This window comes from Pteropus medius, unplaced genomic scaffold (genome assembly GCF_902729225.1).
Source record: "Pteropus medius unplaced genomic scaffold, Ma_sr-lr_union100, whole genome shotgun sequence".
NCBI lineage: Eukaryota > Metazoa > Chordata > Mammalia > Chiroptera > Pteropodidae > Pteropus > Pteropus medius.
In genome coordinates, this window is record NW_024354500.1 from 31,880,770 (window position 1) to 32,024,948 (window position 144,179).

Here is a 144,179-nt window from a genome sequence, read left to right on the forward strand (position 1 = left end):
ATTAAGTGAAATAAGCCAGACAGAAAAAGTTGAAAATCACATGGTATCACTTATATGTGGGATATAAACATAAAAGCAACAAATGAATAAGACAAACAGAGACTCATGGACATGGACAATGGACTAGTGGTTACCAGAGAGTAGTGGGAAGGGGAGAGGGGGGAGTAGATGGGAGGTAAAAAAAGGAAAAAGAAAAAAAATTTAAATCATTTCTTCAATTAAAAAATAAATAAAATAAACTGTAAAAAAATAAATAAATTTCATTGTTTTCATAAAAATAACATTTCCAGGTTATTCATTTTTTAAAATGGAGACAATTGTAGATTTACTTGCAGTTGTAAGAAATAAGAGATAGATCCTCTGTATACTTTGCCCAGTTTCCCCAGTGGTTATATTTTGCAAAATTATAGTATGATACAATCAGGCTACCCACACTGATATAATCCACTGATCTTATTCGGATTTCCTAGTTTTACTTGTACTCATTTATGTGTGTGTGTGTATTCAATTTTATACAATTTTATCTCACTTATGTACTGTGCCTGTCCACCACCGCAATCAAGGTGCTAAACAGCTCTAACTGGAAAATCATTTTTAGTGGAGAAGATTTAATTTTAACTAAGCCTTGAAGGACAAAGGAGGGGAAAAATATTCCAGGTGAGAGAAGAGCAAAAAGAAAATCAGAGGCGTGGATGAATATTGAATGTGCGGGAGGGCATCAACTCTATTAAAGGGAAAGACTGCTAAATTATAGAAGAGGTAATTAGGTTAGATAAGATGTATAGCTACATTGTAAATGACCTTGAACATCAGAGACCATATCACTCATATTAAATATAGTATACCACCTAACTCTTAGAAAGCATTTAGATAATCACCCTTCTGGCCAGTGGTACAGCGACACCAGTGTTTTGCACTCGCCATTCCCTCCACACAAAACACTCTTGTTTAGATACTCAGATCTGGCTCCATATCATTATTCAGGTCTCAGCTTAAAAGTAACTTCTGTAGGGAAACCCACCCTGATCACCCATCCTAGAGTGCTCACCCTGCTCGTTCTACCCCAGCTCCCGCTTTCTATCTTTCATAGAATTTATTATTTCTAAAAATATTATGTGTTTATTCTTTCTTTCCCCCCACTGGCATATATGTTTTACAAGAGAAGAAATCTTGACTGTTTTGCTATATCCCTCTGCCAAGAAAAGCATCAGCACACAGTAGGTGCTTAATAGTTGCTGAAAGAATTAAACAAGCTGCCTATAGATGTTGTGGCATATATCTCATTGAAGTTTCCTTGCTTTTGCACCCCTCTTCCTATTTTTCCTTCTTATTATCTCTGACTTTGTGTGTTCAGAACAAACAAATATAAAATGGGGGAGTTCTATCATTACTCCTATGTAGGTTTCCTAAATTTCACTTAAAACCATACAAATAGCAAGTGCTGAGTAGTGAACGGATAGAAAGGTATTTGTTTATACGTGATCAGGCTCTAAAAGAGACCATTCATTGATTTACAGACTTTGTGCCCATGCTTAGTACCAGGCAACCACCAAGAGACCTTATCTTCAAAGAGCTCAGAGCCTAGTGTGGGAGACAAGCATGTAGAGTTACAGTAAGTTGGAAAAGCGTGTTAATGGACAATATGAATTAGGTGCAGTGCTGACAGTCACTTAACATCTGAGTCAGAAAAGGATTCATAGAGGAGATACCACTGAGATTGAGACTGGGAACAAGCGTAGGCATTTGCCCAGTTATCATTCAGAACTAGAAAAGCTCTGAAACACAGGGCAGCTTCACATATTCGGGAAGATAACCCTATCCCTCTCCCCACCAGTTTTTATTTTTAAATTTTTCCCTCTCTCCCTTTCCCCGCTCCTCTCCCTGCTTTCTTTTTCTCATTCAATAGTTTTTGAGCATTTACATCTAGCTGGAGAGAAATAAAAAAGCAGACTCGCCTCCCAGACCTCAAGGCATTCCAAGGTACAGACACCAGACTTTCCACTTTGAATCAGACCCTGGTTCAAGTCCCAGCTCCCCAGCTCACTAGCTTTGTGAACTGTTGAAGTAACTTGACCTGTCTAAACTTGGAAAAGTTCTGGACTGGGAAGTCCATCCCCTAAGATCCTCAGGTCCTGGAACCTCTCCAGGTCTCAACTTCTTGCTCTGTAACATGAGAGTGCTCCACTAAAATCACCAAATCTGCTTCTAGTTCTAGAATTGCATCACTTCCAGTGTGAAAATATCATTGTGCTTGCTTATTATGACCCAGCAGCATTCTCTGAGGCCTCAGACAAGTTTGAATGATGACCAGAGTTGATCTCAGTTCCTGGCTACAGACTTATAAGCTGGGTAGCAATGGGGGAAATAAAAGAGAGAAGGAACCCTGCTTCTCCTGCCCTCTGCTATTCTTAACCTCCTGGAACCATGGAAGGGCGGTGCCTATTCAGAGGCCTGGGTTATGGCTACGGTAGGGCCCTAGGCTGAGGGGAGAGCTGAGCAGCTGAGCAGAGGCTGAGACAGTCAAAGGCACAGGAGAGAAGCCTCACCAATGACTTCGCCATCATTTGGCATGGGAGCATCAAAGGTAACCCTCTTCCCTTCATAAAGGACGTGTTCTTTCAGGGAGTTTGAAAATACCCACTAAAACAGCTACCTCTAAGGATTAATTGGAGAAGGGAATTTATGAGCTAAGTGTGTACGGAGCTCCTATTCTCTGTACAATACTGTAAACGAGATACAAAGTATGCTTTGAGAACCTTAGGCCTAACATAGGCAGTATCCATGCTAAAAAAGGCTAAAAAAGTTCATACACAAAAGGTTTACAGTACCATACACAAAAACGAATGCTCCAGAGGAGGCTCAGGCAGTTATCACCCTCAGCCCACTCTGTGCTTCAGGGAGCCAAGGAAGACCAGTTGGGGTGTGTTTGTTGGTATGAGACTCACTACCATCACCATTATTGCAGTGACCAGAGTAGGGGGCTGCAACTGAGTTGGTAGAGACTCATTTCCAGGACCACTCTACATTGGGATGAGATTGGGGAGCATGGCTTTCTCAGATGAGCCTACTGATACCTAATTTTGGCCACAATCAGAAAGGGCTTCTTGGACCACATAAATAGGTCTGATCCCTAGCCTCACCTGGTCACCCTTCCAGTTCATTTTCTTTATAGTGTTAACCATTTATGTGCAGCTTTATTTAATGACTAGCTTCTTTTCTAAATTCTAAGGTCCGTGAGGGCATGAATGATGTGCATTTTTTTATTATGATAAAAAAACATAAAATTTCCCATCTTAACCATTTTAAGTGTTAATGTTAACCATTAACATTACAGTTCAGTAATGTTAAGTGTATTTACATTATTGTGAAAGGTATCCAGAACTTTTTCATCTTGCAGAACTGAAACTTTACCTATAAACAGTAATTACCTTTTGTCCCCTTCCCCCCCTCCCCCCAGCCCCTGGCAACCACCATTTTACTATCTATAAATTTGACCACTTTAGATGCCTCATGTAAATGGAATCATACAGTATTTATCCTTTGGCGACTGGATTATTTCACTTAGCACAATGTCCTTAAGGTTCATCATATTGTAGCATGTTTCAGAATTTCTTTTTTTTTTCCCCCCAAGGCTGCATAGTACTCCATTGTATGTATGTACACATTTTGTTTATCCATTCATCCAACAATGGACATTTATTTTGCTTCTTCTTCTTGCCTACTGTGTATAATACTGTAATAAACAAAGGCATCTCTTTGACATCCTGCTTTCAATTCTTTGGAAATATACCCAGAAGTGGGATTGGTGCATCATATAGTAACTCTATTTTTAATTTTTTCAAACCACCATACTGTTTTCCAAACATGAAGTGCACTTTCATCACTAACAAATATCCTGTACTTAACATAATGTCTGGGCATATAGTAGACCTTCAAATGTCTCTTGAATATATGAATGATAACAAATGGGACTCAGAGGTAATGAGAAGACAGACCTAGGCCTGTCCACCATAGCTTCTCTTGGCTAAGGTCTGATTATAATCATTAGAAGCCCTAGTCCAGGGGCTTGTCCATGCTTTGCTATTGAGCTGAGACAGAATGAAACAAGGAAAAACCCCCAAATGCTAGCTGCTTTCATATGAAGATCTTTTTATTAAAATCCTAAGTTCCTTTACCTTTTATTCACCTTTTCTCTACTTAATTTTCAAATTTCTCCTAGAAGAAAAAGGAGGAGAAAAGAGAAGCAAAAATCCCAGTCTCAGTGGAGAAATCTCTGTTAGGTCCTGGGGTGGCTGAGTATGGCAGAGGCTGTGGTCTATAGGTCTCACTCTTAGCTCAGGTAGCCTAGAGATGACCTTAGGAGGGGTACCCGCTCATGGACCTTATCAGCAATGTCCTGAAGAATGGCTACCACCTCCTGGCACCGGGTGTAAATGTCTCCGGCCATCTGCCATATGGGCAATGTGCTGGTCTAGGTGACACTGCCACTGGGCAGCTGATTCCTGACCAGGTACCTGGTTCGCTGACCAGGTACCTGTTCTCTGCCATTTCAGCTGCCATAATGGCAGCAATAGCCTGATAGCACCCGAGGTTAATGGATCTGGGCTGGAACGGGCACACTCTATCTTCCTGTGCTCCAGGGGACACTGCAGAGACTCCTGGAGCCTTTGAGGCTGATGATGGAGTCTCTAAGGCTAGTTTCTCTCTGGAGTCTCTAGCCTCCTCTGGGCTTTTGTTGGAGAAAAAGAGAACAAAATTCTAGCTGCTGTCCTCAATCTATTCTTTCCAGGCCCCAGTTTTAAGACTGGAAAAGATTCCCATGGTGTCCAGTTAACAAGCACACTTAAGTCAAAAGCCAGTTATAAGCCAATGGAAGGATCACTGGGCTTGGGTTTCAGTGTCAGTCTTAGCATTAACTGGCAGCGTCGCCTTTCGCAAATTACTTTCTCCTGGATTCGTTTCCTCAACTACAAGGGTTGACGACGGTCTCCAGCTGTCCCTTCCAGCTTAAATATGCTGATTCCAATATCTATAGTTAAATGATGCTTTTTAAAATTTTTAGGAACTTTGAGGACATCCCGACTTTGGTTTTATCATTTATGACTTCCTCCTCCACCCCGACCCATGGCATCAAAGCTTTGGTAGAACACATTTGGCCACTTATCTGCCCCAATCCCTTGGACATTCTGCTTAATCTCCATCTCAGTTCTTTTGTCGGTCTGGGAACCAGTTGGGCTTTCAGGACTGAGGTCACTAGACAGCTCTAATGCTCCCACTTATAGCTTAAAATGATACTCTGTCTCTATCTCCATCTCTGGTTCTGATGCTTCCTACTGCTGTTGCTGGGGAGAGTACTCTTCTGTTCAGCTATCTTTCTGTTCATTATCTTTTTTTCCTTCCCTAGGTTGGCAGGTAGTGGTGGTTGAGATGCTATGGCTGTGTCTGTTCTCTGAGGTTGTCTGGGCTGCTGTTGCCCATGATCGGCTTTGTAGAAGGAGTTATCCCAGAGCGCAGGATGGCTATGTGGGCCCAATCTTGAAGGCCACCTGGAAGGCCTTGAACTTGGTATGGCACTGGTGTGCATGCCACACATATCTCTGCTCCTGAAGGCACCTGGCCACATCTACATAGACTGAAGTGTTTGTGGTGAACTGTCTTCGGGCACCTCCTGATGGCAGCCTCCTCCATGACAGAGAGCAGGTGCTGGACCTCTGCTGGTGCCCAGTGGACCCAAGATGTTTCCTGCTGTGGTGCCCGGGATGGTCTTGCTGGCTCCTGGCCTGGGAGCATGAGGGCTGAAGCCATAAGTAGAAGTCCTGGACTGGTCCTGTAGAAGAGAAAGAGCACTGGACACTTGTTAAGGTGGCAAGACGGATTTTATTCAGACAACTGCAGTAGAGAAGAGAGACTCCAATATAAAGTGAGCTTGACACCAACTAAGATAAAGCTGACTAAGGTTTTTTAAGGGGCTAAAGGGAGTTAGCCCCTTAGAGGTAACTAAAAGAGGCTATAAGAGAATGAAAAGGGAAGAATGGAAAGGCTAAAGAAAATTATGGGGAACTAAAAAGGGGGTTATGGGGAGATGGAAAATTACAGAAGGTGGGCGTAATAGAAAATGACCGAAAATAGTTTGGCAATGTAGGTTGGGACAAAGTAAATTTTGTGGTTTGGCAAATTTGCATTTTCTTGAACAAAGTCTCAGCATAGGGTCTGGGTCGCCTTTGGGGACACAGACTAGTGCAGACAGGCTATTTTGGTCAAGTCTCTTGACAGACAAATCTTTTGTTCCGTGTGGGACTTCAGAGTTCCTTCTTGGTACATAGTTTCCTTGTTGAACAGTCTGGAGGCTGTGGGCTAGTAAGGCTGGGATTCATTTTCTTTCTTTACAATCCCCAGTGGGTGACGGGAGGGTCATGGTGGACCACGTCTAGGCCAGCCCTGTACTCTGTTTCTACCTCTATTGTAGAATGGTTGGAATGGAAATAGGTAAGAGACAATGGTATTAAGAAAAAGACTGCAAGAAAAGCCCCACTGCTGCAGAGTTTGTTGCGGCTGCTGCTTTTTGTGTTCCTTTAGCTGCTGGAGATCATCAGGGATGCGCCTGTTACAACAGATGATGCTGTGGAGTTTCCATGATAGTAGAACTTGCTAATGTCATTGGCCCTTATGCTCTGCCCTACTTTGCTCAAGTTAGAGCCTATGCCAGGGAGGAACAGAACCAGAGAGTTGTGGGTTCATCCATCCAGGCTGACTCACCAGAGACCCTAGATATGTCCAGTACCCAACAAAACTGACTATCAGGTGGAGAGTTTCCTTGGCCAGCCACAGCCACCACAATATGTGACAGGGCGAGGTAAATATACACCTGTTGTCTTGTCCCCTCTTAAGCAAATGGAAGTCTTCTTCTAAGTAAGCTACAGGTGGCTCTGCCTACTCGTGTCTGCCTCACCAGGTGTACAAATATCTGAGTTACATTTAAACTTCTTGATTACTTGCCTCTACTACGACATGGCTCTAGAATAACTCCCTGCTAAAAGGCCAGCAGGTCTCCCATGCTGGATGGCCAATGATCAAGCAGTCTCAAGGTGGGGCCCGTCACCCTCCAACAGACCATGTGCACAAATGTCTTTGTTAGAATTCCCCTCAATAGCAATCAAGCAGAGCAGACAGGTTCCTATAACACAGTTAACAGAAATATCTTGTGGGGCCAGACTGCTGTCTCTATTAAGATAGAACCACCAATAGCTGTAAGCACCGTCTGACTTCTCTTGAAAAGAGAGGGTTGTTATCATGAAGACCAAGGTTGGCTTTCGAAGGCCAAGGCTAGGTGTGAGGTGGTTGGGGTCCCCACACTTCTGCCTGGGACATGGCAGGAAGGACATGAGCACTAGGTGTTAGGAACTGCCATATGCCTCTCCTTTATCCTCCTGACCATGGCTCCCTGCCACAGCTCCCATAAAGTAAAAAAAGTCAGGCTCAGAATCCTGTGGCACTCCTGGGGCCCTCCAGAAAGTTCCCATTTCCAGACACCGTCCCGCTATATCTTCCTTGCCTTCCTGACAAATCACTCTGTGAAAGCCTAGAAGCTGGTTGGAGTGTTCCAGCTTAGAGTTGATGATAGAAAAGGCTTACATGTTTCCAATTTTGAGGAGCTGAAAGAGGACCCAAGAAGACAGTAAAGCAAATGAAAAAAGGCTTGGAATACTTAACCAAGAGGCCAGGAAATCATTTAAGATCTGAATTGTGTTCAATGTTAATTCAACAGACATTCACTAAGGCTTACACTATTTCAGGCACTGTGCTAAGCATTCAGGATAAAACATGGTCCATCAGGGGAGACAGATATGTAAACAGTAATTACAGTACAATAAAAGGAATGCCAATAGAAAAATGTCAAAGCAAAGAGATGAGGTCATTCTATCCCACTTTCTGCTACAGGTATATGTTGGGGGTGAGCAAAGTCAATAGCAGCCCTCTACAATAACTTTCTCCTCTTCCTCTCTCTTCCATAGCCATTCAATGCCATCCAAGTCCCACTAATAGAACACTGGGTTAGATGAGTTGTTGACCCCTGTCCTAAGGAAAAAGAACTTCCCAGTGGTACTGAGCTGTCTAGCTCCTTAGTCCTCTGCAGTGAAGAGGACTCTTTATGTTAGATTACTATTTTGTGAACAGGTGTTTCCTAAGCGACAAGAAATCAAGTTCAAGTCCTAAGATTTAACCAGTAAGATTCAACTAGACTAACAGAGAAAAGAGGATGGGTGGTTTGGCCTAATGTGTTTCTTTTGAATTTGAATTTTTATTTATGAAAGATAATAATTTGAAACTCTTATCAGTTTCCAATAATATAGTTTGAGACCCCAGTACTTGCCACTCAGGTTTTATGTTAACATTTTGTCATAATTGCTTCAAATCTTTCCTTTAAAATATTCTGATTCAGCAATAGATCTACTTCCCTTCCCTTTGCCCCTCCTCCAGAGGAAATCACTATCCTGAAGTTGGATTGCATCATTTGTTCCTATGCATATTGTCATGGTTGATATGTTTGTGTGTTAATAAAAATAAACAGTAATAATTTATGTTTTGAAACTTTATATAAAAGGTTTAATATTGTGCATATCTTTTGCTATCTGATTTTTCACACAGTATTCTCTTGATATACGAGGCTCCATTAAACTTCTGCATTCTATTGTAAGGATAAACCAGTTTTCTTACTGATTTCTTATTATCATATTTCTTATGCTTTCTATTTACCATGCTTTTCTTTGATTTCTTTTTTCCGCATCTTTTCCTGTCAATATGTGTATTGATAGTGTTTGCTTCTTCTTTTCCTTCTACAACTTTTGAAATGATACATTTTATTTAAAATTTTCTAGTTTTTATCCTTAAATTTTAAACATGAATTAGTACTTTAAAAATGTCCATTCTCCTTCCAAATAAACAAAGACCTTAGAATATTTAACTTTGATCTGTTCTAGCCATTTGTCATGTTACTGTTGTCTAAAGCTGTATTGTCTAATATAGCAGCCAGTAGGCACATGTTGCTACTTACATTTAAAATTATTAATGTTAAATAAAATAAAAAATTTATTTTGAGGGTTGCATAGCCACATTTTAAGTGCTTAATAGCCATATGTGGCTAATGGCTACCATACTGGACAGAACAGATATAGAACATTTCCATCACTGTAGAAAGTAATAATGGAAAATGTTAGTAGTTATTTCCATCTAGGTTTTACCTCCCTTCAAATTAGTCATTATTATTAGTATTGAATTTTTAGAGTTAACACGTCTTTAGATTTACTTTCATGTTTACCAATTTCTTTGCTTACCATCGTTTTTTCCTTACCTCTGCAATCAATTTCCTTCTTCCTGAAATGTACCCTTTCGTAGTCTGCTTTGAGCAAGTCAAACTTTTATTTTATTTTTAATATAAAGAGTCTGCTCAATTGTGTTCCTGCCCCCTAAATTCATATGTTGAAGCCTGACTCTCCAATGTGATTGCATTTGGAGATAGGGTCTAGGAGGTAATTAAGGTTAAATGAGGTAATTAAGGGTGGGGCCCTAATCCAATAGGACTGATGTTCTCAGCAAGAAAGTTGTACGTCTGCAAGCCAAGAAAAGAGATCTCACTAGAAATTGAACCCTGCCAGACCTTGATCGGACTTCCAGCCTACAGAACTGTAAGAAATAAGTTTCTGTTGTTTAAACCACCCAACCTGTGGTATTTTGTTATGGAAGCCCTAGCAGACAAATAAAGAGTCCATTCGACAAAGGTCTAGGGAGTTATTTTAATAATAGTTTAATAATAGTTTAGGTTGTCCGTTATTTTCTTTGGGTCTTTGAAAATATTATTCGTTGTTTTCTGGCTTTTGTTGTTGTAGGTGAGAAATTCGCTGTCAGTCTAAAATTTTGATCCTTCTTTTGGGTTGTTTTAAATATTTTCCCCATATTTCTGGTGCTCTGAGTTTCTTTACAGTTTGTAAGTGGTTTAATTTTATATTCTTTGATTAGGATTCATTGTGATTCTTTAATTCTAAGAATTCATGTCCTTGATCAATTCTGAAAAATTCTTAGCTATTATTTTTTTAATTTCCTTTATTTTTCTCCATCTGGAATTCTTATTAGATATATTTGCATCTTTTCATTTTATCATTCATTTCTCTTAACTTCTCTTTATATTTTTCATTTTTTCCTACTCTGCTGCATTATGGAAATTTTCTCAGCTCCATCTTCTACAGATTCTCTTTTCGAATGTGTCTATTTTGTTTTTAACCAGTCCATTATTCTTTCAATAACTGTATTTTTCAATTCTAAAAGTTTGACTTGAATGGTAACAGAAAGAAATCTAACTATGGGCAGTGAACACACCAATACAGTATTTACACCTTACTGTTGAATTGTATACCTGAATCTTATTGGATTTCGTTGACTAATGTCATCATAATAAAATAAATTTTAAAAATAAAATAAAAGTTTGACTTGCTCAAATCTACCTTTCTTTCAGGGTCTTCTTGTGACCTGAGCATTTCTTCACCTTAAAAAAAAAACCTCTTTATTTATTTTAAATATATTGAGTTTTAGGATCTAACTGAATTTCCCTAGACTTCAGTTGTCTATACTATGAAATGGGGCTTTAGACTAAACAGCCACACTGATATTCATTTATATTTTATAAACATTGTTGGCATACTTTGTATTTCCAATTAATGAAGGTGGCATTGGAGCATGGCAGTGAATAAAAAAATGATTATTTAAAAAGCTGTCATCTGCAGACCTCCAGGTGTCTGAGCTGACACTTTCCATTTTCTCACATCCACTTTCTATATTAGTACAGAGAGAAGCAGGTGACTAACCAGATGAACACAGGCCAAAAAAAATGTCCATCTGGGTTTGGTTTAAGATCAGAGATATTTTTTGGAGGCTCATCAAAGAATCCAGTGAAAGGCTGGGGAGAAGAGGTAAACACTAAACCTCTCAGCTTCTCAGAGATTTTTGTTTTGATAGCTGTAGCACTTAAAATATAAAATTAGAATGTTAATAGTTTTTCTACTCTCTAAAACCCATAGAATATTGGAGGGATGGAAGAAGGATAATGAAGCTTATATTTCTTTTTACCTAAAGATTCCTACAATTGAGCTAGAAGAATGTAGGAAGGTGCTGGAAGTGAACTGCAGGTAGAACTGGAGTGGGGAATAGAGGAGGTATTCTTAGTATATTTCTATAAAGGGTAAGTGTGTGATCAATACAACCAACCATTTCTGCAGTTTATATCCCAAGACGCCTCACAGGCATCTTTCAAATTCTGCTCCCATGTAGTCAAACGTTAATTGAGCAGAGCATGCAATGAGACTCAGTCTTCCCAAACCCTAGCTTCTGGTCTATCAAACTGATTGTGAATGCTGTCGACAGGAACTGTAGCTTCTTAGTCTAATGGCATGGGGCCAATTAAAATGAATATTCAGTTTACTTCAAAGAGCACTGGCTCTTCCCTTCCCCTATCCCAAGCTGACCAGATGCAGTTATAGTAATTTTATGATTTATTTTCTTTGCCTAGATTTTTAGAATGAACTTGAGGCATAATTTATATATACTTTGCTTTATTGACTTATAGTTTATATATACTTTGTTTTAAAATTCAACAAAATATAATTTTCTTTCCTTTTGCATACTGTCCTAGATAAAATTTTGGAACTAAATGTCAAAGTTTATTTCTCTCCTGACTACTGGAGTTTTGGGAGATTTGATTATCTCTTAAATTTCTTTTCCTCTGTGTCTTACCTGCAAAACAATTGTCCATTCTAAATTAAGGTCCAAATAAAGATCATTAATATCTACATGCATTTTGTAAGCCATTTGGCACTGTGTGTGAGGCACACGTATTTATTCTATATACACATGTATGTAATTTTTGCCCCTCTCTTCCCCTCATTCCTAGTTCCATCCAAACAGCTTTTAATCTGTTCGTTTTTCCTCTGGATTGTCTCACTCTCATCCTTTTCTAGCTGTCCCTTCTTTGAACACCCTTTCCAGGCCTTATATTTTTTATTGATTTAAATAATCCATTCTACACATCCTCTGGCCAAGCATCCTCTTCCTAAAGCACAATTTTGACCGTCTTTCCTTTACTCAAAGTCATCAACAGCTCCCTTTTGCCTGCTGAACCAAGCACAGCGTTCTTACTCTGCTGGCCAATGTCATCTACAGTTGGGCCTGATGCATCTGATTGCTTCCAGTCCTACCCTGACTTCTCTCGCTTACCCTTCATTCCAAACACTTTAGTCTCTCCCAAGGACTTGGTCATTGTTGCCTTTACATTTTGCTTACACTGCCATTGCTGCTACATTTCCCTAGAGGAAATAATGCCTATCTTCCGATCCTCAAATCAAATACTACCCCCTTTCTTTAGCTTTTCCTCATCTCTCCTGTGTAAATTTGTATCTGCCATTTTTAAGGCATATGGCACTTTGTATCATCTCTAGAACACGCATTGCTTTTTCTCATGGTTATTTGTGCTTGTACCATATTTTCCATACTAGATCATAAACTTTCGATCTTTGTATCCCCATAAATATACCTTGCATATAATAAAATATCTAAAGAATTATTTATAGTGTGAATAAATATTAGCATCTCAAAGCTCTGTTGGTTGAATAGACAGTCATTTTAAATATTTTGAAACTTCAAAATGATGTACAGTTTACTTGAAGGATAAGGTAGAATAAAAACTAATTAAAAATAATATCTAATTTACTGTCTCATACATAGCTCATTATGTCTGGAGAAAGGCCTTTCTATGCCTTAAATAGTAAATAAGTAAGAAAAACTACAATGCACTAAGGTAAGAATACAATACATTGCCTTTTAAAATCAATAAAAGTATTTTTAAAAAATATCTGTTATTTTTAAAATATCTGTTCACTTAATATTTAAGTAAATTCTACTAAGTCTTACTCATTTGTTGTTAAATGCTATTGGATATAGCTTTATAGAACTGGATTCAAATCCTGCCTTTGTCCCTTACTGGTATAGGATTCTGGAATCTTTTAAACTTTTGTCTCCTTACCTGTAGAATGAGGATTAAAAATAAACACATCACAAGGTATTAAAAATATGAAATATTATAAAGAGCCTAGCATAGTATCTGGCATATAGTACATAGTTGCTATTATTTCAAGCTAAATCATAAGTTACTTCAATAGTTAGATTTTTATACTCTAAAGTTGCACTAATATGGTAGCCACTAGGCACATGTGATTGAGCACTTGAAATGTGCCTAGTCTGAATTGAGATGAGGTAAGTATATTTTACATCTGTTATTACCTTACTGAATACTCAAACCATTCTTTGACTTGATACTTCTATCCTAATTTTAAAGGTGAGGAAACAGAGAAATAGAGTGGTTAAGTTAGTTGTTCACAGTCACACAGCTAATAAATAGAACAGACAGAAAGAGAAAGGAAGTCTGCTTGTTTTTGTGGTCATGATCCTAGACTACAGCATCGGGAGAAGATTTTGACTAGTCCATATCACAGAAGAGAACACATCTGCTTGGCTAGGGCAAATCTGGACCTGCAGGTTATTCCTTAAACTGCTTTGGCACCTAGAAGTGTAGAGTTTTTGTCCTCCAAGCTTTTGTAGCCTCTGAATGAGTATTAAAGGACTATAATGGATTAAGGCAATTTCCTAAATGCCTAAAGCTAGTTATTAATCACAGGGTATTTAGGGTATTGTTTGAAAAGTTTTGCAACATATAATATTGTTCACTGGTTTGAACAAAGACCTATATTTCATTTAGTAAGCATAAACATTTGTTTAATAATATTTGGGTACTTTCTGTTTCCTAAAGTCACAGAAAAGTGGAAGTATAACATACTTTGCAATCTCTGTTTTCTATAATCTTGCAAACTTCTGTTCTCCAGGGACCCTCCCAGTGTTTACTTAGCCTTGGAGATTGGCTTAGGTCTGTCCAGGCTTAGGGTGGAGAGAAAACTGACACAGAGGGAAAACAAAAATGGGAACAAAAGAGAAAACCAGAGCTACATTACTAGATTACCTATGCTTCTTCATATAAGTAGAGGGGAGTCATTGGCTAAACTTAGCAGGACTCTATATGAGATACGTACAAATGCCCCTAACTTTCTCTGATTATTCTCTCTGCAGTTTGGAGAAGCAGGAGATAACAAAGAAAACATCCCTTATCTGCTCAAAGATCTCATGCCCTAATGAAAGAAGAGAGCAACAGTAAGTAAATATCCGCATGTCCTTCATGGATGAAGATGACGGCATTAAAGACTTGACTGATGCAAGTCAATTCTTTATCAAGGACCATGGCATAATTAATTCTAAATGGAATTGTCACTGTAAAGTTTCCAAATTCACCATAGGCTCATGGAATGTTAAAGTGGGATAGATTATTAGAGATTTTCTAATTTCCTAATCTTTTAAATGAGGAAACTGAAGCCCAGAGGAAACTGAGACCAGATAAAAGTATGCTGGAGTCAAAGATTTGGTTTTCATACTCTCATTCCTTTGAACAGTCCGTTGCAAATTACTTGACTTATCCTTGCTTTGCTTGAATTAAGTGTTAAGTCCAGGAGGGCCCTATCCCTACCTCCTCAGTATGGGAACCAGACTTCTTCTCTCTTGTGTTCTTGAGAATCGGACCTCGCATCTGGGTTAGTAATGCTACATGCTCACCTCCCGCTTCACTGGACTCTCCTTCCTTCTGGCCAATTTATCCACCCAAAATATTCCCACCAAAAAAGTCTGCCTCAAGGCCCATATGTTTCAAGTCCCCTTGCATTCAGGGCTGACTCCATCTTTGGCTCAGCCAGGCTGTCACTCTGCTACAATAAATAAATCTTGCTTAACCCCTTTGGCCTTGAGCGTTTCTACTTCTGTGAACCTAACATCTGGTGCCGAAATCCAGAGGGTTTGGTACAGGTTCAGTGGCCACTCCTCTGAGCCCTGAGGTTATTGGTTTGCAACTGGGCTATGGCAGCTCCCTTAGGCTAACCTACAGTTCTGACCTTTACCTAGGGCTCTAAGGGGTTTAACTTTAACCTCCCAATTCCTCCCCAACCCAGCCAGGGAAGATGCTGGATCAGGAACTTCACTTTTTCATTGCTGATCTGCCAGGCCACATTGGTCATTCAAATTTTGAGTGAGTGGTTATCCACCTCTTCTAAGGTCTTCTGTCTCTTGGGCTAGGTCAGATGACTCCTTAGCCTCCTGGCTCCAGGTCCTTCTGAACTGGGGACACCTAGCTCAGAAAGGACCCCTCTGCTCTAGTGGAAGGACTCTTTGTCAGTGGGGACGCCCACTCAAAGAGCTGCTCCCTCCTTTGTGGTTTGCCACTCACCCTCCTCACTTCCCCTGTCGTTTTCATCCTCTTCATGATGGGGAATACACCGTCCACACCCTCCAAAATCCCCTGGCCTTGGCTGCCTTTTAAGAAACCCAGACAACCTCAGCCTCAAGGGTGATATCAGACCTAAGCTTCTCATTTTCTATTGTAACACTGCTTGGCCACAATATAAATTTGATAATGGATCTCAATGGCCTTAGAACAGCACCTTTGATTATAACACGTTAAGAGACCTTGACAACTTCTGTTACCGCAATGGAAAGTGGTCAGAAGTTCCCTATGCCTTCTTTGCTCTCTGTTCCAGACCCTCTCTCTGTAAATCCTGCTCTACTTATCAGATTTTACTTCTTCATGTTAAAGAGTCTACTTCCCTTGACTCTGAAACTATCACTGCCTCTTTTGATTCCACTGACCACGGACCATCACCACCTAGGCCCCCACCTCTTTCAGCCAACCTCCCAGAAGACTCCCTCACTCCTTCCTCCCTTAACCCTTCAGCTCACATCACAACTCCCCCACTCCTTCCTCCTTTAACCCCTCAGCTCCCGATGAGACCAGCTCAGATCTCTCAGAATTCTCCTTCTCCCCTCCTCACACACACTCTCAGACTAGTCCCCAAGAGCCTGCTACTGTTTTCCTTTAAGGGAAGTTGCAGGAGCCGAGGGTATAGTCTGTGTTCATGTCCCTTTCTCTCTGGCCAATCTCTCTCAAACTGAGAAAAAGGGTCCTTCTCCACTGACCCCACCACTTATGTCAAGGAATTTGAATACCTAACTCAATCCTATGATTTCACCTGGTATGACTTCTACATAATCCTTTCCTCCACTCTTTCTCCTGAAGAAAAAGAGAGAGTCTGGCCAGCTGCTCAGGGTCAGGCTGGTATCCTCCACTGGCAAGATAATCAACAGCCAGTGGGGGCAGTGGCCATCCCCAGACAAGATCCCAACTGGAACTATCAGAAAGATTCCCCAAGCTGCTGACACTGAAATCATATGGTAACTTGCCTCACAGCAGGGCTTCAAAAAGCAGCACACAAGGCAGTTAACTACGAAAAACTCAAAGAGAGGCTCTCCAAGAATACACTAAACTAGACCCTTCTTCAGCGGAAGGCCTCCTCTTCCTACATACTCATTTCATTTCTCAATTGGTCTCTGACATCAGATGCAAGTTACAAAGGCTGAAAGATGGCCCTCAAACCCCACAAAGGGACCTCTTAAATGATGCATTTAAAGTTTTCAATAATGGAGATGAGGAAACAAAAAATGAACAACTTAAAAGAGATCAGGCTAAATGCCAGATACTGGCAGCCACTATCCAGGGCTCCCACAGAAATAAGCAAACTCCTAAGGGTAGAACCGTCAAGGCCCCTCAGGGCTACTGCTTTAAGTATGGCAAGGAAAGACACTGGGCTAAAGGTTGCCCTAATCCTCATCCTCCTCCCAGGCCCCTGTCCACTCTGCGGCAAGAAAGGTCACTGGAAAGTAGACTGTGTCCTACTCCCTCAAGGGAGGGTCACATCTCGTCCCTCCGAAAAGTCAGAACAACTGGACTTCAGCCTGCCCAGCCTTCTAGGCCTCGCTACTAAAGACTGAGGGTGTCCGGGCCCCACAGCCCCCACACCTATTATTCCTTCGGAGCCCAGGGTAACTCTACCAGTAGCAGGTAAGCCAATCTCCTTTCTTAGTGATATGGGGCCACTTACTCTCCTTATCTGAATTTGCAGATCCTATCTGCAACTCTCAAGTCTCCATTGTGGGGGTTGATGGTCTAATCTCCAAGCCTTTCGCCACACCTTCTTTAAACTCTCTCTTACTTGGAATACCTTTCAGTCACTCTCCTACTTCCTCTTCTTCCCTACAGAGTTTTCTAACTACAACTCATCTTAAACTTCTCTCAATCTCACCCATTCTCTCCTCAATAAGTCCAATACATTAGTCAAAGACTGCTGGCTCTGCCTTTCCTTCTCTTCCTCAGCATACTCTGCCTTCCCCACTCCCCTCACCAAATGGAACCATGTACAAATGACCCTTTCATATCGAAAAGGGGCTTCATTTTCCTCGAAAGGGCAGATACTCTCCTTGGAAATTACTCCACAGCACAGGCTAGTCAAGCTTCTAATCTCTTTCATGCCTATACTCAATCCCTTGCAAAGGTAACACATCCTTCCATAGCAGTAATAGGATCTACTATCCTTCATATTCCTTTGATTTCCAAGGCTCCTCTTTTTTCACAAGAACCAGTAGCAACATAGCTGCAGGACACCTACCCTCCAGTCTATGCAATCAGACAGTCACAATCCAACTACCCAACGGACACAGGACTCAACGGATAGACTACCAAGTCTCTTCAGAGGCTAATGGCCTCTTTCTACAACTCGTCCACTTCCCAGGTTACCTACAGTCCTTGCAACCTCCCAGGTTACCTACAGTCCTTGCAACCTCTTACAACTGTTCCATACCTACCCGCTCCTTCTTTCCTTGGATTACGACTGTCTCTGCAGTTCCCCAACACTTTCATTACAGACCTACTAATCTCCTTCACATATATCCCCCTTGATTGGAGCTGCTATAGCTACAACTCTTATGGCCTGGAGTTCCAAGCCTCAGAGAAAACACACTGGAACAATCTATCCTCTTATTCATTTGTTCTCCATACATGTTTCTACTTGTATACCTGACAAAGGGATCTTTTTTCTATGCGGAACTAGCCTTCCCACTAACGACTGGAACTTGTACTCTAGTCTGTCTCTCTCCAAATATAGATTTAGCCCCCAATAACCAGTCTTTACCAATTCCCATCACACAGTACATAAAACATGAAAGGCTATTCAGGTCATCTCACTGTTAGTTACACTGGGGGTCACTACTGGACTAGGCATAGGCATAGCAGGGCATGCCACCACTCTAGCCTATTTCAAGCATTGTCTAATGATCTCCAAGAAAGCCTTGATTAGACTGCAAAAAGGACATAGTTCAATTAGATCAAATTGACTCCCTAGCAGCCGTCACCTTACAAAACAGATGAGAGCTGAAAAAGGAGGTCTCTGCCTCTTTCTAGAAGAAGAATGTTTTTATGTTAATCAATCAGGACTAGTAAGAGATACAGCTAAACAGCTAAAGGACAAAGCCAATAAGATAATAGAGCACCAAGCAAATTCTTGAGACACCTGGGTAAAAACCAACTGGGTTACCTGGCTCTTACCCTTCACAGGGCTCTCTAACCTTCATTTTTCTCATTTTGGCCTTTGGGCCTTGCATACTATGCCAGATTTCTTTCCTCCTCTAGGACCTTTTTGCACATTTACCAACCAGTTTATAGCAGAAGTCATGCTACTTCACTCTGCGCACTATCAAGCCCTGCAGTCAGCTGAACTTACCAGTCAACATCACACTCCAGTCGACTACCCACTACCAAACCCCTTTTCAATAGATCCTAGCCACCCCTATTCAGCAAGAAGCAGCTATAGAAGACCGGGTCACCATCCCTATTCCATAAAACAACAAGTTTGGAATGTTAGGTCCAGGAGGGACCTATCTCTACCTCCGTGGTGTGGGAACCAGACTTCTCTCTTACCTTTGTGTGGGAACCAAACCTTGCATCTGGGTTAGCAATGCTACATGCTTACCTCCCACTTCACTGGATTCTCCTCCCTTCCCACCCAAAATATTCCCACCAAAAAAGTCCACTTCGAGCTCCATATAAATTTCAGGTTCCCCTGCATTAGGGGCTGACATCTTCGGCTCAACCAGGCTGTCACTCTGCAACAAAAAATAATTCTTGCTTAACTCCTTCGGTCTCGTGAGTTGCTCCTTCGGAGAACCTAAACTAACACCATTTCCTGGTTCTTTCAGCGTTAATTTCAAGTAGTTTCCAGAACAGAGAATATTGTCAGTACTGCCTTCAATATAGCCAAAATATGACAGTTATGATCAAGTGATAAGGCATTCTTAAGTTAATAAGTAATTGTCTCTTACTATATAATTGCAAACAGAATCTTCTTTTGATACAAACAAAAGCAAGCAAATAACTGGTATTTTTTTCTTTGACTAAGGATCGATTCACCTGCCCACTAGGATGATATAAAACATATAGTGACTATAAACTGTATAATAACCAAAAATATACAAATAGATGGCATATATATTTTGTTTAGGCAGATTATACTCAATATACTTGTCAGGGCACAGTGCCTTGGGGACCTTCAAACAAGCTAGTAAGTAGTTGGCCAGAATTTCAGATATAGAATTACCAGGTGTCTAGCATTGGGCAATCTGGTATTTTAGTTTCTTGTTGGGAAATATAAACACACATGCTGGGGAAATTAGACTGTTCTTTATTGTGCACTGGGTTGTTACTTGGATGTATATTTTTATTAAAGATTGAGTTGTACATCCAAGATTTATGCATCTTACTGTATGTAAATTATACCTAAAAATAAAACTAAAAAATATAAAGATTGCAAAAGACTAAAAACAAACAAAACTTGGAAATGTAATTTATCTCTTAATTATTTCAGATTTGCTTAAATTACTGATTGATACTTAAGAGTGGCTTGACACACTTGTTTCTCCTAGGGTTTACCTTTCAATAAACTGCTATTTAAAAAAAAATCCCGTGATCTTATAAGACGAGGGAACCCTCAATTTACCCGTTTGTAAGATGGTGTAGTAATTAGCTCCAAAATTTTGTATAATACACGAAGTCATCTCTAGAGGTTTGGGGTACATAATGAAAATTTCTTTCACTTCATCCTCCTCGGCAGCCTGTTATTTTTACGGGGTACTTCAGGCAACGGTATTCAGATAGCAAATGGGTCGCTGAACTAAATAATCTTTCCCAAAGATACTATGATTCTATTTTCCATCTCAAAGATTCTAAAAATTCACTTTACTTCCCTGAATGCCACTTGAGGGCAGCTGCTGAAAAAACATATCTAGCACACCTGATTTGAATACATATTTCAAAAACTATTTGCTTTCATGCTTTCATCTCCTTACGTTATAAATCCCCATTCTCTGATGTTTAGTGTTTCTGTCCAACGGGCTGGCTGAGTTGATTCATTCCTCGGCGGGTGAGGGAACTGCAGATTGAAAAAATCCACAAAACATCCGGAAAAAGTAAGAAGACTACGACTCCCAGAACGCATAGCTTCCAGGTCTCGCCCGCCTTCCGGTGCCCAATGACCGGGGTCTACGAGCCTCCATTTGGCCCCATTGGTCAACTTCCCCGTCAGTGAGGGCGGAGCGGGGAGGGCGAAACGGAAAGCCCTGGATGGTATTTTCCCGCCGCCGCGAGGCGCTGCTCGGTAAACGCGAAGAAGAAGAAGCTCTTGATTGGATTCTACCTAGTCTCCGGTCGGAGGTTTCAGCCAATGAGAATGTGTATGTCTTCCCAGCGACCCCGCCCCTCCCTGGGGTAACTTTTGGTGGCGGGAAAAGTTCGGAAGTTTTCGCGCCGGGGCGGTGTCGTCTTAGGAGGTAGTTCTGAGTCGGCAAGCATGGCGGGGACAGTAGTTCTGGACGATGTGGAGCTGCGGGAAGCGCAGAGAGACTACCTGGACTTCTTGGATGACGAGGTAAGAGAGGCTCTGGGTCGTGACGCTTTGGAGGTTGGAACTCCTGGGGACGCGGACGGCCCTAGGGAAGCCACGCGGGACGCGGCTCCACGCGGAGCAGCAACTGGACCCGGGAGGTAGAGGTTCTGCAGGCCTGCACACTGCCGCGGCCAGTGTGGCCGGCGCAGGATCCCTTCCGTCTCGATCTGGTAAATTTTCTCGCTATGGAGTCAGTTGCTTTTCAATAGGTGAACCTTAGGGAGCGAACCTGTAACTTTCTCCTAAGTACAAGTGATGGCCTGGTTGCGCGAACAAAATGGCAAAGCGCAAACAAAATGGCAAAGCCCACTTTGACCTTTTCGAAATCACTCCCGGCTCTCTTGATTTGGAGGGTAGGGTGGCGGAAGTACTGCTTTCGCACGGTAGTGATCTGCCGGTGTTGTAGGGTCCTTAGATATTAGACTGCCTATTGGAAGGAGAAAGACTTTCTAATTTGGCAGCATTCTTTTTCAGTACTAAGTGAGGTGCAGAGAAAAAGTGTTTGTTATGTAGGTAAAGGGGATTTTGTATGCAACCCAAGATTGAAAGCTATGGAATGCTGGTAAAGCATCTTGAAGGGTTGCTGATGCTGTATCTGTAAACAAATCGCTAAGGCTCCCAGCTTCTTTAAGTCTGGGTATGAACTCTTTCTATATTATACAGACATCAGGAAATAAAAAATTTCAATCCGTATATAATTTTTAAATGAAAGTCATTTTAATATGAATATTGAAAGCCCAGTTAATTTACGTTTAACAAAGTTTGTATTTATTGTCCTTTAAGATTCTGATGACCTCATTTTAATTCCCCATTAAAGGCTGAGAAATGACTGCATACAGAAAAGCTGTTAATAATAGGAATAATAGCATGGACCTTGAGGAAGTCATAATCCCTACACTGTCCCCTTTGGGTATATATGGAATCTGAAGCTAGTGAGTGAAAATATAGGAGAAATTGGGGTTCAGCTCTGCCACAGAGATCGACTTATTTATTTTGCTTCAGAACTGCCTCTGTTTAAAAACATTGTATTTTTGAATTTGTGGCTGTTATGTGTGGTGGCTGTTTTGCAGGAAGACCAGGGAATTTATCAGAACAAAGTTCGGGACCTGATCAGTGACAACCAATACCGATTGATTGTTAATGTGAATGACCTGCGCAGGAAAAATGAGAAGAGGGCTAATCGGTGAGTGGCAGTGGCTTCCTAGTGGATATCCTGGCTCTGAGTGAGAATGGCTCCTATCTCTCTTCCCCACATTGAAACAGGCTTCCCAAGAGAAGAATTGGATGAAATGTTTTTGACCTTGAAACCCTCATTGCCTCCCCTGTTCCTATATTTTTATCTTCGTCCTGAAGTAGGTGGTAGGCACTTGTTCTTGATGATTTAAGAATGTCCACTTCTGTTTTGAGGGTTAATTTTTTTGAGTTCTGCCCTCTCTGTCTACTTATTCTTCCTCTTGTCCATATACAGCCTTCTGAGCAATGCTTTTGAGGAACTGGTTGCCTTCCAGCGGGCTTTAAAGGATTTCGTGGCCTCCATTGATGCTACCTATGCCAAACAGTATGAGGAGTTCTACATAGGATTGGAGGGAAGCTTTGGCTCCAAGCATGTCTCTCCACGGACTCTGACTTCCTGCTTCCTCAGCTGTGTGGTCTGTGTGGAGGGCATTGTCACTAAGTGTGAGTGGGTTAAAGTAGGGGTCTAAGGGAGTGGAAGTGGGATAGACAGAGGGGCTGGGAAAGCAGGAGAGGTAGGGTAGAGCTGGGTAGCTTGTGGCTTCAGAAAAGTGGAGCATTGAAATGATGGGGTGAAACTTTGGAGGAGCTCTGAGTGTGCACAATGATTAGAGGGATTTTGAGTTACTATCTGTGCTAGCAGAATGATGAATTCTTTTGAGAGTGGAGTCTTGGCTGTTGGCTGTCTCTTCATTCTAATCCCAAACTACTATTTCTCAGTCAGGATCAGTTGTACTTAAAATTTTACATGGATACGGTGATGTTCTATATAAAAATATAAAAATGAATAAATAACAAGTATAATTGAAATAGCTTAAACTAGTTGGAAAAATAGTATTGGGAGTCATCATAGGCCTGCCTGGATTAGATCGCACCTTCATCATGGTTAGTTGGATGACTTTATAATGCGTGTTTCTCTAGGCTCTCTAGTTCGTCCCAAAGTTGTCCGCAGTGTCCACTACTGTCCTGCTACTAAGAAGACCATAGAGCGACGTTATTCTGATCTTACTACCCTGGTGGCCTTTCCTTCCAGCTCTGTCTATCCCACCAAGGTGAGGAGAAGGAATTGATTGAGCCTCTTTGGATGTTGTAGTCAAAGATATCTTTTAATGCAAATAATTGGGTCAAGCACTATAAACTTTTTTTTAGGTCAAAACAGGTAATAAAAACACGATAAAAAAATGCAAGTAATTGGTAATATCTGAAGTCTTTTATAAGTAGATAGGGTGAAAAGTAAGGATTAAAGATTAATCTAAAGGAAAGTTTGATTGCTGGCCAGAACTTAATATGGAAAGTTCACAATTTTTATTTTCTTTTTAAAGAATAAATATTTGCTTTAGAAAATTTAGAGAATTGTGGAAGGGTTGAAAGAAAGAAAAAAGTCATCTAATCCACATCAGTTTTTTAGCAAAGTTATAATATAATTTTATAGTCTACTTAATATGGAAAAATACTTATGCTGTATAATGTTACTATGTGCTCTTTGGCAGGTATTTTACTACAGATTTGAGAGAAGGTGGGCATAGGAAATGGCTTTATTCTTAGTTTGCAGGTTGGTCTGAATTGAGGATGATGTGAGGCCTTACTTAATGAAATAAAAGATGATTAACCAAGATTATTTGATGTCCAGATTCATTCTATCAAGGAATGAATACTTGTCCCACCAACAAATTTTAATTGAGAGCTACTATATCCAAAGAATTGTTAGGCACTGTGGAGGACACAGTAATAAATAAGACCCAGTCTTTGTCTTCAGTTTTATCAATTGGTAGAGGAATCTTAATGTAACTAAAACAAGAACGAATATCTTAGAATTATAACTGAACTCTACTTTAAATAATTTTGCCTACCTCCAGATGATACATTGAATTTCGGAGAGGTTAAGTGACTTGCTTGTGGTCCCAGTTAGTGGACCTAAGGGTTAGGACCCATGTGTTTTTACTTTTAGGCCAGTTGTATTTTCTAAGTCACCCTCTTTCTCTAGAGTCTTACTTTGTAGAATTTCTTCTCTAGGAAGTACTCCACGAGTACAATTATTGTGGCCATGCTTCCCTGCTTGAGCCATGAACTACATCAGACCAGGTCTCCTGGAAGTGTCTAGTGTGGTGCTTAAGGACATGGGCTTTGGAGTTAAACACCTGCTTCAGGTCCTGGCTCTGCTACTTACAGTGTGATATCTCAAGTCTCCATTTTTTAAATCTGTTGTAAAATGTGGAAAATATCTGCTTTACTAAGTTGTGATGATTACATGGATAATTCTATAATAATAGCACAGTGGTTTGCCCCTACTAGGCACTCAATAAGTGATAGCTATTGTGTTTTTTGGAAAATTCAAATGGCAAGGAAGTATAACTTTAAAAATGTTTTTACTGGTTTAATATATATACAGGAAAGGTCCCATAAATGTACAGCTTGATGAAATTTTACAAGCTATAAAATTAGCACCCAAAACAGGAAACAGAACCTTAGTAGAAATCAGAAGTCCGGCTTGAGGGCCCACACTTGCCATGTTAGACTATCCTGATGTCTAACAGCATAGATTACTTTTGCCTATTTTTATATTTTATCCAAATAAATACTCTTATATTGGCTTCAATTTGTGAGATTTATTCAATATGTTGCCTTTAGGTGTATATCATATATTTTCACTCTTGTATTCATGTGTGTGAATATACCACATTTATTTAACTATTCTGTTGCTGGCATTTGGATATTGTCTAATTTTTGGCTATTCGGAATAGTGCTGCTATGAACTTTGTAGTACAGGGATTTGGGTGAATGTTTCTGTTGGGTATTATCTAGGAGTGGAAATACTGTGTTATAGTGTAATCATATATATTCAGCTTTAGTAGGGAAAGAATCTTAATTTGGATGTTAATATAGCCATCCCTTCGGACTAAAGATGGCCTCTTCCATTTAGGTGGTTTGTCATTAAAATGGATAAGATTGGAAAAGCTGGAGAAGATATTTGGCTTTGTTTGTTCCTAGATACTAAAATCTCATGAAGTCATTTCCAAATTATATCTGCTTCCCACAACAAATGAGTGTGGTATTTCTAGGACAGGGCTGAGATAACTTTGCTTTTCTGTATACCTTTTCCAGGATGAGGAAAACAATCCTCTTGAGACAGAATATGGCCTTTCCATCTACAAGGACCACCAGACCATCACCATCCAGGAGATGCCAGAGAAGGCCCCAGCTGGCCAGCTTCCCCGCTCTGTGGACGTCATTCTGGATGATGACTTGGTGGATAAAGTAAAGCCTGGTGATCGAGTCCAGGTGGTGGGAACTTACCGTTGCCTTCCTGGAAAGAAGGGAGGCTACACCTCGGGGACATTCAGGTAGAGTCAGTTGTGAAGCTGGCAGTTATAACAGACTCTACCTGCCGGAGAGATCAGATGACCCTTTTCTATCAGATAAAACTGGTAATACTATCTTATGCTAAAAGTGGGAGTTACTGGTAATATGATTATAGCCTCATGGCTTACCTGGGAGTTTCTCATTATTCCAACCCTCTTTCCATACACACTTCTGTCTGAAACTCTGGATCAGCAGGAGATAAATTTCTGAGGTGAGGCATCGTCATTATATTTAGGTCATGGATGAAGAGAGAATCAGTTGAATTCAGAACAGCTTTATTTTTTCCCCTTCAATTTACTGTTCTAGATTATAAGCCTAAAAAGACTCTGAGACTAAGAATCGAAAATAGTGGGCTTTCTTTTAATTCTCCTCTTTGTCTCAGGACTGTCCTGATTGCCTGTAATGTGAAGCAAATGAGCAAGGACATTCAACCTTCATTTTCTGCCGAGGATATAGCCAAGATCAAGAAGTTCAGCAAAACGCGTTCTAAGGTCTGGTGTCCTTCAGAGATTTGAGGGTGGGAATGGATTTGTATGGGTTGTGTTTGGGCATGGTCATCTTTGTACTAGGTCAGGAGGAAGTTCAAGGTTTTTGCTCTGAAGAACTTGGTGCTAGCTTCTAGTTTTTGACCCAGTCAGCAAGTAAAAGGGTGCTTTTTCTGTTTGTTCTTTAATATTTCTGTTGTGCTACCTGCTGGGCTGCTAAGTGAACCAATAAATATATTAGAACAGGAGTTAGAATATCAGTGTACCAGTCTCTATTGAAGGAAGACATTAGTGACATTGTTACTTAAATTTAAAATTTTATGTTAATTTTTTGTTTTAGTTCTTAAATTTGTTTTTTTTTCTTTTTGAAGATAATGCCCATATTTAGAATTGGACAGAATATATGCATGTGTGATAAAGGTTACTACTGAAGTACAATACACATTCTTATTATACCTAAAACATTTTGAACCTAGAAACACTTTGTGGCTTAAAAATTATTGATTAATAATGGAGAATATAAAAGTAAACATTCCAGTTTTGATCAGGGATCACTTTTTTTCTTGGTGATCAAATCTCTAAGCAAGTTTTAGAATCTAGGCTTCCTCTGTATCTTCTCATAATGGACTGATCAATGCGATTTGTCTTAGAAAGGAAGCTTTTATAATTAGAAACAGTGTCCGTATTTGTATATTTCTTCAAGTATTTTCTGTAGGCTAAAGTATACAGTGGAGCTCAGCAAAACTCCATTCAATTTCATTAGGCTTTTTCACTTCACTGGTTATTTGTCCTCTAGGATATCTTCGACCAGCTGGCCAGGTCGTTGGCCCCTAGTATCCATGGGCATGACTATGTCAAGAAGGCAATCCTCTGCTTGCTCTTGGGAGGGGTAGAACGAGACCTGGAAAACGGCAGCCACATCCGTGGGGACATCAATATTCTTCTAATAGGTATGGTGTTAGAGGTTTGCTCTAGACTCTTGGTCTTCCTTTGTGGAGTGTGGTTGTGGGAATCTATTACCTGTGAGATAGTATATTCTGTACCTTGGCTGTACTTTAGTCCCATCAAAGGGCAAAGACTAAAATGAATCTTTTTATTATTATTATCATTATAATTTCTGGGTTTCCTGATTTATGTATTTAAAATATATTCTTCTAAAAATGGTAAAGGGAAAGTAAAGGAAATAATCTTAACAACCCATTACTGTATTTTTCTGTTATGTCAAGAACTACTAGAAAAGCAGAACTTGGTAGGTGGGGGTGGGGGAGTTTCTTAAAGTCACCACTGCCCTCATTCAATTACAGGGGACCCGTCGGTTGCTAAGTCTCAGCTTCTACGGTACGTGCTTTGCACTGCACCTCGGGCTATCCCCACCACAGGCCGGGGCTCCTCTGGAGTGGGTCTGACGGCTGCTGTCACCACAGACCAGGAAACAGGTAAGGATGGCTGTTAAGGTCCTTAGCAAAGCTCTAGCAGTGAGATCAAGCATAATTCTTTGAGCTTTCTCTAGGCATGGCTTGCATTGGGAATATATACTTGAGAGGTTAGTTTGGGCCAGGTTGTAGAAGACTGAGTATTTGGCAGTAGTGGGTGAATTATTTAAGTCTTTGGGTGGCCCTCTATTAACAAGAATGTCTCTGAGAAGGCTATTTGAAAGCATTTTGAAGGAAAAAGCTTAGCAAATTAGAAAGGAAATAAAAATGAAGATTGTACTCTTTCCTAAATTAGACGAAGGGATTTGAAGACCATTGAAAAGAGAACTAATTGGGAAATCACTTGATAAGGATGAAGAGAGAAAAATCTACAAAGGAAGTTGGTTGGAGGTTAATTGCTTATGGGTCAAAATGGGACAAGGAGATGCTGTTCAGTGTGGAGCTTGAAAAGGTGACCCAGCAGGGATCCCTCTAAGTCTCGAGGAGCTGACCTCACTGTATTCTCATGTGCAACAGTGATAGGTGCCTGGGAGAGATTCACATCACTCCCCATTGTCCTCTCCAACCTGGACTGTAACATATTTTTGCCTCCCCACTTCCCAGGTGAACGCCGTCTGGAAGCGGGGGCCATGGTCCTGGCTGACCGAGGCATAGTTTGTATTGATGAATTTGACAAGATGTCTGACATGGACCGCACGGCCATCCATGAAGTGATGGAGCAGGGTCGAGTCACCATTGCCAAGGCTGGCATCCATGCTCGACTGAATGCCCGCTGCAGTGTTTTGGCAGCAGCCAACCCCGTCTACGGCAGGGTTAGTGGAATCAGGCACTTAACCACTGTCCTCACCTTCATTTGTTTTTTTCTGAATGACTGGGCCGAGAAGTTTATTCTAGGTGACCCAGGGGAACAACAGACCGAAGACCAAGTAAGGTCATCTTGTTACCGTCCTTGGTTTAGGGCAATGGTTTCTACCCATTCATATACATCAGAAACCCTGGAAAGTTATTTAAAATAACTTTTTAAAAATACAAAGAAGAAAACAAAAATGACCTGCATTCTCACATTCCAGGTAACCTGTATTGGCATTAAAATGAAAGTACTACTTGCATGTGGTAGAATTTGTAAACAGAATGGAGAGATATATGGAAACTGAAAGCCTTTCTGCTCCCATTTCTTTCTCAAGAGATAGCCACTAATAGCTCTTGAGTTTTTCCCAGGAAACAAAAACTTAAGCATGTACCAACAATACATTATCTCCTTGTTAAGAATCAATCTATTTATCTTTGATTTTTAGTATGACTATGATGTGCTTAGAGGTAATCTTTTATATTTATTCCACTTGCGATTTGCTGAGTTTTGCCTTTTTTAAAAAACAGCTGTCTAGTATTCCATTGTGTGGATTTATAGTAATTTGTTTAGTCTCCATTTGATGGGTGATGGGTATTTTCCCTTTTTTCTTGCTATTATGAATGAAGCGCAACAAACATCCATTTATGAGTCTTCTGTTATTATACATTTGAGAATTTGCCTGTCCAATGAATACTTAGCTATAATTACCAGATTAAGTGTTACATGCATTTTTATTTTGGTAGATATTACCAAATTGCCCTCTTTAAAGATTGCATTATGATAATACTATTAACTTATAAATGCTTTGTATTTATCAACTCTTTTCATCCTCACAAAATCACTAAGGTAGGTAGTTATTATCTTTATTTTACAGATGAGAAAATGGAGGCATAAAAGTTTAAGTAACTTGCTTAAGAGTCACAAACTAGAAAATGGCAGAGACAGGATTTGAACCCAGAGCCCATGCTGTGATATGGCCATTTATGATCCCACAGTGTGGGAATACCTGTTTTGGTGGTGTGTGTTTGTTTTAAAAAAAACAAGGTTGCTAATCTGCAGCCCAGAGTTTCTGAATCTAAATCCCTGGGTTGGGGCTCTTGGTAAATATGGTTTAGAATGGCTCCATGGGTTGGTTCTAATGCATGGTCTGAGCTAAGAACCGTAGGTTTTAGATTAAGCTAGTGTGTGTTTGCATCATTCTGAAGAATTATACTGGAAAATGTAGCAAAAAAATGGCAAGTCCTGAAATGTGAACATGGTCAGAATCATTATTAATCTTATTCAGAAGGTTGTTAGGCCCCCTGACTGTGACATGCATATAGGGCGGTAGGCATTAGCCTGGTGGGCCCCAAATTGAAAGATAAGAGTATTGGGGTTCTTGAGTCCCAGGGAAAACTCACATGATCTTTAAGACATTATAATTTGTATATTATTGACCATTTTCATTGATTTTACTCATTACCTTCTGAGTAAGAGACTCCAAAGATTCCAAGTGCTTCTGGTTTAGCCTGCTTGTCTTATCTTTGTAACGGATGGGGAGGAGGGAGTCATCCTTCAGGGTCGGGCCTGCCTTGGGCATGAGAGGAACAGCACAAGGCTTGGGAAGGAGGAGACTGGTTTTGACACCCGCACTCAGCCTGTTAGAGGTGCCTAAGCTAGGATATAGGCTCTGTTTGCTTGGAAGGAAGGAGGTGGGGCTTTGAGTTCACTTAAGTCACCCGTGCTTAGTTAGAGAGGAGTTACAGGTATAAGAGATGAATAAGTATTTTAATAGGTTTGAAATGCTTTATTTCACTGCTTCTGGTCAGTTTTTTTTTTTTTAAGATCTAGTCTTTATTCTTACACCCAGAATCAATCCAACCTCCTTGTCCTTTCTTCCTATTGATTTTGCCTCCACTTTCCTTTTTTCTTGTGTTCCCAGTATGATCAGTACAAAACCCCTATGGAGAATATTGGGCTGCAGGATTCACTGCTATCCCGATTTGATTTACTCTTCATCATGCTGGATCAGATGGACCCTGAGCAGGACCGGGAGATATCGGATCATGTCCTTAGGATGCACCGTTATAGGACACCAGGGGAGCAGGATGGCGATGGTGAGGCCATGAGAAAAGTAAGGAAGGGAAGGGAACCTAAACAGAGGCCTTTATCTCAGGCCCAACCCAGGCAGTGGCAGATGTCAGCAATGTCTGGGTTCATGTTGAAGATGGTCTTGCCTTCCTGGACACCTCTCTTTGCTTACTGTAGGTTAGGTGTCTTTTCTCCATTTCTGGGTCTGGGAATGCCTTTGAGCATCTTCTGTGGGTGTGGTGGTTCTACCTTTCTTATATGTGGGCTCCACATATCTGTTGCCTTCTTGGTCCTTGCTTTGTGAATCTTTTTTTCCTTTCCTGTGCTATAGAAGAAACAATTTTCCCTTGATTAAGCTCTTTCTTCCTCTCCTTTCTCTCAACTTGGGTTTTTTAGCTATGCCTTTGGGCAGTGCTGTGGATATCCTGGCCACAGATGATCCTAACTTTAACCAGGAAGACCAGCAGGACACCCAGATTTATGAGAAGCATGACAACCTTTTGCATGGGAACAAGAAGAAAAAGTGAGCATTCTTTATACCTGTTTTTGAGGGAACTTGAGATTTGTGTCATATTAGAGCACATACATATCTAATTTGTGTCATGTTAGAGCGTATATATATATATCTGCTGCCCAAGCCAAGATCATGCTTGGAGTCAACCATGTGGGCCTGTTTTCTTTTCTAGATCCATAGATACACTCATTTTCCTGGCCAGTTACCTTGTAAATGTTTATGGGTTATTAAGCTCAGGTTCTGATCTTTTCTTAAAATAGAAGGCTCAGTGGCATGCCTAACTGATGATGGATGTGATGTCATCCTCATATATGAAGGATTGTACAAGTCATGTAGCTATTTATGTCGAGTTCATGGTGAAGGGTCAGTAGATAGCAAGCGTCGGAGGCTTTCAAGTACATTTGGATAAAGGAAACTTGTGATCAGGTGCTCAAAACGTGAAATGTGAGATCTTACACCTTTATTTTTGGCCATTGTACAGAAGGAAGCATAACATAATCTTCAAACCTGTTGTTTTAAGAACATAGAATTTGAAGTCAGAAAACTAGATTTGAGTCCACTTAAGCTCTGAGCCACAGGTTTCCCACTTATAAAATAAGGCAAATAATACCTAAACTTTCTACCTCATAGATTATATCTAAGTAATACTTGTAGAATTAAATAAAATTATGTGAAAGGGCCTTGTGCATATTCCATATAAATGAAGTTTATGATAATGGGTTCAGGGCTGTATCTGCTTTGCCACTTGAACTTCACTTCTCTGAGGAGAGACAAAGCCACTATTCCAGGAAGGTTCTGAGGTGTGGCAGGGAAGTGGAATTCACTGTGTGTGGGTCCAGGGAGAAGATGGTGAGTGCAGCTTTCATGAAGAAGTACATCCATGTGGCCAAAATCATCAAACCCATCCTGACACAGGAGTCAGCTGCCTACATTGCAGAAGAATACTCACGCCTGCGTAGCCAAGACAGCATGAGCTCGGATACTGCCAGGGTGAGTCCCCAAGGGGAAGATGGACCTGGGAGTCCCTAAGTTAGGGGTCCCCAACCCCCAGGCCACGGACTAGCACTGGTCTGTGGTCTATTAGGAACAGGGCTGCACAGCAGGAGGTGAGCAGCTGGCAAGCAAGCGAAGCTTCATCTGTATTTTCAGCCTCTCCCCAGTGCATCAGTGCCTCAGCTCTACCTCAGATCGTCAGGCATTAGATTCTCGTAGAAGCACCGATCCCTGGTGCCAAAGAGACTGGGGACCACTGCCTTAGTATATGGCTGGGGAAGGAACCACTACTATCGGGGAGCTCTGAAACCATTTTAACTTAGTGATTCTTTACCTTTTTCTTTCTGATCTAGAAGACTTCCAGATAGTTTTAATCATTTCCTTTTACAAAGGAAAATGAAATGAGAACCTTAGAGATAACATGTATTTGATTAGTTCAGCTCATCCTCCAGAAGCTGTGATACATTCAACAAACATTTGAGCAACTTCTGGGAACTGAATTAGTCTCTGTTCTTGTATGGAGTGTTAAAATAAGCTGCCCTCAATCAATGGGCTCAGCTCTGAGAAGAGAAGGCAGAAAGGTAGGCAGAAAGATCACATATACCTATTTATAAATATATACCACAGTGTGATACTTAAGGACTCAATGTGAAAGACTGTTGGAGTACAGATGAAGAAGCTATTATTTTTCCCTTTAGACTTTCCAGAAAAGGTACGAAGGTCAGGAAAGGATTCCTAGAGAGTGTAATATTAGAGCTGGACTTGGACAAATGATTAGGAGTTGGGCAACTGGTATTTTTACAAAGCTATTTCTAGAAACCTAATATACTAGCCTATGAATTTATCTGAATCTTTTGGGGCAGTTTAGTTCATATAGGATTTCACAAAGACCAAAAACCAAAATTTTCATTATGTGATATAGACATAGACTCTTGGATTTAGACATGATCCCAGATCATCTACTCTAGCCTCACACTGAGGACAGGAATTCCTGCTGGGACTTCCTTGACACCTTCAGTGACGACATGCCTAGTATATGACTGCATTGAAATGTTAGAATATTCTTCTATTTATTGAGCTTAAGCCGGCTTCCTCATGATTTCTACCCGTGAGTTTCGATTTTATTTTCTGGAGATTTTATATGACTTGCCTTCAGATTAAATAATCCCCTTTCTTTTTAACTCTTTCTCCCATCATGTGAACATGTCCCAGTGTGTCAAAGGCCCTCTCATTGAGCATAATACACCAATTGGAGATTATAATGGGGTATATAACCTCCAAACTCTGATTTCTAAATCATTAAAAGATTTGGCGAACTTCTTTAAATGTGAATATATTTGTTTTTGAATGTCAGATTGAGTATATATGATAATTTTGAAAACTCGAAAGTAGAAGTGACCAGATAATCACTGAAGCATCATATAATGGGAGATGGGGAACTAACCCTTTGTTCTGATCCCTTCAGATAACTTTTGGACCTTGCACAAATCCTTTTACCTCTCAGATTATAGTTTCCTTAACCATGAAATAATGAGAAGGTTGGATAATGTCAGGGATGCTTAACTAGGAGTGCACATCAGCATCACCTGGAATTTAAAATGTACATATGCCTAATCCTAAACACAGGTATTCTGATTCCTTAGGCCAGAGCTGCCCTTCAGACAATAGCATTTAAAAAAGATAAAGTCACCCCCATTTGGCATACATCCACTCCTGTGAGAACCAGTTGACATGGACATGTTGAGAGTTCTCATCCTCTAGACATAATTGAGTTTACCTAACTTTTAAAAATTTGTCTTCAGATGACCTCTTTCACACCTCACCATTAGTGTGACCTTGGACAAATTACTTGAAACCTTCAAGTCCCATTTTCCTCATCTATAAAACTTGACTAAGTAATTAAGAACGTTAAATGACACAAATATAAAAGCGAAGTTCTTTGTGCACTGTAGGCCTGCAGTAAAGGATTATTTTTCTCCCTCCATTTTTGTACTCTTTCTAGGCTTTCGCCTTTCCAGCTGTAAGATGCCTAATTTTCTTCCCTGTTCATCTACTCTTCCCTCCCCCAACACTGACACATACTTCCTTGATAATTTTCATTTTTCTGAATTTTGTATGATAGAATACAGAGCTCCGAATCCTTTACCTAGAGCTTTTCTGGTAATGTCATTATTTTGTTTTCCATGCTGTGGAAATGATGGGCATGCCTAAAGAATATGTGTAATTCTGGATAAATAATCCTCTTGTTTCCTTCCGCAGACATCTCCAGTTACTGCCCGGACACTGGAAACTCTGATTCGCTTGGCCACGGCCCATGCCAAGGCCCGCATGAGCAAGACTGTGGACCTGCAGGATGCGGAGGAAGCTGTGGAGTTGGTCCAGTATGCTTACTTCAAGAAGGTGAGGATTCAGATGCTTGGGGGCAAGAGGTTCTTCTGAGTAAATTACTGGTGCTTGGGCTTTGCAGTCCCTCTGCATGTCTGATATCATGTCTGATACCTGCATTTGGGTCAGAAAGCAACATCTCTCTGCCAGTGTTCAGTCAGCCTCTCTCGTTCCTCTGGGACCTACAGCACCAGTGGTTCTCAATCCTGGCTGCATGTGAGAACTAGAAAACTTTAAAATACCTGTGCCAGAGCCTTGAGAGGCCCCAGAGATTCTGGCTTAATTGATGCTCTGTACCTTCTCTGCTTTTCTGTCTACCCCTGCTTCCTTTGTTTCTTAAAAAAGTAGGTGTATCCAAAGGATTGACTTGATAATCTTCCTCTTCCTCTGTACCTTTACCTTGGCAGTCTCTTCAGGTGAGCCATTGGCACTTCAAAAAGTTGTGTCAAAAGTTGAACTCTCAAATTTGCCTCTCATCCTGCTTGTGACATTGTGTTGCGATCATTTTAGACACCAAGCCTTGAAGCCTTGACTCCCCTTTTCTTATGTCCCAAGCACCCACCCCCTCATCCTCCAGTCTGGTGAATAATAGCTCTTTGGGGTTTAGTTGTGGGTTTGATTAACTTCTTTTGGGTGTTTCTCTTTGCTAGGGTGGGGATGTTTTAATTTAAATTAAGTATCTGATTTATAAAGAAATGATTGTTTCCCACTTAACCATTATGGGCTAGACTTTTCAGAAAAAATTTTTTTATTCAATAAATGCTCATTGAGTAGCTATTATGTGAAAGGCATTGAACACACTACCCAGTAGTTTTAAAGATGGATAGCAAACTAACCCCCAGTCCTGGTATTGGTCCTGGTCCTGGGACTTGGGGACAAGAGAGGCTAGGTGACTCATTAGGCCCGTGGGCATTATTTCTGCTGATAGTGCAGAAGGGACTCTTTGTCAGAGTTTTTATTCAGTTCCCTGGCATCAGTGACCCCTCCCGCCCACCTATACTTGGCTTGGTCCTAGGTTCTGGAGAAGGAGAAGAAACGTAAGAAGCAATATGAGGATGAATCAGAGACAGAAGATGAAGAGGAGAAAAGCCAGGAGGACCAAGAACAGAAGAGGAAGAGGTAAGGTCAGGCAAAGAGAAATGAGAGAAAAAGACTCCAGTTAGGGCTTGGGGCGGGGTTGAGAGTGTATCAAGTCCTGCTGGTAAAGGTTAGGTTCTTCAGGGAAAGGTGCGGGGGCTGCCAGGGTCTGAGCTTGAAGTTCACCTAGGAGAAGGACAGAGTGAGCCCTTTGTTGTCTTTAGTTTGATGCTTTTGATCTCTTTCCTGCTAGAGAAATGATAAATAACAGTAGCAGTAACCCACTCAGTGGTTTTTAAATATACATTTCAGAATTTTTTTCTCAAGATTGTTTATTCCTGTTAGGCCATTGCTTGAATTTGGAAGGGAGGAAAAGTAACAGTTTATACAGGCCTGGGCCTAGTGTTTCACTTCGATTGTAGATGGTTCTAGTTCTTTTTCTCCATGGTCAGAGGCACAGGGTGGGGCTTCCCCAGGCGCTTCTTTTACTACTATGGATATTTTAGGAGGAAGACTCGTCACTCAGATGCCAAGGATGGGGACTCATATGACCCCTATGACTTCAGTGACACAGAGGAGGAAATGCCTCAAGGTGAGACGGCGTCTGATAATAATACCCTACTGATAATGCAGTGGTGCCTTGACTCCTGACTATTTTAGTTGCTCTGTGCACTGCTTTTTTTGGTGGGTGCCCATTTGGCTCTGCTTGGGGTCTTGTGTCTAAGAGGTTTATCCTAAGTGAGCCTTAGGAAACCCACAGTATAAATGGGAAATAAGCTGTGCTTAGTTGTTTTCTTCTCTCCTTGATGAAACTGCACTTCGCCAAGTCTGGTGTAAGTATCCCGGATAACGTATGGTGAGGGTCTCCTGCCTGACTCAGTTCTTCTATTGTTTGTTCACTGGAGATTTCCCTTTATCCTAATTGTTTTGCCTGGCCCCATAGGAACCCTAGGAAATAGTGTTCAGCAGGCTCAGTGAGGGGTGGGGACTGGGGAGAAGATCATTGCTCTGCTGTTTGTGCTCATGGCTTCACCTTGTTGTCTTCTCACTCTGCAACCATTATCTTCTAAAGTGCACACTCCGAAGACAGCAGACTCACAGGAGACCAAGGAATCCCAGAAGGTGGAGTTGAGCGAATCCAGGTGAGTAGGGAAGTGAATTCCATGTGTCACTGAGGCAAGGACTTCTTCTAGGGGAGAGAGAATGAAACAAGCTGCTTATCAACAGAGCTCAAAACTAATAGAGACCCAAAGATTTTAAAAATATTTTATATTTTGATTATAATTTCGAAATTAAAAAACATTGCAGAAACAGTTTGTAAAAAACTCTTGTATACACTTTACCTGGAATTCCTAGTTGCTTATGCTTTACCATTTGCTTTCCAAATAATTATTTGTGAGAATTTAAAGTCCTTGTGAGGTCAGGAAAAAGAGTCTTAGAGCAAGAACAAAGTTTGTGTCTTACTGTAACCATGGGTTCTTCTCAGGAGGAGAGGTGTGTGTATGTGTAGTTTTTTTCTCACCGAATCATTATTTAAGATGAAGAATTTTTACCACTAGAGTTTCAGAAACAGTTTTATCTATAAATTTTATGTTTACTGGAAACTAAGGCTAAGGTTTTGCTTTTCTTTTTTCTTTTACTACCTTAAACACAAAAACAATACAATTTGTTTACTGAAAAAATTTGAACATTGAAAAGTATTTAGAAAAAACATTAAAATTAATTTTAATTCCACTCCCCAGAGACAACCATTGAACTATATCTGAAAATGCTTTCAGAATAAGCTTATACAGATCTGTTTCTAATGACTGCGGGGTTTCCATAGTAAGGATGTGTAAAATTGTATTTGTGTTTTCTAACAATAGACATTTATTTAGGTTCCATAAATCTCTTGTTTATAGTAAAACATTATCATTTTTATCACTGTACACTTGACCAAGTGTAGCTGTAAGGTTAATTTGTAGAAGTGGACTCCCTGCATCAAAGGATATGTACTGTAAAATGTTAGTAGAATGTTGCTAAATTGCCTTCCAAATTAGGATGCAATCCTAATTTATGTTTATACCAACAGTATAGGAATGGCAATTCTCCATACCCCCAAAGGCCTCTGATTCTTTTTTCCCTGTCTTTATTGAAATATAATAGACAACTAGTTGCCTTCATTTACATTGTACAATTCAATGAGTTTTTTTTTCAGTGATAATTGGTATACAACACACCGCCTCAGCTGTACAGCATATTGATCAGAGATCCATACAACTCGCAAAGCTCTCACCTGACCAAATCTAGCACTCCCCCTCCCCACCACATACTCATTCCAATATTATTAACCATCTTCCCCCTGCTATACTCTACATCCCCATGTCTGCTCTGCAACTGTCCACCTGCACCTCTCAATCCCTTTGCCCTCTTTCACTCCCCAACCCCCTCCCCTCTAGTATCCCTCAGAATATTCTCTGTATCTATGAGTTTATTTCTACTTTTGTTGTTGTTGATTTTGTTCTTCAGATTCCACATGTACGTGAAATCATGTGATATTTGTCTTTCTCTATCCGACCCATCTCATTCAACACAATACCCTCTAGGTCCATCAAGGCAATATTTTTTTTCATCCCCTTCCTTTTAGTTTGTGTGTGTCTTTTAATCTGAAGTGAGTCTCTTATAGGCAGCATATGTAGGGGTCTTGTTTTCTTATCCATTCAGCCCCTCTGTCTTTTGGTTGGAGCACTTAATTCTTTTCCATTTGAGGTACTTGTTGATAGGAATGTAGTTACCATTCTTTATTCCTGTTTTTGATGTTTTTTCTTCTTAAAGAAAGTCTTTCCAACATTTCCTGTAATACTGGCTTGGTGATGATACATTCCTTTAGCTTATTTTTGTCTGAGAAGCACTTTATCTGTCCTTCAAATCTAAATGATAGCTTTGCCAGATAAAGTATTCTTGGTTGTAGATCCTGGGATTTCATCACGTTGAATATTTTGTGCCAAGTCCTTCTGTCCTGCATAGTTTCTTTTGAGAAATCAGCTTCCAGTCTTATGGGTGCTCCCTTGTAGGTAACTATGTGCTTTTCTCTTGCTGCTTTTAAGATTCTCTCTTTGTATTTAACCTTTGGCATTTTAATTATGATGTGTCTTGGCGTGGGCCTCTTTGGGTTCCTGGTGTTTGGGACTCTCTGAACATCCTGGGGTTTTATGTGCATTTCCTTCACCAGGTTAGGGAGGTTTTCCATCATTATTTCTTCAAATAGCTGTTCAACATCTTCTTTTCTCTTGGGTACTCTGATGACCAGATATTTTTACCTTTAATAGTGTCCTATAGGCTCCTTAAAGTATTATTATAGTCTTGACTTCTTTTTTCTTGCCATTCTGATTTAGTGTCCTTGGCTTTCCCATCCTCTACATAGGTCATTCTATCTTCTTTATTTACTTTGTTTATTCCATTTAATATTCTTATGTCAGATAATGTGTTCTTCATTTCTGACTGGTTCTCTTTTATAATTTCCACTTCTGTTTTTATCTCTTTGTTGAAGTTCTCACTGAAGTCATCTACCCTTCTCAAAAGTTCATTGTAAAGCATCTTTATAACCAGCGTTTTGAATTCTGCATCTGTTAGATTGCTTGACTCCATTATTTCTGGATCTCTGTTCTGTTCTCTCATGTGGTTTCTGCTTCCTTGTCTTTCCATTTGGGCTGCCTTTCTGTGTCTTTCTATGTACTAAGCAAAGTTTCTAAGTCTCCTGGTCTTATTAGTATGACTTTGTATAGTAGGTGTCCAGTGGCATGGTCCTGAGAGGGGTTCAGCTGCAGGCCAAATTTAGCCCAAGCCTCTGCCCCTCCGTGGCCACCTGTTAAGATTCAGCAAGCAATCCACAGATGCTGTGCTTATAGTTGCCTCAAAAGGCCATACCAGAATCCGAGGCCAGCTGCCACCAGTGTGAGTCTAGGCGCTGCTCAGCAAGGAGCACTTGACTCACTGATGATACACCTGGATGTGGCTTGGGTGGGGGTGCGAGTTGGAGGAGGCAGAGTTTCAAGTAATCCTCTGGGCGGAGCGACCTCTGTTATCCAGTTTGATGACATCTCAGCTATAGTGACACTGAATCCGTGAACTGGGAGTGGGGAGGGCTCAACAGAGGAACAATGGATACCACCGGCACTTATTCCAGGAGAGAGCCTCACTGAGTCCCTTGCTTAGACAATTCAGTGTCGCCCTGTAAGTCCCTGCACAGCTGAACTGGCACTGGTGCTCAGAGCGAGCAGGTATGTCACCGCAGAAGTCTGCTCAGGGACGTGGCCCCTTTGAGAGGTGTCTGCAGCTGCCATGGCTGTGGCCTCTGTCCCACTCAGCTGCTGAAGACTGAGCAGCCTCCCGTCCTCGCCCCGTCCTACATTCTTTTGTTGCAGATTGATTTCTTAGACTGCTTCCTGGTTGTGTGGCTTGTTCATCCAGCTCCTAGGCGATTTTTCCTTGCCTGGGAAAAATCCTCGTTTGCTCCTTGTTTCTGTCACAACTTTGATTTGATTGCCAGAGGGATGAACAGAGCTTCTATCATCTACGCCATTTTTCCCCTGCTCATCGGGCCTCTTATTTTTTAAAATGCTATTATTTCTCAATGTACAGGAAGCTCTATAATATAACAGTTTAGCTTAAAGAAAGGAAGCTGGGCTTGGAGAAGCCAGCAGAGGCAGGGTATATAAGAGGACAACTACTGTATTGACATCTTGAATTGTCCCAACATAGATCTTGCTGAAAGCATTTGAGTTTGTTTACTCCTCTTTCACCCTTTTTTCCTGTCTTGGGCAGGTTAAAGGCATTCAAGGTGGCCCTCTTGGAGGTGTTCCAGGAAGCTCATGCACAGTCAGTGGGCATGAATCGCCTCACAGAATCCATCAACCAGGACAAAGAAGAGCCCTTCTCTTCAGCGGAGATTCAGGCAGCGCTGAGCAAGATGCAGGACGACAACCAGGTCATGGTGTCCGAGGGCATCGTCTTCCTCATCTGAGGAGGCCTCATCTCTGTACTTTGGGGCTCTGCCAAGAAAGTATCTCCCAGTTCTCCCTCCCTCTTATCCTGGTGTTTACCTTTATTCCATGAATAACAGTGTTTAATTGAACTGAAGTTGAGAGACACGTGATGAAGCTGAATCAGGACTCAGTGGAAGCTTTGGGAGTGAAAGCTGCCATGAGATAAAGTGAGAAGAAAGTGGAGAAGGACTAAGACTCTTGCCTCTTCATTGCAAAAGACTGGATCATACTCCCTACCCCACAAAAAAACCAAACCTTTGTTTGCTGTAAATAGCATATGACTGAGTATTTTGAGGGTGGAGGGGCGGCACAGCTGGTTTTTGTTCATCCTTTCTGTGTTTGTTGGCTTTTATTTCCTCCCGAGCACTTGGGTCTAGAACAGGCTTTCGGTCGTTTTATGCTGGTGGAGAGAAGCTCGGAGGCCAGTCATAAAGGTCAGGAAAGCTTTTCTTTGCAATTGCACCAGTTAAGACTAATCCGTAATTTTGACCTAAGTATCAAAGACATTGAATAAAGTTACATTTATACTGTGCATGTGACCTTATTATTGTGTGCTTTTATAGACACATTTAATTTTGTTTTCCTGGAAAGCTCTGCCCAGCAAGATTTGCTGTTCCCACATTTTCACCAGGCCACCACAAGGTGGCAGTAGGCTGCTGTGCACACTCTAGGGGTTAGGTCCTTAGGCAGTTTTCTTCCTCAGTGACACCAGCACTTAACAAAATCGTGCAAATCAAGCCTTGCCAATTTGAAATAGCTAAGTGGGCACAGGAGGCCAATGAGTGAAAGTCCAGAAGAACTGACCCTCTGCCTGCCTTTTCAGAGCCTGCATCAAATCCCCATCTTGGAGAAACAATATCTGATATATCGGACACCTCAAAATCATGTGTTTTGCCTATAAAGAGTTCTCCTTACAGGATTCTTGTGAAGCCACTTATCCCTGGGTGTCCAGCTCTTGGGATTTGTTAGTTCGCATAGAAGTTTGTAGAGGGATCAGGGCAGTACTTCTCGTCTACTGTTGTATGGTTTGAATAGCTTCAGAAGAACATTTAAGGTTACTTAAGTAAAAAGAAAAAAAATGTGTGACCTTATGGGGGCCTGGGTCACATGGCTTAGAAGCCACTCTGAAGAGAGGAGGTTGTGTGGATTCTCAGCTGTAAGATTGTTGAGGTACGTTCTGCCTTTTGCTGGGAGGAGCCCCTCACCTTGAAGCCATGAGGCATTGTTTCTTTGGTTTCTCATGGCCTAAGTTTTTTTTCCCTAAAGGGAAGATAAAATTGAGTTCAGTTTCATCTTTGTGATTTTTTTCCACAGATGTGATATCCGAGTCCTTTTGGAAGTGATGTAGAGAACACAGTTCCAAAGGAAAGAGTAGCAGTACCAGAAGGAGTTTGACAGTTGAACACTGGCGATGAGTATGACGTGTTGGGTGCAACAGTGGGTGTAAAAATAAGACTTCATGCTTCTGAGGCCTACAGGCTGAGGAAATGTGTCTACTGTGTCAGCGGGTATCCTAAAAATAGTATAATTATAAACCAAATGAGAGCACACAAAATAAGAGCTATAGGCATTGAGGGGCCATGACAGTGTCAGGAGGAGAATGAAAGCTACTGATGGGGTACTGGCATGAAAAAAAGCTAGGAGTTCTCAGGGGTCTCCTTTCTGTTCCAGAAAGGCCAAACATTTTGTCAATAGGACTCTTACTCGCTATCCTTCACTCCTCAGAAAATTGAAGCACAGAGGGGGAGAGTAACTGGGTGCACCCAGCATTTTGGTAATAACCTATAATACCAAGTTCAGCTCTCTGCAAGCCAACAAAAGAATAGAAAGTAGAAGACAAGGTAGAAGAGTGTTTTCGGCAGCCACAATAGATATTAATTGTATTAAAATAACTTACTCAAGAACTCAATGGAGCTACAATTGAGTTTTTAAAAACTTAGAGCAACATAAAAGAAGTTTAAAAATAGGTTCTTACTCATTGTCAAGAGGTTGTGATTCCTGTGGGGGAACCTGAAAGAGGCCTCCCGGGCAGAGGCTCTTCTACAGGTCAGTGGCCCCTGAGGGCATTGCTGTTGCCATATAGTGCTGAGGTTGCAATGATGACCCAGAGTCATCAGAAAAAAAAAATACGTACTTCATTCCAAAAGAAGTTTGTTTCCATTTAGGTTTGCCATCTGAAATAGTTAAAGTAACTTATAGGGCTTAGAGAAATATGTTGTATCTTTAAAAGTTATGCTCCCTTATTTCTTAACTCTCCTGGGTAAATGAAGTGTCAATATGTAAGGATTGTTTTCAAAAAATTCAATTTGGTAAGTATCACTGAGATTGAATCTGTGTCACCAAATAAGTTTGGTTAAGTTTGTGCTGCTTGTTATTTCATCTGTAAAATGAGATAATTACTGCCTTATAGGATGCTTGTGAGACATAATTGAGAGCAGGTGGTTAAATGGCTACAGGCATGGAACTATTCCCTGATACTTCAACTTGCAAATTCCAAGTTTCACCAAAAACAAAATGATTCATTTTGATAAGTGCTTTTTTAAAAAAGGTCCTTTGATCAAAACAGTTGAGAATGGTTTCCCCCTTATTGAGTTCCGAACTCTGTTCCTTTCCCTGCTGTTTCTGTCCTCTGGTCATTGTGACTCACTCAAGCACCTGTCACAGGGAGGACCCTTGCCTCCAGCTCATGGCAACAGGTTCTTCAGCCATCTTCTGGAGACTGAGATCTTGTACTCAATGTGGGCAGTGTCACCTCATTCCACAACAGCTCTGTGAATTAAGATCATTAAGACAACACGGAGGTGTAAAATAAAGAGCAAGTTTTCGAGAACCAGAGAGTCCATAGGTTCTCCCCGTCATTTTTCCTGAGTTCAAACTATACCAGTTGTCTTAATGGTTTCAGACTTTTTCTGAGGTGACATCTACCCCAAGGGTTTTGGCCAGTGGAATATGGCAGGTATATGCTGGCTGCTTCAGTCCTAACAATAGCGCTCTGTGCATTCCCCTTCCCTGCCATCTCCCCTCCTCTCCTCAGGAGCCAGGTATCTTCACTTCCGCTTTACAGGTAGAGAAGTGGAGAGGTGAAGTGTTTTGTACCAGTTGCACAGGAAATCTTTGCAGAGAGCCAGAGTTGTCAGAGGGAAGTGAGCCCTGCACTGGGAAGCAAGGGCACCGCTGGGTTTGAGTTCCCTCTCTGACAGTAGGTGGCTAGTTAATGTGCCAGGCTGGGCGAGCCACTTCCTTAGAGGGAAGTGCTCGGTTTCTTTACCTGGAAAAAGAGGTGGTTAAACTAGGTGATCTCTGCTGTCCCTTCTGGTAATGCCTATGACTCTTAACCCCTGGCTAGTTAATGTGCCAGGCTGGGTGAGCCACTTCCTTAGAGGGAAGTACTTGGTTTCTTTATCTGGAAAAGGAGGTGGTTGAATTAGGTGATCTCTGAGGTCCCTTCTGGTAATGCATATGACTCTTAACACCCAGTGGCATTTCTACTCACAAGACACGTTAACTCTGATACCACTTGGAGCCGGGACAGAATGAGTCTTCCATCATGTTAAATATCTTTTTCAGGGTAGTGATCTCTGCGCCTCTCTATTTTTGTGGGTAGAACTCCAGGATGTTCCCAATTATCTCAAGAGATTTAATTCCTACAAAAATTTTAGAGTAAAATTATTTTTTGTTCTACTCCACTTGAATTTGCTGAAATACAGACTTAGTTCACTTTCTTTTTTCAGGTCTGATGCCTGTGATGAGTGCTGTTTTCTGCCTGTTCCATTATTAACCAGCATGTAATCCGAGCTCGCACTCTTCAGTCATTCCTCAAGGGAGAGAATTAAGATTCTCAATTCTTTTCCTAAATATTTTTACTATTAAATCCTGAGTATTTTCCCACAGCCTGTAGGAGGACATTAGCTTCTGCTGAGATGTACCATTCTGATAATAGTTTTCCCAGCAGGTAACTTTTTGTAACAAGTAAGCCTTCCTACCTTTAAGTACCAACATTTAACCTTGACATACAAAGATCAGCTCGTGCCATTTTGCACATGTGTGCTGCTATTATAGTTATCTAAGTGGATGGAATCTTGAACGAGAGCTATAATAAAGCCAGATAATATCTCCAAAAACATAGCCTAAAGTTGGATTTAACGGGGCATTCGTTCTATTTTTAAAAAGTATTGTTATGATTAATAAAACATCATAGATGGTTTAGGAAAATCGTGAACAAAATAATCTTACCACCCTAATAAAACTACTATAACTTATATTTGGCGAATTTTAAAACTAGTTTTAAAAGAGAAACCTCACAATATATCCAGCGTATTAGCAAGATACAGGTTAGGCATTTGAGAATGGAATTAATAAACAAAATAGGAGTTATGGGACTAAGAATGTATCAAACTGTGAACTGAAAATTGATACTGCAGAATAAATGCAAGCGTTCACATGTCACATTTAGCTAATGGATAATAAACTAAGCAAATCAGAGTTAACGTAGTAGGGATGTTGTATAAAGGTTCCAAGCTCCCAAGTAAATTTTGACTCCCAGAAACAACTTCCTTATGCACCTAGTTATTGGAGCAGGTGAGCAGGTGTCATCCTGTTGATAGCTATCATTTGGTAAGTGCTAAACATATAAACTATCTCATTGAATCTTTCCTGTAATCCTATGAGGTAGGTTTTATTATCCCAATTTTATAGAAAAAAATAGGCTTTGAGAGGTTAGATAATTTGCCTAGGTGTGGACTATAGATTCAAACACAGGGCTATCTTGACCCTTAACTACTGTGTTCTAACCAGCATTCTGTGCCGTTCCCTTTATAGGCTTCAAAAGGCTGAGAGTGTTCTGGGAGCTGGAGGTGGTCAGAGCTGCATCTCTGAGTAAACCTGGTGTGACATTGTAGGTGCCAGTGTGCAGAGATTAAATCGAAGACTTTCTATAGCTGGTAGTGATCTCTGACCAATCTCAACGATTTGCCTTAAGGGCCAAGAGCTTACTTGGCAATGTCTGCTCTTTCCTGTTATCTCAAAAATCTTGCGCTATGGTTACCAGTTTCTAAAACCTGTTTAAATTTTTTTAAATTAAAAACAATTCTGATATAATCGTTTCTTGTAAAAACAGTATATTTTCATTAGAGAAACACTAGAAAATAACCATAAGAAGTAATTAGAAACACCTGTAATCTAGTTACCCAGAGAAAACATACCATGTTTTTTTTTTTTACCCAGATACATCTGTGTTTGTGCATAAATAGTTGGTACCTGCTTATTAACTTCCTTAGGATAATTTCCTTGAAGTGTAATTGCTGGACCAAAAATATGAACATTATTCAAGTTTTAGATATATTTTATCAGTTTCTATCCCCACATGTATATACAAAGGATGCCCTTTATCCCGCATCCTTGTTGACACTTGATACCACCCCCATCCCTATCTCTTACCTTTTTAAAATTGCCAAATTTAGTCTGCTTAATATTTTGTTTATTTTTAAGATCTCATACCATGTGCTTCTCACACAATACCTTCACCAGTACTTACAATTCAGAGTTATGGAAGTGGTTTAAAATTCTCCCCATAGTTAACATAGAGCAAGTGCAGAAAATGTAATTTTTCACCACTATATAATCTTTGAGAACTAGAGGTGAAAAGTTGATAGAGTAAGGCACCTTATGAGCTGTCATCGAAACCATCTGGCCAGACCTTGTTTCCATTTATCTTGTTAATATACAGATAAATGTGTATAAGATAATGTGAAATGGCTAAAAAGGGTTTAGAACAACAAAAAGACCGTTTCATTTCTCATGATCTTCAGGGAACAGGCAGAGTCGCTTGGGTGTCCTGACTCTAGTCCAGACGTTACTTAGAATGTGTTGCTTGCTCTGCAAGTCTGATTCTCTGACCACCCGTCACTTTTACACCATGCCCTGGGCATCTTTGTTTCAAATATTCGCCATCCTGCATCTGGAGAAAGTTCTTTTTCCTTCTCTTGGCTTGGAGTCTGAAGCCTTAGGTTTGAATTTCAGCTCTGCTATTTAATAGCTGCGTGGCTTTGGACAGTTTCCATGTACTCTTTAAGTCTCAATTTCTTAATCTGCGAAATGGAGAGATGTATCATCTTTTCCTCATGGGATTGTCATGGGAATCAAATATAATAATGTATACGAAAATGCTCTGTAGGCTGTACAGCTTTATCTACGTCAGGCTGTTAATATTATAATCATTTTCCACCCTGGGCAGCACTTTGTTAAAGAGAAAAATGGCCGTGGAAGAATTGGAGAGAGGGGTCATTTTATTTGCAGATGGAGACTAGAGGAGTCAAAAGTCCTGGGTGCAGGCCAAGCTTCTCCCCTGAGGGCTATCTATGGGAAAGCCATTCCACCTCCATCATCAGCCCAGAGAGTTGCACCATATTCTCTCTAAAGACTTGTGCAATTCCTGAACTCTTTGATGGAGCAAAAATGAAGAGATGTCTACTTTGCGTTTATGACTAACTTGGCTGCTAGGTAGAGGGGTACTCTGGACACATGCACCTGTAGGGTGTGAGAGGTGTCACAGGATAAAGAAAATCAGCAGTGGCGTTCTCCTCTGGGTGATTTGTTCAGCATAAAACCTGTATAATGGGCATAAACATGAGCAATCTACAGGAAGCTTTCTCTCCAACTTAAATGAGTGCTGGGGTCTGCATGGCCAAGAACCTTCTCAGAGTTTTTAATTTTTCCTTAATGTCTTTTCCCATCAACCTTCCTTTAATCTCCCCGTGGGTCAAGTGCAGCAGACCAGTGGAATAACCCCTGCTAAATTGGGAGCACCTCTCTCTGCTCCCCCAGGTTCTACTTTCCTTCCCACATCCTTCCCCTCTTCTTTTTCTTTATTTCCTTCTCCTCACTCTTCTCTTTCATTCATTCTTCAATTACTCTCCTCTGCAAAGATGAAGAACTGTCCCTCACAGGAAACCCATTTCATCCTGTTATTATACAGTGTTTCTATGAAAATTAGGAGAACCTGAGATTTATCATTCTGAGTCAGTCCCATGTAGGAGTGAAAGTGACACATTTCTCAGAAGTGTTGTCTCAGGCCTCTCTCTCTGGTCCTCCTCTCCACCTCCCAGTTTATCTTTCTCTTAACCTGGATCTTTGTAGGACACAAACAGTTGTGATACTTAGAATTTTTAACATTTGGACTCATGTGATTGTTTTTCGCACAAAGAAGGAAAAAAACTGAAGAAGCAGCAGAAGATACATTACTCTATTCAACCACATATGCACACACAAACATACTCATACACATCCCTACTCCCAAGATTGAGATTGTGGGTATGTTTAATTAAATTATGAATATATGTATATGTGTATGTGCGTGTGTGTGTATATACACCTATATATATTTCTACTTAAATTAAAAATATATATTTTTTGGTTTTCATAAGATCCCTAAGTTGGACAAGACCTTGGAGATGGTACAGTCTAAACACCACCCCCCTCCCCCAATGTACGATTTTCCTCTGGAATATCATACCAGATGTTCATCAAACCTTGGTGTGACCTTCTCCTGACAGTCTAATCCTTCTCCCCTAAAAAAAAAAACAACTTGAAAATGGTATTCTTTGTAAGTTTTTTCTTCTCCAAGATTTCTCCCTTTAATTAATAATTTATTGACAACCTCTCTGATCTATTAAGAATTGAAGGTAATGTAGGAGAGGAAAAACTTTCTCCTTTACTCTCTTAGATTCAGCAACCAGGGGACCTAAATTAAACTGACAAAAGACAGATTAACAGGAGAAAGGATTTATTACATATGTATACAGAGGCCTTCCTAGAAAAGAAGTGAAGATCCAAAGAAGGGGTTAGGCCTGGGGACTTACATACCATTTTAACAAAGAGTGGTAGTAACTAGACAAAGGATTTCTAGCAGAAGTAAATTGTGGGAAAGTAAATATAAAGGGGAAACTAATAGAAGCTAAGAGTTATGTAGTGGAGTTTATAATGCAGACTCAGATTGGTGTCCACTCCATTGATAAGAGCTGTCTACCTCTCCCATGATTAAGAGTCATCCTCCTCTTCCTAATATAAGAGAGGGAGACATCTTTACAAATGGAAGTTTATGTTACTTTTACAAAGGGAAATTTATGCTCTTTCCTTAGACAGAAAGGGGGAGGGCAGACAGACTTTCCTGAGTCGGTTGTTTCTCAATTGCCTTCAGCTCAAAATTATCCTTATGCCAGTGACATATTTCGTGGCAGCATACTCTTGATCTCTGTATTAGCAAGAAACTAGGTAGAAGAAATTATCTAGTATCAATATCAAATTAAATCAAATCAAGTGAGCACCAGCTGTGGGTAGGATATTTTGCTAGGGCTGTGGGAGGGGTGGGAACATAAAAAAAGCAGAAGTCACAGTTGTCTCTCTTAAAGAGTTTAAAATCTAGAGAGCAGATGAGGAATAAACACTTGAAAATTTTAAAAGCAAAAGCACACACAAATAGCCATTCGAGTAGATAGTAAACAAGTAACTGCAAAACGAAATGCTGTGAGAGTAAGTCAAAAGTTCAAAAGTGGGAAAGTTGCAGGTCAGAGGAGATGAATTTTGAGGAAGAGGCCAGGCATTTGGGTAGAACCTAAATGAGTAGAGAGAACCGAAATGGCCATTCCAGAAAAAAGGAACTGGCCTGGAGAGAGTGAGGCCTCAAAAATACAAAATGTTTTATGAAACAGAAGCTGAAAAATGAGTTTATCTCATGTGAAAGGTTTGGGAAGGTGAATTTGGGTCAGTGTCTAAGGAATTGGTCACTTAATCTCGAGGCAAGAATGGAGTACGAGGTCATCTTTCTGGGACTAGACTTGCCATCCCAGATCACTACCCCAGAGCTTTGTTGGTTGTCAGTAAGATGACAGTCCAGAAGTAAATTTTGCTGACCCCTAGTTCCTGTATGACTTGGTAGCAAAAAGCAGAGGAGAAATTTTGGTGGGAGGAAGCTAGGAAAATTCGACAGTGTTTGAGAGAAACTCACATGGGCTTTCCCCAGGCATTGGCACTCGGTAATATGTTGACTAATTCCATCCACCTTGATGCAGGAAACAGCTTGGCTGCTGAGTAAGTGAAAGTCTGCACGAAACCTTGAGTTGCTTTGAATTGTCTGCAGCTAGCCTGTGGGTAGATTGGTGAGGCCGACCCAAAACAGGTCCTGCTGATTTTTTTTTAAATTAAGTTTATTGGGTGACATTGGTTAATAAAATTATATAGGTTTCAAGGGTACAATTCAATAATATATTATATATATATTGCATAGTATGTTCACCACTCAAAGTTAAATCTTCCATCACCAAATATTTGACCCCCTTTACGGTTATCTAACAGCACCCTTCCTCTCTTTCCCTCTGATAACCATTAAACTTTGTGTCTGTGAGTCTCTGTCTTATTTGTTTGTTGCTGCTGAATTTTGACATGGAACAACCTCACTTTCCTATTGTTCTCTTCATCCCCGTCCTAGCCAAGAAGCCCCCCAGAATAGAACAGATATGGTTCTTAGCTCTGAGGGAGTGGAGCTGTGAGAATTAATGCCCCTGTTTGTTTATTCCAAACACTTTCAAGGATACTCTAGTTTCAAATCCTCATTTTCAGAAAATGTAATGTATCTAGTGAACCCCACTGTAATTTTATGGGAAGAGTCTAGCGCTTTCTTTCACATTCTCAAAAGCAGTGCATCCCAGATATCCAAGTGATATGAATCACTTGGGGATCTTTTGAAAATGCAGAGTCTGATTCAATAAATTTGGCGGGGGAGGGGAGTGTGTGGCGGCGCTGAGATTCTGTTTTTAACAAGCTCCCAGGTGCTAGCAAGGTAGATGCTGCTGGTTCCAGGATCAAACTCTGAGCAGCAAGACGCTCCTAGATGGCCAGAGTGGGGATGGTGCTTACTACCTCATCCCGGATTCTTGCATGACCCAGTCTTGCCATCTCCTCCTGAGGCTGCTGTTCTCTCTCCACATCACTTCTGCTGTGTAGACATCGCAAGATTTCCATATATAAAAGATTTTACATTCGACATGGATATAATGGAAGAGAATTAAAGCACAGTGTAGACATGGAAACAGTTTGCATGCTAAGCTTAGGACTCTTAAAAGTTTCCTTGCCACCTCAGCTACTGGAAGTCTCTTACTGGCATCTCTGTTTCTTGTCTCCAGGGATAACTCAAAATCCTATTACTTATATGTGTAGTGATTTCCCTTTCTGCTCTACCCTGGAATAGGCTCTATCTTTGTACCTCCAAAAGGAACCAAGGCAAGTTCTCTCCAAAACAGAAGTGCCATTTGATATGACACAAAGTTCATGGCACTTTGTGAAAAGATGATTTTCTTCTTCTTTTTTCAGATAGTACTTTTGTTTTTCTTCCTCATACCCTTGTTAAATACCTAGCACAGTGACTGGTACAGCAAGGGAGTTTAATAAATGGTATTTTTGTTAAAAAGGAGATAAAACTCCATGGGTCCAGAGAATAGATTCAGAATAGGGGTTCCACTATTCTATATGGAACTTTCTCCAGTGACCTCAACCCTATTCTGCCCAGGATTCTCACAGACTACTCTGGGCAACTCCTTTCTTAAGTCTTTTCCCCCACCCCTTACTTTTCTTCTTTTTCAGCTTTTGCTCCAATTCCCTTTATCTCACTTCTCCGCAACTTTTGCATAGGTTATTCATTTTTTCATCAGAAAACCAAGAATCGTACTCTTTGACACACACATGCATGCACGCACGCGCACACACACACACACACTGAGAGGTAGAGAGAACGAGAGGGAGAGAGAGAGAGAATGGGAGACAGTTACAGATGGAGAAGGAAAAAGGCTTCTGTGTCTTTTATCCTTTGTTGACCTGAGCCCCACATAATTCCCTATGCCACAAACATCAGCACAGGATGAACCTGGTACAGTATTTTCATCCGAAAAATAATTATAATAATGATCCTTCTCTAATTTTTAAACCAAAAGTAAAGTGGTTGAATAAAAGCCATAACACTTTGAGGCCATTCTAACTTCAAGTTTTTGACCCTTATTCAGAAGGGTCTGACCCTAATGTAAGTAAGTATTTAGGGAAATTAGAAAGAACTGTTTAAATATCACTTAGAGATAAGACTGAGGTTAAAATAAATTATATACTAATAGCTTTTGTTTGGTGAATAAAAGTAAATAATAGTCTGTTTATTTTTTTGCATTTAATTCTTTACAAATATTTTTTAAACAGAATATAGGATAACATTGTTTAACTGACTCATAATGAGGAGCCAGAGCTTTGATAAAAAATAAAAATAAACAGAAAAGCCTGTAAAATCATTTCTTGTCTCTGTCAGTTCAGACTAGGATATGCGACAGTGACAATCTTCTAGTCGCAGTGGTTTACGAGAACAAAGGCTTATTTCTTGATCATACTTACATGTCCAATGTAGGTCAGCTGTGAGGCTCAACTCATTGTACTCAATCAGAGGTCCAGATCCTCTTACTATGCCATCATTTCCCCATATGTTATCATATTCCCTGAGTCAGGGGAGGAGAGGTCATGGAAAATGACAAATGGATTTTAGGTTCTTCTGCCTAGAACTGAAACTTTAATTCCACTCACATTTCTTTCTCCAAAGCAAGTCACATACCAAGAAAGCAAAGAAGTATAATTCTCCAGGTTCCAGGAAGTAGAGAAGAATGGCATTTTGGTAATCATTAGTAACATCTACCATAGTCCACCCTTCTGTTCACCAAATACTTGGTTCATTCTCCTTGCATACATAATACCTTTACCTTCCCCCTAAAGGAGAGCACCCAAAAGTCCCATTCTATCAGAGTATCTAGCTCAAAGCCTAGAATTTCTAAATGGCACACTATATTTCACCACATAAGGTCTGAGTGGGCAGAATGGAACAGGAAGATAGCAATAAACACTTCCATTTGGAAAAAGAAAGAATGGGAGATGCACAGTAGTTTTGGTCCACAGCAACCTTGAAATCCTGCTTGGCTGACATTGTGGGGACGTCACTATTTGTGACCCCTGGCTCTACTCGCTGGGGGCTGTTTTCCCCCCGATAATCTCTTTGGCCACATCTGAAATAGTGTTGACAAATATACCTTCTTGGGGGCCTAAGTTCCTGCTCCTAGATGGTTAGGGAACTGAAGGTTGGTTCATGATTAATTTTAAGAGCTCTCTCAAAAACTTAGTAAACTTCTTATCTAAATCAGTTCTTTTTGTGGCATAACTGCCAGAATATGTCTATTTCTTTGCTTTTTATTACCATAACTTTCTCATTCTTGATTTAATAGTGGTTTTCTAGAACTGTATATATCCTTATACTCTTTATTCTGAGTCTTTTTATTCAATTAAAAGGATGTACCAGATGCTTCATTTTGATTCCTGCCCATAGGAAATTTGCTTTGTTGAAAGGTTTTCCTGGGCATTTCTCCTTCAAAGTCTTTTTTCAATCTTATCTTTTGCTTTTGGGGGATAGAAAATTTTTTTTTAAACTTGAAAGACTGAATTTCTGAACTCTCTTTATTCTCTTTTTTTTTTTGTTTGCAAACATACCAACTCTTTCCAGAGCTCATCTCTTTCTTGTATTACCTTGCCAAATGCAGTTAATAGATACACATAAAACTAACATTCTGTTTTCCAGTCTCTTCCTCTAGAGCTCTTGTACTTCTAGGTACAATATCTGCCTCTTAAGTTATTGCAGGCAATAATTTTACCAAATGTTTTGCTATTGCACAATGTGGTTATCATTTATCTAATGTACAGTTTCATTGTCATCACAACCTCTGTCATCACTGACCTGTTGACAATGCCACTATTCTGGCCTTTTGCTATGGTAGCACCTCACTCCCAGGCATCAATTTCTGTAACCACATAAGTACTGCTAGGTTATGGCAGCATATCTTAATTAGAGTCACCTTTTCTTTTTTTTTTTTTTTTTTTTTTTTTTTTTTTTGAGTTAATATAAAAACTCTTGAAGTTTGATTTGTAAAACTGAACATGTACATTTAACTACCGATATCTCCAACAATGTCATGTCATTATCTTCTTTGTTAATATATGTCTATTTGCTTTTTCTTCATAATAAGATTTTAAACTCATTAATGTAGAGTCTGTAATAGTATAGTCTATTTCCTATAACAGCCCCATCAAACATGTAATAGGGCTTCTAGCACATGATTGGGAATTTAAAAAATCTTGTTAACTTAGATATTAACCAGCTATAATATTTTACCTCATGTGAGGCATTGTGTATTTCATTCTTAGAACTACAGAGTCTTCTGCTCTCTGTTTATGTGAGCTCTTGAATTATGCGTAGAGTGTCCTAGCTGTCAGTGTGTTGGCTCCAGTGCATGATGGCTCCACTTGCATTAAGAAACTCTTAAAGATGGAAACAGCTTGGATCATAGCTATTACAGGACCAGTTAATAAAGGACTATGTGCTCATCATATAGTCACTATTGTGTCCCCAGTATTAGCACATGATTTACAGTATAAAATGCTCAATAAATGTTAGATGAAATTATGATCTGAATTTGTTGATTCAGTGCATACTTGGTGAAAGCTGGTTACTAGTTTGATATCCTGGCAAGTTATTTATTTTTACCTTCATAGGAGAAAATGTTGTGACCGCTAGATGTAAAATATCGATGTTGCTTCCTTCTAACACAAAAGGCCATTCAATTCTTTCCAGCAATCCAGAAAATGCTGTTTAAATTAGGCACTTTTAATTCAATGTGATTTACTTGTTTTTTCTTTTAAAAAGCTGGTATAGTCTTCTATGTATTAAGGTATGGCTCTGAATGAATAAGAGACCACTAAAGAAAGTGAGTGACCCAACCAATCAATTGAACACACTTTTAAGGGGCAATTGCAAATATTCCTTTGGTAGCAATGAGTGATACATGAAAATGTGGCTCTTGATTTCATGGTCATAGCTTCACTGAGTATATGTAAGGACATATATGGTGAGGTCTTTAAAATTTTCTATAAGGGTTTCAGTCTAGCTAGAAGGGGTTGGCTAGGAGACTTGTCTTGAATCTGTGTATGCATAAAAATACACTGCTTCAATTTAGATTGTATATTTGGGGCTGTATATTTAGAGAAGGAGACTGGTAGAGGTTATTGGGGGAACTGAAGTTACCCCAAGTCATTGAAGACCCCAGAGACTCATCCTAAAACATATAAGCAAGTGTGAGATAAATTAAATATGAATACAAGAGTAATGAGGAAGGATATGACCTGAGAAAATGATTCAAGGAAGCCTTTTTATAGGAGCTAAACTTCTGATTGTTCTAGAAGAGAGATGCAGAGAAGGATCCATGGGCATGAAGAGTGGAAACATGTGTGAAAGACCCATGATCACAGAAAGAATTTTGATCAAATTTTGAGAGTCTTTCAATGAGTCCAACGGCTGCTTGCTCTTCATTTATTTCAGTTAAAGAAAATGGAGGAAAGTAGTGCAAACATGTGATAGATGAAAATAACTCTGTCCTGCCAAAATGTGTCCTGCCCTTTTAAAAATGCATATGTAATTTTATCTAATCTTAATGGAGACACAAAAAAGCAAGCTACTGTTATTTCAGAAATGTCTGTGTACTTCTAAAGCACAATGTCTGGCATATAGCATGTGCTTAATAAACGCTTATTGACCTGAAGTTAACTGAGACAAATTAACTTTTTGTAGGTTATTTAAAGTTACACATCAGAGCATTCTTTTAAAGGCTCCATTTGCTAATCCATTTTGGTTAAAAAAAAATTATCCTTAATCAGAGATAATCAAGATAGTGGTCACTTCTATGCTTTATAAATAATGATTATTTATCAAGTATCGGTAGGAGTCTAATCATGGGGTTAAAATAGAATTAGTTCAGGTTGGCTAACAACTACCTGAGAATATAATTTCAGAATCTCTCACTGAGGTCCTTCTTTGGCTTTGTTTTCCATTTATAAAATGTTGCTAGGGAGTAGCCTCTCATTTAATACCAAGGCTCTTCTGAGGATGACTTATCTCTCACTTAAACAGTGGTTCATATTTCATGACTAGAAAGTAGAACATGAGGTATATGACAAGAGTTGTTAGGCGTTTGTGGAAGAATATAAAAGATCATGACAGCAATTTGTAACTTGTTTCATCTCTGTAGTAAATTAGTTCAGAATTTTGCTGTAATTTGAGGGCAATGGGGGTGGAAGTGAGGTAGAAGAGAAGGAAGCTTTGGTCCTTTTTCGTCATCCCTTTCTAGGGTCCCCCTTTGGCTTCCCTTCAGGAAGTGGAATAAGAAAAAAAAAAACTACATTCGTCAGTAACTCTGGGGCAACCACATCTTAAGACAGTAAGCAGGTCAATCGAAACAAGGACAGTGATTGCTATAAAACCGACAGGTACTGTCATTGACACAACACAGGCATACACAGGGCGACACATACACAGAGAGAGCTTACTGCACAAAGCAGGCAGCCAGAACAAAACGACAATGACCAGCCTGCATAATACAACTATGGTGAGTAGGAATAATTTCTATTTATGTACAGTCATTCCTAGAATTTCATAAAACAGATTTCTAAGGAATTAGACTTGATTGGGTTCTTTATTTGGATAATTTCTTCGAAATACAGAGCTGACTTTAATTTTGGCTCCTGTCTGGTGGAGAAAAAGAAAAAATAACTAGAAGTTATAATGGGTGCAAAACATAGCTCTTCACCTGATGGCTTTTGCACTTTGGTGTTAGTTCATGCAGGTCTTGGTGTCACAGGCTGGACATGAACTCTCCTGTGGCCACTACTATAGAGTTAGTTTGGCTTAAAACTCTAATCTCATGTGAGAATTTAGCCAGCCTTTTAGGATATATATGTCTCTATTTTACCAAAGGAAGTTTGGGCCCCAAGTGGTTTAATGATTCCCCCAAGACTACAGGTAGAGAAGGAGGACCCTGCATGGAGGATATGAAACTACCCAGTGATGAACTTTGGACAGCTCCTAGAGGGAAATTTGCAATGTCTCTGATAGCTGATTATGTTTGCCTTGTTTCATTCTTCTTGGAGGAGAGAGAAATGTTGATGTGACGGTACCCTGGGTCTCGAATCTTGCCTGGCACAAGTCAGGTCAAACCTGGGAAGAATTTAATATAGAGGAGTATGAAAACAAGGCTTGGTTAATCACTCACAATATTATCGATTTAAATAATTTCTCTTTTTTTTTCCCTCCATTTGTAAGCCATGCAACTTAAAAGAGCTTAGAATTCATAAAAAATTCATGGCATATGGTGATGACCACACTATGTTACATTTACATATTGTTTTAGAGATGTCAAGAAATGCAGCAAAGTGCAGTATTTAGGGGGCATAGGCTTTGGAATCAGACCGAGCTTCACCACTTACTAAATGTGGGATTTGGGATAATTTACTTAACTACTCTGTGCATTATTATTCCCTTTATCAGTATAGGGGAATACTAATGGCATCTCGCTCATGGGGTTTTGGGAGGGATTAATTAATATCATTGTAAACGACTAAACCTGTACTCTGAAATAGCAGATCTATGTATGCATAGCTTTTAGTTAACCTGGCCATTTTAATGTAACGATCAATAGGGATAGTAAAAGCATTCAATAAATGTTAAATATTAATATTAATAGTATTATTTTTCCCTCTGAGCCTCTCCTCAATCCGGTGAAGTAGATTGGAAACTCCCTTCCCCATTATACAGACGAACAGCTCGATTAAGTGATTTAACATCACTGAGTACTGTACACATTAGAACTGGGACATGAATCTAGGTTTACTGGCTCCAAGCACAGTGTTTTTCTCCTTGAATGGCTCAGGGGCAAGATCTGTGACCCTCTCAGAAAGGAAGTGTTATATATACTATTCTTGTGAACCAGCAAGAGCCTTATCAGAGCCCCTGCTCTGTACTCCATAACCACTTAAATCTACAATTTCAGCTCAACAGCTTTGTGAAGCAAATTAGACAGATTTGCAGACATGATTTGATTTCCTGATAAAGAGCCATGTGACCTCCAGCGCTCATGCAATTCTGATGCAGATGTCAATATTGCTTAAAATGCTTGGCTCCTCTAGTGGGACAAAGCTAAGGCTAAACACCTGTGAGTGGCTATATATGTAGTTAACAATAATAAGGATAGCAACAATATTCAATAGCAACAGCACTGGCCACTGACACGTAGGTTCAAGTCCCCAGACTGGCATTAACAGGCTAGCGACCCCTACCAAGTTATATACTGCCTCTCAGATATGAAAATGTTCACTTGTCTAATCAAGATAATTAATACTAACTTGACCTACCCCACAACACAGTTGTGAGAATCCAGCGTTTAAAGAGATGTGAAAGTGTTTTCTAAAATACTCTAAGAATATAAGCGAATACAATAACGACTTATTATGAGCATGGCAATTTTTGCTAAATCATATAACCTCGAGGTTCAGTTACTTTAAAGCTTCAATAGTGAAAATTAAAAACGATTTATTGAATATGATACGGAAGAGAAAAGAGGAAACACAAAGGAGGAATTTACATAAGAGACCTAAGGAAGTGATTGATAGGCTTGGGAAGCTATTTAAGGATCTTCTTGTCTCAGCAGGCATCCTTTTACTTTTTAAAACTTCATCGTGTTATATCTAGATAGATGGTGCATGAAAGCAAACTTCACATCTTTCCTGTCCATGGTGTATCATCAGCACGTCAACTTAATAAAAGTCACCTGTACTGAATATTTATCATGTGCTGGCTGTGCTCTTCATGCTTTGTATGGATCATAGCTTTTAATCTCCACATTTTCTGGTGGAGAAAACTGAGTCATAGCTAGTAAGAGCCCTGGAACTGAGTTATGGACCCAGGACATCTGATTTTAGAGCCCGTGTCCTGAATCACCAGACTATAGAGATTAAGAGAGAGCTGTTGGATGAATGAGTGATTGTGAGAGATGAGAGTAGATGGCTGCTGATTATCTGAAGGCAAATCAGCCTATTTGGGCTTATCTGGGTCAATCTTGCTTTCAACTTCTTTTAAGTATCAGCTACTTTGGTTCAGAAAGTTGATACCATAACCTTTTGATTTACTCTTATCATTTCGGGCCTTTTGACTAACATGTCTAATTGCCTTCCCTACCAAAACTCATGGGAGTTATGAGCCTGAACAACACTGAGCCCAGAGAATGAAAGCAAGTCAGCTTCAGCTCTTGTTCTGCATCATGTTGAGAGTTGATGACGGGCATTGTCCATCCCCAGTGAGGGGCAGCGGAGATGGTGGGGTGAACAAAAGCACTGTTGTGACAAAGGGAAGCTGGAGAGATTTTTAGCTTTTCTTAGTTAGGGCCTCACAGAACACCTTTCTTTCTTTGTGCATTCCTGTAACACTACAAAAACCAATATTTCAACGTAAGAATAAAAAATATGTGTTCCAGAGTTAAAGAGAAATAGTTTCTTAGTTTCTGTTGTTGTGCATCATTAGTGCCCCTGCTTCTTTTAATTAGCACGGTTAATTGAAAGTTTGCTGTAGTTGGTGTTGCATAGTGTTTTCCTTTATGCGTTGAGCTTAAATTAACTGTATTGTTAATTTAACTGTTCTGTTTTGTTTATTCATCCACTCACCCACTTTTTCATTCATCCAGAAAGTATTTATGGAACACACCTGTTCATGTTCTCCTGCATGAACTTACAATCTAATAGGTGTAGATCTGACACAAACACAAATACTTCATTTCCAGATAATAATGAAATGCTGCCTGAGTGCTAAATGGTAAAAGCTTATGATTTAAGGATAGTTAACATACTTCTAATCAGAGTATTTTAGGGACAGTTTCTGGAGGAGACCACATCTGAGTGGGGCCTTGATGGAAGGGTAAGATTTGGAGAGAGAGGGATAGGCAGTGTATTCTAGGTGGAGGAATGGCTGGAAGGAAAGATTTTGTGGAGGATTCGTGGCATATAAGGTTAGAAATAAAAATAAGAGCTATCACTTAGTAAGCCTCTATTTTTGTTAGATCTATAGGTTCTTTACATAGAACATTTCACTTAATCTTGTGAATATTAAAATCTGGTTAGAAAGAAGAAAAAACAGAGGCTAAGTGAGGAAGCCGAGGGCACAATTTACACCTAGTGCCAGATCCTAACATCTTTCTGTCTCACTGGTCAGGAGCTCTCACACTGTGGAGGGCTCAGTCACCAGGCTAACGAGTTTCATTCTCAGTTTGGTACACTGATATCTTCATGTACGACTGTTTCCATTTCTAGATGAGGCTTTGATGTTCAGACAGAAATCCTGATACCATAAAAGACCAGGAATACTGAGTTCGGATAAAGCATGGGATGTGTCTTGACATCAAGTGACACCAGAGTCCCTAACCAACTGCAACCTACTCTGTTTTCCAGGTCAAGTCCCTACTGCTGTTGATGTTGGGGCTCACCCTCCTGGGGGAGGGGGCAGCTTGGAAAACCCCCAAAGCAAAGGATACTGCTCTTTGCCCTCCTCTGGAGGACAATAGTGTGAGGGTTGACATTCGCATCCTCAGTCAAAACCAGGGCATTCTAATCTCACATGACTTCCAGAACCGCTCCAGCTCCCCATGGGATTACAAGTAAGTGCAAAAGAGATCGATCTTTACATTCTTTTGAAAAATATGTTAATTTATTCTAATCATAAATTAAAAACATTAGAAGAAAATAGAAAAATTAAAAGCCCTCATATTTACTCTTAAAAACAGAAATCTGTTTACTTGGGAGCTCACATTTTTCTTGCTGTTTACATAAGCATAAGTCATAATTATAATAACAATGTAAAGAAAAATAATCTAAAAGATCTAACATTTATTGAACGCCAACATTTTACAGTGTGGTGTTTCATATGCATTTGTATCAATGGATGTTCTCAGCAATTGCATGAGAGCCGTGTATGAGGATCCCCATTTTATGGTTGAGGAAACTGAGGTTTAGGGAGTTAGGCACTTGCCAGAGGGCTGCGTGTAAATCCAGGTTCTCTGAGTCTGTGCGCAGCCCCTAGTAACTCAGAACTAACTTTCGCAGATGAGCACCCAGTTTGTCCATCTTCTCCTCCCTGTCTCACCATCTGCTTTTGTTTGCTTTTCCTGCAGCGTCACCCAGGACCCTCACCGATTCCCCTCCGAGATTGCAGAGGCCCGGTGTAGGCACTCAGGCTGCATCAATGCCGAGGGGATAGAAGACAGATCCATGAACTCCGTTCCCATCCAGCAAGAGTTTCTGGTCCTCCGCAGGGAGCCCCAGGGCTGCTCTCATTCCTTCCGACTGGAGAAGATGAGGGTGACTGTTGGCTGCACCTGTGTCACCCCCATTGTCCGCTATGTGCGTGGCCTGAGAGCTGCACAGCAACTCAGCTGAAGAAGCTGCAGAAATGCCACGCTTCATCTAGTGCTCTGCAGCAAGTCCTGCGCGTTCCCCAATTCTCTCCATGTCATGAAACTCTTAACGAGGTCTACGTGGAATTCTCAAAGCTCTGTAGTAGATATGGTATTAAATTTCTGGGGGCACTTCCAAATCCTAACACAGTCCTGAGATGTTCCGATTTCCTAACCCCTTAAAAATGTGTGGAGGAGAATGAAGCATTCTTTGGTTGACTCTTTGTATGCTGCCATGACCGCCATGCAATCATATGTGATGACCAGCCACGCAGTCACTGTGATACAGTGCCATTTCCTGGCAGCTTTTTGATAAAATGGGATTCTGTTCCACATGGATGAAAAAGTATATACACGTTGTAAGAGTGTGTGGAAGGGACTGTGAAGGATGGGGTGGGGTGGGAATGATGGGGATAAGGATTTTATGCACATGTTTATTAAGCACTTGATACATATAGATGAGATTGGTCTGATATTTATATTTGTATGGAAACTTCATATAATTATGATGTATTGATAATATAAAATTTAAGAGAAAAATTAATATATGAAGTACTAATATAATAAAGCATTAATGGTTAAAATATACTTTAGGTGTTCTTCTCAGCTTGTACTTAAAGACCTTGTAGCTCTAAAAAATTTTAAATTCCTTATACCTGTCGTTTGTTTTTCATATCTTCTCATCAGAGCACTAGTGTTAGAATTATTTTATTATTATTGTTTGGTGTGTGTGATCTCAGTGATATTAATTTCCCCTAGCTTTATTGAAATATAATTGATAAATAACATGGCATAAGTTTAAGGTGTACAATGTGATGATTTGATACACAAATATATTGCAAAATGATTACCAAATAAGGTTAGTTAACACCTCCATCCCCTCATATAGTTACCTTTCTTTCTTGTAGTGAGAATATTTAAGATATAGTCTCTATTTCAAGTATATAATATAGCACTGTTAATTATAGTCACTATACTATACAATAGATGGCCAGAACTTATTCATCTTATAATTGAAAGTTTGTACCCTTTGTCCAACATCTTCCCATTTCCTCCATCTTCAATCTCTGGCAACCACAAGTCTATTCTCTGTTTCTATGAATTGAATAATTATTTCATTATTAATGTCCTTGGGAGTTACATGGAGAACTAAGGAAAATGATACAAACAGAACTCATATTCTCCATCTTCCTAGCTACATTATTTTACAAAGTGAACATTTATTGGCCACTGTGCTAGCCAGAAGAGATACAAAGAAAAGAAACGTGTATGGAAGGGCCACAGTATTGGTAATGGCCACCCTCAGAGCCCCTAGTCACTAGGTCCCTGGTGGTCACTTTGCATTTTCCACATTCTGACTACTTTTGGGTCACTGGTTGTCTTTCATCCATCTCTAATCCTTCTTGGGCACACAAGAGCTTCCAGATTCTTGTCTCCATGATACTCAAAGGTTCTCTTATCCCTCTCTTGCCCAGATATGTTTTCTCTTTCACTGCTACCATACCACTGGCTCAGAGCACATCTGCATTGCTGCTGCCTTCCAGGTCCCACAGTGGAAGTGGGGCATAAGTTCTCATTCCCACCTGCAACTTGTCTTGAGGATGGGCAAGTGGCAGGAGCCTGGCCACTTGCCCATCCTCTTTAGTGTGGAGAACTTTTATCTAGTCTATTGGTGGTGGTGGTGGGGGTGGGGGGGACAGAGTAGTTGGCCAGGCTGGTTCTTCATCTCTTTGCTTCAGAATCTTTTGCTTATGATATAAACGTTGATGTTCAAGCTCTTAAAATCTAAAAGAAATATTTTTTCTCATAGCTATCAGCTTCATACATTTTCTATGAATCTCACAAGTCCATTTTGGTGCTCACAACTGTGTAATGAGTCTCCCTTTCTTTGTTCATTTTGGCTGTTATAGCCTTACTCTGGGGGTAATATAAAAAGCCCCTGTCTGAGTGGTGGAAGAAGTATAGAGGTGAAGGAAATTGAAGAGTAAAAATTTATACCTCTAAGTGTATTAAGATATTATCTTGTTATACACTTACACATGTAATTTCAAAACAATGCGCAAAGTACTATGATCAAGGTATGAAATGTTAAGATGCAGAGGATGATACCTCACCAGAAAATTTCAGAAAAGAAATGACGTTTACGTTCAAGTGAACATGAGTTGCCCTAGAGGAAAATGGGATAAGGGCATTCCTAGCAAAGAGAACAGTGTAAGCAAAAGCAACAGAGGTTTGACGTGTTAGGGGAACACCAAGTAGTCCATGTGCCCAGAATAGTGTGGGCATGGGGACAGAGTGGGGGATACATAATAAATATTTCTTGAAAGAATGATTGTAATAAATGAAGAAATGAATTAATATGGCAGTGGGAAAATGGCCCACTTATGGATGGTTTTGTATGCTCTATTACAAATATGATGAAAGCACAGCTGTATTTCATAAGAAAATTTTGGTGGGAGTGTGCAAAAGAGGTTGGAAACTTGAAGGCCAGTTAGATCAGAGAGAAGGCAATTTCTCGCCTACAGTAGATTCACATCTTTAGAGCTGGATGGGCCCCTGTAGATCATCTGATTAACCATTCTCATTTGCAGATGAGGCCTAGAGAAATTGGGCCGCTTAAGGTCACTTAGGTGGTTAGTAGCAGGAACAGATTCTCTGACTCCAAGATCATGACTTTTCATGTTAATTTTATTTCCAATAAAGACCCATTTCAGTCACTTCTCTGTGTGGCTTTGGGCTGGCCCTGGGAATGGGTATAGAAATACCTCCACATCCCTCATCTCCAAATACCCTGTACATGGTGCTCCCTAGAGTCTGGGGCCCTGAGTTACAGTTCCCCTTCCAACCTTGAGCAGAGGGCTAGCTGTCATTTAGGAAACTGTAGGTCTTATCCTGCTCACAAGGTGGCACACCACTCCCATTTGTTCTCATATTCCTAACCATGAGTCAAGAGGAAATTAATTAATTCCCTGATGGGGAAGTCTATCTTTATCAGCAGCCACGTGAGACATTGCCGAAGCAGAACAAGCAGGCCGTTTTTACAGCTCTTGTGCCCAGTTGTCTGGGACTCAGCAGTCCCTTATTTTGCCTGTAGAAGAAATGGTCTAAGTTGAGTGGTTCAGGTATGCAAATACAATATCACCATCTTAACTCAGAGGAACTTTCCTTTTTACATGGTAACTTGAAAGCACATAGCATTTTATTTGATATTCAGTTCTTATTTATAAAGGCTTGGCTGAGGGGAAAACATATTCTGAATGTCTCTCTTTCTCTATCCCTTTCTCCCTCCCTCCACCTTCCCAAATCTGGGTAAAAGGCACCTGTATTTATAATGCTGCATGAGAAAAATTTTGCTTGTGATTTATAGCCAGAAAAAATGGTTATTTAATTGGTTTGTCTTTTTTTTTTCTAATAGGAGAGATAGAAAAATTAATTTAATATTTAGCTAGCTCGTCTCTTTGAATCCTGGTTCTACCATTTTCTGGTTGTATGAATTTAGGCAATTTAGTCATTCTGAGACTCAGTTTCCTTACATGTTAAACGGGTGATACTATCTATGTTAAACAGTAGTGTGTAATGTAATTGAAACAGATGTAAAAGACTTAATACAGTACCCAGGAAATGATAGGCACTTAGTAACTGGCAGTAATCCATCCCAAGAGGCATAGAACTTATGTTTCCCATTTTACTTGGCCCCAGGAAACTCATAACCAACTTTTGTGCTTAAACACCACAGCTATGATATTCCTCATGGTTATTAAATTTATACCCTCCATTTACCTCTATATACACACATATATATAGTAGTCTCCTGCCCCGTTATCTGCCGTTTCTCTTTCCATGTTTTCAGTTACCTGGGGTCGACTGCAGTCTGAAAATATTAAATAGAAAATGCAGAAATAAACAATTCATAAGTTTTAAATTATGCCCCTTTCTGAGTAACGTGATGAAATCTCATGCTGTCTCTCACGAGAGGTGAATCATCCCTTTGTCCAAGGTCTCCAGGCGGTAGATGATCCCGTAGCTACGTAGTAGCTATTTTGGTTTTCAGATTGGCTATTGTGGTATGGCAGTACTTGTGTTCAAGTGACCCTTATTTTACTTGATAATGGCCCCAAAGTACAACAGTAGTGATGCTGGTGATTCTTCGGACATGCCAAAGAGAAGCCGTAAAGTGCTTCCTTTAAGTCAAAAGGTGAGTACAGTACAATAAGATATTTCGAAAGAGACCACATTCACATAACTTTTATAACAGTATATTATTATAATTGTTCTATTTTATTATTAGTTAGTGTTGTTAATCTTTCTCCGTGCCTAGTTTATAAATTAAACTTTATCATAGGTATTTATGTATAGAAAAAAGCAGTATATATAGGGTTTGGTGCTGTCTGTGGTTTCAGACATCCACTGGGGGTTTTGGAACATATATACTTGTGGATAAGGCGCAGGGGATACTGTTTTGAATGCAGTTTAAACAAAATATCTAAATATTGTCAATATGTTATTATATAGATATTTTGTTTAACACTTTGCCCATTTGGGAAAAAAATACCCAGCTCACTGCCAGCGTTTTTATAACATCACTGCTACATTTGCTAAGATTTGACATCTTCAGATACCAAACTACTAGCAACAGAAAGCTATAAATAGAATGATGTCATCTGTTTCAAAAGATTATCAATATACTAGAGTGGTGTGAAAATAATAATAAAGTGAGATATTTCGTGGCAAGCTTTAGGGGTAAGGTTAAGACTATAATCTGTGAGTTATCTCTGGGTAAATGCTGTAGCCGCAAGCACTGCTGATGAGTACTCTCGGGGCAAACAGGAAATGGGTTAAATCATCTTAAATTAATTTGAAAAGAGTAAAGGAAGCTATGGAATTAATATATTAAAAAAATTCCCCTTGGGCCCAGATGTTTATTATAGGCTATTCCACTGATATATATTAAAAGAAAAGCATTTTTGGTTCAATAAGTCGCAGAGGTGGTACATGTTCAGCTGGATTCCTCTCAGGGTACAAAGGAAGATGGATTTTTTCAAACACTGAGACATATTTTTTTTGCACCCTGTTTGGTGTCAAGGAAAGAATCATTGGGAAAAAAAAGAACTTCTGAAGCCGATGAACTCCAAATCTTGTTTGTGCATTTCTGAGTGTCACAAAAGTCTATGAAAAGAACGTTCCTTCTTTTTAAAGGAGTACCCAGGAAAACAGAATTTCTTCAGGCAATGAGTGAGATCGGGTGTGGGGTACTGGCCCAATTGTAGCAGAGAGAAACCTTTATGTATGGAGGGTTTTTTTTTCATCTGTTTTTATATTTGTGAATCTAATTACATCAGGGAGGTTATGACTTACCAAGTCATAATTAATTCTTCATCTTCTTATGTATGCAACAGGATTAAATTGCATTTGCAGGAGAACTTTATTTTTTTACATCTGGAGCATTAATGTGAACCAGGGAGCTACACTCAATAACAATCAAGTCCATTGAGAGTTGATAAAAATAATAAAAATGATAGCAATAATAGCAGCTCATACATACCAAGTGTTGGCTATGTGTGTCAGGCACTGTGCTGTTTTATGTGCATCTTAGTGCCACGAGTTTGGAAATATTATTCCTACTTTACAGATGAGGGAAATGAGGAATTATCACTTGTCCAAGATCATAAGAGCTGGTAAATTTTAGCCTCAAGGTTTAAACTTCACTCTTTTGTACTTCAGACCCCCTATTGCCTGATCATCTAATCAGTCTATTTGCATAAAGTTGGATTAGTTTCCTAATATTTCTCCACTAGAATTTTTTCCTATCTGAAAATGAAGAATTATTAAAATGTTTCTTACACAAGTCACTGGAGCTTTTCAGGATTAACTCTTAATCTACAAAAAGCATTGGAAATTCACTACTCGCTGTCATTCCAGGAACTGTTTACTAGTACGAGGTACAAAACCTTGGTCTTCTAATTTTACAATAGAGGCTATGTGAAGTGTGTTTTAAAAATTGTAACCTACTGCTGGCCCACTAGCAGCTATTTATTGGGCATTGATTTTGGGAATTTTGCTCAGTAGTGAAGAAAAAATATTTTGAAACTAAGATGGGGCGGGGGAGGGGGGGAGGTGGGGTGGGGAGGAGAATTGATTCCCTGATTTGAGCATGGTTATCTCTTCTCTTTTTATTTTTTATTATTAATTTTTATTTTTTAATTAGTTTTAAGTATACAGTACGTTGGTTAGACATCTATATAGTTCATACAACTATCCGAATTGCTTTCTCCCTCCCCTGACCCTCCACCTAGCCAATGGATTAATGCTAATTGCATTCCTTATGCCCTGCTTCCCATCCCCGTAACCATCCATCAGCTACTAATTTGTACTTCTTTAACCTTTCACCTCATTCTCCCAGCCCCCCAAACTCCCCTTCCCTCTGTCCATCACCAAGTTGTCCACTATATTTGTGAGTGTTTTTGATTAGTTTGTTCTTTTTACTCCTTAAATTTCGCATATAAGTGAAATCATATAGTGTTTATCATTCTCTGTCTGACTTAAATACCTTCTCGATTCATCAAAGCAATATCTTTTTCCATTTCCTTCCTTTTCATATGTAGAGGTCTTGTTTTCTTCTCCTTTCAGCCACTCTATCTTTTGGTTGGAGCACTTAATTCTTTTCCATTTAAGGTACTTATTGATAAGAATGTAGTTGTTACCATTCTTTATTCCTGTTTTTGATACATGTTTTTTCTTCTTAAAAAAGTCCTGCCAACATTTCCTGTAATTCTGGCTTGGTGGTGATAAATTCCTTTAGCTTATTTTTGTCTAGAGAGCTCTTTATCTGTCCTTCAACTCTAAATGATAGCTTTGCTGGACAGATTATTCTTGGTTGTATATCCTGGGTCTTCATCCTGTTGAATATTTTTTGCCAAGCCCTTCTGTCCTGCATAGTCTCTCTTGAGAAATCAGCTGCCAGTTGTATGGGTGTTTCCTTATATGTAATTATTTGTTTTTCTCTTGCAGATTTAAGATTCTCTCTTTGTATTTAACCTTTGGCATTTTCATTATGATGTGTCTTGGTGTGGGCCTCTTTGGATCCTTGATTTTTAGGTGGGGGGGGTGCGGGGGGAGATTTTTAGAATCCTCTGAGCTTCCTGAGGTTTTATGTCCATTTCTTTCACCAGATTAGGGAAATTTTCCATCATTATTTCTTCAAACAGCTGTTGAACATCTTGATTTTCTTCACTTACGCTGATCGGATGAATATTTGGAGCCTTAATAGTATCCCATGTCCTCCTTAAATCATCTTTATAGTCTTGGCATCTTTTTTCTTGCCATTCTATTTGAGTGTCCTGATTGGCTTTCCTGTCCTTTAGATAGGTCATGTGATCCTCTTCTTTATTCACTTTGTTTATTCCTTTGTTCATTCTATTTAATATACTTCTCATCTTAGATAATGTGTTCTCCATTTTAGACTGGTTCCCTCTTATAATTTCCATCTCCATTTTTACCTCTTTGTTGGAGTTTTCTACATTTTTCAAAAGTTTATTGAGCATCTTTATAACCAGTGTTTTGAACTCTGCGTCTGTTAGATTACTTGACTCCATTATATCTAGATCTCTTTTCTGTTCTGTCATATGGTTCCTGCTTCTTTGTCTTCTTATTTTGGCTGCCTTTCTGTGTCTGTTTCTATGTACTAAGCAAAACTCCTAAGTCTCCCGGTCTTATTAGTGTGGATTTGTGAAGTAGGTGTCCAGTGGCACAGTCCTGAGAGGGGTTCAGATGCAGGCCAAATTTAGCCCAAGCCTCCGCTCCTCTGGGGCCACCTGTTAAGATTCAGCAAGCAATCCACAGATGCTGTGCTTATAGTTGCCTCAAAAGGCCACACCAGAAACTGAGTCCAGCTGCCTCCAGTGTGAGTCTAGGTGTTGCTCAGCAAGGAGTGCCTGACTCCCTGAGGATATACCTAAATGTGGCTTGGGTGGGGCCCGATTTGGGGAAGGCAGGGCTTCAGGGAATCCTCTGGGAGGAGCGACCTCTGTTATCCAGTTTGATGAGTCACAGCTACGGCGGCGCTGGGAGCGAGGAGGGCTCAACAGGGAACAACGGATACTGCCAGTACTTCTGTACCGAGTGAGTCTCGCTTTGGCCCTTGCTCCGACCATATCTCCCTATTAGTCCCTTGTGCCTCCTGTGTGCAGCCGAATGAGCACTGGTGCTCAGAGCAAACAGGTCTGTCACTACAAAAATTCGCTCACGTCTGCCACTGCCGCTGCTGCTGCCCCAGCCTCTGTCTCACTCAGCCACTTGGGACCAGGCAGCCCCGTGTCCTTGCCCCATCCTACCTTCTGCTGTTACAGGGTGATTTCTTGGATTTCTCTGTAGTTATATGATTTATTCATCTAGATCCCAGATGATTTTTCCTTGCTGTTGCTCCTTGTTTCCGTCACAACTTTTATTTGGTCGCCAGAGGGATGAACAGAGCCTCTATCATCTACGCCATTTTTTTTCTTCTCTTCTCTTAAACTGTACAAACATCATAGCAATATCAGACATCACAGCATAATGACTAAGCACGTGTTTGATGGAGCCAGATGCTAAGTTAAAATGCCAGCTCTGGCACTTACTAGCTGCACCAGTTACTAATGATCTTGGGCAAGTCACTTAACTTCCCTTTTCTCTACTGAAAAATAGGGATGATAACAGTATCTACTTCACAGGGTTGAGAGGCTTTAATAAGATAATATATATAAGGTGCTTAGAATAATATCTGGCATGTTAAGTGTATTGTCCAGTATGTATAAAAAGGAAAAAGTAAGCCATTATCCCACTACAATAACATATAACTTTTAATATTTTTCTTTCTCTTCTGCTCATCTGTCTTAGGCTTTATAAGGTGATAATCATATCATGTATGCAATCTATATTTGGTAATTTTTCACTTAACATTATATTTTATACATTTTTATTTTTCCATGTAGTGTTCACAATGATTGTTAGTAACTATACACTATCCTTTCAAGGTGATGAACCAGGTTTTATTGAGTTACTCTTTTATTTTTGGACCTTTTAACTATTTCTACTTATAAAAAGTAGATAATGCTCATATATGTTTTAATTATTTATTTTGAACTATATAATGTAGATGAGTTTATGTTTTTTTGTACATACAGTTGTCTTCCATGTTAAAATTATTGCTCTATGTGTTTTCATTTCCATAGTCTACCTTGGACAAGTTACTTAATATCTCTGATCTTCAGTTTTCTCAACTATTAAATGAAGATGATAATAGTACTTGCCTCATAGGGTTGTGGTGCAAATTAAAGAAATAACTGTGAAGCATTAGAGCAGTTCCAAGTTCTAACTAGTTGTTATTAGTCTTACTCACTAGTTTAATATGCCACCTTAGTAGAGCTTATGGATAAATGCTCCCACTTTTTAATTCTTGTTTTCGAAGTCATGTAAAATCAATGCATTAGACAAAGATGGATTTATGAGTTGTTCTGGGGTTGTGGCTGTCACAAAACTCAGAGACTTCCTACTTCCCTGGCTTACCTCTGTGGTTTCCTTACATGCTGTCTGTAGTGAAACACCACAGCCTTTTACATGGCCTAAAGGTAAGGACCAGACTTCGTTTGTAGTGGTGACAGCAGTAGAAGCCATATAACCATTTCCCACAACCACATTATCATGACTTTGAGAGAAACCAAATCTGGGAGGCCCAGCATTGGATGAGCTGCATGTGCTGAGTGCTGAAGTAGGATCTGAGTGTGACTGACATCCTCAGAACACCATGCTCATGGAAAACTCTTAAAAAACTAGTACATCAGGCAAGAGTTTCCTGGGGTCCTAAGTCTCTGCCGATTCATCATTCCTTGGCTTGCTTTTCAATATCTAAGAGAAAAAAATCCAGATTTCTCACAGACCACTTGTCAAATGCCTGATGTCTTCTGTGATCACTTTAAACTCCAAGTGGAATCCATTAAGAAAGCAAGGTTTGCTTCTGCCACTTGCTTTTGACTCTGTCTGCATATGGGATGCCAAGCTTCTGGTTGCTATATTTGAAAACATATAGAAAATAGAATTAAATATGAAACAAAATAACTCTTCTGGATCTATTTTGCTTAGCTTTTGAAATCTACTAAGTTCTATGATTTGAGTTTAAGAATTTAGATGAAGTTCTTGTCGTTTGAGAATGTGTTTACTGGGCAAAGCAATGATTTAATCAACTCTTACTGTACAGAAGCCAAATACTAAGGGATTCTCTGTTATTTTTATTAGCATTGGAATCCTTTGTAATGAAAGCTAACCCTTGTTGAATAGTTAGAATAGACATTCTTCTAACATGCATTTACCCTTTCAATTGTCATATGCCTCCGTGATTTAGGACCTATTAATTGGTATCATGGTATGATGACACCAATTGAGGGACAGACTGAGTTAGTTTTCTTAAGTTTATAATAGTCATCTGGTGGTAGACTCCTGCCTTTTGTCACTAAGCTGCATTGCCTCTCTGTAGGAGATTCATCAGGAATCACTTGCCTGCACTGGAATCTCTGAATCATGGAATCTTCTCCTAAGAGAACCAGGTGGAAGCTGTATAACCTTTTGTGACCTAGCCTTGGAAATCATAGAGCCTGACAGAAGTTAACAGGCCTCCACCTGCAGATGGCTAAATGAGACAGGGATTGGTTGTCCAAAACCAGACAGTAGGCCAAGGTAGTGAGCAACCTCAAGAAAAATTGGAGAGAAATGAGGATGTTGCTCAGAGATTTCCAGAAACTTGTAGAGAACAGAGCCTGATAAAGGACTGGACTTCTACGCACAAGCAAGATAAACATTATCGCAATTTGAGGTGCTTATGGAAACTGGTAAAGTCAAGGATCTATTGGTTACACTTCCAATGAACTTTCCTTAAAGCTTAAAATTATATAATTGTAGGATTAAGCTAATATTAAAATTAATGTGCTCTCTTTGACCACTCACCGAGAAACTGATCCTCAGAGAATTTGCTTTATCTAGTGGCTGGCCCAGTTGAATAATGTCTTTGGCGACAGCAGGAGATACAGGCTGAGAAATGCCTCTGACTCACTCATTCTTGGGTCTGAAAGGATGCAGAAAGATGCTGTTTCAGTTTGACTGCTGCCTGCCCTGTGTGAGAGATATACAAAGAGCATTCTGGGACCCAAAGCTGGCTTCTCACCATCTGACCAAAACAGGCAACATCTTACAGTAACCTCAGGGGAAGGAAGTCAGTGTTGGTGGAGTGCTCCTTCCACGAACTTAAACTCAGATGCCTGACCTACATTTTCAGCCTCCAAAATGACCTTCATTATACTCATAGTGGTTCGAGGTTAAATGTATAGAAGTAAACATTGCATGACAAACATATTTGATATAAAGATTATTTGAAATCCTGTGGCTTCATCAAACTCTTTGAATTTGATATATTAAGGGTCACTGGGGCAAAAAGGGCAAGCGGGTAATTATTTGTCTTTGTGGGTGTGCTCTTTTTTAGAAAAATCTATCTCTTCACTTCCAGATCTACTCGCTCTTTGTTCCCATCCTCACTTGAGAGTCTTCCAGGAATGTCAGCTATGGCAGAGTCTCGAGCTTAGCAAAACAGCCCATTTTCTATGTGATATAATTTGTAGGGCATGGAAAGGGACTCTGCCTCTAAAATACATCTTTGTGCTCTGCTTAAATCCTCTCTTTGAAATGTCTCTTTCAAAGGCTTTTTGGAAAAATGCACACCTCTTAGGAGGTTGACACATTGTGCTGGTGAAGTAAATTCGATTTTCTAGAGATCCTCCGAAAACACTCTTTTTAAGGGTCCAGCACTGTGTAAACACCTGGGGAATCAAAGATCAATAAGGCATGTTCTTCCCATTGTGATGCTCATGATCTAAAAGGGAGACAGAAAAAAAATCAGCAAATATAATCCTTATGAGCTGGGGTCATTCTGTCCACTGAAATTTAGTTAGTTCAAATAGCCAGAGGGCCCTTTCCTAATCCCCATGGGGATTCCTGGAGGAAATCCCATTTCTTTCAGTCCCCTGAGTTCTTAAGCTGCTGCTCTCCTGATCTGCTCTTATTCATAGCCTACCTCCTTGAGGTGGCTCTGCTCTGAGCTGACTTAGAAGCTTTACCTTGTGAGAAAAAACACACAGGGTGTTTGTGTGTGGCAGGTGTCTCTGAAGATATGGGGTGATGAATGGAGGTACTCAGCAGCACCATGATGCAATGAACTCAACACCCAAGAGTAGCTAGTCTTGTTCTTAAACATTCTTCAGCGGAAATCTCAGGGGCAAACGTTTCTCATGGGTTCCTTTGCTGCCTCCTAGATTCTCCTATTGCCACTTATCTCCTTCTAGTTTCTTTCTTTTGCAGTATATTTTAGCTATCTCTTTATTTCTCTTTTGTCTGTTAAAATAGGTCCTGGTGGCCATATCTTTTGCACCAAATGCTGCCTTTCAAAGTACTTATCAGCTGGGGTCATTCTGTCCACTGAAATTTAGATAACAGTTAGTTCAAATAGCCAGAAGGCCCTTTCCTAATCCCCATGGGGATTCCTGGAAGAAATCCCGTTTCTCTGGGGAAAAATCCTACTCCCTTTAGGGCAAAAGCAGTTAGGTGAGGTGTGGTTTTAAACAGAATTTTCTTTTTACCTGGTTATGACAAATAAGTCCAATACAATGTGATAAATACAACTATAGGTATATATATATCATCTATCATCTCTATCATCTCTATCTCTATCTATCTCTATCATCTCTAGCTATATCTGAGGCAGAAACAAAGCTAGTAACTGAGAAAAGTGTGGATGTTGGAGAACTTTGGTCCAGGAGTTTTCTGGGGAACAGGAGAATAAAGGTGGAGTTGATGTCTGAAGGGAATGAAAAACTTTGGTATAGTAGACATAGGGATTGCTGGAGCAGAGAGATGTTTCCAAACTTGTTCAAGTGACAGGACACCCCAAACCATGGCCTCTTTGTGTGTCACTAAGAGACATTGATGAATTTAATACATGCCTTGTTAATAGGATTAACCACAATTTTATATATTTAAAAAAATTTTAAGTATACATTGTTTAAACACTTTGGTTAAATCTACATGTTATAAAAACAATATATAATCATATGTACTTGCCCATTAAAAATCACTCTGTAAGATAAGGCATGATAAGTGTCTCTGATATTTGCCCTTTATTTTTGATGACTACTGATCTGAATAGGGAAGAGAGAGTGAAAGGACACTGACCCAGTCATGCTGATGATGCATGTACCCAGTTTTCTAATACCTGCTGCTCAGAGAAACATGGGCGATTAAGCTCATTGATTCTTTTAGTCACATCTGAGTATTCGGCAGGAGTAATTACAAATGAACATTTAGAAATATCATGTATGTTGAGCAGTAGTTTCTTCACAGAAGCTCTTTTTCCTTCCTTTCTTCCTTCATTCCTTTCTTCCTCCCTTCCTTTCTCTCTCTCTCTTTCCCTCCCCTCTTTTCCTCCCTTCTTCCTTTCCTCCCTCTTTTCCCTTTCTCTCTTTCTCTCTTTCTTGTTTAGAACCTATTTGGACCTGCTTATCTGTCAGTGTTTGAAGAAATTTAGAAAAATTACAACTACAGTAACAACTCAGGAGCATTTCAGGTTGAGCCATGATTGACTGTGAAATATTTTACTTTTTCTAAAATTAGAGAAAAGTATTTTCTGTTTAATTTTTTCAAAAGTCCTGTTCTTGAAGGGGCTTAAAATGAAGGGGAAGAGTTCCCAAAGAGAATGGCGCTGGAAAGGTCTCTTTCTGTATGTGCTAAATTCACTCATATTGTTATTCAAGATGAGAATTTCTCCATCATTGCAATGAAAAGAGCATGCATTTTTTTCCCCTTCTTTTTTCTCTCTGGATCTGAGACACAGGGTTGTTACTTTTTATTTTTTTATTTATTTTCATATTTTTGGTAAGCATTGCTGCAGTGAGCCATCAACAAATCAAGAGGGTTTAGACAGTCTGGTTAACCACAGGGCTTGCTTAGACAGAGTCTAGAGAGGAGGGGGTTTGTGGAGCTGACTTGGATGTGACACAGAGACAAAGGCTAGGTTATCTGAAACAGTGATGAGCTTTATGAATACTCAACATCACCTATTCTAAGGCAAAAGTTAAAATCAGCTACCATATCGTGTGCTCTTCTGTCATTTCAAGAACCTTGGCAAATAATCTGAAACCCATCATTAAAGAAATATTAAACAAATGCTTAAGCCCAGTTGCAGATATTGTACCTCCTGACAGAAAAAAACTATGTAATTTATAAAATAAATTGTAGCCTGCAAATATTTTTGTTTTTCTTTTCTGGAACTTGCCCATGGGCAAAATTGTTTGCTCATCACTGATATAGTGAAAGGGTAGAATGAATGCATGATTTTCAAATATAATTTCTTATAATAGAGCTTTTGCTAAGTTTGAGCAGCAGGTGGTTTGAGGTTATATGCTCTAGCAATTGGCTTCTTTCACATTAGCATAATTCTTTTAAAATTTGTTCAGGTTGCTGGGTGTCAGTGGTTTCTTCCTTTTTATTGATGAACGATATTCCATTGCGTAGATGTGCTAAAATTTATTCCTACACACTGGTTGATGACCATTTGAGTTGTTTGCAGTTTTGTGCTATTAAGACTAAAAATTTACATGTAGGTCTTTTCACGGACATACGTTTTCATTTCTCTCTGGTAAACACCTAAGACTATGATCGCTAAGGCTTATAGTAAGTTTACATTTAACTGCCAAACTATTTTTCAAAGTGATTGTGTCATTTCGCATTCCCACAAGAAATATATGAGAGTTCTAGTTGCTCTCACATCTTTGCCAGCACTCAGTATTGCCAATTTTTAAATTTTAGTCATTCTAGTGGGTAAATAAGTGTATCTCAATGTACTTTTAATTTGTATATCACACTATATTGATTTAAACATGTGTGACACCAAAGAGCTCTGTCCCTACATTTAGGTGTTACTATTTGAAGCCTGAATGTACAAGTGGTTAATCCAATATACCAACAGTTCCTTCTTAGAAAATGCCCTATCAGAAAAGTTGATTTTCCCCCTATCTTTTTATGTCAACTTGTCCGGATCTTGTGAGTGTTCCTATGAGCCTCTTTTCATGAAATATGTGATATCCTGTCATGTGTCCTTTAGTAAGTAATCTGGTTCCAGTTTTACTTTTCATTAGTATGAGTCCACCTTTGCCTTTTTCTTATCTATTGGTAGATTGGCATTTATCTTTATTGTGCACCCACTTCAGGTGATACTGGGTTTTTCTGGTTTTCATGTTTGTGTTACAGTCACTCGATCATAGTCATATATATTGAAAATGTTGGTCAGACATCACTGGTTCTCTTTACTGACTTGGTGCTATATACCAGAGGTCCCCAAAACCCTGTTAGGGACCAGGCAACACAGCAAGAGGTGAGCGGCTGGCAAGTGAGCAAAGCTTCATCTGTATTTGCAGCCACTCCCCTGCACTAGCATCACTGCCTCGCCTCCTCCTTGGATCATCAGGCATTAGGTTCTTATAGGAACACTGGTCCCTGGTGCTGAAAAGTTTGGAGACCGCTGTTGTACATAATGCCCAGTGATTCTGATTTATCTGCTCTATTGTAAACAACGGAGTCCTGGACAATTAAAGTCATGTAATAGGAATTGGGAATATAACTTTGAATGCCATTTTTATAAAGATGACTGCTCAAGCCACAGATCTTGGGAGCATTTTCACAATTAAGGCACATGACAAAGAAGTGAAATCAATGTGGAGAGAGAAGAAATTAATAGAGAGAGATGAGGAAGGATGTCACAATGTTATGGAAACCAAGGCAAAAGAGTTGTAGGAAGGGGAGGGTGTTCAATAGGGTTAATGCTGCACAGAGCCTTAGAAGGAGAGAACTGAGAAGATGCTACTGAATTTGAAATTGGATGGTTATTTGAGACTTTTGAAAGTGCAGTTTCAGCAAAGTAGTGTCAGAGGCCAGAATGTAGAGATTAGGTAACGAAAAAGTGGAGGAAACATGGACATAAGTATCTTTCAATAAGCATGGCAGACATAAATATACCTCCATCTGAACCATCTGTTGCTCCTTTAAATAAGGGAAGAGATGGACACCTTTCTGTACTTTAGATTTTATCTGCCTTTGACTGAGGAATATTATTCTCCTGAACTCTCTCCTATGTCTTCAAACTCTGGCCATTTTCTCCTAGTTTATTTAACATGCTTGAGAATTTTCAGTCTTCAAACATACAGAAAACCCCCCAAATAAACTACAAATAAGTCACAGGTTCTTATGGCAATTACTCTATCACCTTCCTTTTATAGTCAAGCTACTGCAAAAAGAGCCTTTCTTATGTCTTCCACTTCCTCCCCTTCTATTTACTCCTTAATTTATTCTAATCTGATTGTGACTTCCACCATTCCAAAAAAGCAGCTCTCTCCTGAGCTTAGTGACTTCATTTCTTGTCTAACGTGCTTTTCAGGTTGTAACTTATTCTACATTTCTTAGAATTTAATTCTGTTGACTACTTCCTCATCTTTAAATTCTCTGTTAGCTTCCCTTTCTGATTTTTTTTTGGTACGTTAGGTTGCTCTTTCTTAGTTTCCTTTATGAACTCAGATCCTTAGACATCACGGTTCTGTAAGGGTTAGCCCTTACCCTTTATCCTTTCACTCTGTAATTTCTCTTTAGGAGACACCAATGAGCACATGGCTTCTGATGAGCATGCACATGCCATACTACATTTTGGATCTCACCTGCTTTTGCCTGAGAGGCTTTACCCTCCAAGTTCCTCAAGCTTATATCTTTGCTGAGCTCATTTCTCCATTTTCTCACTGGACATCTCTATGTGGATGTCCCACAGATATCTCAGATTCAATATGCTCAAAGTTAATTCACCATTTCCAATAGCCACTAAACTAATATTTTTTTTCTTCTATTTCTTATCATACCAAAGGACATTGCCATTTACCCCACTGACCAAGTTAGAAATCTGGGAGCTATCCTTGGCTTTCTCTACTTCTTACTTTCCCCCCGGTTATCTCCTTAAGTCTTATTGATTTTTTATCTTTAATACTTCTCAAATGTACCCCCTCTCACCATTTCCACCTCCACTACTATTCTCTCCCTGAGGAAAATAATATCTTTTCAATTACTTCTTTCACGCTGAGAATGCTGTTCATTTGTCCATTTGTTTTTATTCTTCAAATATATTCAGCAACTCTTTGTCATATGCAAAGTATTGTTAAAGAGGGCAGTATAAATTTCCAATCGAATATTTTAATCTATCTTGGACAATACTTTTTGACTGCTTCCTCACTATATCACAGATTAGGAGTTTAAACTTTAACTGATCTTTCTTTTACTGTCCCCTTATCCCACCTCCCAAACTGGCTATTCTGAGCATTATGAAATCCATCAGTCTCCAGGCTGAATTGTAGTCAGATACACCAATTAGAAGATTAAATTGTACCTCAGTGAAGTGCAAGTAGAATGGAAGAATTAATAGCCATTGGTGACTAGATGTGAGGGTCAAGTACCCCAGCTCCTCCAGTCTTTGACATCTGCCCTCTCACCCCTGCTAAACGCTATAATCAGTTTACTGTCCCTTGACCTTATGTCCTTATTTTTCTTCTTACTCATCTTAAATTTATGTCTAATGATTACAGTCACTCCTTTTGCACATGACCTTAGTCCTTTATTGCACTCACATGGTCATTTTCAATTGGTAAGACCCTAATCTCAGTTAAATTCAAGTCTCCATTTATTCTGTGCTTGAACCTACACTGCTGAATGTGGGTGAAAAAATTCTACAACTCTGTTGACTAATTTCACTTTAAATGCATGACCACTAACTTCAACTGGGCCTGTAATGCTGCCCAAACATCCATTGGCTCCCTCACTCTCCTGCATGACTATTTCTTGTTTTCTCTTATCTCCTGCTGCCAGTTACCAATTTATTGCTTCTAATCTCCAAATCTACTTTGATTGATATATTCCTCAAATCTCCAATATCTCTTTCACTATCTTGACTCTTGGTAGGTGATCTTGCTTCTTATTTTATTCAGAATATAAAAGCAACCAGAAGAGAAATTCTGTAAGTTTTCTACATATACCTGCCTACTAGAATCTGCCTACTTACCTGTTACTCTGGATGATCTGACTGTAACCTGAGCTAAGATTGGCTCCTCTATTTATTTACTGGCCCCCATCCCCTCAACCCTATTCAAGTTTATAGATTCAGAATTCTTCCCTATGAGCTTTATTTGTAGTTCTTGCTTCATTCAAAATATCATAGATATCCCCAAAAGGGTAATGCCACATTGCGATATACAATTTACCTAAAATACAATATAGTATATTATATAATGTCATTGTGACCAATGCTGCTTTATTCTTGGATGAATTTTGTGTGTTCCTTTTTTTCTCCATTAAGATGTTATGATGGCTTCTTTGATATCCCATAACATCTGCCCCAATAATGGGATAATAGTTATAATGAATTTTTATACAATAGTACATGACCTAAATTCAAAACAGAAAGATTTCAGTTGGATATGAGAAGGACTGATTGGTTTTTGGGCCAATGAATCTCTGGATTGTGATATTTTTGTATTTAAAGTTCTTCAAAACTAATCTTGATAATGTTTTTGCTCATGAATAATATCACTTTCTATTATCTTTTGACAGAGAAATCATGCAGTAAGACTCAGCTAAGGCCCCACTCCTCCAGGAAGGCTCTGGGCAGATAAAAGTGAATGAGCCAGGCTTTTTACCTTTGCTTATCACTAATTAACACAGGATCAAGGACCCAAGTGTCCTCAATAAATGTTAGTTTAGGACTAAATCTTGATTGCCATCATTGTCACCATCACTATCATCCACATTTGATACACATCTGGGTATGTGCAAACCACTGTGCATAGTTACTCCTTCCAAGGACTCATGAGAGTAACCTACCTGTGGCATTCCATCATGAGAGATGTGAGCTACAGGTCACCTTTGATATGAGCCTTTTAAGGCTACTTGCTTTTAACTACAGATATATATAATATTCCCCTACATTACTATCAATGAATTACATGCTTTGAGAAACAATCTTGTCAACTCTGCCCTAAATTGCACACATGGCGAGAGCTGGTTCCTGAGGATGTGAAGAAGCCCACAGACAACCAACCACTCTTGTAGCCTCCAGGGCTCTCTTGTCAGCACCAGCCCTCCTAATTGCTCTTTGTGTGACAGACTCTGAGCTTCTGAACCTGGATTCTAAATGTGCCTTGTAGTCAAAGAAACAGGAAAAACCCATGCCATGTCTCTGCTCTCTCTGTCCTAAACCTCCGATTACTTTTATTACTTCTTTCTCCATCTAGTCTGAAACTTTTTCCAAGCACAGCTCAAATTCCTTGGGGGAAGGTCTTACTGATCATTTAATCCAAAAGTATAGTGCCTTTCTTTTGAAAGCTGTTGGCACTTATAATCTGTCCCACTAATTTACCTTGTATCTTGCTTGCCACGAGACCTTAATTAAATCTTCATATTTATCTTCTATACCCACTATCCCTGACCCTATTAGACTGTAGGTTCCTTGAGGATAGGAACCTCATTGTTTATCCTGTATAGCTCCTGCCATTTTGTTTTGCCCCATATAAATGCTCATTATAATTAAAACATTAAAATGATTGATCCATATTGCATTTGATCCATGGCTCTGTGAATGACAGTGGCTACTTCTGATAAAAAAAAAAGTCAATTGTGTTTGATCATTTGGGTTTGCCTTCATGCAAACAATCAGAAATTACTGTTTGGTTGATGAAGCCAACTGCTCTCTGCCTCTTGGCAAGCTCTCCTCCACCACCCACATTCTGAGATTCCCCCATCTGGTTCCAGCCCTTGTTGCTTGGGACCACCTGTGTGCTTCTCTTATTCATCTCTGTGTCCTCACAGTACCTCCTACCCTGACACAAGAGCACAGAGGTCTGAGATTTGGATTCCAAGGTTGGATGCTTCTCATGAACATGAAAAGAAGAGTTGTTGGTGGTGTTACAGAACACAGAGCATGAGGCTTGAAGTATGAGAGTAGAAATTAACAACACACAACACAAGAATGTTTCTCAGAAAATCCTGTGAAATTTTCCTTGAGGTTCTTTGTGACTAAGCTTTGGAACTTAAAGAAAGAGGATGCTGCATTCACATAGGTCTCTTTCAGTCTGAATCTATAGCATACTTTCTGTTTAGTTCAGAGTAACTTGGCTTGGGATTCTGTGTTACTGTAGGACTCTGAGCGAGAAAATATGGAAAAACAATTAGTTATCAAGCTGCTTCTTTATGAAAACACTGGGCTTAGAGCTTGCTAAGTATATCTAAATGGATTCATTTGACTGATAGGGAGATGAGGCTGAGAGATTAAGTAATTTACCCTAACTCACACAGTTGAATAACAGATGAAGCTGGGGTTTAAATCTAATCTAGTCAGAGCCATTTGTCCTTTAACCAGCGGTCTCCAATCTTTTGGCACCAGGGACTGTTGTTCCTATAAGAATTGAATGCCTGATGATCTGAGGTGGAGCTGAGGTGGTGATGCAGCAAATACAAATGAAGCTTTGCTTGCTTGCCTGCCATTCACCTCCTGCTATGTGGCATGGTTCCTAATAGGCCACAGGACTGGTACCGGTCTGTGGCCCGGGGGTTGGAGACCCCTGCTTTAAACCCAAGTGCACGGTGCTCAGGGTTTATAAACTTTTCTAGAGCCTAAAAAATGTTTGAGAAGTGAAAATGGAGTTAATTGGCTCTAAAATGCCAAAGGAAACTGAAAAAAGAAAAGTGAAATTGTATGCTTTCACAGAATCAAATATGTCAATTAATCAAATAAAAAATTTCAACTCAAACAATTATATATATATATATATATATATATATATATATATATATATATATACTATCACGCTTATTGTTGATCAAATTAGGTCAAATTATTGATCAAATTATTGATCAAATTAGGTCAAATATGTACAGTTACATTTTTATGGTTGGGCCTTATGTGTGGTTGGTCTTCAAAAGAAAGATTGTCTACAGCTTAGAAAAGTTATAGACTGGAACTATCTATACACTTTAACCTTTAGAGAAGTTGTACCTTTTGCCCTTCTTGGAGAGGTTTTATTTCAGACAAATGCACAGGCAATCCAGAAGATGGGCAAGGAGGAGGAGAAGGAGAATAGAGTGGGAGAGGGAGGATGATTATGGGAGAGGGAGTAAGAAGAGGAGGAAGAAAAAAGAGGGAATGATAAGCACTATTTCCTCTAGGGAGATGGTCTTATTTTTCCTTTTTACTGCCATAAGGGCCTAGTTCAAAAATATGCACAGATTAAGCATCTCATGAATGCTCAAAAGAATGAGAAAACTCACCAAACTGGTAAAAAACATAATCCACTGAATCTCCTAATTCCTCCCATTGAAGTTTGATTAGGGTTGACTGGAGAGGGCAGCCACCATGATGCAGACTGACCTCCAAATGGGACCCAAGTCCAAGCAGAAGAGAATGGAGGGAACTTTGCACCAGAAGAGGAAACCTGCCCCAGCAACAAGACCAAACGTGACGTGGCACATGTTGACTCAGCTTTTTCTTAGCTTGTTCATCTCCCTGTTCGTACTCCATCACAATATTAGGGGTGACTCAGGATTTCCTGTTGGCCACATTTATACATAGGATAGCCAGTTGCCTAGCAGATAAAGAAAATAAACACAATCATATCACTAAAGTTTATAGAGCCTTTTCTACACCGCAGGCACTATCACTGTGCTAACAGTGTAATGAGCATTGTGGGCTGTTTCTATTTTTATCCTCATTTTCCAGTTGTAAAATCAAGGTTTAGGGACATCCAAAAAATTGTCTGATGTCACAAAATTACTAAAGCTGAGGCCAGGTGTCAACCAGAACTGTCAAAATCAAGTTCATGTTTGTAATCATATGCTCTGCTGCTGCCTCTGGTTTCGGTGAGTGATAAAAGGCTCCTTTGCTCCACTTGCTGATGACAGAGAGTCCCAACATTTGACTAATCCTTTTGAGTTAATAGGAAAATGAAATAAAGATGTGTGCGGAGTGTTCACACATTAATGTATATCACTCATATCTCAACATGGACTAGAAACCCTCTTGAAAGGCAGCTGAGAAAAGCACAGAGAGAAAAAATAGAAAGCTAGATTTGTTAGGAGGGTAACAAAAGGATGATTTTGAACACAGAAAAAGCCTTCATTTATCTCACATGGTGTACGACAGTTTGAATTTTAAATATTCTTTCCATTGCTCTCCAAATCATTGCATCTATTCTGAAAATGTCAACACTTTGAATTGACACTTCTTCATCCCAAGTTCTTCTCTTATCCAGAAGTGGCACACAGATCTCTTTGAGACTTTATGTTTTGATATATTTTCCCTTTGGAAATATGGTCACAGTCGGCACTGGGAACTGCAGTTGGATCCTATTGATAAAGCAGCTGGGGAAACAGATTATTAAACAGACTAAGGGGAAGCCAGATTTTGTCTCAGTCGCAATTTTGTCCAGGGTAGGCCTGATGTGGGTCTGCAAACAGGACTTCTTGGTGGACATTCTGAGCACCTTTCAGAGCCCAAGATATTTGACAACAAATACTTTGGGAAAGCAGGTGTTCCTTCCAACATGAAGTTCAGCTCAATGCCTTGTGTTAATGGGTGAGAATGATGAGCCACATTTGGAGGTTAGGTGAATTACAGGAAAACTTCTAAGGCTTAGGAATGTGGGAAACATGGATTTCCCTAAATCTTTGGGACTAAGTTCAAAGTGGGATCTTTGCTTTCTATCTAGGAAATTAGCTCAGACTTTCTTGATGGCAGCACAAGAGGGAACCCATGGACATGGCCTTCTGATAGTGCAGCCTAAATAGAAAGGCTGAGAGGGAGGCTGGCTAGACTCACAACTCAAATATCTATGACAAGAATGAATTTCTTGACATTGAAGACAGAGGAAGGATGGTTGTGAGAATTAAATGTAGTAATTTTAAGGAATACCCTTGGCACTTGGCTGGCATGTTGCTGAGAGGCAGAGTAAGCTTAAGACTGAGAACTGACAATGGAATTTGGCAACATGGAAGTCAGTGACAGGAACTGTTTTTTCGGGGAAGTTTGATTAGAGTTGTAATATTTTAAAGTCTTTCCCAGTGCGAAAGACTATTACTATTACTATTACTATTACTATTACTATTACTATTACTATTACTATTACTATTAATGTTACCATTTCAGTTTCTGATATCTTGATATTTAAAAGCTTCTAAATCCAATTTCCTCCTGTTTCCACACCTCTACCTAGACTGCCCCTATAATTTGTTTTTGATCCTGCTGAATTTATTTTTCATCTGAGATACCATAAGGCTGAGTAAGAGATGGAGTTGTGGCAGCGATGACCTAATTTGATCAAGATCAATAATTCATTTGCATAATTTATGCCCCAAAGTAGGCTTATTGAGACCTTTATCATGAATGGTTCCTTCATATTGGTATAGAACACATTATTTATACATGGCTGCATGTCTTAATCCTAGGGAACTGATGTGACCATATAAAAAGGACGAAAGCATATGTTTGCTTCAGTGTTGCTCTGTGTGGGTGAGATATTGATCCTGATGTTTTGAATATAAAACTTTGTTTTCAGAGTGAATTATTTGCTAGATTTTGTAGTTTTTCTAGCTTGAATGGATTCTCACCTTACTGTTTCTCTCCTGGGGTATGCTGCCACAAGGGGGTGCAATGAGCCATAGCTATGGTGGCTTGTATTTTTCTTTGGTCTGAGGTTCCAGGATTCAGCTAGTGACTCTTTCTTAGAGCCATTTTCATATAATCTCATATTTTCCATTCATTATATTATTTCATTAAAAATGGAAATGACTTTTTCAAATTACTAAACATCCATTATTTTTAAAGCTGTCAATTGTCAGATCATAAAGGCACCCACATTTAAAAAGAAATAGATGTTCATTTAAAATAAAAAATTATAAAGAAAACATTAAAATGATCCATTCCCCATGACCCAGAGTAATTCTCGATAGTATTTTAATGTATTTTCTTCCTGTTTTAATGCCTTATTTCAAATAGTTGAACTATTTTTCTCTTTCTCATCCTGATTTTTACTCAAGTATTTATACTACATTTGAAACATTTTTAAAGGTTTTATGATATTTTATGATAAGCTATGATAGTTTTGTACATAGAGTTTTGTTTATGTATATTTTACATTAGTTTGCTCTGATAACATTCTGGAAGTGTAGTTGCTGGTTTAAAGAGCATGACATTTTTAAGATTCTTGAATGAAATTATAAAGTTGCTTTTTAAAATGTTGTACCCATTTGCACTTATTAAGAGTGAATAATTGCTCAGTTTAGCAATTCTTTCCAATACTGTCTATTACTGCTAAAAAATAAACTTTGCTAATTTGCTAGGCTAAATATAGGTAATTATTTAATATGAATTTGATTATTAGTGATAGTAAATATTTCTGTATGTGCTTCAAAGACATTTTGATGCTTTATTACATTGTCAGTTTATGTCTTCTGTACTTTGGGAAGACGTTTTTAATGCTTGTCTTATCAATTAACATGAGCTTTTCCTATTTATTTAGTCGCAAATGTCTATTGAAACTAAAAGGTGTCAGACACTGTTCTAGGCACTGGGGGTACAGCAGTGAACGAAATAGACAAAATTTCTGCCTATAAGGAGCTTTTATTTTAGTGAGGAGAGATAGACAGAAACAGAACAAATAAGTGAAATACTATATAGAAGGAGGTGAATGCCATGGAGAAAAGTAATTCAAGAAAATTGGAGAGGGAGTACAAGGGTAGTCAGGGAAGCCTTCATTGAAGAGATATTTGCTCAAAGACACAAAGAAGGGGAGAGAAATTCCTGAGGCTACCTACCAGTGGACGAGTATACCAGGTGGAGGGAACTGCAAGGGCAAAGGCCCAGAGATGGGTGTGTGTCTAGTATTCAAGTTAATACTATAAGTATTAACCTCTTGCAGTATTTGTGACAAATACTTTCTCAATAGTTTGCCTTTCAATTTAAGGTTTTAATATATTGATGATTTAAAATTTTGTGTAGCTGAATCTATCACTTATTTCCTTTGTGTTCTTTTTTCCCATATCTTTTTAAAACTTTTGATTGTGAAATGCATCATATATGCAAAAGAATAAATAAAAATGTATGTGTACAATTTGAAAAAAATAAATAAAAACGAACAAAATCCAAACACCTGAAACCGTACTCCTAAGAAGCGAAACACTGCCAGGACTTGAAGCCTTTGCGTTCCTCCCCTCCCCCTCTTTTCCCTCTAGAAGAAACTACTATCCTGACTTTTGTGTTCGTCCTTCTCTATAGTTATATCACACCAATATTTGCATCCTTAAATGATGTATTGCTTAGTTTTGAAAAACCCGCTGTTGGGCTCCCAGGAGCCCAGCTGACTCCTTTATCTTGATTCTGGTCTGTCTTCAGCTTCCTTGAGAGTTTGCGAGAGCACATGGAGAGGGACAGGAGTGAGACTTGGGAAACCCTGAGAGGTGTGGGATGGGGCCAGTGAAGAGAGCTGGCCAGCTGCACCTAAATTCCTGTGCAGAATTGTATTTGGGATGCATCTGCTCATCCTGAGATCTCATTTCCCAGCACCCTTACATTCATGAGATGGAAAGGAGACTGGGTTCCTGAGGAGACATGTTCACTGACAAGGAACACCTCACTAAAACTATTATATAATGTTATAGCCTGTTTGGGTTGCTACAACAAAATACCAGAGATTAGATGTCTTATGAACAACTGAAATTTATTTCTCATAGTTCTGAAGATTAAAAAGACTGAGATCAAGGTCTGGCAGAGGACCGCTTCCTGGTTCACAGGCAGTTGTCTTCTTGCTGTGTCCTCCCAGGGCAAGAAGGCTGAGCAAGCTCTCTGCAGCCTCTTTTGGAAGGGCATAAATTCCATTCAGGAGAGCTTCCCCTCATGACCTAAGCACCTTCCAAAATTCCTACCTCCAAATACTATCACACTGGGAATTAGGTTTCATCATATGAATTTTGGGGAGCACAAACAGTTTGTAGCATGTGAGCAAAAAATAAACTTCTATCATTATGCATTTTGGATCTATTCTTCAGCTATGTAACCCACCTTAACTGATACTGCAGGTTCTTGATGACCAGTAGAAATATAATCAAGATGAGCAAGCTGCTCTGTATTTTTTGTTTCTAAGTCTGCCATGCCCAATTTTCAGTTTTCAAAGGTAAGTCAAAACAGACAGTTTGGTGGCAGAGAACTGAGTATTTTAAACTAATTCAGGCATTAGAGCAAGGAGGAGATGAGAGAACATTCATTAGCTCATAGCCAAGAGAGGCCAAGTACAAATAGCCATCTGGGACAGGCGCACCTGGCATTCCGTCCTCAGGTCCAAAAGAGAGCTCCATAGCAGTGGGGATGTTTCTAGTAACAGTCTTCAGCATGTCTGTCTCTGGAATCATTTGGCTCCAATCTAGACTGGGCACGCTCTACCTCTGGGATCTTCTTTGCCATTCTGCCAGGAAGTCCCTTTGTGTCTTTCCTATGTTGACTCCCACTTCCCTGTACTCCATATCTTCCTATGACTTGGTTTATTCTTTTGTTTTGATGGGGCGCATCTGTAGTTCCTTGAGAAAGGTTGCATGGGAGGCAAATTATTTGAGGTCTTGCATATCTGAAAATGTCTTTTTTCTAACTTCATAACACAGCTTTACTCTGAAGTTTTATGTCAGAATTGATTTTCCTTCATAATTTTGAATGTATGATTCCATTGTGTTTTATATTCTAGGGTCATGGTTGAGAATTCTGAAGCCATTTGGATTCCTAGTCTTTTATACTGATCTTTTTTCTCCCAGGAAGCTTGTACAATTTTATTTTCCTGTCTTCAGTATTCTACAGTTTCATTGAGATATACCTTGGTGTGAGTCTGTTTTCATTCAGAGTGGGCATTTGATGAGTCCTTCTTTGGCAACTCATATTCTTCAGTTCTGGGAATTTTCTCATATGTTTTGCTACTGATTTCTTCTCACGATTCTTTCTATTTGGATATAGTTATTCCTGGATTGGTCTCTTTTCTTATCTTTGCTCCCTTATTTTTCATCTTTTTGTCCTACTTCATGGAAGATAGTTTCAACTCTTCCAGCATTCTATTGACCATTTTATCTCGGCTATCATGGTTTTAATTTTCAAGAGCTTCTTTTTTTTTGGTCCTCTATTTTCCTTTTTAAATCAGTATTCTATTTTGATTTCACAGATGCATTGTCTTCTCTATCTGAGTATGTTAGTTATATTTTTGGGGTGGTTTTCTTCTTGCATATTTTCTGTTTCCTTCTAATTACTCTTTTCTGTTTGTTTATTTTGGTATGTCTTTCATGTTAGAGAGATTTTCTCCTGTGTACATTGGAGATTAAGACAAAAGCTGATTGGAAGCTCAGTGGGTGGGGGTAAATTTCTAGATACTTTCACTAAAAGTGATCTGGGTAGACCAATTGTGGGGATCCCTTCTGACCTTTAGGCTTTCCTTTTGGACTGGTGAGATTCCTCAATCTTCTGCCAGAAGGTAGAGGTTTTGTTCCTAGAAACCGAGCGGTAAAGAAGCCTGAGGATAGAATGTTCGTCAGCATTCAGAAATTACATGATCAATTAATTCTTCTGTTTTTGGTGGTTCCACATCTTCGCCTGTGCTGGTAGACCCACATCCAAAGGCTTGCTGTTTTACCCTTTCTGGAGATAAGCCTCCAACTTCTGTTAGTGCTGGAGGGAGCATTTGCCCAGCACGTGGAGGTTGGATAGAGGAGTCCAAAATCAGGCTGCTGCTCAACCAGCTTTCCTTACATACCTGCTGAATCTAAATTCTCCTTTGCTCTCAGCTCTTAGGGCACTGGGTGCTGCCAGGGCCTGATCCTTCAGAAGATTCTGGGGTATAAATTGAGGTGGTTCTCAGCTTTCCCTCTGACAATGTAGGATTTTTCTCTTTCAGTTTTATGAATCAGCTATCACTATCCTCTGCTTTTTACTTGTAAAATTGTATTGCTTTGTTCTGTTGGGTTTATTTATTAACTTTTATCATCTCTTTATTGTAGTTTTAGTGCAGTTTCAAGATGAAGGAAAATTAGATGTTTGATCTACTTTGTTAACTTGGAAATCTTTCCATTTCTGTGAAGCTTATGGCCTCTTTTGTCATACAGATATTTGATAAACATTCAATATTCAATTGTATTTTAATTTTTCAGTATACAGAATTTAAAATGCTTTTGGTTTTTAAAGTGACATGTATTCACTGTAAAAAAATTGTATAGTGAAGTGTAACAAAAATAATTACAATCTCACTGGGAAGATAGCTAACTATTTTTCAGTTTTTATAATTTGCGGTTGTTACTTTTTATATTTTACTCTATAACCTATCTGGAGTTCTTTTGAATGTATAATGTAAGATATATCTTGATTTTATTTCTCTTCCAAATAATTAATCAATAACTACTATTCACTATGTAATCTCCCATTTTACTAATTTGTGATAATAGTTTAGTTTTGCCATATTTTCAATTTATTATATATACTATGATATATTTCTGGATTATTTAATTTGTTCAGTGATTTTTCTATTTCACACTACATAATTTTTTAAGTTGTCAACATTTAACTAATATCCACTCTCTGATAGGACAAATCTTCAATGACTTATATATCCTCAGAAGAATTTGTTACCGCAAAATTTGTTACCACAAAAAGGCTTATCAAGTTTTGATAGGTATTACATTAGACATAGAAATAAATTAGGTACAGCATGGCAATTACAGTTAATAATACTTGTATATTTGTAGTTTCTAAGAGAGTGGATTTTTAAAGTTCTCATCAAATACACATACACAAACCACACACGTAACTGTGTGAGGTGATGGCTGTGTTAGCTAATGTTTTTGTGGTAATAATTTTGCAGTACATACATATGTATACAACGTTATACACTACGTTATACATCTTAAACTTCCACAACGTTATATGTCTATTTTATCTCAATAAAGCCAGAGAAAAATAAATTAGGGAAGAACTGTTTTATTTTATGTAAGTATGTAATCTTCCCATCTGTGAATATTGTATTTCTGACTATTTATTTAAGTTATTTTTTCCCTCAATTCATTAACATTTTATAGTTCTCTCTTTGTAAATCTCTGTCATATTTCAATAAGGTTAGTTCTAGGTATTTTAGATTTTTGTTTCTCCATAATGAATGGTGCTTTTTTTCATTACATTTTTGGACTTGTTATTACTACTAGGTGGGAAATCTATTTTAAAAATATTTAAATGCTCAGTTTCTGAGCATTCTCATTACATCTAATGGGTTTTGTATTGCTTTGCTTATTTCTTTTCTAAGTGTGTAATTATACCCTCTACAAATAATGATGATTTTGGGTTTTCCTCTCCAACATTTGTTTCATTGCTGGTCAGGACATCCAGACAATGTTAAATAATAATAACGTCTCTGCATTTTAAAAGTTGTTTAAACTTATACATTTGGATGTTATTCGATGCATAAATTTTAGTAACTTATTTTTTCTTATTATTACTCTGAATTCTATCCGTGTGAAGTGACTTATTTTTTTTTGCATCTGAATTATAATTTTTTCTGATATTGATATTATCCCTGGTTTCTTTTAGTATGCATTCGTCTGATATATTTCTTATCCTTTTATTTTGAAACTTTCATTTAGTTTTAGGAATATTTCTTAATTATAAAGAATATTTAGATTTTTAAAAATCAAATTTGAGACTATTTGTTCAAGAGGTTGATTAAAAACATTTACTCATAGTCTGTTATTTATGCTTTCTATGTGTTTTTTCTGATATTTTTCTATTTCTTTTGCTTTTGGCTTCTGCTTTTGAACAGTATTTGGTTTGTCTTTTATCCTTTACAGCTATTAAATTTACCTTTAAATTTTAGCCTATTTATCGAATTAAGTGACCTTTAAATTGTCTACTTATTAAAGCCAGGAGTGGAGTGATAATTTTTTACTTCACTTTAATAAAGTTGAAGAATTTTGTGCCTTTCTACTTGGCTTACTGAATCTTGGATTGCAGATCTACATGATGATGATTGTCTAAATGATCTAGATAATCATCTAGATGTCGATGTTCAATATTTTTGATGATTATTATTGTATTATTATTATTAGCCTATTTTTCTAGATATCTCACTTTTTTACAACTTTTTTGGCTTTCAGATTTATTTAAAAGGTATTTATAATCATTATTTAGGCATAGTATAATGTATACCGAGTTTCAATGCTCACAGAGGGTTCAGATTATAAGGAATATAAGAAATAAAGTGCCCATTCTTGAATTCTCAGCATTGATTTATCTCTCAGTCAGCTAAAGTATATCTCTGTATATTGTTTTTATGAAGAAGGGTGCCCGTATAGCATTTTTCTCTGTGCTCACCTGCTTGAGAAAGTTTTCATGTTGACTTTACAGAATATTATTGGGTAGAGAATTTTTGCTTGAGTCATCTATTGTATTATTTAAGAAATATCGAGAACCTACACGTGCTAAACAGTGTTTTTTTTTCTTAAGCAAAATATGTATTGAACCATGCATGACATATATACAGAGAAATGTGCAACTCCTAAGTGTACAAATCAATAAAATTTCACAAATTATCATTTGATAATTAAAGACTTGCCTGAGCAGGTACAAAAATCAAGCATGCTCTAGTTGATTGTAAGGCATGTCACAAAGAAATTATTTCTTTTATAGTGTGTTAAAATGCCAATTTTTTTTTAAATTAGAGTAAATTAAAGGTTATTCTTATGATAATATTACTCTCAAGTGCTTTCATACACTAGAAAGTGGCCATGTAACAGCTCAGCCATTTGGAATTGTGTAATTGTGAGAGTTTTTATGCATGCGCCTTCATTTGTAAGTCTTGTGGCAGAGGTAAGCTATGTGCTCACCAAATCTCATTTAATTTTTTTTTTTTGGACATACGAAAAGTCTACATTTCCTTCTTTTCATTGGTGTTAATTTGGGTCTGTGTGACTGAGTTCTGGCCAATGAAATTGGCCCCTAAAAGCTGCACATATAGTTTCAGCCTTCTCCTTTCTTTCATTGGCTGCACGTCCAATAGAAATGTAATGCTGGCCACACTTTAATTTGAAGTTTCTAGTAGCCATATCAAAAAAAAAAAAAAAAAGAAACAAGTGAATTTTGAATAATTTATATTTTAATAATAAATTTAACCCAATATATCCAAGATATTATCATTTCAACATTTATCAATATAAAAATAGCAAGAAGTTTTACATTTAAAAAATATTAACATGGGTGAAGTGGTCAAAAGGTATAAATGTCCAGTTATAAGATAAATAAGTTCTGGGGATGAAATGTAGAGCATGGTGACTATAGTTATCAATACTGTATTATATATTTGAAAGTTGCTGAGAGTAGAGCTTAAAAGTTTACATAACAAAAAAAAATTTGTAACTGTGTGTGATAATTAATGTTAACTAAACTTATTCTGGTAATCATTTCACAATATATACATATATCAAATCATTACCTTGTACATAAGAAACGAATATGACGTTATATGTCAATTATATCTCAATTTTTTTAAAAAGGAGAAAATATTTGAATCTCTAGAAATAAGGAGCAAGAATGAATAACAAGTATCTCAGTGTTCCACTGATACAACTCCCTCAAAATATTCAGAAACTTTTTTGCAACCTTCCTAATATATTATGTCCTACCTGTCTCTAATAAGAATGCTCATGCTCTGTACCTAGGTAAAATGCATCCTAAATGTATTGATAGCACCCTCTCTGTGATCCACACATTAAAATTATGACCCTTACAACTAGTAATTGAGCTCTTGGAAAGAATTACCCTAAAAAATATTAACACCAAAAATATTTGAAATCACTATGTATTTTACACTTATCACACAACTCAATCGAGACTAGCCACATTTCAGTGCTCAATAGCCACATGTGATTAGTGGCTGCTATATTAGACAGTGTAATTCTAGATAGTGCTGCTACGAGAAGACAGAACCTGAATCCCTGAATGTCTGAGTGGAGCAAAGCTCCTTGAGGCTCCCTGATGGACAGTAATATGAGCAAGAAATAAACCTTTGTTTAGCTGGGATTTGTCTACTGCAACAGCTCTTAATTACTTATGCTCACTAGCCTCCCCCAGAAGTTTGAAGACATTGAATTATAAACTATAAGAAGAAAAGCATGGAGACCAGTTAGACTCATGTTTAAATGCAACTTAATTTTTTAAAATTTATTTTTTAATTATAGTTGACATACAATATTATATTATTTTCAAGTGTACAACATGATGTAAAATTCAACTTTAATTAGCAACTTTGGAATTAAGGAGGAAGGAGAAGACATGAGAACTCATGAGAGATTTGTCACTGATTAGACAAGAGGAATGAATGACACAAAAATCTAGGTTTCTCAGTTGAGTAGGTGATGCCATTTGAATAGATAAAAAAATGGAGTAGGAGAAGCTAGTTTAGTAGTAGAGCTAGTGACTTTAGTTATATCTTTGTTGACTTTGAAGTGTCTATGAATTATTGATTCAAAGTTTACTTCAAAATTGACTGTCTACTATGCTCCAGGTCAGGTGTTGATGGTTTCACTCTCAAGAGACTACAACCTGGTTAAATAGATAAAGCCAATACAATAAGTGATAAATGATACCCATGGTGCTCCTGAAGCCCAGAAGAGTGAGTAATCTGGGATCGCTGGAGTGATGGGTCTGAGAAGGCTCTTTAGAAAAAACGATACCTGAGTAGTGTCTTCAAGCATGAGCAGAACAATGGGGGTAGGACAGAGTGGTGTGGGCAGATGCCTTAGTCTGTCTGGGCTGCTAAGACAAAGTACCATATTCTAATTGGCTTGTAAACAACAGATATTCATTTCTTACAGTTCTGGAGGCTGGAAGTCTGAGATCAAGATGCCAACATGTTTGAATGAGGGCTTTCTTCCAGATTGAAGATTTTTTTTGTCGTTGTTGTATCCTTACCTGGCAGAAGGGGTGAGGGAGCTCTCTGGGATCTCTTTTCTGAGGGCACTAATCCCATTCATGAAGGCTCTGTCTCATGACCTAATCACCTTCCAGTGCCCCCCCCCTTCTAATCTCATCACTTCGGGCGTTAGGTTTCAACATGTAAATTTTGGGGGGAGACAAACTTTCAGACCATACCAACAGGAGGGGAGAGATGGTAAAAGCATTCAAGGTAGAGGAGACCACATGACACATGCATTGAGGTCAAGTACAGCATGGTGCTCACAACAAAAACTTCATTATGAATGAAGGGTAAAACATCAAGGAGGAATCAATATAAGAGAGAGCAGAAGCAGGAACAGGGCCAGGTTATGGAGAGTGTGTTTCGTCTTGACTAATTTCGTGCCATGGCTATTGGATGATGGATTGAGGACAGAAGCACCAGCAACATGGATAGGCAGGAAGCTATTGCAATAACTGAGGAGAGAAATGAGAAAAGATGAAGTCCTGAACATGGGCAGGGAGGGGGTTAATTTGAGAACTTTTGGGAAGTAAAACTTAATGTGTTTGAAAATGTGTAGGTGTTAGGAGTGAGGAAGAGAAAGAAAGAAGAGTCAGGGATGCCTCAGAGATTTCTAGTGTAGATGACTGGGTGCATAAATGGTGCTAATTAGGGAAAATGAAGATAGAATATAAGCAATACATATCAGGGGAGGGGAGACTTGAAAGGTAGCTGCATCTTTCCACCCATGAAATTTCCAGAAATAAAATCTAGTGGGAAATAGTGGTTCAGGACTGTAGCTACATATGCCCTTTTCTTGCCCTCTACCCCAAAACAAAATCAAAGTTTTTATTTTCACCACTGCCATTTAGGCAAACAAGGGAAATGAGCAGCAGGATTTTAGTGGGAGGTTTTAAAGTATAAAGGCTGTGAGGAACTGTCAGCAGCAGCTGCCTGTGGATCTCTTGTATAAAGACTGTGACGGGAGATGGCCACAAGAATCAAGATGTAAGCACACAAATGACACTAAGAAGAAAAGGGCTAGAGAAGAAGCAGAGAAATGCCATGGGCTTCTGGGTAGGACCGGAGAGTACAAGAGAATGAAAGAGTGCAGAAAATGGTTCTTCAAGAAACAGGAGCCTGTGGGACCAGCCTGAGAATTTCCAAGGGCCTCCAGAAGTAGGGCAAGACAGCATGCTGGGCTATGGCGTGGAAAAATGGTTGACTCGAAACCTGAAACTACTCTGGAATTGAATGTGATTTAGTTTTTATTTTACTTGGGCTAAACTTTTCTCATACTTTAAGTTTGTTTTGCTCTATTGGCTCTTTTCTGTGTCTGGGTATGTTAGATCAGAGGCCGTGGGAAGCAGGGGTTGTCCTAGGGGTGTAGACTGAGGAAGAGAAAAATGTTCCTTTCTGGTTGGTTTTAATCTTCAAAAGAAGCCTGAGTTTGGGACAGACTGGGTATTCTAGTACGAAAACTATGTCTTCTCTCAGAACTGGCCCCTTACTGTCGAACCTCAGGTCATATTTTTGGGAGAGTCTTTCTTTTTTCTGTATCATCTTTAATAATGACATGCCATTTTACCAGGGCCATTATTTTTATTTGCTTAATTCATTTTGTAATGCTTGTATCCACATCATTGGCTAATAGTATGAGAGCCTTGGTCCTTTACTATCTTGAAGGCATGTTAAATTGAGAACTTGGACTTGTGTGGGTGAAGGTTATTGTTACTCAAAGACATGCTTTATTTTGCTGGATGAGATAATTTGCATATTCTTCCAAATAGGCGAGAACTGAACTGGTCAAAGTACTTTCAATGAGAAAAAAAAAAATAAGGAAACAAATTTTTTCCCCAAATTTTATTATTACAAATTATTACAAGGGTTTAACAGAGAGTTAGACTTGCCATCTCTCGTGAAACTTCAACAATTTACAAAATTAAGTTAATAAATATGTAATTAGATATAGTCTTTGTTTTTTTAGCTATGTCATGCACTCCTAAGAGACAAAGAGGAGAGAATCCTGTATCTATATGTAGTACAAATTCAGAAATTTTCAACTGCCATTTAATTCTATCTAGGATTTCCCCAGGCAGAACAATTATACTATTTCACCTTTCTCTAAAGACTTAAGAAACATAAATAGATCCATAAATAGCTCATATAAATATAGGTTTTACCTTTTAAATAATATAATTCCTAAATCTGGAATACTGTCTTTTTTTAAAAAAAAAAATACAAAATAAGGCATATAATTCATTAAAATGGAATCTTATGCCCCTAAATTATCTCAGGGCCTTTTAAATACATAAATAACTTAAAGCTCTTAGAAAAGCAAACAAGAAGCAAATTGGTACTCAGTTTAAACCTTCTTCCTTGGGGAGAGGAAAAGAAGATTCAGATTCAATCTCTGAATGAAATACCTCTGTATCTTGAATTACCTCTGAAATTTGAATTACATGAACTTGTTTAAAAATCCTAGTGAGTTTGGTTAGAAATGAGACTGGGTCTACTCCCCAGAAAGCCTACTGATTTGGGAATCTGGAGTCAGGCTGGAAATTCTTAAGCCACATGGCGGACAATGGGGGTGACACAGGTGCAGCCGACATTCACCAGCATCTTTTCCAGCTGGAAGGAGTTGGGGCAGTGCTGAGGCTGTCTTCGCAGGACCAGGATCTCTTGCTGGATGGGAACGGAGTTCAGGTGGTGGTCTACCTTCCCTTCAGCATTAACGCAGAACAAGTGGCGGCACTTCGCCTCCCAGATCACAGAGGGATATCTCTCAGGGTCCTCATTGCGGCTACAAGGGAGACAAAAGCCAGGAGGAAAGTGAATTCCTGGTAAAGCAGGAGGAAAATCAAGCAGGAATGATTAAAGGGAGACAAATTCAGAGGGTGACAAATTATAGGCATTGCAAATTCTCTAAGTGCTGTTAGTCTGAAAAAAAGTAGTTTTAGGAAAACTTGGATTTTTAAGCACATGAAATGTTATAGAAAAAAGACAGTGATAAATTTTTCCCAATTTCTTTGAAGAATGAACAAAAAATAAGATAGACTGGGACTGCAGAAGGGATTTAAGTTTGACACAAAGGATAATCTTTTTAGAGTACATTTGATAGATGAAAAAAGACCAAGGGAATCATCTAAGAATAAGATAGCTGTTAATCTGACTTAATGAAGTCTGTCTTTGAAGCGTGGAATGCATCACAATTTTATCTGATAACACATTACTGGAACAGAGCCCAGAGCTGATGCAAAGGGCTGGAAACAAAAGTTTAAATCTCTCTATAACCTCCTCTTCCCTCTCTACCCCAGCTGAGTGAATGATTTGCTTTGAGCTTGAGTTGATTTATTTGAACTGTTCTTGGTAATGGGAAGAGGAAACGAAATGCTACAGTCAGGTGAATCTGTAGGCACACGTAACTGAGGCTTCTTTGCATAAAATCAAATTGTCGAATACATTTTGTATTTAATTCTTCATTGGGTCTAAATACTAGATATACTAAGGACACAGCAAATATAGGTCTGTTGGGGTTGTAGAGCAAAACTATCTAACTTAAAAAGAAGTGGAAATACCCAACCCAATACTTCCTCCACTGGGATTTAAGCTATATTTTCCCAGTGCTAATAAGATTTTTTAAAAAAGGCATAAATATCCCAGCTAATTACTAGTTATTTTTAAGAAACCTTTTCAATGGTAGCTCTGGTAAAGAAAGAAAATTCAAACATTAATTCCCTATGATGAGACAATGAGATCTAATAGGATAGGTGTTGAGGGCTGGGGGAGGGAGTGTCCTATGTTCTATCAAATAAATCTGTAGAATAAAAGTTTCAGAACCGTTGTTTTGCACAATGGCCTTTCCAGGTTTGACTGATAATTCTGAGTAAAATTATCCTCAAGTTGATTTAACTGGCTGTCTGATGCATAAAAAGTAGAAGAATACAGAGATTTTATCTGGGATTCTTACGTACTGGAGATTCCAAGGTGAGGTGGATCGATTGTAATAATCCGAAGGCCTTCTGAGATTCGTATTCCGGTTAAGGATGTTTAGGTTGACCTTCACAGTCTGAGGGAAGTTCTCGTCCTCAGTATTTGAGCATCCTGGATTTCGTGGGATTGCTATTCCTGCCTTCCCTATGGCCACCAGACTCAGCAGCAGCAGCAGTGACTGGAACTAAATGGTAAGGGAAAGAAAGGTGAGAGATTGGATTAGTATGCAGTTTTTGTTAACAAGTTGTGATAATGATTGGATTGCTAATCATAGAGAACATACTGTGCACCAGGACAATCTATTATAAATTTTCAGATCAGTTAAATGAAAATGCTTCAGGTGAGCAAAATAATGTTAAGACCATGGATTTTTCTTTTTTTTAATTGTTTTACCAGTCTTGAACATTCTTCTTTTGATTTAGTAAAGACACATTATTAATTGGCTGGCAGTAATTTTTGTAAAAACATCAAGCCATCTTTTCAGTTTGCGCGTCATTGTCAGGTCATTGAGATAAAATCGACCTTGATTTTCTAGAAAGAAATGTCGTCTCGCACCATTGTTCTCTATCCGAGCATTCTGTGAAACCCTATGTGAAGTGGAATGTGCACTTAGGGAGAAAGGGCTATTGAAAACACATGTGGTGTCTGTATTTGTGCTAGAAATGCTATTTGTACCACTGGCAAACATCCAACCCCAAACTGGTTTCCGCTTATGTTTTCTTACGTATTTTTTTTACTGTTTTCTAAATTTACTTATATTGATTATGTAATCAAATTACATTTCAAAAAAAGATGTTTTAAAAATATAAAGACCATTTACACTAAATCATAATTATATATACACACACATATATACACACATATATATGTATATATATCCGATGAGAATAAATGGGTTTGGTATACCAAGGCTATGGTATAATAATAGGTAATGGAAAGAAATGTCATTGCTACAACTTATTAAATTCTCAAGGATAGTGGCCTATCTCATTTTGAACTAAAAGAATGCTGTGGGAGAATTATATTAAATCACTTGTACTTAGAAAAATAGATTTTCAATAAACATTCTTTCTTACTGCACAGCATTATGTGACACTTCTTGTGCGGTTTAGCCCCAAAGTAGGTATCTTTCAGTTTTAATCTCGTCTTTCAAACTGATGTGTATCAGTTCTTGAAAATGCTATACAATGACAAGTATCTACCAAAGCTTTCATTTCCTATTCTACATGATCAGTATTCTTGGATCTCCACAGTTAGAATCCAGAATTTCATGCCTAGACTCCAGAAGTATTATCTGATCCCAAGTAACAAGAACGCTGAATATTAGTGCAGGACTCACCATGAATGAAGTTCCCACAGGAGCCATTGTAGTTTCCCTTGATCAACGGGGGATTGGTTGAGCTTGTTGCCTCCTGTGAGATGGACAAAGTGTAGTGCTATCTTCTCTCTTTTTATAGTGCTTTGCTCCTTCTGTGGTCACTTACGTTGGCGTATCGGAGTGGGTTCAGGGGTGACACCATTTTGGTTAAATGTTCCATTCCCAAATGAGGTCAGAGAAGAACCTCCCCTTTATGACGAGCGATATCTGTTTGATATCATGAAAGAAACTGGGAAGAGCAGAAATTCATGTTTCCAAAGACTATGTCCTCTCTTTATTTTTCAAGGAACTGTTACATGTCACAAGCTGAACAATGATGCTTTACTTATGAGCTGATATCATTTATTTATGGGCATATATGAAGCTGCCAAAAGAGCATGCTCTATTTTAATATCTCATGGGAAAATAAAAGTATGGCATAACATTCAAGTCTTCTGGTGTCATACACTGATTTCCCATTTGATAATTCCTTTTCTCACCATATTCCCTAACCAGATGTTGTGGAGACCATTTCAGAAACTACTTAAAATCTGACCACGTAAACAAACAAAAAAGGAATAAATAATTTAATGATGACAGGTTATATTATTTTATTGAATTAACACCTGCTTTGTTGAATGTCTACTTGACTAAGGAACTAATAACTAAGTCAAAGAGAATGAGATTTACTATTAAAGGCATGTCTAACAAAGCAACTTGTTAACTCATGCAATTCTTCAGGAGGAATGAGATGGAGATGAAGTAGTGAGGAGACATAGATAGACAGTGACAAGAATTGAAAATGGAGATAGAGACTGAAGAAAAGTGATGGAAGTAGAGAAAAGGAGGGCAATTAAAAGCAAAGAATGATAAGAACGGGAAGGGAGGAGCGAGGGACCTTAAGAAGGAAAGAGAGAAGGAAATTGTTTTCTCGTTCCTTTTCTCTCCACTGTCTAAATGAGATACACTTGATTTAAAGACTTTGAGAATAGCTTCTCCTCAGAAACACTGAGGACCAGCCCCAAGATGATAAAGATGAGGGGTTAGTGGCTATAGATGTGGCTGGCTACATGTCACCCTCTCTCTGCCCCTTCTTCCCAGTGAGATGAGTGATGGGACCCAGAATCTCTCAGCTGGTATCTCATATGATACATGGTTACAAGGGAGGATGATTAGTAGTTCTAACTCAACAGTTGAGGTGTATAAGAAATTTGCCGAATCTTGGGCCCATTTGTCCTGAAATCCATTCCTCCTTGCTCTGATCCACTCTGTATCTCAGAGAACTGACCTTTAAGCTGCTTTCTCAGACTCCCTGGTCACCTGGCTTTTAGCTGGGTTTGGCTAGAGTGAAATTGGAGGGCAGAAGAGTGGGACTGGGGAGAAGGAAGGGGAGGGGGAATAAGGGGTCTCCTCACTCTGTTTCCTGGAGCACTGCTTCTCACTTTGTCCCTCCATTTTTGGAATGGTAGTAGCCTCTTGTTGATGCCAGTCTCAATCACCATGGTAACCAGTTCCTTGCATTAAATTGCCTCTGTTGCAAATGTATGAAGTGACTTCTGTTTTTCTGGGTAGATAGATCCTGACTGAGCGGGGAGGCCAGGAGCAGCTGAATCTCAGGGATGATGATGATCTTGTTACACAAATTCAGATAGAAGAGAAAGTAAGACGCATCTTCTCCTGATTATCCTAGTTCTGGTGTTGACATCGCCATCCATCTTTGAAGACATGGAGTCACTGTGAGTAACTTTAAGACATATGTCTATTTCCAGATATGTTTACATATCTCTTACCCCTCCTCTGCCTGTGATCAGGTAGCAATCTCAGAAGCTACTGTGTCTCTCGTATCTAGCATTAATTCCCACACCTACTGCCATTCCTCTGACTTAGACTCTCATCCACTTGGACTGTTTTAATAGCCACTTTTGCTCTTCCTAAGTTGCTGCCTTCCACCCATCTTTAACATTCCTGCAATAATTCTCAAAGCATGGCTCTGGTTGTGTCTTTTCTTGTCCTATTAGCAAAAGTACAGAACAAAATGCTAACTCATTAGCATTTGAATTAGTATTTAAGTTATTTGAGATCTGCAACCTTTCTAGCTTCACCTTCCCCCATGCTCCAGGACCTGGGCTCATGGGTCCTGATTGTCCTTCTTCTAATGCCTACATGCCTTTCGTTAAGGTACTGTCTCTGAAATGCTCTTCCCTGTCCTCATTTTATCAAAATGCTACTTGTTCCTCCAGATCCTGTTCAAATGTATATTTTAGGTCTGGAAGTCTCTCCTGATTACTTTAGTTGAAGTGAACGGCTCCCGTAAAGCGTAGTTTATATCTACCTCTCAGGTAACTTTTGCTTCATTTTGTACTGTGTTTTATTAGGATGGAAAAAGTATGTTTAAGACATATGTCTATTTGCATTTTCAGATTTTACTGTAATCCTTCAAAGCCAATGTGTTATTCATCTCTGTAATTCTCGTGGTGCCTAATGTCGTGCTTAATACAACATGGGCCTTCACAGATTTCTTTTGTGTTGCTGATTTCTCTGTGATACACAGCCGTTCATGCATTTTTCCAGTGTATTGCATGTCATTTGTTTACATTTCCAATTTTTCTGCTAGACTGTGAGCTATCTGTAGACAGATAGCCATCTTATTAGTCTTTTGTATCACCTGACATAGTGTCTATAAATAAGTGCTCAATATTTTTACTGATTGACAGTATGAATAATGCTATTTGGGTAGTTCAGAATCTTGAATATTCTTTTAGGCCAGTTGCATTCCAATGGCTATATTGGGTTGTCTAATACTTTGACTCTCTATTCTGACCTTTTTGAAAACAGTGTGACAACGTTGTGGCCTATATAGGACCACCTGGAGTAGAGAAAAGTGTTCCTTGTTTGTTGCTTTTTGGCAAGGATGAGGAGGAGGAGAATGTGTTTGCTGCCAGTTCCTTTGGCTGATGGATAAGGGAGAAAAGCTGACACTAGCTGATCTCCCTATGCTTGCCTCGTGTGCCAATGAAATCTAACCTGTGTGCCATTCTTAAATATTAACCCTTGCTTTACAGTAAGAATTAGGAAACAAAGTGGGTTTTCACTAAAGTGTAAAAATGATCATTTTGAAGTGGTAGTTGAACCTGGCTGTGCCCAGCCTTGAATAGGACTAGTTTTCCAGATGCTTTCTTGAGCTGAAGCCTGTGCCTCCTGGAGGAACAGTTGGAAGCACTAAGAGAGTATGCAGAGTATAAGTGTGTGGGTGCTCTTCTTCTGTATCTGTCTACAGAGGCAGCTGGCTCAGATTTGGATTTCAGTCTGTTGATATGGAAGGAATGCTGGATTGAGAATTAGGGGGCCTAGAACACTGGATGAGAGGGCACTTTTGTTTTCATTGTGGCTCTGCCATTAACTACCCATGCCCTTGGGTACTTCATGTTTTTGAGGCTCAGTTTCCTTCTTAATCAAATCAGTTTTTGCATCAGGTAATCTTTGATTATCTTTGAATTTTTTAGAGAAAGAACAAATGGAAACGGTAAATTAAAGGTGATTATTTTGCTTAGTGGTTTTCCTCAGGTTTATCAATCTTGCTTTTTCAAAAAATTAGAAAACAGATATACGCAAGTACTGGAGAACTAGAAATTGAAAGTTGGAAGCTGAATGAGAAGGAAAGAAGATGTGCAGTGGAGACTGGGAAATATTCCTGGGGGTCAAACATGCCTTGAAATGATACTTGTAAAATGTCTGTGGTCTTCATGACTTAGGAAAATGATTTGCAAGTCTCCTTGACATGATTAGGTCACCAAAGAGTGTCTTTTCTGCTTATAATAGAAAATTATACAAGAGATCAAAGAAAATTTTATTTATTTTTTATATCCAGGAGAGAGTATTGTGGAGTCTTTGTTTTGATGTGGTGAAAAATTAAGACTGCCATTAAAAAATAAATAAATAAACTAATTTTAAAAAATTTTGCTTAGGTGGTAGGGTTACCATCATGATTCTATTGTCTTTTTTATTTTTATTTTACAACTTTAAAAAAAAATAAAAATGAACGATGATCTCTGTATAGGAGGAGGCACTCTGCCATCATTAGTGATTACTATGTATTATATTTAAAGACAATGGCTATTCAAAGAAGTAGGTGCCATTTTATTTAATGCTGTGCGTATTACCGGAAAGATTCTTTTTTTAAAAAATTTTGATCTAATATTGAGAGGGTAATGAATAGCACAGAATCCTCTTGGGTTTTAAATCTGGGGACCGACATTTTGAAAATAGGCCAACATATAAGAAGCAATGTCAAATGCTTAAAGAGAAGGCATGATATTAAGGGAGGAGAATGTTGGCAATAGAGAGTCATCTGGAGAGCCTTGGGGGAACTGATAAAATTAGAATTTATCTGAGATCCAGATTTACATACAGTTTATCAAGATCTAGCTCATCCATTCCCAACTTCAAAGTATTAACAGCATTAGTACCAAAGGTTTAGCTCTGAGGTAAAAGCTGTTGTCTTATGAGAGCAAGGAGTTAATATATATAAAATTAACATGATTTATTCAATAGGAAATATCAATCTTAGTGTCAACCTGATAGTATCATTGTTCCTCTCCAGCATTGCACTGTTAGATATTCACTGTGGCTGTGTTTCTTTCTGAGGGGCATTCTGAACAATAAATTATTAAGTGAGAATACTCCAGGATTATGTATACACAGGCTTCCTCTGGAATCTCTGGTGGAGAATTTTCCCTCCTTATATGACATGGTGAATTGAAGGAATGATTAACAATGAAGACATTTGAATAGAGTCATTGTTAATGGGCTCGTGAAGGCTGAGAGATAACGGCAGAATCATTTTCAACATTTGGATTCTGTTTTTTCACCATTAGTCATTCTAACTTTTGGTAGATTGTTCTTCACTGATACAGACCCTCTATGAATAGCTCTTTTGAGTAACTATTTTTCTTTCTTTTACTATTGGTTTTTGATGTTGCCCCTACCTGGTCCAGACTAGATAGACTATTTTTATCTGATAGCATCAGATAAAAACTTATTCTATGGCTAGAATTACAAAACTGGTTGGAAGTCTTTAAAAAAAAAAACATACTTAATCTACATGGTCAAAAGAATAATGAACAGCCATTACATTATTCATTTGATTAAAAGGCATTCTATTCCTGGTGACTTCCAAATAGTGTATAATGCCTTTATCATTTGGGTAAATGAGGCTTGGTCTTAGACATCTTTCCCAGCCCGAAAGCACTGAGATAATGCCTGGAAGCTGTGTAAGAGACCAAGCCATGTAAGAAGGAAGACAAATCACATCACGTCATCTTAAAACAACCGCAATTCATCAGTGTTTCCCCAATCCTTACATTAAAATCCACTATCAAACACATCATATAAGCATGTCAGTTTCTCCTTTGAGTAATAACTACTAACCTCATGGAAACCAAGCTTTTCCCTTAGATGGGTTTCTCACTAGCCTTTTACTGAAACACTGATTTAAAGTGGGTCAAAAAACTTTCCATTTTTTTTTAAACAAATAAATTTAGAATTCTATGCCTATACGTTAGCAGGCACATGCAAATTTGTTTTACAGGTGGCCTTCCCTTTGGTAATGCTGACTTCATCTGATACCCTGAGAATTAAGGTCAGCAAATGACTGAAGTCTGAACGGATGTCACTGAAAAGGAAGGTCTAAAATTAAACAAGCAAACCAAACCACACACTGAGGTTGATAACTAACAAGTTATCAGCTTTATTTTCTTTTCAGCAATTTCAAAGTTAATATAAAAATATAATAATAAGATAACCACAGAATATATTTAAAAGGAAAGATATAGCATGTGAATCAGGAACAAATTATCAATTGGTTTTTCTTTTTAGACAATATAGAGGATGCTATGGTGAGTTGTCTGCTCCGCAAATTGAAAATATAGTAAAATTAATACTAATGATGCTATATTCCTTTATTCAAAAATAAGGATTTTAATCTAAAATTTGAGATGCTTTATAACAAAAATTCAGATAATAAAGTAGTTGTAAAAATATGAATCAGGCCCAGGGAACATAGAGTCAAAGTTGAGATTTGGGAAGAGAAAACCCAAAGTCACAGTCTGTGAAGACCAATACGATTACTTCAGTTAAGGTCTACATTTTTCTCTGAGCTTCCTGGCTGCCAAAGAAAAACAGGTAGATATGCTCAGTAGCATAGTTCTCATTAGCAGAAAGGAAGAAGCTAGCTAATTTCTTAGAGGAGATGGAGTTTTTCTCATCATTACATTTTGAAATAAAATTTTGCCTAGAACTTATAAAGGACTCTTGTTTAGTATATGATTAAGGACAAATTTTCAATATCAGACTTTCCCATAGTCAGATCTTAGCTTCACTTTAGTATCCCTTGCCCTTGGGAAAATTATATCACCTACGTCTCAGTTTTCATATGTACAGAATGGAGATAACAATAGAAAGTGACTCATAGATAGTCGTGAGTAATAAATTAAATAATACATGTGGCTTGGCATGCATTATATGCTCACTTAATGTTGATAAAATATTAACCTTTTTTGGGACTGTCAGGGTATGAGAATCTGTCAGTTTGTTAAACTTTTTTGAGAAGATACATTTAATCTGAGGGGTACTGGTTATCTGTTCATTTTATGTCTACTTTGTGAGGAAGTAAGGAGATTTCTTCAGGCTTCCACATGGCATGGACGAAATAGCCATTCATTCAAAAATAGTTTGTTGAACACCTATTATGTGCTAGGCACTGTGCTAGGCTCTGGGGTTATAGCAGGATACAAGCAGACAGGACAAGCTTTCAAGGAGCTGACATTCAGGGTAACCAGGCCCTTTATTTCTAGTCTGTGCTTACTAAATTGCTGATAATAAACTAGGCATCTGAAGTATTTAGATAGCCTGGAAACCAGTGCCTTGGATTATAGACAGGCATTCTGATTAGTGGAAAGGAATAGTCTCGATTATTAATTTGTCCATTTAGTTTATATATTATTGCACTAACAATAAAGGAATTTCAATGTTTACCATACATTATATTGAACTTAGCTCATAATTTCTATGTATACATATGCGTATGTATACATTTTATATCTCTATCTCTATCATTTATCATCTGTCTGTATATCTGTCTGTCTATCTATCTACTTACATGTACACATACACACATAGAGTTTTTCTTCTGACCCAGAAAGTGATATATGCTCATTTATTATACAAAATAACAGGGGAGAGGCTAGGAAAGCAAACAAAAGAAAGCAAAATTAATCCATAATCCTAGGTCTTAGAAATAAGCTTTTGGAGTATACTGCTCCTGTTATTTTACAAAATTGGGATCATTTTAAGTACTATTCTAGTTTATAAAAAATACATTTAAAAATTATAAGTATTTTATTTTACAAAATTGGATCATATTATAAAACTGTTTCAAAACTTGTTTTCTCACCTTATAGTATTGTCTAACCATTGTACCCTTTTTAAAGCTTTTTGTTGTTGTTATTGTTTGTGAGTGTATTTGAAACAGATGGAATATGTAACATCTTAAGAAATAGATGAATAGCAGACCATTTAACCAATTGCCTTTTGTTAAATATTTCGATTGCTTTCAAGTTTTTGTTATCTCTTTCACTTCTCTATGTCATCTCCCTACAACAGTAATGCTCCTAATACCTAGTGCTCAGTAGAATTACTGCAGAGTTCTATATTTGCAAAGTGACTGAATTTGGCTGAAGAGCAGTGTTGTCAAGACATAAAATTAAAGGGTTACACTGCTTGGTTGTATAATTAGAGTGACCTTTGTGAATTCATAACACTGGGAAGTTGCAACTGTTTTCAATGATAGTTTGACTCAGAAAGAAGCAACTTTAGTCAAGAGTTAAAAGAACTATAACAAAACTTAGTGATAAAGCCCAATGGAATGGGTTAGGAAAATGATGCTTGCTTTGTAGTTATAGTAGTATAAAAAGTTTAATCATAATGGAGCACATTCAATGTTTTAATTTTATAGCAGATAAATTATTAAATGAAAAGATTTATTTGTTCAGGCATCCCTAAGTTGCAATTTTCTGGTCTGTACTTTCCTATGGTGCAAAGGAGTGACTAATTCTGTTCAGAATACTTTCCTACCAATTTTTGCTTGGTAAGAATAAATAGAAATTGTGTTGATGTCAACAGCTTTCTTAGAAAATATGCTATTTTGTCCATGAGAACATGAATATAATGTAATCTATTTACAGATGCATGACAATCAAATATGATAAAAGTAATGCTTAAGATAAATTGACAGAGATCTATGAAGCTTGTTAACAATTCTAGGTAAAAGGGCATTAGCTATTAAAGACATCAACAAAAACATTTACAACAGAAAGACCTATGAAGGTATGCCAAACAGTGGTTTTCCATATGGTAGGTGTCAAATACATGTGAATAATATAAATTTTATAAAGTCACAGAGCAAGACTTTTTTTTTTGGTATTTACCCATTCATTTATTTCCTTTACTCTCTACAACAATTCTATATGATACTATTATCCAAATTTACAGAAAAGAAGACTAAGGTTTGGTGGGTTTCAGTAACTTGTTCAAGGTCATCAAGTCAGCAGGTGGTGGCCCTGAGACAGATCATAGATATGTCTGGCTCTCAAGTCTTTGGTCTTTTTACTATGATGATCTGAAAACATTGATATTGAAAATGTTTTAAAAACTTACTTTGCAACTGACTGTTCAACTTTCTAATATTTTGAAGTTTCAAAAATTTGAAGAATTAAAAATGATCACATTATCTTTTCTCATTCGTTTGGGGATAACACCTTTTCAATTACCCTTGTCCATATCTCGATTTGATTGGCAATCTCTCTTTGTCTAGCGCTATGACTGTGTCTAGACTAAGATATATCCAAGATATATTTATTTTGTGATCTTCTCAAAGTGGAGATTTCCACAAAAATAAATAAGGGAGGAGCAGAGGAAGGTGTTTATATGCCTATATTTCACTGAGGATTGAAGTAAGAGGATTGATTAGTGCTCAATTTTCTGGCTGGATTAGAAAAGTGGTAACATTTTCTTTCTTTTTCTAAAAAAACTGGGGTTAGAAGAAGTAGAATTTAAGCATGTGGACCACATAGGGGAATATTGTACGACGGCTGTGAATCAGATTGGTTTTCTATTTGACCTGGAGAACTAGGACATTACAGTCATAACGCATTTTAGCTTTGGAGAAAAACTTTGCATAAGTCAAGTTTTTAAACATTGGACTGGTATTGAGTCAAACCTCTTGAACCTAATGCCATGTATAAGACAATAGTAGATAAAGAGAAATTAATTTTGAAAACTCTCTGATGTAAGTATCATCTCTAAATATCTGGTTAGAATTCAATTATATGTATATACCATCATTTATTTATTTACTCTCCTATTAATGCATTTTAAATTCATTTTAAATTATTCGCTATTAATCAATATGATGATAAACATCTTATTAGATTTTTGGTTAAACACATATTATTACTATGGGATATATAAGGTTTTTGGTATTATTATTTATGTTTTACTAAGAAACTTTGAAGATTATATAGTTTCTTTGTAATAGAAACTCAGTTGAGCTAACTTAGAAAAAAACATGGAATTAGTTGTAAAAATTTGAAGATGGTTCAAGAAACTTAGGGCAGGAATGACAGCAGGAATTCAGGGGAGTACTGAAACCAGTGCTAAACAATAAACAAGGATCAAGCAGTTACTTTCTGTCTCTCAAAATCCTTCTTCCCTAAACTATGTCATGGCTCTCTCTGTGGATTCCTTTTCTCTTTGCTTCTGGCTCTCTCATGTTCACATATTCTCAGGTCCACTGTTGACATTTCTCAGTTCCAACTCATGGACTCAGGAGAGCCTGACTGGCTTAACTTGAGTCACGTGACTAATCAGCTATAGTTGAACGGAATCATGTAGTATAAGCAGGGCTGCTGGGGGGCCAGCCTTGTGGTTAAGTTAGCTCTATTCTCTAATAAAAAGAGTGTGGGCTGGGAAGACATTCTAAATGGTGTGTGTACTTTAGATAAATTTCCTCCTATGAAAGAGAAAAATATGTAGGTAGCAAAGTAGTTTCTTTCTTCTATACTGTCAAACCTGACAAGGAGGTCTCCAGCTCTTTGAACTTTATTATTCTTCCTCAATCTGAGTGAAATAATTATTTTTATTTTGTTTATGGTGTTATATTTTAAACAAATATGTATATAATTTATACATTTATGTTATATGTATTTATTATATAATTTATATGTGTAATGTGTGTGTATATGTATCTATGTTTATGTATAAATTTTTTTGTCTTCGCTAGACTTAAACTTGTTAAGTTGTACTTCTTAGCATTGTACAAAACAGATATGATAGATGTTTAATACCTACCTTTTATTATCTTTTCAAGATAATTCCCTTGTCTGCAAAGGCTGGATACAGACACATTATCTGTCATTTTTAAAAATAGTTATATGTTTTATATAAGTTTTTGTGATCCTGCCAAACCTATATGGTTTTTGAACTTTTTTTTCGATAACGTCTCCTTCATAAAGCATGGAGATAAAATGTGGTGAGCTTAATACTTGAAAGTGAGAGACAGGGAGCCAGAGTCCTATGTGGGCTAAACACAGCATCTGCTAGACATGATGAGTTAACAGCCATCAAGGAAGTGGTTGACAGATCATTGACTGAGGTGAGAAACTTACTCATCTGCCTTCATGCTTGTTGCTGAAAAGAGATACTGAGCAGGGTGCCTGGTGTGTACATATCGTAAGGCTCTAAAATAGCTTTGTTTGGAAGCCTGGGTCTCAGCAAAAATATATTGTTCACAGGTTGTCCTAATTCATCAAACATCTCCATCCATCCGTCCATCCATGCATCTATCCATCCATCCATCCCATCTATCCACTTAGTAAACATTTATTGAACAATTACTGCATAAAAAGCAGCAAGATTTAGAGTTTTAGAAGGAGTACTGGTTGAGAGGCACTCAAAGAATTCATAAATTAATGAGAAAGTTTTGAGTGAGATTCACTCTGTTGGCTACTAGGTACGTGATCTTAATCAAGTTACTTAATGTTCTCTAAGCCTCAAGTTCCTCATCTTTAACAAGGCAATACTAATAATAATGGTACTTACATCCTAAAGTCATTGTAAGGATTGGAATTTTTTTTTTTTGCAGAGACATAAATATTATGTATTATTATTTTTAATCATCAAATTATATTCATCATCAACCACAATGAGTTCTTATAGGACCTCAAAATTTTATGCACTCTGGAATATATAGAATGAAGATAAGTTCTTCCTGCCATAACTTGTCAGTCTAAGGAGATGTCTTCATGTAGGTAGTAACCTAACAAGACATCTGAAGAAAAAAATCCAGGTTGCCAGAATGTTTTGTCTACTTGTTGCCAAATGTAACTTACTTCTTATTTATATACTATTATACCCGTATAGGTTAATTTTTTCACTTTTCATCTGTAGGTTTGGATAGCATATAGTCATGCCTTTAGATTCATAGCTATACAGAATGAAAAATAAATAATCCAGAAAGCTTATTCAATTAATAGGTGTTCTTAAAAACTTGCCTAAATGTCTATGCTTTGTCTAAATACATTCCAAGAAACAGATATTACAATGGTCTTGGAAGTTTATCCTTTTTTCTAAACAAAATTCCTCCACTGGCAAATTCAATTAATTCGTTTTCTATTATCCTTAAGCAATATCTTTCAAATTAATGAAGTCCCAAACTTTTTCATTGTCTTTAGCTTTTCGGTGCCTCTTTCTTTTCCCCTTCCTCCTCTTTTCTCAGTCCTGTCTCCAACTGCAATTTGTTACCGAGTGAGTCCTATTGCTTCTTTGGTGTTCTGCCCTGTAGTAGGAGTTCTTTTCACCTTTGTTCAGGTCTCCAATCCTTCATGCTTTTCCAATAGTCATAGCCTCCTACATTGGTCTTCCATATTTCCAGACTCTCCTCCCTGAAGCCTATCTCATTCACCAAAAACATATTTATCTTCCTTAGCCATCGCTCTCCTCAAAGGTTTTCCTATGTAAAATTATAGGATAGATAAAGTTTAGACTTGATGTTTACATCAAGGTCTTTCACATGCAGTACTGCCCTTTTTGTCTAGCCCCATCCTTTATAATTTCCAGCTTCGCTTCTGTCTAGCTCATTGTTTTTTGTCATGCAAACATGGTGCTCCCATTTGCTCCTGTAAACTACTTCTGCAGAACCTAGACAACCTCTCACTTTTAGACTTTTGTATGGCTAAATGGTTTAAAAAATATACAATTATAAAGATTTAAACTTTTGCTAGTAATTCATTATAGGACAGAAGAATTGAGAAGGTAAATGGATGACATAGGGTTTGTGGATATTAGTCAGATCTGCTTACACATGAGCCAGAAACTGTGTTTCCTCAGACCAGAATCTGGGAAAGGTGGGAGGTTCTGGGACAGGGATTCTTAATTTAGGGTTCATAGATTTCTAGGGAATCTATGGATGAGATTCAAAGGACCTATGAATTTACTAAAATTACAAGTAAAGATTTATGTGTTTGGACATTTGTTTTCAGAGAGGAGGATCAATTGATAACAGGACATTTGACAAGAAAAAGCTTTAGTTAGTGGTTTGACTGGCCAAAAGAAGGCAAGATAAAGTTGGGACTGAGCCAGGCCGAGATGAGACTTCTCACCTTGTGGTACACCATTGTGAAGTTTTTGCTTAGATACTATGGAGAAATTCAAGGTGAAGAAACAATCTGACTACAGACTGAGCCAAGCACTAGTTTTGGCCAAGAGAAGCATGTACAAGGTGATCCTAGAATGTCCAGAGTGTCTGAGTCCTCAAAACTTAGGCCCAGATTGGAAAAGGGCTTCTCTCACTTAAGGAAATCAGAGATCAAGCAACCATGGGCTTGGGCTGATTTAGAGCATTGGTTTTGGTGTTAGGAAGCAGATATCTAGTAAGAGGAGACAAGAACCATATGGGATATTCTTGAAAGATAGAGAACTAGATTCTGGAAAGAATTGAGATACTTTTTTAACAGGGCCATCCTGAATGATTTCAGGTAAGAGTATCCTCGTAGATGAAAAGAATAGGGACATGTATTTATTTAGAACATTTTGTTGATTAAGAAATTTGTGACTAGAGTTTAGCCATCTAAGTTTCTTAACTATTATCTTGTATGTTCAACTTTTTTTTTGCTTTCATATTTTAATTATTGTAATTTTTCCTTTTAGTTTTTGGTAAAGATATCTTGAGGATGTAAATCTAACCTGTTTCGAAGAAGAGGAAACTCAAAGTGATAGGGTTTAGTGGGGAAGATGAGAGGTACTATCTTAGCTGGACGAGAAACACGCTGGCATAGTTAGTAAGGAGGATCCTCCTTCTGCAGCTGTGGTTGATGTGTGCCATGGGGGTCCTTCACTTACCTCACTCTCACTCCCAAATATCCATAGACTAACTCTCTTTCGATCATATTTAAAATTTATAAGTCTATAACTCTCTATTAAACTTCTGACAAATCTCTCTCTCTTTCTAGAACAGTATTTTTAAATCAGGGAGATCAGGAACTTTTACAAAATAACCTCCCACCATACAGCCCAATTGAGGGTACATATTGTGTGTACTGACTGTAAAAAAAAAATGATTTGACATTTATTTGCATACGGTTTACCTTCCCCAGTAATATTACAAGTTCTTTTAGGGTTGAAGGAGTCAGACACATGGGTTCAAATCCTGGCTCTTCTACAATCTATGCTATTCAATATGAAGTACACAACCTTGCTAAACCATGGTTCATCATCTTTATTTGATTAATTGTTAATAGATGGTAATGTAATGAACTCACTGCAGTTATTTCCAAATACTGGATACTGAGAAGAATTGAGGTTGATAATATTTAAATGTAGAAAGAACATATCTAAGTCTGAAGTACCTGAACCAATGTATCTCAAATTTCCTATCTACTAAATATCATTAAAAAGCAAGAATTTTTTTAAAAAAGAGACACGTCAGAAATAAATTAATCCTAATTTAAGTGGAATTCTTTGATAAATTAGATCTGGTATTAAAACTGTAAGTTTTGAGGAGAATGTCAATAGGTTTCAGGCAATCTCATCTAAATAAAGGCAGGGAGAGAAAGTATCTATAGTTTATTAAGAGGTATTATCAAAATTATCATGAGAAGAAGGATCCGTGGTTTACATCTTCTAGCAGGAAGATCAACTGTTGCTGAGTTAACTAAATAAGTTAATACTATAATTTAAATTGCTAAATTAAATATACTAATCTTTCAGTTAAGATTATTTTATGACCTATTTTCTAAGGAGATAAAGTTTCAAGTTTACTTACAGAAACTATGCAAATGAAAGAGATTGCAATTCAGTAATGACAAACTGACAGAATGAAAGAGGTAAAAGAGTTGTAATTTTCCTACAAAAAGATTTTTCAACTGATGTTAAAAATCTGACCATTCAATCCCTACAAGAATGAAAAGATTTATATTGATGAAAAGTTATCAGGTGGTTTAGAAGCTTTCAAGACTTGTGAATATAAGAAAAACAACATGTATGGGAAAGATATATTGAATAATAAGAATCTAATGATTCTGAATTTATGTCTCCAACAAAACAACAATTAAAAGGTAGCCTGGAATACATAGCAAAAATAAATCTTGGAAATATGAGAAAGAGTGAAATTGTAACTGAAATTAAATCTTCACTGTTAGAACAATAATGATTTTATTATTTTTTATCTTTAATAAAATTAAAGTATTTATTTAATATCAGTTAATATAAATGAAAGGAAAATGGTCAGAGAATACTTTTTTCCTCAAATTTTTAAAACTATTTTCTGAAAACAGATATAATTGTGAGCTTTGTTCTTCAGATATCTTTGATAAAGGATTTTGCAGAGTACCAGTGTATTAGCACAACCCAAGGGGAAATAATTCTTTATTATATATGACACATTAGGATGCTTAGGACATCCTTGGATGTCCTTCAAGCATCTGAGCAAAGGACTGCCAGGCCCCAGAGGCTACAGTTTGTCTGTAGCATTCCTGGTTATCAGAATACATGATTCCATAATAAAAATAATCTTCAGAGATGCTGGGAACCCTCTTGGAAAGCCACACCCATCTTTGTTACTCTCATGTAGCTACAGATGTGTGAAACTTTGTTGTGGATGTGTTTGATTAGGTGCTTGGATCTTAGGTCTGATGATGTAAGAAGGAGCCTGAAGTGAAATGAGGACGGAGGAAAACAAATACAGTTGGTTTTCTTTAATGAGATTCATTCCATTTGAGTGAGTCTCAAGGATCAGGGTCAAGGTCAATTGAGGGTGCAGAAGAGTGAAACATTGTTGCCCACAAGAAATGGAGACAGAATGTTTAAAGCTCCAAATGCCAAAGCTCAAGCCACACTTGCATTTAGGGAGGCTGAATGCACAATGGTTTTGAAACATGGTCTTGTTCACCTTTCTCTCTCACCAGGGGCAGTTACTGTAGTGCTTGAAATGCCATCGTCAGTGGTAAACTTCACCTACAGACAAGCTTTGTCCATTCCCTGGAATTCTCTTTTTATTAAAATAAGCGATGTTTCTTTTTTTCTATTTCATCCCGTGCTCAGAGATTGTCTTTCGGATTTCTAAACCCTGGGATCGCAGGCTTGATTAGGGGCTCCTGACCTGTAGCTACTCTTTCAAATTTAGCTCCAATTGCAATCTGGAGTCTTCAGTCTCGTGCCCATCCCATTGTTATTGGCTTCTAGGAACATTAAAGCAAATAATACTTCTCTGCACATGTAGAAAAACTGGAACCTGTAGAAAATATTCATGTGATAAAAAATTCACCTATCACCCTATCACCTCATAAAAGCATCACAATGAATACTTTCAGTACTTTGATATATTTCTCTCTTTCTCTGTCTATTGTCATATATGGCTGAAATTAGCCCGTGTGTACAATTTTATACATGACTTTAAAATTTAGAATTGTAAAATACATATTTCCTCATATGATTAAAATGTTTGTAAATATTTTTAATAGATACCTAAAATTTCTTTCTGTGGATATACTGTAATTTGGTTAACAGTTCCATAATATTAAGTAATTAGACTATTTTTAGTATTCTGCTATAATACCGTGATGAACATAAATCTTTGTCTTTATTTCGTATTATTTTCTTAGGGTCCTAAATATGAAATTCATAGGGCATGCACATTTTTGGGAGTTATGTAACATATTGTCAACTTACTTTCTGAAAACCTCAGTTCAGTTTATACTCCTGCTAACAGAGAAGGAGAATATAGTTTCTAGTATACGCATTATTTAATTTATTGAATGAAATAAATGATACCTATCTGTTTATTGAATCCTTACTGGCACTGCTATCATAAACAATCCAAAATAAAAAAAAAACAATGACATCAATAACAATACATTTGCTAATCGATACACAAAGAATTGCATTCAGCTGTTATAATTTACATTTCCTTGAAGACTGGTATATGTGGGAAATTTTTCTCAAGCCCTTGATTTTCCTTCTTCTGTGAATGATAAGCTACTTTTCCAGGTCTGGAAATTTATGGAAGGAATTGTTTCTTTGCTCACACCTGAGACTGTCCAAGAGAAGGCTTGCATTTGGAATACGTACACAAAAGATTGACTCAGACCCCAAAGAGAATCTTCCTTTATTAGTTGTCAATAAAGAAAGTCTCTAAAATGGGCTCAACTACAAATGGTTATTATAGGGAGATCTCTGAAATTTCTTGGAATTTCTGGTGATGATGGCAAACTCTTGGAAAATACTGTTTACTATTTGCCAGGGCTGTTCAAATTGACCCACTAGTGTTCTGTATCCACCTGCTAACTCTTTCCAATCACTCTCAGAGGTAGATACTATTTTATTCCTACTTTTCAGGTGAGAAAAATAAAGAAGAGAATGACATTGACCTCACAGTCTGGACACACAGTCTGATTTCTTTACCACTAAGCTACATGGACTTACCACGCATGTCAGAAATATCAAATACACAAGGTGGATGATCCTAGTCTAAGCCTTCTTCATACTCCATGTTTCTGCTTCATACTTTGTACTAAATTAAATAGTTATCTGCATAGTGATTTCTTGAATGTCTCTTCTGGTAGAACATAAGCTCCCTGAGGGCAAGCATTTTTTTTCAGTCTTACTAACAGTATCTATCATGTGCATGTGGACAGTATATACACACTAAATATTTGATAGGTACGTAAATGAATGTTTTCAACATTCGCATCATCTTTTTAGTGGGTGTTTGACTGAGGGCCAGGTTTAAATCTGTGCATGGTCAGATAATGGGAGGTGGGGGAGGGGGAGAGTGTGTGAGCAACCAAGTGGCTGGACTGCAGGCCTTGTCCTTCTAGTGGGTGAAGGTCATATGCTGGTTCTCCCACACTCTGTCTACATGCTCTTCCTCCATCACCAAGGGCTTATTCTTGATGTTGCTGAATTTGTGAGCATGGACTGTCTTTTTTTCTGGTGGGGAACAGAGTGGATCCTGATAACTTGGTTTAATCATAAAACTTTACAAAGTCAACTGATCCTAGGAAGCATGTAGCCCACTCAGAGTGAGGAAGTAGCTGCGAGACTAAAGGATTTGGTTAAGGCTGGTGCTAATTGATGAGCTTCCTGCTGTCTGATTCCATAGTCAGCACTTTTGTTACTACAGCACAGATGGGTTTAACCAGTTGTTTTAAGAAATCTTAAACAAAGTTTTGTGTCTTGTTCAAGTTCAAACTGAAGCAACTCACACATTCAAAGCACAAAGGCATAGCACTATATACATGCGAGGGGCCAAATTCTCTGTCTCAGACTTTTCCCTGAGGATAAGATAAGATGATGACTCTCTAAATGTAACTTCCAGAGTTCCTTTAGACCAGCACTGTGAAATAGAGGTATCATGTGAACCATGTATGTAATTAAAAAAAAATTTTAAGAGTAAAAAGAAACAGGTGGAATGAATCTAATAATATTTCTCATTTAACCCAGCATATCCAAAACGTTATCATTTTAATGTGCAATATAAAAAATCACCGATAAGATATTAGCAAAGACAATGTGTGCCGGCACACATACTACAATGCAATGTCTTACGTGATTCAGTGGTGAAAGGGAAATGCAGTTCTACCAAAACAGTAAAGTTGTGCTTAACTGAAAAATATTTAACACTGCTTCAATTTTAAAATCTGAATCTTAATTAAAATTAAATAAAATTTAAAATTCAGTTCCTCAGTTCCATTCGTCACGTTTCAAGTGCTGAATTAGTTAGTGGCTGTGATATTGGACAGCATAGCTTTAGACAGCTCCTTAAGAGAGGACTGTGTGGTGATAGATGTCTCTTTGGGCCTAGTCTGATCCGTAGACGTCCTAGGGGTTTTGGACAATCTCTTGTTAATTCTCAGACCTGAGGACTTCAGGAAGCTAATATTGATTCTTAAAGGCTGTTTGATGGGGTTGGAGATCTGTTTTTTTTTTTTTTTGTGTTGGTCTTTTTGAGGTCTTTCCAAACTTGCTTTAGAGAATCATCTATTATAATTTGTTCTTTCTGGACAATAGAGTGTAGTAATTCCTTGAAAGTCATTTCAGGAGCCAAATCCTGTCTATGCCACTTACTGGATATATAACCCTAGGCATGTGACCTAATCTCTTTTTGCCTTGGTCTTCTCATCTATAAAAAGAATATTGCAAAAGTACTTTATGAGCTAATTATGAGGAGTAAATGCATTTATACTTATAAGTGTGCCTGGCACAAACTAAGCTCTCAGAAAGTGTTAGCTATTACTAACCACATGCTAAATGCAATTTCTGAAATCCAGCACTTAGCTACTGTTGCTCCCTCTGCTGCAGATACCTGGCCTGAATAATGCTTATCATTTTTTAATTCCTAGTTTAGATTTCACTTCTCCAAAAGAAGCCTTCTCTTACTTCTCAGACTGATTTGGGTGCTATCAACTCCCACAGCACCTTACTCTCTCCTTTTTATAAACCTTATCGCTCAATATATGTTTCTTTGCTTGTCTGTATCTGATCTGCCAAAGTATAACTCTATTTCATTTTTCCACTATGTCTTCAGGACCTATCATATAATATTTGTGTAATGACAAAAATAATAGTAGTAGTAGCCAGCATTTATTGAGCACTCACTAATTAAAGTTCACATCATCCTCAATTATAAATTTCCGAGGGAGGTGTTATGATTTCCATTTCATAAATCAGGAAACTAAGGCCTAAGGAGGTGAAATAAATTCTACAAAGACAGCCAGATAGCAAGCAGCAGAGTCAAAGTTTGAACCCAACTTGTCTGACTCTGAGCTCATATTCTCAGTTGATTATCTGGAGTGGGGATCCCATGAATGATGCCCTCCAGCAGAACCTTGGACCTGTTAGACTAAAATTCCTCATTTCTGGCCCAAGGACTCAGGAGGCTAAATTTTACCAGCTCTCTGAAGCAATCCTTCTGGTTCTTTCTACCTCCCTCTCCTGAGATCTTCAAGTAGTTATTGACAGCATAATTTAGGCTAGAAGGACTGACCATGATCCATTCTTTGAGTTTAATCAGACTCATACAACACTCAGTTCTACATAAACCCTACCACTGACTCTTCCATGCTTCAATTAAAAGTCGAGCAAGACTGGAATCTGCACTTTTCCCCCCTCAGATGTTTGGGATCTTATTTGGTGAACGACTACTTCTGTTGGCTTGGAAATAGCTTATTCACTGTGAAAATCTGGTTCAAAGTAAATCCTATAGTTTCTAAATATTTATTGGCATTATTTCCTCGAAATGCTGAGTAACTACATTTATATTATTAGACTGTGTTCTTCCATTTAAACCCTTCTTGTCAGCATACATTTTCGTGTGGAAGTTCTAGAAAAGAAAGGAAATTGTCTTACTCGCTAACAGAACTTCACAAAGATATGTGCTTAATAAAGGCTTCAAAAGATGCTCTTACAGATGTTTTGAAGGGAAGAAGCATTAATCAAATTGCTGCTTGAACTATCTTTCCTATTATCAACTGCTGTCATCTGGTGGCAAATTTGAGGAACAGCAGAAACCTTCAATATGCACAGTTATTTTTGTTTTTCATGTTCAGCAAAATGAATTGAGTATTTTCACTGTTTGCTTCTAGCTTATGATCAAGTTAAGTGGTTCTTCACAAAGCTAACATTTATTATAAACTAGTGCCTAGGTCATCTTTCTTCAGCTTATAATAATTATAACCAATATTTATTGGAAGTTTATTAAAGAACTGTTTTAAGTGCTTTACATAGAACATCTTATTTAATATTTATGAGAATTCTATGAGCTAGATATCATTATTATCTTTATTTTACCCCATCGAGGCATCTATAGGTTCAGATATTCACCCTAATCACACTGTTGATAAGTGGTAGAGCCAAACTTGTAATCCAAGAGATTCAATTTCTGTGACCATGCTCTTAACCACTGCTTTACAATGGACACTTTAAACTAAGATGACCGGTAAGGGAGAACAAACTGAAAGTGGAAGATTTGAGTGTGAATTTTAGCTCTACCGCTACTTAGTTAATAATAATTCTTTGTTCCGACAAAGAATTACATCAGCAGGCATCTGACCTTGGTCATATTCTCCTTCTCTGGGTCTCATTTTCTCTTCTATAAAATCATGGGATTGGACAGGATCATTGGTTTTCAAGCTGGAGTTTGTGGTGTGCCAGTGGTTCCACATCGAATGGGGCTAGTGAGGAAGGGATGAAAAGGAAGGGGTTGCTTAGTCAGTGAGGTTGGGGACTCTCTCTCCTACCGTGGCTACCTCCTTTACCTCTTCTCCACGGTAGTCTTCTCATTCAAGTTTTGGTTCTACAAGTGATGTAATAGCTAAAAGAAAATTTAGAAACAACAGGGCCAGACTCTTCTAGGGACTCCCAGAAATAGTTGGTGGAGAGAACCTGCCTAGACAGTTGTAAGTGGGGAGAGTCACTGAGACAGAGTTTCATCGATCTTCAGGAGAGAAGCAATAGAGGCTCCGTTTCCACATGGATGCTTCCAGCCTAGTATTCTGAAATACATACAGCCACACTCACCCCTCTCTGAGCCTTAATCCACCCCGAATCCTACCTCATCCCTTCCTTCTTCTAATTCTAGACTTCTAACCCCATGGGATTGGTTGGGGAAGAGGGATGTAGTACAGGTGACGTAGGCAGGTTACTTGGTAACTTGTTTTTTTAATAAAAAGAGTTCATGACTCCTTTTTACAGTTCTCACTGAAATATATCAGTAGCCACATCACAACAATTAAAAAAATATTCCTTCAGTCACCACACCGAAAAAGCTGGGGTTGAGGCCCAGGGCCTTAGGAGGTACCTGAAGAAAGAGGTCTCGATGGTGTTTGACAGCCCTTGAAAGCAAGTGAAGTCTGAAGAGTGGTCTCCTTTAAGGGAATTTGCACTGTTTTCTCTTCCTTTTTAGGTTTTGCTGTGAAGGACTACTGGTCAGAGAAATCCTACTCAGTGACCTAAGGTCATAGTGATGTTCTTGTTACTGCCTGACTCGGCTGTTCAACATATGTGACAATCCTCACAGGCTTTGTCTCCCTTCCCATCCACCTGCCTTTCATATCTTCTTCCCTAGGCAGCAACTATGGGCACCTTAGAGAATTGGAAAAATGCCATCCCAGAAAAACAACTACCTGTTGACTGGCTTTTTCTGGGCTTCAACTCCACCAAAGCGAAGGGCGCTCGGTAAAGCATGTTAGCCACTGACTTGTCCCAACTGAAATGTTCCACAGTGGCAAGGGACACATGCCAAAATAAAACACTTACACTCTACAACAACAAAAAACCTCACCTGCCCGTGGTAGTGGACACCACTCTCTCTCTCTCTCTCTCTCTCTCTCTCTCTCACACACACACACACACACACACACACACACAGTCACACAGTAGAGAAAGAGTGTCCAGAAAAAGACAGAGAAAGAGAATCCTTAAAAAAATAAGCTTCTTGTATTACAGACATTCCTTTGCCTCCTACTCTTTCTAAGTGGCAAATGGCACTTTCAGCCACTCTCCATTAAAGCTTATCAATGTGCTTTTTTTTATCACCACCCACATGTGAGGAAGGAATGGGATGTAGGTGCTGGGACATGAAGGTATCAAAGGAGGTGCAAAAGAGTGAAGAAAGAAGAATAGAAAGAACATGAGGAGAAAAGAAAGAGAATTTTATTTTAAGTACTGAGAGAAAATGCTGTATTCTTGAATTGTATATCTTCCAAATAAGTCATTTGCATGTTGTGAAGCTTCTGAATAGAAGGCCATAATTCCTTCTCAAACTCCCATTCTCAAACTTCACCAGTGAAGCGTTATTTTTATTTAATCTACAGAAGTGCTTTTTGATGAAGAAGAAGGCTCTCTAGGGGAGAAAGTTCTCTAGGTGAATTGATTTGGAGAATTATGGAGAGGCAGACATTTAGAAAAGAAAAATCCAATGAAAAGAGTAAACGCTAAAAAATTCCATATGCATAACTAGTTTTAGATATTTCTTTTTGTTCCCTTCTTTTGTTTTCTCACTTCCCTTTCCCCCTCCTTGCCTCCTTCTCATTGTCTTTCCCTGGCTCCCTGGAAGGCCCCTACCTTAATTCTGCACATCCTAACAGGTTATCGTTTCATCTGGTGGGGCTCAGTCTATGAGTGTCACCCCTAGGGGCCCCACCTAGCCTTTCCTGTCAATGATTTGCAGGAATGTCACGGAGTTCTCCCTACCCCCCTCACCAGAGCTGCTAAGTTTCAAACTGGCTGCAGTAGTGGAATTCAGCTAGCAAATCTTCACTTGAAGGGGAAAGAAGGCAAATAAGTTTAAACCAGGAAAAGCCAAGGACATCCTGGAAGTGATAGCTGAGATGAGCCTTAGCTGAAGCCTCTGCTGAGTGCCAGTTACTTCCATGGCTCTCATAGGGATATGTGTCTGCTCATCATTTATGCCACTCCTACTTCCCCCAAGAAATACATTCTTCACAAGTGACTCTAAAAGCCCATGATGTAGTAATTTATAATTTTGCTGAGACAGAAATTTGTGCTACCTTAGATGCTGGTGTGTGGAAGTGAGTCATTTAGGAAGTGAGTAAGCCCCAGCGTCCTGCCCTGCATCCGCCCCTTAGCTTTGGAGGTTCTCATTTTGTCCAAAGTCTCATGTAATCCTCACAACCACATAGTGAAATGGGCATCTTTACCTTCATTTTAAGATGGTGAAACTGCAAAATCAAATACTATAATCAGGTACTTGAGATCTACATAAACTCAAAGGTTCTAGAGCACCAAAAAACAGATCCAGAGAGTATGATCTGACACACATATATGAGGGAAGTAACCTGGAAGTTGGGAAAGATGGTCACTGCAGTCAGGCATTAAAATTCACCAGGAGCACCCTGGTAGTCAAGGCAAGGGGGAAATATAACAGAGTTCAACAAACTAAATAGCTTAACATTTCAGTCATTATGTGATTGCTTAGACTATTGTCTACAGTTGGTTGTTAGAGATGTACTAAAAGAAATTTCTTCAAAGAGGCAGGACACCAACAGAGTTAAATCTTCTCTGACTTACTGCAATCCAGCAGGCATATCTCACCCTCTACCTTATACTAATCCATCAGTACTACCAGAAACGGTGTTCTCGTCAGTAAAATTATTTAGTTGAAAGATTTATTTGAAAGGACTACTTTTTTGTATTGTTTGCTTTAAAAATAATAACAGAATGGTGTTAAGTGTACAAAAAGAACATATACTTCAGTAGATGGCCAAGAAAAGAAACAGACCGATTCACCAATATCTACCATGCTGAATGATTACAAAAATCTCCAAGGAATATATTCTTTTTATGATACATCATATCTTGTAGAAATATTTGTGATAAATATAATCATGAAATAAAAAAAAACTATTAAATAAATGTAAACAGTAGTTTAAGACCACCAAAAAGCCTCTATAGATGAGCACTATCAAAACAGAGTTAATTCTCACTTTAAAGATTGCCCAGAAAATAGAAAAAGAGCAAACATTACCCGGTTAATTTTATGAGAACCACGTATGATCAATACAAATAGAATTCAACTATCATTTTCATTTATGAATAGAGATGTGATAATCCTGGGTAAATTATTAGCTTAGCAAATCCAAAGACTAATAAAACATATAATAATATGTCTTGATCAGATAGACTTTTCCTCCAAAGGAATATAAGGATAGTCCAATATTTAAAAAAAATCTATCAATATAAGTTACCACATTAAGCGAGTAAACGAGAAAAAACATCTGATTATTTCAATAGGAGAAGAAAAGGCATTTGGTAGATTTCATCAACTTTTTATAACTTTGAAGACAACTTTTAATAAACTTAAGTTATGTTTCAATTTAGTAAAAGTTGTATACCCCCCAAAATAGCAAATAGTAGTATTTCATGGAGAAACTTTGGTACATTTCTTTAAAGATAAGAAATGAGGTAAGATAAAGAACCCCCATATCAGTACTGTTGAACATGGCATTGAAGGCCCCAGACAACAGAGAGAGGTGAAGGAGAAATTTAAGGATTGCAAAGGACGAGATAAAGCTGTGATTATTTGTAGATGATATGATTATTCCCCCCATAAATACTTAGAGAATCGATAGACCAACAATTAGAAAAGAAAAAAAGTATTCAGCAGATTTGCAGAATAGAAGATAAGCATTAAAAAGAAGAAGAAAAGCAACATCAGCAATAACCAACTGTAAATATATAATTTAAAACAAGACACCATTTGGAATTGCGATAAAAGTAGCCACTATCTTAACCAAGAAATTTTGTTTGAAGAAAACTTTTAAGCTCAATAAGGACACCAGGAATGATTTCAGTAAGTGGAGAGGCATTCTTTGCTCTTGGACTAGATGGCTGATACCATATAGAGGTAGTAATTTACCTGTTCTCCTCATTAACCTATACATTTAATGTAATTCCAAATGAAATTATACTTGGATTACTTATTTCTTTTCAGGAACCCTCGCGATTAGTCAAAAATTAACGAGAGAATAATTGTTAACAGCTGGTTAAGTCAATCAAAATAAAAAGATAGGTATTTGCCTTAGTAGGTGGCCCTTAAACAGCGTCCTGAGTGAACTGAGTAAGAGAGGAAATGAGATCTAACACACAGTATCATTATTTTAAGTTAAAAGTACATGAGCATAAATATTACCCATTCTGATAGAATACATAAAAGATACATATTAAGATAAATATTAAGCTCATTTCTGGGATGAGGCGGGGAAGATGAGAAGAGGAAGTGGGAATAAAATGAAAGAGAGACGGAGTGAGAGGACTTGAGCCAACCAATGATAAAATTTAATAAATTGAGAGTTCTAGGATTCTGTGATCCAAAGAAGGAAAAAAAGAATATATTCATGAAGAATCATTAACATCGTCTTGAAAATGAAAATTTCCTTACAGTCTGTTGTCTGTCAATAAGCCATCATCCCCATCTTCTCCTTAGCTTCCACCTCCATACACCCCTCAGCATCCAGCTACAGCAGCAGGAGAAAATTTAAAATGCGATTATGAAAGTAAGCCACCCTAAACCAAACACTGACAAAGGAACAAGTAAATGTGGTGCATTGATCAATCGATGAATTAGCTTTTGGGAAATCAATTTTTGGAGAGCTGACATAGAACCATGAGGAAAACCTGGGTTCTAATTCTCTTTCACTGGCTTCCCATTGGAGCAATGTCATAATTTTCCAGGTCTCAGTTTCTATATCTATAATATGGGAGAAACCAGTAAATGAAAAAAAAAAAATCAATTTCATAAGCTAATGAATATTCAGAAGCCCAAAAGCCAAAGAATTAAATTGGGTAGTTTCCACTGTGCATGGTCTATTTGTAAGGACAGTAATATTCCTTTCGATGGTTACTGGACATCTGCTATGCCCTAGGCACTGTGGTAGCAATGGGTACAGATTTCAACATTTGAGATAAAATCTACTACCCAGGACCAAAACTTTCAAACACTGTATATCCTGCAAGCAACCAAAAGGTAGCAATGAAAAGAAAAGTTGAACAGTCAATGGTTGGTTTTTAAAGAGTCATGAAATGGATGTAAATGTCTAAACATCACTGAGGTCAAAACAGCTTCACCAAAATGGCCACAGTGAAATGTCGCATGCTTAGGCTAATGTGGGAAAAGGGAGAAGTAAGGAAATTTTAAACAGCGACAATTAAGATACATAAAGTTATTTCTCTCACATTGATCTTTTTTTATTTCTGGAATTATGAGAAAACAGACTACTTTGTGTCTTTGCTAACTGAAAGAGAAGCCGATGAAGAGATTTAAATTTTTGGAAAGAAATTACTTGAGCATGTTCCCCTGAATCAAACTGTGGTATATGAGGAAATTTGGGGTGTGCTTCTGCATTTTATAAGTGTGGTTCCATGAATGCATTTTTTATTTATGACGATGTATTTTTCCTATTAAGAGAACAAGAATTCTTGATATTTCAGTTAAACATTCTTTAACTACATGAGACACACTAATTGGCCATCTATGAATAAAGAATGGAAAGATTTTTGGGGGTAGGTAGATGAAAATGCAGCTATTATTGGTTTCCCCAGAGAAATACTTAAGAGGAAATGGGTTTACCTAGCAGTAGGGGGGATTTATGTGAGACATAAATGAGATTTTTCACCAGCAAGATTCTGTGTATGAAGCTTCTTTTCTTGGGACATAGGGTGGCCAGAACAGAGTCCACATTGGGCCTTGAACTGAGTGGCCTCTGCAGGGACCCCACTCACTCTTCTCCAGGCTCCTTCTGCCAGCAGGGATTGGGGGGGTGGTCTGGATACGGGGATGAGTCAGTGTCAGAACTCAGCCCCTCTTTTCAAAGAGCCATTAGGCTTTTACCCTAAGTAACAGCCACATTTAGAACAAGGATGGCACAATGTGACTCAGTAGATCCTTAAACTACATTCCAATCTTATTCTCTCCTAAATATTTTTGTTGTTTTAAATGTGGGTACCACTGGGGAGTGGAAATTGAAAATGGGGCAGAGAACTATTTTTCATTAAAAGCTTTAAAAATTTAAGCCTTGTACATGTGTAGCTTTGAGAAAAGTAAATATTTAAAAAAATATCTGCTGCTTACTTTTTGTTATACAAGTACAGTAATAGTGCACCTTATCTGAGGGGATATGTTCCATCCCCAGATCCCCAGTGGATGCCTGAAACTGAACCCTATATATACTATGTTTTTTTTTTTTTTGCCCCCAAAACATATGTACCTTTTTACTTTAAGGAAACACTTTAAGTTTTCTCTTTACATATCCAAATTGGCAGCATCAGTACTCTTGTGCTTTGGAGCCATTATTGAGTAATAGAAGGGTTGCTTGAACACAAGCGCTGCTATACCAAGCTAGTCCATCTGCTAACCAAGACTAAGGGACGGGTAGTGTAACAGAGTAGGTACACTGGGCAAGAAAATGAATCATGCTGTCAGAACAGGTGCAATTTAAAACATATGAATTATTTATTTCTGGAATTTTCTATGTAATATTTTTGGACCGTGGTTGATTGCAGGTAACTGAAACCGCAGAAAGTGAAACCGCAGAAAGTGAAACCGTGGATAGGGGTCAGTGGACCACCGTAATACATGCTCACTGGGCACAATTTAGAAATTTCAGAGAACCACTCTCAAGATCCACCGTTTAGAAACATTTACTGTTGACTTTTGCTCTAGATTCTTTCATATTTTTCTCAACATATATATGCATTTTTTAAAAACAGAAGTAGATCATGTAATAATATTTTGCTTTTGTCACTTAACATATCTTTAGAATAAACTCCTAAACTAAGTCAAAGGGTATGCATGTGGTACTATATGAGTTAGGGCCCTTTTGTTTCCAAGCAACAGTTTCAGTGTTAAGTGCCTTAGGTAAGAAGGGAGACAGGATATAGAAAATGGGCCTTGGGAATAGTGGGTCCAGGATTTATATGCCTCCAGGACTCTGGATCTTTCTCTCTCTCCTTTTATGCAATCGATTCATTCTTCTCTCTTACTGAACCTTAGCAGGAAGTACTAGGACTAGCTGTGGAGCTGTACATCTTTCCATTTTGGCTCTTCAGGGAAATACGCCTCTATAAATTTAGATTTATAGACCACAAATCTAAAGTTCCACAAAAGGGGCCATTAGGATTGCTTAGATCAGATAGTGGTGTGTGGTCATGAAAGGTTCTTATAGAAACCTGCTGAATGGAACAGAGGAAGACTTTTAAGTGGAGAGAGAATTTGAAGAAGAATGGCCAAGGAAGAGGGACTGAGCTGTTAACAGAGGAAAGGAGGATTCAGGGCAGAGAAAAATCATAGCATCTTCAATAGATATGTGTTGATAAATTATGCTCTGGAGAGTATATACCAATATTCACTCCCTGTGTGAGCTGCTTGTTTTCCAACAGTCTTGCCAGCACTGGGAATTATCATTAAAAAGAAAAATCTTTGATGAACTTTGTCAAATGGGATTTTCTTGTGTGTTCTGAATTTCTGCGAGATAGATAGCCCCAGCACTATTTTTCATCAACTCCTTCTGGGGAAGAGCTCCTTCAGAACCCATGTGCTGTCATTTTCTCCCTCTTACAGAGAACACTCTGTGGATGTGGAGGTGGGATCCATTTTGACGATGACCCCGAATTGTCCATTCTGACCATTGTGACATCATGTGCTGCCTCTTCCTGGCACAGGGATGATGATTATACAGGAACACACACGAAGGGAGACAGCAGCAATAGCAAAACCACATGCCCCGCTCCGTGGCCTAACCTAGATTTCTGCCCTGAAAAGGGACTGTGGCAAGATGAGCAAAAGCAGCCCTTGGGCAGGATGCCCAGCTCTTGATTGAACTTGATACCTTACTGAAAAGGCAGAGAGTTTGGTCTCGTGGGACTTTTGGACAAAGATATCAAGACCATCTAAACTTACCAGAAAAAACACGTTTTCTTAGGGGTTCTGCCCATCTTTTTACTGGTTAGTGGGAGCAGGGATACATTTGCTTCTTTTCTGGTTTTATGAAAATGAGACAGAAACTTGAATTGCAGTCATATTCTCAAGGAGCTGAGTTTGAGGGACCAATATGGCATCTTGAGTTTGGGTGCAGGATGCGGCTCGGACTGCTTCCATTCTGTGGCACTCAAAGATGGGGTGGCCAAGGGCAAGGGTGGGGGAATTTGGATGGTAATGTTTACCCAAGTCCTGTGACCATAGATACAGAGTTGTTTCCAAAACCTGCTAGTTGAGTGGGAGTGGCTAGGTGTCCTTCAATGTGAGCTGTGTGTGGAAGGCATTATTTAGTCTTAGACTTAACAAAAGGGCCCTAGCTCATGGGCCTGAGCAGTTTCATCAGCTCCTTGAACCATAAAACCCCAAATCTGAAAGCCACGCTTTCTTTAGTGTCCTACTGCTTGCCCTGGCCATTGTTCATCTAATCTTTACCTACATGATCTCCTCTCTCTCAGACAGAAAAGGTCTCTCCTTGTATAATACGTCTAATCTTTGACTATGTCATATTTGTTTTCATGTCATTTGACCCTTCAGTTCTCCCAGATGTCTGCTTGAGAGCTCTGTTACTGTGCTTCAGGATCTCCAAGCCTCTACTCCCAGGTGTGTACATCTACCTCTTAGGGAAGCTCCAACACACTGTAGAATGGGGAGCCAGAGAGCACCTGGCTGGCACCTGCCCCTTACTATTGGTGTGCACCAGTGTGCTGTATTTAAAGAGATAAGCAGAAATAGTTGATCCTATAGTTTGTGTTTAGAATAAAAAATTGGGAAGGTTCTAATTTATTAAATAAGGTTTTATTGAACACCAATTTAGTTTTAGGAACATTTCAGGTACATTGTTAAAGATAAAAGTCTTAAAAGATTATTATATACCCAACACTGGTTTTGGACCTTTACATGTATTTTCATTTCATTCTCATGAAAACCTTGTGAGGTAGATATTGTTATTAATAGCCTCATTCTATGTATGAGGAAACTCAGGCCCAGAGAGGTCAAGCAACTTTCCCAAAGTTGCACAGCTGGTGGAGGACTGGAGGGCTGAGATTTGATCCCAGGCTGGCTCCTGTGTCTAAACTCCATACCTTTGGCGTATATACTCTGTGGCCTTCATGTACTCAAGAGGACATGAGGTTACAGTCTAGCATCTCAGCATGCTCACAAATGAAAGCTTTCCAGGCAAGATATTTCTTTACGATGATACTATCAGTCTCATGTATGACGCATTTTAATTTTTAGTAAACTTATTACACACTAGTAACACATAAAAGGATGAATGCATGCTGCACGACAGTAGAATTAATAGTTGGAGTATAAACATACCCTGTAATGAGGTTTTATTTATTTTTTGAGTTCTATTTTTTCTTTTTTAAATCTGGTCTTCCCCTTTACAGGTTCCCGTGGAAACTTGTCCTTGTGCTGTTGCCTTGTACAACAGCAAAACAACAACAGCTACCATTTCTTCAGGGCTTATAATTAACTCTTTATATACTTTATCTTCTGCCTCCTCAAATCAACTTTAAGTATCATTGTTTCCATTTTACAGATGTGGAAACTAAGTTTTATACAATGTTAACTGAGGCTCAGGATATATCAATCCTAATAAACGAGAAGTAGCAGGATTCAAACCCAGGTCTCCCTGATTCTAAGGCATATGCAGGCAAGCACTGTGCCTGCCACCCTGTGTGGAGACTTGGTGGGCTCAAGGCATTATGAGACAACATTTGTATCAGAGTCCACCATGTGAACACATGTGCTTCAGGAATTCAAACAACAAATGTTATTGAGCACTAGCTAATATCTAGCCACACTCCTAGGTTACTAAAGATATAAATTTTGAAAGAGAAGTTGGAAGGACAGGTCAGGATTCCCCCTTAATAACAGGTAACAATTATTGGGAACATTTAAACTCTTTTACACGTATTCTCATTTCATTCCACATAACACTGTATATGGTAGGTGCTGTGATTATTATCCCCATTCTATAGATCAGGAAACTGAGTCACATATATATTGCTTAGTGAATAGATATCTTGAGCTAGTGGATCAGTAGAGACTTGATGGTATACAATGTGCCAGGCATATTTAGTGTGCTATGTAAGACAAATTATGTCTTGGAAGTAGCCATGTTCTTAACTTGTAATTGCATTGAATTGTGCCATGTTAATATGTCCAGTTTCTCAGACTGTTAACCCCTCTGGAGCAGAAGCCCTATCTTTGAGATCTCATGCTCTTTCCTTGGCTGGCCCAGGGCTGGCAAAAATTCCATCCTCAAAATCTTTACTGACTGTGTGTGTCAAGAATATGTGAGTGGGTCTAGTTGTAGGTGCAAAGACACAGAACTCTGTGTGTCGAGCATGAAAATCTTGTACACTTTTGAACTCAAGGCTCCTCCTTTCTCCCTTCCTGGGAGCATGAGAGTATATGATAAAATGAGAGTCATTTTCTTAAGGGAAGCATTAGTCAGTAATTTCAGCCACAAGGTGAAACTCTTCTGTTCCTCCAAGGACTGGGCATTGCCAGCCCTGCTGTAGCTGGTTGAAGGGGACCAAACCTCTCAGGAAGACGGACTTGGTTCCGTTTGACCAGCCAGAGCAGGGGGCAGCTCCCTTGGGAGGTGACTGAAGCCTCTAGTGTGAGGATTCCTTGGTACATCCCGAGCATCACTGGCCCAAGCCTGCAACACAGAAAGAACCAGCATTAGCATGAATCAAATCTCAGTAGCTATCCTTGTGTAGAACGTCCTATCACAGGATTTGTGAAAACCGTACATAAAATGTATTTTGCATTGCATGACTTTGTTTTATTTTCTTTCTTTGATCCTTATTCTTTTTTCAAATATAAACATTGTGAAACACTAAAATGATATAGAATTGTAGAATATGGAAAACAAAAGTCTCATAATTAACATTTTGGTTTATATTCTTTGAATATCTTACACTTTCATTTTTTATAGATTAAAATTTATAATTTTTATTCAAATATTCATTTATAGAAGAATATATGTAATGCATTATGTAAGTTGTGACACATAAACAACCATCTACCTTAGAAAAAGAACTTTATTAATATTGTTGAGGCTTCCTGAATGCTTTTCCCATTTTATCTCTTTATCTTCCCTTCAGAGGTAACTATTACTCTGAGTTCCTTTTTAAAATATAATTTAAATGGTCTTTTTAAAAATAGTTTTTACCATTTATGCATATTTTCTGAAGTAATATATTATTTGTTTTTTAATAAAATGCTGTCATACTGTAGGTATTCCTCTGTGACTTGGTATTTTCACTTAAAATGATATTTGTATGATTCATCCATAAGGACTGGCAGCTGTAGTTTATAAATTTTTATTGTTTTACAGTTTTCTTCTATTTGAATATACTGCAATTTATTTAGCTGTTTTCCCAGGGATAGACATTAAGTTTGTCTGGTTTGACAAATGGGAAGAGCAGGGAAATCTTTTATTCTTGTAGATTTTAAAAGAGAAATCCGTAGCGTAAGAATTTATAGGTTGACCTTGCAAAGGAAAAGTAACATTTACCAGTCTACAATGTCTGGGGGTAGACCCAGAAATTAGTGTTATAACCTGTTCTTTAGGTGATTCTGATGCAGCTAAAGTTCAAGAACCACTGGATTAGCAGAGGTACTCACTGGTTTTTCCCTATTTTTAGAAAAGGGTGATCAAGGGGGCAGGGAACTGATAAGAAGGAGAATCTCCCCCAGAAAGGTGGCCTGGTTATCTTCATGCTGTGCTTGAATAGGTTGGGAAAGAGGTGGGAAGAAAGAATAGTTTGAATGATGCCAGAAAACTACTCTGGGAGTGGGTAGGCTTTGCCTGCCCTTTTCTTTCTCCTCCCTAAGAAGAGAAGTATAATTGAGTAGAAAGCTTGTGGTCTTGGAGTCAAACTTACCTGGGTTCACATCCCACTAATGCTTTCTGGCTCTTTTGTTTTAGGAAGTTATATAACATCTTTAAACCTCAGTTTCAACATCTGTACAGTGGAGGAGCATACCTACCTTGCCTACTTGTAAGGCTTACTAAAAACAGAGGACAGATAGTCAATCCTAAATCCCTGGTGGGTGCAGTGGACACTTTCAGGGGTCATGGGATTAATTTCGACTGCTTTTGAGACCAAGAGATTCTCTCTGAACTCCAGTCTGTCTTTTACATATTTCCCTTCCCTCAGCTGCAAGTATTTTCGTTTCATCTCTGAAGTGTTGAAACCACTGCTCAGGCAAAAGCAGAACTGGTTTATCCGACCAAACGGACTTCTGCCAGATGAAACCAGCTTGCGAATTCTGTCTGGAATAAATAAGATATTCCAGAAATCAAAGCACTCAACAAGGCACCATAGAAACAACTACTAGCTAAAAGCACACCGTGATGGTGGTGGTGGAAAATCAGAGGGCCCCACCAACTACGGCTTGGTTCTGGAATGGTTCGTGTAGGGTGATGTTGAAGTTCTTTCTTGTACTGAATCCCCTCCCCTTTGGCATGCATCCTGCTGGCATCTTACCTTCACCTTCCTCCCCCTACCAATAACAGGGTGGTCTTGGGGCTACTGCTTTCCAGCTCTTCCTCTGGCTAACCTCATTCTAGCCCAACCATCCTTCTCCAGCTCCTCCTGAGAGCAAGAAAGTAGGCATCTGTGGGATGCAGGTCAGCCAGGCAGTCTGAAATCAGGATGGGAAAAGTATGTGGATTCCCCTCATCAGTCAGGATGACAAGCCTCTTGCTGTGTAATTTCTTCAGTTCAGAAGATTCCTCTTCATCATCTCTCTCTTCTTCTTAAATCACATCCTGTCCCACCCACACAATACACCCCTGATTTCTGAGCAGATGACATAAAATGAACCTCCAGGGTTAAAAAAAAAAAAGGAAAATTATCTTTAGAGCAGGTACTATTTAGAAAAGGAAACAGGTTGTCATTGGAAAGGAGCACAACTTTGAGGCATCTGCCTATTTAACAGACACGGCTGTTCATAAAATAAGGACAATAATTTTCTTTGGAAGATAATATGCCATAATATGCCAATGTCAGAGACCGTATTCATTCAAAGCACCTCAATCTAAAGCAGGGTTTCTTAACCGTGGCATATTGACATTTGGGGTCAGATAAGTCTTTACCTAAGTGGGCTGTCCTGTCCATTGTAGGATGTTTAGCAGCATCTCTGGTCTGTACCTACTACATCCCAGTAGAGCCCCCTAGTTGTAACAACCAGAATGTCTCCAAACATTGCCAAATGTGCCCTGGGGGCAAAATCACCTCTGATTGAGAACAACTGCTCTAAAACTATAAGTTTCTGTGTTCAGGCTTGTAGCTGCCCCCTCACTAGTAATTCCTCCACATTCTTTTAAGTTCCCCCATTCCCCAAAAATACAGGTTAGCATGCCCTTGAAGGCTTTTAGACAGCTGCCTGATGTCTGGAAGAGGTAGGTGGGTGGTATTACTTGTGTTGCTGCGGCCCGTGGGGGGTTTGGCTTATTGTGCTCTGGGTGCTGACGCCTGTGAGGGAATGGCACCCTTCACCTTTAGTCACTCTGCATTCATCTGTCATCTGCCGAGTAAACATGCATATCCCCTCTTTGTCCTTCCCTTTCCTCCTCATCCCATGTCCTTGTTTTGTTGCTTCTCAGTTTTGTTTTATAGCCCCCACCCCTGCTTCTCGGCACACGTCTGTCAAATCCTGGTGTCTCCTTCCATAGTTCCGCTTAAGAACTTATAGTATAAATTTAGTGTGAACCCAGCCCTCATCTCACACACACTCACTCTGACAACAGGGAAGCAGGGCTGTAAAATGCATGTAGCCATCCTGGAGCTAGGGTTCTGAAATGCTAGGGAAGGTGATGGCCGGAGCCTTGGTCGACTGCAGCTTCTCCTGCTCAGGGCTTCTCTCCCTAAGTTCAACTCCTTGGTGTGGGTTCAGGCTCTTTAAGGTCAGGGCTGGGAACACAGGGATACAGGGAGGAGGGGAGAAAGAAACTTAGCCAATTAGATGAGTGAATCGCTATTTGAGCACCTCAGCCTTTTTCTGCTGACAGCCTCACCCAGAAACACTGCTTTGCTACAGGGTTGTGATCTGAAGTGGAAAAGATAGCAGGGTCAGGGGTCTGACTTTGTGATCCCAGGCTGTGGCCTCCTGAGCTCACAGCACCTGCCCTTCTATCTGCAATAAAAGGTCTTTGAAGTGTGTGAACTGCCATGGACACAGATGATTGTAAAGGAAAGCGATACAGATGAATATGAAAAAATTATAGTTCAGTTTGGTTCATAGAAACATCTCCTTTCAGGAGCAAAATGACTGGAGGAAGGAGCTTGGGGTGGGCTGGCAAGGGCCGATTCTGTGAAAAAGCTTTAGGTGATGTGGCCTCTCCCGGCCAAGCAAGCAGGAGGAGTGAGGTCTAGGAGGCTGGCACAACAGTCGGTGTGCCCGAACTCTTAGGCTGAGGGATGGAACCGTTAAAGGGAGAGAAAGGCCTGTGGCATAGCAGCCCAGACAGCATTCGGAGACCCTCTCTTTGTCGGTGAGGGAGACGCCTGCTGGCGCAAAGCCCTGATGAGAATGAGGGTCAAACCTGTTCTCTGGGTGGGATCATGGGACCAGCGAAGAGGCACTTGCCAAAGCCACACACTTCCTTACATTCCATAGCAAAGTAATCCGTATGGGGATATAAAGAAGCATGTGGTCTTGGGAAGCAGTCTTGGCCCCGGCCTGGCTTCTTCTGCCATCCAGATACAGCCCGGCACCTCAGATGTGGGCCACTCACATCTCTCTTCCTCTAGGTGGGAAAGGCTTAGGGGGCAGGGCCACTAAAACCTTATCTCACCCATCCTTTCATTCCCTCCAAACTGTACTGGGACACATGTTGTGAGGAATGGCATTGCTTTTTGGGACCCAGTTTCTCCCCTCCTGTTTGTTCAGAAGTAAACAGCACCCAAGTTTCATTGACTTATTTTGGTGCCGTTATAATCTTTATTATTACTACTAATTAGTTTAATAGCTGCAGTTTTATACATTTCGGTATGGTTCTTTTGTAATGTTTAAAATTCCAGGAAGGGAAAATTAAAAAAAAAAAAAAAAAAAAAGAGGGACCAACAGATATTCTGCACATGCGCAGAGAACAACTCCCGCTTAGAAACACATCCAGGCTCTCCTGGGTTTCCTACTGTATGTCTGTCGTGGGCACGTGTTGAAGGCTGCAGCTGCCTACACAGCATTCCAAGCACGATTGTTCATTGTGGGAAGGATTTTTTTTTGTACAGCTTCTGCTCCCGCGAGCCCATCACCTGCCCCACAAGCTATGAAGCCGAAGCCATGGAAGGGTGAGGGACGCAGGCAGCTGTCAAGCCATTCCCGATCTGGATAGGCCACCCGGGCTAAAGGGCAATAGGGTTTTCAGCTTCATGGCATCTGATTCTCTATCAGGAAATGGGGAGTATGGCAACAGAAGAATTGCACCCCAAAGAAGATTTGATGTTCACAGCACCGACAAGGGTGGCTTATGAAATCTAATAATAAAAGTAATAAAAAGAAAAATGCATTCCCCCCCAAGCTTACCCTCTATGGTAGGGATAATTTTTGGTGCTTTGCGTAAGCAAGCTCCTTAAATCAACTACTCTACGAAATAGCTATTATTTTTTATTTGGTTTTACAGATGAGGGTCATAGAAATGAATTGGTTTACATATTTTTAAATGGTAATTATTTTTTATTTTTATTTTTATTTTTTAAAAAACAACTAATTGAGTCAGAGGAACAATCTTGAATCAAGCCATAGAGATAGGCTTGATAGATAAGAGTTGAGATGGAAGAAAGGAAGGAGAGATAACACTATGGGATTTATACTCTGTGTACATTTATTCCTCTGCAGCTGTGCACTTGGGGTGCTGCTGGTGGTGATGGCTTAGAAAGCACACTTTTTCTTAGGAAAGTAGAAAAATGTCCCAGTCAAAATCTTTCTGGCTGACCTTGGGAATCATCCAATAGCTCATTTAATCCAATCCAATATCTATGTAAGCCTCTGCTGTGAAAACGTAGTTCTCTCTATTGTCAAGTGCAAGTTTTGTATGAGTGAGAATGTGGGACTGCCTCTTCTCCCCCACATTTTGGGGGCTGTGGTCAATTAAAAAAGGGGCTGACGGGGAGAAGAGACAGTGGGACCAAGGAGAAGTTGTGGCTATGCCTCTGAGAAGAAGAGAATGTTTTATCTCTTCCAGTAAACCATAGAAGTTAAGAGTTGAGTAAATGTTCATTGTAACTGGTTAAATCTGTCAGATTGAAATCTCTAGTGTTTGGCATGTGAATTTCAGGAATGAGGGTTCGCATGGATGAGAGACCACAGAGTTTTTGGTCCAGAGAAAGATAGCTTTAAGAGACTTGCCATTCATTAGTCAGTTGAGGTTCAGAACGTGATCAATTCATCTAAGAATACAGAAGAGATAAATTTCCAGGGAAATGATGTAAGACAACCAAGACAGTGCTAACTACCCTGAGTGAGACTGTCTTCAGCATTTGAGTGTGGATTGTTTTCTCTTTTTGTCAAGCCCAAACTCATATGGTCAAAAGTTTACTTAAAAGTTCACTTCAAAATCTTCAGGGGGAAAAAAAAAAAACAACAAAAAACACTATGAAAAACTTTTAATAGTCAACTATTTGGCTGCTTTTGAGTGTCCTCACTTTTCCTGGTCATCCTAACATGATGCCAGGAAGGAAATTCATGGAACTGATTAGAAAACGGAGGAGAGGTAGGCTGGGGCGGGGGGGGGTGGGGGTAAGGGAAAAACTGGCAACAAAATTAAAATGTTTCAGATCAGGCATATATGAAAGGAAAAATCTAGGATGAGGAATGTAAAGATATGTTCCTTTGAGTTTTGCACAGGACTAAGGGCATCGATATGGCTATTGGATGTAGGTTTTTTTTTTTCCAGATTGCTCATTTAGTTTTTTACCTGCCCAAATCTTTTGACTTTGGCAGGCGGTGTTAATAGGAGGAATAGGGAGGTATGATGTATCACCTGGCCACTTGCGTGCTGTGTGGTAATGGCGGAATCACCACCTTCGTATCCTTCATTCCTGTAATGGCTGTGTAACCCCATCCGCCCACCACAGGGTGGTTGAAAGATTAATGAGATAACACATGTGACAGTCTCGAATTTCTTAGGAAAACAGGCTGATGGCAATATAAAATGTCACTCAACATGTTTTTTGGGAATTAGATTTATTTTTCCCTTTCTCCACCCTGTAATAAGACAATTATTCGAAAGCTTTAAATGAATAACCTGACCTTTCCCTTGTTCCTGAGACATATCATTTTAAAGCATTCAGAATTTAAGGAACAGTAAAGGTAGCATCAAAAGCATCAACAGCCATCACAGTTCTTTTCTTATTTCTTTCATTGGGCAGGGCATTATTCAAATGTAAATAACTCATACACAACATTACAGAGAAGTAAAGATGGTGATTTCCCATTAATGATCCTTAGAAAGACTCTCTGATTGGAGGAAAATCAAGCATGGATTAAGACAGGGAGAAGTCTAACTTATAGGCTAACATACAATCTTCAAGGTTATTGGCAGCAGAGGGGTGTGGGCAGGGTTTGGGTGTCTGTGTGTTCTGGTTCTATGACCTCGAGCAAGCTACTTAACCTCTTTCAGCCTCAGTTTCCTCATCTGTAAAGTGAGAATAATTATATTTACTCAACAGGAGGCTTCAATGAGATAGATTGATGTAAGGTGCCGTGAATATAGTATTAGAAGTCTAATAAGTGGTCTCTATTACTATTATTACAATTATTTAATATATGTTTAATATTAATTAATATTAGTACAGCAACTGAATCTACTCACTGCATGAAAGTTCTTATATTCAATTTACTTTAAAGAGTGTCATTCAATATTATAAAAAATATTTCTTTCTTATTTTGGTTTGCTTTTTATTAAAAACAATTTTCGCTGTTTTCATATGCTTGAAAAGTACTTGTTAAGGAAAGGGATTTATCAGTATCATTTCTGGTAAGAATCATTATAGATTCTGAATATCCAGGGCCCAGTCTCATTTTTAGGACCTTTATGAAAAGATATATATAGTGAGATGCTTGGACTCTCCTTTTATTGATGACTAGGCCTTTGCCTCTGATGACAGATCTGACCTTAGTTAGTCAGCCCTTTGCTGGGTGAAGAAACAAAACCAGACTCTCCACAGGAAAATCACTTGTATCTCGCTCTCTGAATTTCTAATATAGGCGTCTTAACTCTCTCAGTCCCCTTTCTGCTCCGTAGTCAATTTTTGAAGTTTAAAACAATCGATAACAGTTTCTTAAATTATAATCAGAATTGTATGCTTTTATGGGGATGAGGACACTGCTAATGTCTGCAGAAGGAGTGTTCTGCACAGAGGTATCCACACCAAAGTCTGAGCACTTGTGACCTTATGCACTGGAGTCACTGCTGATGTTCTTGGTGGTTGTCCACAAAGCAGAAGCTATTCTGGAGTTCACCAGGGTACAAGCCAAATTATTTGGGGCTTACCATCATCTGGCTGAGGAAGTAGGAAATAAAGCAGAGGTCCCTCCGTTTAAGGCAAGCTTGGGGTAGAATCTCAGGATAGGACCTTATTTTTCCTAAGGCTCAACCAGAACATCTTGCTATTTTCAGAAGACTGGCCAGTTCTGAATGTTGTTTCAATCATGGGCATGAGGCCTATTTTAACTTCTCAGGGGCAACCAAGAGCAAGGCCAGCTCTGAAAGCCCATCTTTTCTTCCTGTAGCATTCTGCCACCTTTCTCAGAAGAGGGCAGTATTGGTGGCATTTTACTACCACTGTTGTCCTTGCTCTGCTTCTTATTAGAGCTGGAGAGCTGGAAATGGGACTTCAGGGGAGGAAGGGGCAAGGAGACAGAGGGAGCCCACACTTTTCTAAGCCATTTACTTGTTTACATTTTCAGCAATCCTGTGAAGTACATTTTATTACACAGAGTGAAACTGTCTCCAGCAGGTTAAGTAATTTGGAGACATAAAGTAGTTAAGAAACTTGTCCAAATCACACAGCTAGTAAATGACTGACTTATGACAGCTAGTAAATGACTGACTTATGACACTGAGCAACTGTAACCCAAAGTACACATTCATTCTAATACACTGTATTTCTTAAAATCTCTGATCGTTAGTACCACAGAGACACCTATTAAAATTCCTGTTCCTTATATCTCACTTCAGAGCCATGGAATTGAAATCTCTATGGGAATGACCAGGTATCCATATTTTTAACAAGCACTACCAGGTGATTTGTGTGCTCAGCAAATTTGGGAAGAAACAGTTCTAGGAGAGTTGCTTTCAGACTTTAGTGAACATTAGAATCACAAGAGAGTTTGTTAAAATGCTGATTCTTCTGACTTGCTCTCAAAGGTGCTAAAATAAACCATCTGGTCCAGGGCTCAGAAATCTGCATTTTTGTAGCCACTCCCAATGTATTTTGTTGCAAGTAAGCAGAGGACTTTGAAAACCGTTAATCTAATAATAAACGAGAGAGATATGGATGCTAAAGTAATAAAATGACTAATGCCAAAAATGACTCATTATACACCAGTCTAACAAAAATTATTTAGTTTGTATTAAACAAAGAATTTCTACAAACATGGTGACAGATGGTTAGAAATAGAGTGTTCGCTCTCCATACATGAACAGTTAACAGAAAGGGGAGCGGGCACCGTGATCCACACCTGGCCACTAATGTCTTATCTTTACAATGTTCCCTATGCTCAGCTTTCACATGGAATGTTCTTTTTCCTTTGCACATCTGCACTAATTAAAATTATTCTCTTTAAGTTTCAGTTCAAAAGACACTTTCTCCAAAAGTTTTTTTCCCAGTTGTAGCTCTCCCTCTTCTTAGTTCCTGTTGTTTATACTTCTACATGGGCACATAGCACAGCTTACTTTGGTTTGATTCCTTGGTACCTGTCATGTATGCATCTCCTCTCATGAGGGTTGGGATCTGCCAGATTATTTCTGATTTCCCACACCACCCAATGACGGCCTTTCACACAGTAAAGGTGTAGCGCCATGCTTAGAGAGCACTGTGCGCAGGCAGTATTCTCAATGCTGTGACAAGTAACTTATAAATATTCCTACTTTACAGATAAAGGACACAAGGCACTGAGAGGTTGCTGTTTGTGGAAGGGTCCTTTAGAAGCTATAGCACTGTACATGACCAGAGTCGCACCTGTAAAGAGATCTGAGTTCTGTAGGTTCAGAAAAGAGCACTTTAAAAAATCTTAATTTTCTAATTCAATGTCTCCGAGTCACCTTGTGGGCTTGCTAAAGCTCAGATTGCTAGGCCCCACCCCCAGAGTTTCTGATTAAATAGGTCTGGAGTGGGATTTGATCATTCGCATTTCTAACAAGTTCCCAACTGGTTCTAATGCTGCTTGTCTGGGAACCACACTTTGACAACCACTGGTCTAGTCCAATGTTTCTGATGCTCTGCAGTTCAAAGGCAAGGCATTGGGCTCGTACATTCCGAGCTCTCAATAATAAGGAGGCGAGGAAGTAGAGTAAAGCCACTCAGAAGCCAAGACGGTGGCACTTCAAGGGTGTGGTTGTAGAAGCTTTCACCAATGAGGGTGCAGAGAAATGGTCCACACTCCAAAGGAAGGGGATACCTGTCTGTAAAGCTACTCAGAGCATCTCTTTGGCTTCCAATTTTTACCAATAAAACTTTGGTGGGGTTTGGTAAAGAATGGATATAAAATGAAATAAAAGTTTTTCTTGAGAAGATAGCCCGGCAGAGGGTCCACTGACTCACATGTCTTCATATTATATTTACAGAAGGACCATAATGATAATATAATATAACAATATGGAATAATGATATAGTTCTTTAGCTCCTTTTTTTTTTTTTTTAAAGTGCCCCTATTAAGTTGTGAGGATTAAGAATTGCTTAAGGTCTAGGAAATAAGTCAGAGGATCTGGTTCTTGTCCTAGTTTTCCAAAGAAATACATTGTTGGGGGACTTAGTTTCTTAGTTTTTATAAAAGTTGTAATACTTCACATTGTCTTAGTAGGGAGGTCTGTGGGGTTATCTGAAGAAACCACTCTCAATAAATGATTGCATATTTGAGATAAATTACATATTAGAAATAAATTCCTCTGAGTTGCTTTGAAGAAAATTTCAGCACACATTCAAAATATTTTACTAAGGCACTGAAAAAGGGCAAGCAGCAAGTTCAGATTCATGGCTGTCAAATTCTTATCCCTCATTCTTAAAACCTTAGCTCTTCTTTAGATAACTGACCAGCCCCTGGGGTGATTATACAAGATCTCTTCCCTTGAGCTGCCTTTTATTGTCCTTCTGTCATCAACGCTCACCCTTCCCCTCTGCCGTTGCTTCAAGCCCCAGCACACAGAAACAAATCCATTTTCAGTACTAGCGACAAATCATTCCCACACAACTGACAATGCAGGCAAAGATGATTTTTCTAATTCATTTCTCTTCCCCTAGCTCTGACTAACGTATCTAGATTCTAGAGTCCTCCCCCACCAGTGTGAGACACAGAACTTGGAGCTTCACCTGCTTCAGCAGACACCAAAGTTGCTGGTTTCAGATGACAGAAGCAGATCACCCGCAGGGCTTCCCAAAAATTCACAAAGAAAGACAGATGGGCAAGGCAGGAACAGCCAGAGGACAATTAGAGGAGAAAGCAGCAGGGGGAAGCAGCTCAGTACTTACCTGGGGAAAAGTTGCAGGCAGGTCCCTCCTCCTCTGTGTGCCTTTTCCCCCGGACAGGCGCTAGCCCCATTGAGGTGTTTAGAACATGGATTTTTAGTATTATTTTTTTTTTTTTCCCAGAGCTGGCAGTGTTGGCTTGCATTTCTATGCCTTCCTGTCAGAATTCTCTCAAGGAAACAGCAGCTGGTAAGCTCAGAAATGTCAGTCAGAATCTTGGCCTAGTTTGAGGCCTTGAAGATTTTTACAGAAAGTTAAAAAGGTTTCTGGGCCAGTGGCTCCTTAGGGTTTTCCTTCTCCTGCTTCTCACCTTTTCCATCTTCTATTTTTTTCATTTTTACAGTAGCTAGCTACTTAAATTGTCTGTCTCTGTCTTTCATAATGATCCCCTCTTGGGTATGGCTGTGGCTCTTCGTCCAGCTCAGCCTAAGAGCCTCGTGATTATCTAAGCATTTAACTAGTACTTGTGCATTTATTACTTATTTTGTCTTTTTACTTATTCTCTTTTCCCATTTCCTCCCTTTCCTTTCACTATTATCTTTCTAATCACCATTCTTCTAGTCACACACAAAGAAATCATGTATCTTTCCTTTATGTGCATCTCCTATCCTGACAGTCTATTATTTCTGTTTGTGCCTGTCTACTCATTTGTCTTTCATTCTTTTACTTCTGGTGTTTGTTCTAGCTTTACCTCTCCTGGCTCCTGTCTAGATGTGACATAGCTTCAGATCTCTCCTCTCCTCTCCTCTCCTCTCCCCTCCTCCTACTCCTGGTGCAGTCTCACTCTCTGACTTCTCTTGTCTCTTCTGCTGGAAGGCAAGCCTCCTCCTTTTTGTACTCTCCAGCCCTGTGCTCACCCCCAGCACACTCTTCCACCTGTTTGTGTCTTTTAAGGGCCTTGATCATGTCCATGCCTTCTGTCCACCTCAATCACCACAGTGACGGGCCTCTGAAAGCTGTTAAATTACACCTCTTCAGCTGTCTCATTTCAAGGAGAAATGTCCTTTGCTAAATCTTTTTTTCAGATAGGCAAATTTAAATTAATGTTTCTGTTTATGGAATATACTGAAATAATGCATGCATTATTTTAAAGAGTAGAATGTTATTTTTTTCAAGAGTACTGGGTTTCTTTTAGGTTATGTCAATATATACCACCTCAGGTACAGTCCTTTCAGCTTTTTTCTAACTTATTTTGGCCATTTTTCAAATGGGAAGGTGGTTATGGTGGAGTTAAAGAAAACATGGCTAATTTGAGACTTGACTAGATGCTCAATAATATATAGTGAGTGCCTGCCAAATCGTAGTGTTCCATATTAAGCACTGAAAATACAAAAAAGTGTTTACGTTCTCCACCTTGAGAGACTTAATCAGATCCTTTTTGAGATAGGACCTGTATCTGGAAGTATATAGCAAAAACTTTGCAGATTGACAGTTCAAAAAATAAGCACTACTGGCACTCGGAAGTAGAGATTGGTAAGTGTTGAACCAGGTAGTAAAAGCTTCACGGAGAACGATGGGTTCAGCTGGGTCCTGAAGGTAGAGAGAGAGAGCTTACATACCTGGAGAGGTGAGAAAAGGGCTTTCCCAAATGAAGGAATAGCTTGAGCAAAGACAGAAAAGCAAGAATGTGTAGAGCGTGTTCAGGAAATACTAATTGACCTGTGGCTGCATTCACTACTTTGTTAAGGGTCAGCCTGGGGGAGGCTTTGGGCACAAAGCAGCCATTTTGAGAAAATATAGCGGGAGAGCTCATTTTTTTTTAAAAAATAGAGTTCCTTTAGACTACACATTTATAGGTAACAATTTAAAAAGAGTCATGCTATTGTGTTATGAATTTGGATTCTTTGATAATTATCACCTGAAAAACTGTGGTCTGAAATCGGTTGCTATTGAATGTAGAGAAAAACAAACATGTCTCTCCAATTACCAATATTAATTTTTTTTCTTATTTAATTCTAGCATTCGTTATTGAAGGTCTACTATTATAAGTGTAGAAAACTGTTCGTCCCACTCATTTACAGTCTGTCTCCATTTCTGTCTTCTTCATGTAACCTGCCCTAAACTCTGGTTAGTCAACACCAATCTATCCCTCTGCTGAAGGCTCAGATCTCAACTTGGCTGGATTAAGCATT

General features: G+C 38.7%; 3 protein-coding genes and 1 long non-coding RNA gene across 5 annotated transcripts; 2 read left to right on the forward strand and 2 right to left on the reverse strand.

The window, feature by feature from the left end:
* The first annotated feature begins 20,780 nt into the window (after positions 1–20,780).
* MCM3 (minichromosome maintenance complex component 3) lies at positions 20,781–40,919 on the forward strand. 2 transcript variants are annotated; one of them, XM_039852862.1, is made up of 17 exons: positions 20,781–20,945; positions 22,034–22,146; positions 22,432–22,640; positions 23,118–23,248; positions 25,299–25,537; positions 25,939–26,047; positions 26,838–26,991; positions 27,346–27,477; positions 28,078–28,286; positions 30,246–30,420; positions 30,791–30,917; positions 31,748–31,898; positions 34,161–34,301; positions 35,302–35,405; positions 35,870–35,955; positions 36,436–36,505; positions 40,167–40,919. In XM_039852862.1, the coding sequence occupies exons 1-17, from the start codon at positions 20,868–20,870 to the stop codon at positions 40,363–40,365; spliced, it is 2,427 nt and encodes an 808-aa protein (XP_039708796.1). In that variant the 5' UTR covers positions 20,781–20,867; the 3' UTR covers positions 40,366–40,919. The 2 variants fall into 2 exon arrangements, with proteins under 2 accessions (XP_039708796.1, XP_039708797.1); XM_039852863.1 differs by lacking the exon at positions 22,034–22,146 and having other exon boundaries at positions 20,893–20,945.
* Positions 40,920–55,863: 14,944 nt separating this feature from the next.
* On the forward strand, positions 55,864–60,760 carry IL17F (interleukin 17F). Its single transcript, XM_039853169.1, has 3 exons — positions 55,864–55,890; positions 59,777–59,982; positions 60,496–60,760. The coding sequence occupies exons 1-3, from the start codon at positions 55,864–55,866 to the stop codon at positions 60,758–60,760; spliced, it is 498 nt and encodes a 165-aa protein (XP_039709103.1).
* Positions 60,761–63,395: 2,635 nt separating this feature from the next.
* LOC120594848 (uncharacterized) lies at positions 63,396–82,336 on the reverse strand. Its single transcript, XR_005650724.1, has 3 exons — positions 82,198–82,336; positions 64,558–64,648; positions 63,396–63,865 (listed from the first exon to the last, which is right to left on the reverse strand). It is a non-coding gene; the product is annotated as an uncharacterized LOC120594848 (long non-coding RNA).
* Positions 82,337–96,446: 14,110 nt separating this feature from the next.
* Positions 96,447–99,240, reverse strand: IL17A (interleukin 17A). Its single transcript, XM_039853065.1, has 3 exons — positions 99,214–99,240; positions 97,856–98,058; positions 96,447–96,684 (listed from the first exon to the last, which is right to left on the reverse strand). The coding sequence occupies exons 1-3, from the start codon at positions 99,238–99,240 to the stop codon at positions 96,447–96,449; spliced, it is 468 nt and encodes a 155-aa protein (XP_039708999.1).
* Positions 99,241–144,179: the final 44,939 nt, after the last annotated feature.

Bases quoted from the DNA above. Each gene is read 5' to 3' on its own strand.
- MCM3 (XM_039852862.1), top strand. From the start codon at position 20,868: ATGGCGGGGACAGTAGTTCTGGACGATGTGGAGCTGCGGGAAGCGCAG. The intron at 22,147-22,431 runs GTGAGTGGCAGT...GTCCATATACAG, and splicing joins AATGAGAAGAGGGCTAATCG to CCTTCTGAGCAATGCTTTTG. The intron at 23,249-25,298 runs GTGAGGAGAAGG...TACCTTTTCCAG, and splicing joins GCTCTGTCTATCCCACCAAG to GATGAGGAAAACAATCCTCT.
- IL17A (XM_039853065.1), bottom strand. From the start codon at position 99,240: ATGGCTCCTGTGGGAACTTCATTCATG. The intron at 98,059-99,213 runs GTGAGTCCTGCA...CTTACCATTTAG, and splicing joins CTGTGGGAACTTCATTCATG to TTCCAGTCACTGCTGCTGCT. The intron at 96,685-97,855 runs GTACGTAAGAAT...TCTCCCTTGTAG, and splicing joins ACCTCACCTTGGAATCTCCA to CCGCAATGAGGACCCTGAGA.
- IL17F (XM_039853169.1), top strand. From the start codon at position 55,864: ATGACCAGCCTGCATAATACAACTATG. The intron at 55,891-59,776 runs GTGAGTAGGAAT...TCTGTTTTCCAG, and splicing joins GCCTGCATAATACAACTATG to GTCAAGTCCCTACTGCTGTT. The intron at 59,983-60,495 runs GTAAGTGCAAAA...CTTTTCCTGCAG, and splicing joins AGCTCCCCATGGGATTACAA to CGTCACCCAGGACCCTCACC.